General features: G+C 47.0%; 3 protein-coding genes across 4 annotated transcripts; all 3 read right to left on the bottom strand.

The window, feature by feature from the left end:
- Positions 1-7,539: 7,539 nt before the first annotated feature.
- LOC311178053 (UPF0728 protein C10orf53) lies at positions 7,540-22,098 on the bottom strand (the record flags this gene model as incomplete). Its single annotated transcript, XM_084244412.1, has 3 exons — positions 21,724-22,098; positions 8,231-8,350; positions 7,540-7,604 (listed from the first exon to the last, which is right to left on the bottom strand). Exons 1-3 carry the CDS (start codon positions 21,818-21,820, stop codon positions 7,540-7,542), a joined length of 282 nt encoding a protein of 93 aa, XP_084100538.1. The 5' UTR covers positions 21,821-22,098.
- Positions 22,099-25,404: 3,306 nt separating this feature from the next.
- On the bottom strand, positions 25,405-64,916 carry CHAT (choline O-acetyltransferase; the record flags this gene model as incomplete). 2 transcript variants are annotated; one of them, XM_084245877.1, is made up of 14 exons in its annotated part: positions 25,405-25,674; positions 27,372-27,509; positions 31,886-31,948; positions 32,100-32,241; positions 35,284-35,406; positions 37,975-38,103; positions 38,897-38,997; positions 41,350-41,519; positions 54,260-54,437; positions 56,270-56,450; positions 59,399-59,452; positions 60,812-60,930; positions 61,516-61,707; positions 64,851-64,916. In XM_084245877.1, the coding sequence occupies 14 exons, from the start codon at positions 64,914-64,916 to the stop codon at positions 25,405-25,407; spliced, it is 1,926 nt and encodes a 641-aa protein (XP_084102003.1). The 2 variants fall into 2 exon arrangements, with proteins under 2 accessions (XP_084102003.1, XP_084102004.1); XM_084245878.1 differs by having other exon boundaries at positions 61,516-61,704; positions 64,851-64,901.
- A 4,350-nt stretch (positions 64,917-69,266) lies between these two features.
- Positions 69,267-71,002, bottom strand: SLC18A3 (solute carrier family 18 member A3; the record flags this gene model as incomplete). The annotated part of the gene is made up of 1 exon (XM_084246270.1): positions 69,267-71,002. The coding sequence occupies exon 1, from the start codon at positions 70,872-70,874 to the stop codon at positions 69,267-69,269; it is 1,608 nt and encodes a 535-aa protein (XP_084102396.1). The 5' UTR covers positions 70,875-71,002.
- Between the last annotated feature and the right edge of the window lie 38,279 nt (positions 71,003-109,281).

Below are 109,281 nucleotides of genomic sequence, written 5' to 3' on the forward strand. Positions count from 1 at the left end.
TGTAATTTTATTCTAAAAAGACAGTTTCTTCACATGTTCCCAAAACAATGAGATTGATTTGACGGCTCATGAAGCTTAACATGTGATTTGAATCACATACAGTATTTAAACCAATGCTACTTCAATTAAAAGAAGAGGCCCTTGAATCCTAACTTGTTGAAGACAGGAGCATTTTGCCCTCAATCCTGAGCAAGGCACACTTCCGGTTTACCTGCAGAGGGAAGTACCTTCCAGAAGACTTAAGAAAGGAGACAAAAGAAGGATCAAGGCACATCTATTTCTTTAGACTGAGATTGTTAGGGGGAAAAGGATGTCCTGAAGCTAATTCCATACAGGCTTTGTGGACTCCACCCCCACCCCAGGCCAAAGCCAAAGACACTGGGAACTCCAAATCCCATCAACACCAAAGGGAAGGTGGCTGGGACCTGAGGGTGGGGTTAAGCAGCCAGGTTGGTATAAAGCCAGACACGTGGGCTTTAGGGGGGGGGTCCCCCATTTTGGCTCTCCACCAGCTAGCGGCATCTGGCCAGCTCTGAGAGTGACTTTGGGTTTCCAGGTCGTCGGATCAGGTAGGACGCATTAAAGACTTTATTTCTCCCTGAGTTGTACATTTTCCTTATTGCCTTTTCCCTTGTAAATAAACCTTTTATTAACCTATTGTGTGTGCCTGTAGTGGAGTATTCATAAGTCCCTTCTAAGCGCGCTGGTGAGGACCCACAGCCAGGCAACCCGTTCAATATCGGGGCTGTCCTGTAACAAGGTGTTACTGCGTTTCCAAAGAGAAGGCTCTCCTTAATCACTGACAGAGAAGGGCCAGTTAGTAGACAGATGACTTCTATGTCAAATTCTTGGTTTTATTTTTAGCATTATTTGAAAAGCTCTCCCATTCCCCAAATACCCACACTCAGGTCACTGAATGCCCGAGACGGGTGATCACCAGCTTGTTTTCATTAAGGGGAGAGGGAAGCTGCAACACATGGGGAAAGAAAAACTATTCATCTTGTTAATGCTAAATAAGGAGAAATTGCAAGAAATGGGGGAAAGACAAACTTGTTAACTGTATCACTCAGACACGAAGAAGAAATGATAGTCCTGCAGTCCTTCTGCCTCATCCATCCCATCCACTTACCCAGAGGTAACCCTGTGATTTTTTATCCTCGTCAGACTGATTCATTCCTCATTTAACTCTGATCTAAACTGGAACACAGCGCCGTGGGCACAGTTAGTTCCCAGAAACTTTATGCATTTCAGCTTTTCTTAGACTCGTGAAATCTCATCTTCCCTGCCCTTCTTCCACTCTGGTTATGGAAGGTAGGAGAGAGGTCCTACATAGTGGGAGGTTGCTCTGAGCACTCAAATATGGGCTGTAGTGTTTCAGAGGAGAGCAAGAGGGTTCAATTTTGTCGGGGGCGGGGAGGGGGGGCACATTGTGGAGCTGAGATTCCACAGCCCTTGGAGCTGAAGTTATTCCCCCTAATGCAGATGGGAAAGCCTGCGGTAGGTAAAAAGTATGAATAACTATAAGAAAGTGAAAATCAAAATCAACAAAAAACTATGAACCAGAGACACTTTTTGGGGGGTGGGGGGCAGGAGGGGAGGGGAGGGATTGGGGTCAGAATGGGGGGGTTGCAATTGTATGGGGAATATAAAAATAAAATTTATTATTTAAAAAAAAAAGTATCAAGCTTTTCTGCCCTCCCGCCATCAGGATAGATGACAGAACCCTGCAGTCCTGAATGCATGCCTGATGGCTGGCACCTGGAATAGGGTGTGGGCATATGTAGATGGGATTCACCTGGGCTAAGACTGGGGTTTTTTTAAGGGTGGCGTCATGGGGACGCCAGCAGAAGAGAAGCAGTAGAAGCAGAGAAACAGAAGCAGAACCACGAGAGAAGCAGAGAGAACATAAGAGAAGGCCGGAGAGCCCAGAGTGAAGATTTGCTGGGGGCTGGGAGGCCTGCCAGCCTCCTGGCCCCCCAGCATCCCTGCCTGCTGTGTGCCTGGTAAATTCCAATAAAAGTCTGAAAAGCCACTGAGGGCTCCAGGATTCTTTCCTCCTTTACCTGGTCTGCTGGATCAGAAAACCTGCTCAGTGGCCTGTCCTGCCCTTACACTTGTGATTTCATTTCTCAGCAGAAAATGTCTTGGCAATGAAGTAGGAATCACTATTCACGGAAGAAAAAAATTCTTGACTCAAGAGAAAAGTCCTTGGACAGTAAAATTTAAGTTGAAAGGGAAGGTACGCAGCATAAAATGTTAAGTTAAAGGGTGTAACTGGGCATGCAATGTGACTTCTAATTGGTGAAGTCAATTTTGATATGCCTATCTCTTTTTTTTTTTTATAAATTTTATTGTTATATTCCCCATACAATTGCAGCCCCCCCATTCTGAACCCAATCCCTCCCCTCCCGCCCCCGCCCCCCTAAAAGTATCTCTGGTTCATAGTTTTTTGTTGATTTTGATTTTCACTTTCTTATAGTTATTCATTTTCCTGGTCCCTTATTTAAGTTTTCTAGATTCCTGCTATGAGTGAGACCATCCGGTATTTTTCTTTTTCTTTTTGGCTTATTTCGCTGAGCATGATCCCTTCCAGCGCCATCCATGTTGCTGCAAATTGCATGTGTTTATCTTTTTTGAATGCTGAGTAATATTCCATGGTATATATGGACCACATCTTCTTGATCCAGTCATCTATTTTTGGGCATTTGGGTTGTTTCCAAAGCTTAGCTATTGTAAACAGTGCTGCTATAAACATAGGGGTGCAGGTGTTCTTTGGAATTGATGTTTCTGTGTCCTTTGGGTAAATACCTAGGAGTGGAATTGCTGGATCATATGGAAGCTCTATGTTTAGTAGGTCCAGAAATCTCCACACAGCTTTCCACAGTGGTTGGACCAGTTTGCACTCCCACCAACAGTGCAGAAGAGTTCCTTTTTCTCCACACCCTCGCCAACATTTGTTGTTGCTAGCTTTTTTAATATGTGCCATTCTCACTGGTGTAAGATGGTATCTCATGGTAGTTTTGATTTGCATTTCCCTGATGACAAGTGATGTTGAACATTTTTTCATATGCCTGTTGGCCATTTGCATTTCCTCTTCAGAGAAGTTTCTTTTTAGCTCTTCTGCCCATTTTTTGACTGGATTATTTTCTTTGTTGTTGTTGAGTCTCAACAGCTCTTTGCAGATTTTTGTGATCAGTCCTTTATCATTAGTGTTGGGTGCAAAAATGTTCTCCCAGTTGGTGGGGTTTCTCTTTGTTTTTGTTATTGTCTCTTTTGCTGTGCAAAAGCTCTTTAATTTGATGTAATCCCAGCTGTTTATCTTTGCCTTCACTATCACTGCTTTGGGTGATGTGTCTGTAAAGATGTCTTTGATGTGCAAATCACGTAGTGTTTTGCCTATATTTCCTTCTATATATTTTATGGTTTCAGGTCTTATGTCTAGTTCTTTAATCCATTTTGAGTTGATTTTTGTGTATGGTGTGAGGTAGTGGTCAAGCTTCATTCTTTTGCATGTAGCGACCCAGTTTTCCCAGCACCATTTATTGAACAAACTTTCTTTGCTCCAATGCATAGTCTTTGCTCCTTTGTCAAAGATTAGTTGACCATAAATCTGTGGGTTTATTTCTGGATTTTCTATTCGATTCCATTGGTCTGTATGTCTGTTCTTGTTCCAATACCATGCAGTTTTGATGGTTATGGCTTTGTAGTATAGTTTGAAGTCTGGGAGTGTGATGCCTCCATTCCCTTCTTTTTTTTTCAGGAGAGCTTTGGCTATTTGGGGTTTTTTGTGATTCCATATGAATTTCATCAATAATTGTTCTATTTCTTTGAAGAATGACATTGAAATTTTGATTGGAATAGCATTGAATCTGTATATTGCTTTTGGAAGGATGGCCATTTTAATAATGTTTATTCTTCCAATCCATGAGCAGGGGATGTCTCTCCATTTCTTTGTGTCTTCTTCTATTTCTTTTAACAGTGTTTTATAGTTTTCTTTGTATAGGTCCTTTACCTCTTTTGTTAGGTTTATTCCCAAATATTTGATTTTTTTTGTTTCAATAACAAAAGGGATGGTTTTTTTGATTTCTTCTTCTTCAGATTTATTGTTTGTGTATAGGAAGGCTACTGACTTTTGCGTGTTGATTTTGTATCCTGCCACTTTACTGAACTGATTGATGAGTTGAATTAGCTTTTCCGTGGAGTTTTTGGGGTTCTCTATGTATAATATCATATCGTCTGCAAATAGTGATAGTTTGACTTCTTCTTGTCCTATTTGGATTCCTTGGATGTCTTTCTCTTGTCTTATTGCCCTGGCTAGGACTTCCAGTATTATATTGAAAAGCAGTGGTGAGAGTGGACATCCTTGTCTTGTTCCAGATCTTAATGGAATTGCTTTCAGCTTTTCACCATTGAGAATGATACTGGCTGTTGGCTTGTCATAGATGGCCTTTATGATGTTGAGGTATGTTCCTTGTATCCCAAGAATTTCAAGGGCATTTATCATGAATGGGTGTTGCACTTTGTCGAAAGCTTTCTCAGCATCTATTGATATTATCATATGGTTTTTATATTTCTTTTTGTTGATGTGTTGGATAACGTTGATTGATTTTCGGATGTTAAACCATCCTGTGTCCCTGGAATGAATCCTACTTGGTCGTGGTGAATTATCTTATGGATACATTGTTGGATTCTGATAGCTAAAATTTTATTGAGGATTTTTGCATCAGTGTTCATTAGGGAGATTGGCCTGTAGTTTTCCTTTTTTGTGTTGTCCTTGTTCGGTTTTGGTATTAGTGTAATGTTGGCTTCATAAAACGTGTTTGGTATTGTCCCTTCCTTCTCAATTTTTGGGAAGAGTTTGTGAAGGATAGGCACTAATTTGTCTCTGAATGTTTGGTAGAATTCATTTGTAAATCCATCAGGACCTGGGCTTTTGTTTTTGGGGCGGTTTTTGATTACCATTTCAATTTCGCTAATTGTAATTGGTCTGTTTAGGTGTTCTATTTCTTCTTTATCTAGCTTTGGGTGATTGTAGAGTTGTAGGAATTTGTCCATCTCCTCTAGATTGTTAAACTTGTTTCCATATAACTGTTCATAGTAGTTACTGATTATTCTTTTGATTTCTGCTGTGTCCGTTGTGATTTCTCCTCTTTCATTGATGATCCTGTTTATTTGTGCTTTCTCCCTTTTTTCCTTTGTGAGCCTGGCTAGGGGTTTGTCTATTTTATTGATTTTTTCAAAGAACCAGCTCTTGGTTTCATTGATCTTTTGGATTGTTTTTTTAGTTTCAATTTCATTTATTTCTGCTTTGGTTTTTATTATTTCTTTTCTTCTACTGGTTTTGGGGTTTTTTTGTTGTTCTTTTTCTAGATCTTTGAGCTTCAAGATTAGGTTGTTTCTTTGAGTTCTTTCTTGTTTCTTGATGTGAGCTTCTATTGCTATATATTTTCCTCTTATTACTGCTTTTGCTGCATCCCATACATTTAGGATATTGGTGTCCTCCTTGTCGTTCAATTCAAAAAATTTTTTAATTTCTTCTTTGATCTCCTCATTAGTCCAATGGTCTTCCAGTAGTGTGGTTTTTCATCTCCATGAGGTAGGAAAGTTCCTTGCCTTCTTTTTATGGTTTATTTCTAGTTTGATGCCTTCATGGTCAGAAAAGATGGTTGATATGATTTCAATCTTGGTGTATCTGTTGATGTTTGTCTTGTGCCCCAGTATGTGATCGATCCTGGAGAATGATCCGTGTGCGCTTGAGAAAAATGTGTACTCCGTTTTTTTGGGGTTTAGTGTTCTATAGATGTCTGTTAAGCCCAATTGCTCTAGGTCCTCATTTAGAGCTTTGGTTTCTTTACTTATTTTTTGTCTTGTTGATCTATCCATTGTTGATAGTGGTGTGTTGAAGTCTCCCACTACGTATGTGTTTTCTCTGATGTCTGTTTTCAGAGAGGACAACAGTTGTCTGATATATTTTGGTGCTCCTTCGTTTGGTGAGTATATGTTAATGAGTGTTATTTCTTCTTGAAGTATTGTCCCCTTATGCCTATCTCTTGATGCATATCCAGACATCAATAGTAGTAGCCAGAATAGAAATAGACCAGAATGTCATCACTTTTATACTTTATTGTATTTTTCCATTTTACTTTAATAAAAATGTATTTATCTTGTAGTAAAATATTTGTATGGAAAAAAAAGCCACATCTATACCTGAGACCAGACTTTGAGAGAAAGGGACTAAATCTAAGGCTCCTAAATACTTATGAAAACAGAAACAGACACCAGGAGGGAGAAATTTTTTTTTGCTTCAGATTCTCACTAAGGGTGATTAAATATTTCCAGAGTTATAAGTGATTTGTAATCTCTGGCAAAATCTGATAAGTGAAGCTTGGGCTGAAAATGGAAATTATATTCCTTATTTCATACATGCAAGAAAGAACTTGTACAAGTGGTTTTGAGTCCCAGATGCCTTTGAAGTGCTGGGTTTGAGGCTGTTGGGAGCAATGGAAAGGATTGCTCCCCAGGTGCAGGGAAGCACCTGGCCCCGAAGGGGGTTATGCTCAGAGCCAGCTGGTAACCTGTAGAGGCTCTGAAAGCCCGTCTCTTTCAGCACGGAGCCCAGGGTTCCACAGTCTTCTGTGAAGGAATCCATCTTTCTTCTGAACAGGGTGATGTGTTCTAACCATGACCTCATGTTTTATGTCATTAGATCAGTATCTACTTCTCTCTGCTTTACTCTATGACTAAGAATATATATCACAGTTTGGTGAATAGAGCCTGAAAGTAAAAAGATGATTTTGACATAGCTGAGTTTTTACACTGGCCACAACTGAACGCTTTTCCTAAACTCCACGGGCTGTGTTTTCCTCCAGAGAGACAGGGAAGCCTCTTTACCCTTCTGCTGGGGTCTCTCACATGCTCTCTCACAACAGTCTGTTAGAATGACTAAAGCCAAAGAAGGCAGATACTTTTCTTGTTTTGAAGGAGAATAATTGAAGATATGACGAGGTAATTATATTTTAGCATGTATTTTTTCCATTGGGAACAAGAAATACATCTGTAGGGATAGCCTGGTTTCCGAATACTGACATTAACTTTTGGTTTAGGATTTCAAAGGCTACTTCTCTTCCTCCCCCCAACCCCCAACCCTTCCCTCCCAATCTTTAATTTGACCTGTTCTTAGCTCTTTACTCTCTATAGAATGGAATCTCAGATGCTTCTGGCAACTATGCATTATTAGTAAGGGATCGTGCTTTGTTATTGGATTGCATTTTATTATTCCCTTCAGCTCAATATATACATGATATTGGAGGGTTCTCCCTATGGATTGAGATGGAGAAATGCTGCAAATGATGTGGTTTTGTTAATTTTGCAGCCAGGTGAGAAACCCTGTGCCCTATAGGCTGAAGGACAGGCCAGCCTTGCCTTGTCCAGATTGGTGGAGCTGGTGTGCATGGCCGGAAATCGCCATTGTTGTTTGCATCACAGAATGGCCAGGGGCAGCTGCTGCTCCATGGACTTGAGATACATGTTCTGAGAAGCTCAGTAGGCTTTTAGCACAGCTTGCCTGGCCTTTTTGCACAGCGGGTCTAGTTTACCATCGCCTCCTAGGGAAATAGAAAACATTTTTGTTTGGCCAGCTTTATAAACACTTTGATATCATAGAAGACATACATCCATCTTCACTAGGAGAACATTTTCAAAGGTCATGACATGTAAGTTGTTAACTAGCTCCAGGCCAGGAGCTTGTCAGGGCAAAGAAATCCTTCAAGCATTGTTGATAACGCCATGCACTGCTGGTATATCCGCTGTCTTAGTCAAACCTAGACTAATCAAAACTGGCTTCTTTTTTTTTTTTTTTTTACAACTTTGGAATAATAGAAAATGTTTTGAAGGCAAATAAGAAAACATACATTTTTCAATGCAAGAACCCTGCCCGATCCCCCTAAACAAAGTAATCTATTATTCCTAAATTCCTTTCATATTGCTTTGCTGTCTAGAGCTAAAACTTCATTTTCCTTCTGTCTCTCCTCTGTTTCCAGTGTTCTAAGAAAAAAAACAGAGCACCAAGCCCTTTCCTGTGTGTCGTGTAAGAAGAGTTCATCCATGTGACATAGAACACAGGGCTTTGAGTAGGAATTTAAGAGTCAGAAAGGATCTCAACTCAAACTTGAACAAGAAGGACTCTTGGAGAGGGCAAATCACTGCTTGGAAGGGGTGCTGGAGGGCTTACCAAACTCTAAGTCTTTGATGTTGCACCGGAAGACAATTTCTTCATTCACCATGAGTTCTACCACATTCCAGTCTTCTACCTTCTCTAGGATAACTTGGTGTCCATCTTCTGTCAAGACAGCTAGAAAAGAGGGAGAATGAAATGGGAATGACATAGGGACAGAATCCAGATTAACCCGATATGCAGATGTCCTCATAAATGACAGCAGCTTGTCAGCTCTCCAGTTGCTCAAGGCTGTAACTCTACCCCCCAGGGGGCACCTAACTGGTGGTGCCCCAATGTGACCTCACCTTTGCTGGGAAGCACAGCTGGATATCAGAGCAATTCTGAATTGGATTGCAATTTGCCCCAGACCTATATAACCTGTCATATGAGCTTTCTCTACAAAGAGTTTTTGAACTTTTCTTATAAAGGTGATACTCGAAGTTGGAGATTTGGACATTTCAAAGAAGTTTATGAATCCTTTAATAGTAAGAAAAATATTTGTAATATTAGCAAAAAATCAGGGTACATAAAAATATGTTTTAAAGTGTATTCAATATTAATTGAAATATGTATATATAATAAGAAAAAAGAAGAAAACATCTACTGGTTACATCTTTGTGGTGAGATTATGAGAAACTTTCTCTTTATTCTTCCAGCATTTTCCAGATTTTTTATAATAATCAGAAAAAGGTGTTTTAAAAAACAACGTGCTTTTATTTTCACCTTTGGAATCTGCATTTTGGTTATCAATTTAATAGCTCCTTCTGTAGAAATCACTCTCAGAAATATTGCTAGATTTATTCTCTATTGTGGAAATGCAAGAGTTTATGGGTTTAGGAGAAGTGATGGACATTGACAGCCTGGAGCTCCTTATTCTCCAACATATTTCTCTCCAATTTTCTTGATCTGTTTATCTTGTAAGACTGGTGTTAGAATTGGTGTGCTAAATCACCGCCTTTGGCAGTCTTCAAATGTCAGTGAGAATTTTGGTTAGGATGGAACAAAAAGTCAGAGGGGGTAATGTTTTTCAAAGTCTTAGAATTTCAATCAGTCTTATATGGGGAAAAGCAGACAGTTATGTCAGTTAATTACACTTAATTACCGAGACAATTGCTGTTTCAAAATGGTGGTGTGTCCACTTCTTCATCTCTCAATCAGCTCAAGAACATCCAGCCCCAACTGTGAACATTTTAATTGCGTGATTTTAATTTCATTTCTTGATAGGAACTTCAGAAAGCAACTCAGTGAGCATCTCCATTAACTAGATAAGCGCTCCTTGGGCACCCAGTGGTGGCCCCTAATTGACCTGGCGTCAGCTAACACCTCTCTTTACATAACATCTGAGTCTTTGGCATATTTATATTATTGTATCCTTTTTGATTGTCTTGTTCTTAAATTTTTTTTGGAGAAAAAGTACTCAGTTTGGACTTGTTTAAATGAAGTAGTCCCGCTGGCTTAGAATGGCCAGGGAGTCACCTAAGTAGCATAAATGCAGTCTCTAGGCAAAGATTTCAGGGGATCACATACTCCCCCCCCCCCAGCAAGAGGGAGGTGCAACAAGGGAAGTCAAAGTTACAAGTGGATAGGTAGGAGGTGCTGGGGCACAAGAGCATCCCACGCCCCTCTGGGTTCTTTTTTTTTTTTTTTTTTAAGATTTATTTATTTATGCATACAAGAACTGGGGTACAGACCAGAGGTATTGGGGATGAGAGGATTCACCAGAGACAGAGTGGGGTACAGAACAGGCAGATTGACTGAAATACACTGCTGAGGGGAGCAGCGGGCGAGTCAGGAGAGGTTTGCTACGCCATGTAGGTTAGCTCCCTGGCAGGGGATCGAACTAGCGCTGCAGTGGCTGCGGATAGCTTCATAGGTTTGCCCCAAACCTTTGTGCCACCAGGGAGGCCCCCCCTCTGAGTTCTTCTTGAGCTGGATGAGTGTTCAAAAATCATCAGAGAGTGTAGCAAAGGAAAAATAATCAGTTTAATAACATATATGTGGAGAGTTTACATGGTTGTAAATTATGAAGAATAATGGAGCAGACCAGGAATATTCATCCTGTATTTGGGAGCTGGGATGTCAAGGACAGAGGGGGGAGTGGGAGGGGGGAGATTTCACATGACTTACAAGGAGAGGATGACCTCATCCTTAGTCTAAAAGTAAGGATGAGATTCTTCAATAGAACATGTTTATGGAGAAGCCTAGAATTGCATGAAAATTTATCATTCCTCTAGATTATGAAAAGGGGAACAGAGATTGCTTTTACAATTAGGAAATGGGCCAGAAACTTAAGTTGTGATGTTTTCTTCTTCAATTTAGGAAGTGTAAAGGACATAAGCAAGAAAAATACCTTCTCCCAACCTTCAGGGCCCCACTGCTCTCGACCCCAAACAACGTGCATCTTGTAAGTAATGGCAGACTTCCACCACCACCCTCCCGCCCCCAACAAAGGGTCATGGAGCTCCGACCTCTGGTTCCCACACAGTGATAAGAGACCTATTCTGGGCCTATTGAAAAAAGCCTATCTAGGGCCTCCCCGATGGCGCAGCGGTTGAGCGCTGGGTTGCAAAGCTGCCCGCAGCCTCTGCAGCGCCAGTTCAATCCCCGGCTGCTCCCCGGCCACAGGAGGAGGGTCCCACATGGTGTGCAGACCTCTCCTGCCGCCCGCTGCTCCCCTCAGCAGTGTACTTCGGTCCTTCTGCCTGCTCTGCTTCCTGCTCTGGCTCTGGTGAATTCTCTCACCCTCCCGTGCTTCTGACTGTACCCAGTGCTTGTACAAATAAATAAATCTTTAAAAAAAAAAAAAAAAGCAAGCCTATCTGAACTTGAACTTTTTGGGGATTCTCACAAAGGCAATATGGCCTCCTCAATCTTGGTTTTAAATTGTCTGAAGATACTCCTAGCATATGCCCTTCAATTTGAAAAGAAGAGATCAGGTACAAAACAACTTGTCCACCCTCACCTTACACCCCACCTCTGGGGGCTGGTGTTGAGTCCATGGTGGTTGTGGTGGTCTTTGCCTGTTCCTGCTTATCTTGAAAGAATAGCAAAGTAGACTTTCAAACAGTGGGACAAAAACACCCTTGCCCATTTTAAATGAGGGAAAAAAACCACATTCTTAGAAGTGGACAACTTGTGTCACAGAGCACAGACTCGGAGGAGCGTTGCTGTCCTTCAGGTGACCTGTCATTGCTGGGACCCAAAAATAGCCATGGAAGAGGGAACTAAGATGTCTTGCTCATGGTTACCCAGACAGTATTCAGAAACAAGGGGTGTTTAGTTTTGCTGCAGTTCTGGACCCAACTTTGAATTATACCATGATTCAGCAGGGAGCAGCCAATCTCACTCTATGACAGTTTGCATTTTTTAGTATTTTTTCCAATCTCAACCCCCACCTTTACTCCCCCAAAACAATATAAATCCCTTCCTCCAGTAGATGGAGAGGCAGACATGGGTATTTTTTTTCCTTCTGCCTCCTTGCTTGCCCACTTGCAATAAATTGATACCAGCAAAACTGCAGGGAACCAAAACTGATACCCTTAAAACCGGGGGTGCCAGGGACCCTAAACTATTGCAGGGGGAAAAACCCATTCTGCCCATTCTAAGGGTTTGTGCCCACCTGTGTGCATAAAAGTGAAGTAATTGATTTCTAGTGTACTTGAAGATTTTTAATCAGTGAGCATTTAAAAAGAATAGAGAGCAGGAGAAGGGGAGTAGGGGACAGCATTTCCTTCTCTTGTCCTGATTCTGAAATCAACCATCCCCTGGTTAGTTCATTCAAACAAGGCAGAGACCAAAGGGAGCTGCCAAGGTCCATGAGCGGAGCTGTCAAAAGAACAAATCCAGGAACCTCCTGGCAGGAAATGTAAGCAAGAGGTTGGGCAGGGTACAAAGGGCTGGGAGAGGAGATACCCAAAGTTCAAAATGTTAGTCCCAAGGTGAATCCACCACAAGGGCAAGGTGGTGGCTGCCATAATCTCTGAAGGAAGATCGATGGTGTTGCCTGCCAAAGAGCTAAAGCCAGAAAAGAGAAGGATCAGGAGAGGCATCTACTATGGGGCTTCCAACCCTTTTTCCCATTCAATATGGCTGCCTAGCTCCTTCCTTCTTCTCAGCAGCCCCCTATTCTGGAAGTCCAGTTCATAGCATGCTAGGAGTTGGAGCTTAAGTCACCTGAGATGTCAGGGGAACAAAGGTGGAGAGGGGAAGGTGGCACTCAGCACCGATCAGGCCTGCCAGTTCACCTAGCCCACACCCACCCTGCTGTCACAATGCATCCCCTGACAGAAATTTCCCTGCTCCAGACACTGCTGTTTTGGTGTCCTGGTCTTAGCTGTGTATTGAATACAACACGAGCTTGTCTTACTAACACCCCCCACCAAACTTGTGAGCACCGGGATTAGTAAGTGTTAAGAAAACTTCCCTGTTGGCCCAGGTCACAGGGCACAGGTCACCCTGTACACAAGCTTCTTGCCCACAAATAAAACCTAGATGAGAAAAGAATCAGGTGTATGACAAACTTTGATGTTTTCCCTAAGGTATGTTTTCAACTGACCTCCCTACCTGAAGATAAGAAATGATCCAGGAGACAGGTTACAAGGAGAGGACACCAGCACGGGACAGAGGCCTTCCTGAGGGCCCCTCCTGTATAATTTCCCCTCACTCTCTCCTCTAAGGGACAGTTTCTTTGAAACACTAGTTTCCCTGTGTCCTTGTCACAAGAAAATAAGCACCTGTCCTTCGTGCTCTATCTCAGCTGTGTCTTTTATTCAGCCCAGATACCCTCCAAGGGAACAGACCCACTGGTTAGAAACTCTCTAAGGTCTGGGGTTTGGAGAGAGCAGGGTTAGGCTCTGTCTGGGGCTGGTCACTGTGACTGCATGTGAGTGAGGAGGACCTCGGAGGAGAGGACCCCGGAGGAGGGGACCCCGGAAAGTGTATACCCAGCAGCCTGCCAGGCCCTTTCCCCACAGGGCCCAGTCTGACTGAGCCCCACTTATTGTCTGATTTGGGGTTCGTTTATGAGGTCAGTGGCACTCTTTCATGGCCCAGTATATCTAAGAAACAGAATTTGATCCATTAAATAATCCACCGATGGAGATGGGGATGGAGGGAAACCTTTTTAAGAGAGCACATCCCTCCTCACTTTACCTTCTGTCTGCTGTGAAGCAGGAACGTGTGCTCCCTCACTGACCACAACTTCATCCCCCAGCCCCAAGGCACCCAGTGTTGATACAGCTCATTGAATAAACAGGCTCATAATGGCACTGTGCCCTATAAAGCCTCTTTGGGCCCCCAAATGACCTAAATCAGATTTTTATTAAAGCCGTAAGCCACATCGTATATCTACCCTGAGCACACCTGTCCCTTCCTCACCAATCCAGGATGTGCTGAGCCCAGTTGTAGGGTGGCCAGTGCCGGCTTAAGGGATCAAACCCAGAGAAGCCTCAGAATTCCTACAGCTCCTCCAAATGCCACCTCTCTCCACGCAGGACCTGCTTTTTCCGATGAGCTGCTATGGGGTTGTCTATTCAAAGAAAGGTCAGATAAATATACTGCATGCAACAAAGTCTTTGTAAAGGCAGTGGCTAAACTCCAGCATAAATCAACCAGAAGCTGTAAGGCCACCCACAGAATGCCTGCCTCTTTGAAGTGGCACCTCATTCTTCAAGGGGGATCTGAAGGGACACGGAGAAGCCTCCTTCTTCTCTGTGCTGGCGGAAGCGTGCTCCATCTGTGACTGATTTAAACACTGCTGGCTAGGAAGTTGAGGCAAGTAGGCTGACAGACATCTCCCTGCCTTGGCTTGGACAGATTAAGTGCCTATTAATGTGTGCAGCTAATGCATATCTACAGACAGGAGGGCATAAAATGTCTTAGCGTAATAAGGGCAGCTTCCCTTTTGATGGGTCAGTTTCCATCCTCTTCAGTTCCTTTTAGTTTGTTATTTGGCAGATGTCAGTACAGCTGGTAAGGAGCGACCATGGGCGGGAAATTACTTAGAAGTTTTTTGTTAAGCATTAGTTCTGTTTCATCATTATTGAGGCCATAGTAGAGATGTTTTTGCGGAGCTATTATAATTCATGGGTAATAAAGAAAGAAAAATTTCAGATTTTTTCAAACATAGTAAATTCCAGAAAAGATTAAGCATATTTCCAACACCAGCAGGACTGTGGGAAATGATAAAAGGCTAGATTTTCGAAGAATACACAGAATTCAGATGCGGAATTTACAGACCAGGATGTGCAAATGCCCCACTCTATGCTTGTGTTGATTTTAGTGCTGGGTCTAAAGCTGTGGGTGGAGTGTGGGACAGAGTGGGGAGCAGATATTTGCTCTCGGCTTTGCTTCTGTTAACACCCTGACATTTGTCACTGGCCCCCGTGAATGTTGGCTGCAGGTATTATAGGAATTATCATTCAGGGATACACAAAGTTAACTTATAAAATCAACCACCTGCTGATATCTTGCAATACTTAAGTCTCCTTCAACCATAAAAATTCTCTCATAAAAATCATCACAAAACACTCCTTCCCCTCCCCTACTGTGGGAAGAGCTGCCTGCGCTCTGCTTCCTGGCCTGACCTCTCCTTCCCCTCCTGCCAGCAACCCCAGCCCGGCCTCTGAACCTGCCCTTCTTCAGGGGAGGGACCAGCAGCCCATTCAAACCTCAGTGTGTGCCAGTTTTTCACCCTCTCAGCAAATTCACACTGACTTCGGTCTTTTTGTGGAACAAGGCATACGTATTCTTAGCTATTGCTTTGTCATTTTGTGTGTAACTGCCATTTTAGAATTTTAGGTTTTGCTGTCCCGCGAATGACGACTGCATTCCAGAGATAGTTTCGACAGTTTCCACCCTCACTCCACCCTCGCCCTCTGGTCACCAATGAGGGCGAACTTGCTGTAATTGGAGCTGCAGCCTGGAGCTGCATCTCAGCCTAGCCTGTCAGCTTAGAATTTTAGCTGGGCAAGTTGAAGAACGCATCCTTGTACCCAATGAGTAACTGCCGGCATGATTTAACCCTATAAAAAACCCCTGCTTCTTTTGTTCGGGGCTCTCGATATCTGCCACTGCCTCGGTAGGTGCCCTGAGCCCGGGCTCAAGTCTGTAATAAACTCCCTTTTGTGTTTGCTTTGGCTGTCTTTGGGTTTTTGGAGGCTATGCTCGCTGAGTCTGCTGATCTTGGGCACAACACTTTTTAGCTTCTTTAACAAACTTTTGCTGATTAAAAAAAATATTTTAAACTCTAAAATGTTGTCAGATTAAAATGTAATTCAGTTCCATGATTTTCAAAACCCTAAAAATTATAGAAAAGGACACATTTTTTAAAATTACCCTAGTTGTACCCCCCAGTCGCTCATTTGTCTTTTTCAGTGGAAGTGGGATCACAGTGGAATTGAGGGACACACTTTATTCCCATAACACTATGCAGCAGTCGAGCAAGCCCTGCCAATACACACGGATCTGTCTCACTGTATTTTATATGATGGATGAACAACAATCCAGCCAACATTTCCTTTTCCTGGTTGTTTCCAACTTTTTACTCCCACCAAAAATGAATACAGAACACATTCATTGGCACGCCTCCTCGGACACAGAAGAGTTTTAAGTGCATATATGGTAGAGACTGAGAAATTAAACTGCTGGAGTCCAGAGTATTTGGTTAAACTTAAAGACACTGCCAAGTCTCCCTCCTAAGTTACTGTGCCCATTTACCCTCCCATCCATTGTCTTTGGGAACAATTTTTTAAAAAGTCTTTCATCAACTTGCTTTTTGGTTTGTTTTTAGAGATAACAGTTTGGTGCCCATTGGCTATTTTCTTTTTTGAAAAAAACAAAAGCTAATCTTGCTCGCCTTCCATGCCTCCAGGCCCTCTCCTATCTCTCACTCCCCAGTGGACACTGCAAGTGTTCTGTGTCTGCCCAAGTCTTCCTTGCCTCATTGAAGTCCTACCTCCTATGCTCCCAGCATTGGTTTCCATGCAGGTTCTTTTTAATAATTTATTGAGGGTCTCCCTAGTGGCACAGGGGTTAAGTATCTGCGCTATTAAGCTATCACCAGCCACTGCAGCATGAGTTCGATCCCCAGCCAGGGAGCTACACACATGGCACTGCAGACCGTTCCTGTCTCGCCCGCTGCTCCCTTCTGCAGTGTGTTTCAGTAAATCCACCTGTTCTGCTCCCCACTCTGTCTCTGATGAATCCTCTCATCCCTGACACCTCTGGCTTACACCCCAGTTCTTGTATGCATACACAAATAAAATAAATCTCTTTAAACAAAACCCTCAATAATATTTATTGATCCTTCAGATATGTCAGGCTCAGTTTCTGACACTGGGACATAGAATAGATCAGAACAGACAAGAATCCTGCTCCCCTGAAGCCTACAGCCCATAGGAGAGAAGGATTATTAGGTAAAAAGGTAAGTAGGTGAAATCTGTGTTCTGTTGGGCACTGATGAGCAACAAGAAGAAATGGAAGAGGGAAGGAGAATAAGGAAGAGGGAGGCAGAGGAAAGCGCTGACATTTTTGATGGGGATACTCAAGGAAGATCTGCCCATGAAGAAAAAAAATCACTGTTTGTTTGCTAATTTTTCCTTTATTGAGGTAACATTGGCATAGGAACACATCCTCAGATCATCATCCCTGTCATCAAAGCACTGCCCATAGTCACATCAGAGTGACTTCTGAGAAAGAATGGAAGGCTGAGAGAGAGGTGTGAAGACTGTGTGGACAATCTGGGGCAAGAACTAATGCTTGATGAGCATTTACTATTGCAGGTATTTTTTTTTAAAGATTTATTTATTCATGCATACAAGAACCGGGGTACAGGCCAGATGTGCAGGAGGGTGAGAGGATTCACCAGAGACAGAGTGGGGAACAGAGCAGGCAGAATGACTGAAATACACTGCTGAGGGGAGCAGTGGGTGAGACAGGAGAGGTCTGCTCTGCCATGTGGGTTTCTCATGCCATGTAGTTATCTCCCAGTTCCGCCAGAATCGAACCCGTGCTGCAGAGGCTGCAGAAAACTTCACAGCACTGTGCTCAACCCACTGCGCCTCCAGGGAGGCCCTATTGCTGGTATTGTGTTCACAGCTCTACATGCATTTTCACTGGAACTTCACTTCAGTAAGGTAGGACTTCTCTCCCATTTTACCAACAAGTAAAGTGAGGCTTAGAAAGGTGAAATAACTCAATGTTGACTTTGGCCACAGAGCTCCACAAATAGTGGCAACTAATTGGACTTCAGAAGTCTTAATGCTTAACCTCTTATCTGCTATCTTTCTGCCAACAGTGCCAAGAATGTATGCAAGAGACAAGTGACAGGGAGAGTTTAACCAAGATGACCAGTGAGATGTGACCAATAGGATGATATGATTTGTGGACAAACTCTACAGGGAAGTATTTTCCCCTCAGTATTTGTAAACTCCCATTACTCCATGGAAATATTGAAAAAACAACCAGAAACTGTTAGAATTTTGTTAAAACACTGGAAAATAGACAAAGGTGGCAAATGAGTGCATGTTGAAATGAGAAAAAGACAATTTTTTAAAAAAAATTTTTAATTTTTTAATTTAAATTATATTTTTATATTCCCTATACAATTACAACCCCCTTATTTTGACCCCAATCCCACCTTTCCCCGCCCCCCCCACCCCCCATAGAGTATCTCTGGTTCATAGTTGTTTGTTGATTTTGATATTTTCTTTCTTATAGTTATTCTTTTTCCTGGTCCCTTATTTAAGTTTTCTAGATTCCTACTATGAGTGAGACAACCCGGTATTTTTCTTTGAGAAAAAGACAATTTTGAGATGGTCAGAAAGATTTATGGTATCTTTATTGGCCCTTGCCCTACCTCCTCCCTGGATTAGGTGGTGCTTTTGAAGAGAGCAGCCTCTTTGTCAGTGTGTGAAGTTGTCCCTCCAGACCTGATTTGCAAATTCTTGCGTTTGTCTGTTCTAACCTGTCTGGGGCTACCTAAAGGATTGACACGGGCACTTATCTTTTTTCACCTAATTTGGAACTTACACAGGATGGAAAAGCCGTGGGTAGTGCTGGAAAACATTGTAAGACAAATGAAAAACCCATAGCTGTCTGGGCAAAGGACTGTTAGGACATAAAATAAACGTCACAAAGCCTGGGAGGAAAATCTGGGGAGAGAGTTTCTTTGGGAAATTAGAACATTTAGAAGTGCTCACATGGACTGAAGAATTTAGAAAGTCAAGTGCATGCCCAGAACAGGATGCAAGCTCAGAAATGACGAAGGAGGATCTTGAGCTTTCACACTGGTTGATTTATAGGCTCAGTGAAAGCAGGAAGTAAAGGCTGAGGCAGAATTGTAAATAACCTGGGTAAGTGTTAAAGTACTGCCTCAATGTAGAGTAAATACATAAAAAATGAGAAGGATTCTTTTATTTATAAACAAAATGAGCATCTACCCAAAGGCAGAGTATATATTCTTCTCAAGTGCACATAGAACATTCTCCAGATTCGGTCATATTTTAAACCACAAAACAAATCTAAATAAACTTTAAAAGAATTAAATCTTACAAAGAATCTTTTCTGCCCACAATGACATAAACTAGAAATCAATAACAGCAGGAAATCTGAGAAAAAATTACAAATATGTGGAAATTATAGAAGCCACTGTTAAGCAGCCAACAGAGCAAAGAAAAAACTGTAAGTGAAATTAGAAAATATCTTAAGGGAAATGAAAATAAAAACAACAAAGCAAAACCTGAAGGGTGCAGTGACAGCAGTGTTCAGGGGAAATATATTGCTGTAAACACCTACAGCAGAAAAGAAGATCTCAAATTAGTAATCTAACAATGGTATGTTTTTAGAGAAATGGAAAAACTCATCCTAAAATTCATAGGAAATTTCAAGGACCTGAATAACTCCAGCAATCTTGAGAAAGAACAGTTAGAGGACTCACACTTCCTGATTTCAAATTTTATTCAAAGCTACAGTAATCAAAACAATGTGGTACTATTATAGGAACAGATATATAGACTAATAGAATACAATCAAGAATGAAGAAATGTCAGACTGGTTGTCAACTGATTTTTGGCATGAGTGTCAGGGCCATTCAACAGTACAAATGATATTGGAAAAATTAAATATCCACATGAAGAGCATTTGAATGAAGTTAGACCTGTATCTTGTTCCATATATAAAAATGAACTCAAAATGGATCAGATATAAATAGAAAAACTTCCTTAAAATTAAGAAGTTTCATGTATCGAACGACACTAAAAAGAAGTGAGAATACAACCTACAGAATGAGAGAAAATAAGGGCAAATCATATATCTGATAAGGACTTAGTACTTAGAATGTATAAAGAACTCTTCTAACTCAACAACAAAATGAATAATCCAATTAAACAATGGGCAACGAGGGCCTCACTGGTGGCGCAAGGGGTTAAGACACAACCTATGAGGCTGTCCGCAGCCACTGCAGCACAAGTTCGATCCCTGACCAGGGAGCTACACACATGGCGCAGCAGACTTCTCCTGACTTGCCTGCTGCTTCCCTCAGCAGTGTGTTTCAGTCAATCTGCCTGTTCTGTTCCTCACTCTGTCTCTGTTGAATCCTCTCACTCCCCGCATCTCTGGCCTGTACCCCAGCTCTTGTATGCATAAATAAATAAATCTTTAAAAAAAATAAAAAATGGGCAAAGAACTTGAATAGACCTTTCTCTAAAGAAGACACACAATGGCCAATAAGCATGTGAAAAGAGGCTCCACATCAATAGTTTTAGGGAAGTACAAACAAAAACCACAATGAGATTCCATTTCACACATACTACCATGATGATCATTTAAAAGAAAAGAACAAATGTAGGCAAGAATGTGGAGAAACTGGAACCCTCATACATTATTGATGGGAATGTAAAATGTAACCACAGTTTGTGGTTAGCTCATGTGATTCCACAATTCTACTCCTAAGTATATACCCTTCAAAAATTGAAAGGAGGGTCTCAGATACTTGCACGCCCATAAGAAAAAGGTGGAACAACCCCAAGTGTTTGTCAACAGAAGAATGGATAAACAAAATGTAGCCTATAAATACAAAGGAATATTATTCAACTATTAAAAGGAATGAAGAACTAAAACATGCTACAATATGGATGGATCTTGAAAATATGCTAAGTGAAATAAGCCAGACACAAAAGGACAAATATTATTTGACCTTACATAAAATATTTAGAATGGGCAAATTCATAGAGTAAGTAGGCTACAGCTTACCAGGACCTGTGGGGGAGGGGAAAGGGAGAAATTGCTTAGAGGATACAGAATTTCTGTTTGGGCTTTTGAAACTTTTTGAAAAAGGTAAGAGTTGACGGTTGCACAACATTTTGAATATGATTTGTGTGACCAAATCATACACTTAAAATTGGCTAATACGAATAATTTTAAGTTACATACATTTTACCACAAATAGTACCAAAAAAAAAAAAAGAAAGAAAGAAAAAAGCAATAACTGAACTAAGAAATTGTGAAATGGGCTAGAGAGGAAGAGTCTGTATGTGCTAGGACTGGGGCAAAGAAGAAAAATGTTTGCAAAAGTGTAGAGACAGAGGAAATAGGAGGACTCAAAGAATTCTTGAATATAAATTCTTTTCCAACAGCTTGATTCACCTTATTTTTTTTTTAAAGATTTATTTATTTAGTTATACAGGCACTGGGTACAGTCAGAAGCGCGGGAGGGCGAGAGAATTCACCAGAGCCAGAGCGGGGAGCAGAGCAGGCAGAAGGACCGAAGTACACTGCTGAGGGGAGCAGCGGGCGGCAGGAGAGGTCTGCGCACCATGTGGGACCCTCACCCGGTGGCTGGGGATCGAACCAGCGCTGCGGAGACTGCGGGCAGCTTCACAACCCAGCGCTCAACCGCTGCGCCACTGGGGAGGCCCTCACCTTATTTTTAAAAGACATGCTATAGCTGTTCAGTCTAATCATTCAGTGAACATAAACTAATGGTGGGTTATTCAGTGAGGGATAGTTGGGACTCATCAGAGGGGAAAGGAAAATAAGTCAGTTATTTAGGCAGAGTCCTTAGCCAAGACTACATAAAATTTTAAGCATAACCAAATAACAGTGAACTACTTATGACAGAAATTTCTCAGTCAACTTTCTCTGCCCAATGAAGTTCTACCTTCTTTTCAAACTTGAACTCAAATGCCACTTCCTTCAGGAGACCTTCCCTGATTGCTGGGTCAGAATTGATTTCATGTCCTCTGTAGTCCCATAGCAATTTGCTGGGAAGCATCCAGTGGCCTCATAGTACATGTTTTTCCCATTGAGACAGTGAAAACTAGAAGATGTTAAATCATCTTGAGAGGATGGTGAGGCCCAGGGAAGACTTTCTGGAGAAGGTGGTACTTGATCTGGGTCCAAGGAAGGAAGGGGGTTGATGTAGAGTGCACAGTCTGCAAGGATGCTCAGAGGCTGGGTTGCACCTGGTCATAAGAAGTTGGGTGGTTGGCGCTCTAGAAATGACTACCTACTGTACAGGCCTTCCAGGCGGAAGGTGCGGTGCTCCACGGACAGTCCTACTGCACTATAAGGTCCATAACGTAAGATGACCACTGCATTCTTGGGCATGGTGGGCCACCTGCCAGGCCAGTGGCACAACACACACTGCTAAGCAACCACTGTTCAAGTCTTGGGAGTGGGTGTGGCCACACATTGGTGGGTGGGGCCAGAGATGGTGGGGGCAGAGCTCTGGGGTCCTCCATATCCCCCAGGAGAACATTTTAGGAGTAATTTAAAAAATTTGTTTATTCTTAGAACCTGGAAGGGACTCTTCCCTGCATTTTCACTTGAATGACTCAACAGCCCCCCAATGGGAGCTTCAGACAAAAGGAGAGAATGGCATTATTTTATATGTTGAGGGTTGCCTAGCCTGTTCATACTCTTCTGTCTGTTGTCTACAGCTAGTTATTTTGGAGTCACATGTGATATAGGTGATAATTACGAGCACACCTTACTTTGATACTATTCCTTTGTAATCCTTCCATTCCTTCTAGAATATTCTTAGCCATTTTCTTTTTGGATAAATCTGAATCACACAAATTTATACACTTTAAGATTCTTTTTAGGCTTTGATTGGAAAGCAACTGGAAGAATCTCAGTTCTGGTTCTGTGGATTATAGTGGCTACAGAGGGTATCTTGCAGTTTGGAATGTATTTGAGGACTGTGCATGATGAAGGAACCATGTACACATGAGCCTGTGAGCCTGCAATGAGAATGCTGGGTTTCCACGTTACTTCTTATGTTTTCAAACAATGACATCTCATGTCACCTCGCCACAACCCTGCAAGTGGGAAGTGCTGATATCAACAACTGCATTTTACCAGTGAGGAAACCAGACGGTAGAGAGTTGAATGACATCCCAAGAGCCAGCAAATTAGAGACAGACCAGCCCTTATAGTGCAGGCATCCCTTCTCCAAGACTGGTGCTTTCCCCTGCACTCTGTTCTCACCATACATATGTGTGCAGGCTTAATTGGAGACACTCTTCTTTACCCTAGATTTCCACCCCACGATGGCAGCCATGCCCTAGCAGAGAATAACTTCCCTCTCTTTTCTTCTCTCAGCCCCTGTGTCTTATAGACATCCCCACTGCTGCTGAAGGACCTCGGAGAGAGGCAAATGAATTGCTGACCCAGCTCAGAGTTTACAAGAAAATTCTTGTAAAATTTTCGGGTAGAAATAATAACCAACACCATCTTTCTTGGCATGACTTTTTATTGATTACAGACTTACACTCTTTAAATAATTTGAATATAATGCTTTCAATATACATTTCTTTAGTCACACATATATTTCTTTAAAGCACAAAACTATAACTTAAAACTGAAGGACTATAAATACACATGTATATATTGGCATAAATCTAGAACTATTTTTATAAAAATAGAACTCAAATATCAACTTTATAATTTTGGCAACTAGCAGTATTGTCAGGTGGCCACATACATTTTCCGTATGCATCACTGTCCCCAGTGGCTGTTTCAGGTTTTATTCCCACCTCTTTGGGGACCCTTGAAATAGTCTCTTTTACCAGGGTACCCAAAGAGATGTCCATGGCCATGGCTCAGCATCGCCTTTGCATAAAGACTGTGCACCGAGTGCTCTTGGAGGGGGAAGACCAGCTTCCAGTCCATTCCTCAAAGAGAGGAGGGTTTCCCTCCTGCCAAACATCTGCCATGCACACTTCTCAAAGCCCTCACAATGCAAGGCTGGTACCTCAGTATATAGTCAATTGTACTCTCCCTATGCTTAGAGAATAATAGATGTGAGCTTCATTCTGTTAGATTGGTGTGAATAGTTTAAAACAAAACCACCCAAACAATGCCCCCTGGGGTCACATCATCCTGATGGTGGGCACCAGTGCCCACCTGCTTGCATTAGGGCTCTTTCATACATGATCCCTAATCCTCACAGGCTTGCAAAGTCAGGACGTTCATGTCCTCATTTGACAATGGAGGAAATTAGTCTCTGGACATTTAAGTCTCTTGGCCAAAGTCAGTGGGGCTCCCTGACCCTAAAACCAGAGCTCTTTGACTGATTAGAAATCCCTGGGGGGGGGGGGGAACCAGGTGAGAACTTTGTGCTACGGTCACTTGGTGAGACAGACATGTGGCTTTAGAGCAACTTACGGCAGGTGAACAGCAGTTCCCCAGACATTCCTGGGACTCTTGAGCAGCGACTTCTTGATGGGACCAAAAAGGTGGGTGTCTGGGGGAGGGAGCATGAGCTGTATAGCCCAAGGGCTTTGAAGGGTAGTGCCAGCATCTCCCAGTTCATTCAATAGAAATCCTCAACCTAATACCAGGGGCTTAGGAACTCACTGCTCAAAACTGTTTTCAAAGAGCTGAGCAAAGGTCAAAATACATGCCACCACCTCAACCCAGCTGGCATCAATAGAGGTCAAAGTGTGAGGGGACTTGTACAGTGGCCTAGAGGACTGCCCCTGGGCCAGAGGGGAGTGGTCAAAATGCTGGGGAGCAAGTCAGGATGGGGGTGAGGTGGCTTTTTTAGAAGCCCCCTGCAGGGAGCAGAGAGGAACTCACAGCGACGGGACCCAGCTCTGTGCCTCCCCAGACAGAAGCAGGTGGCCTCAGCTACTTGAAATTTTGATTTTTATGACTGCTTTTCCACCCCTTTGTTCTTTTAGACATCCCATAAAGACATGGCCCAGTGGGAAGTGTATCTCCTGGCATCTCTACGATGACAGCATGTAGGACTCTTTCTTCTCCGTTAAGAAGCAGTCCCCCACTGGGGACATGTTTTATGTGAAGGGAGGTGGGACAACAACCAGTAAAAACACAAGCGGCAGGACCCTTGAGGAGGTGAACCTGTCCTCTCGCCCTCCCTAACTCCTCTCCCGGCCAGGTAGTGGAAAGCAGCAAATACTCCAGGGCAATTGCAAATAAATTTTTCCCTTTTCAGAATTACCTGATCAGATTTTCTGAAGCCAACAGAAGGTTGCCCTTGGGGGGTGAAAGGGTGAAAAGTAAAGATGTCCTTGGGAGGTTTAATTTGGGCTGTGTGTGTGTGTGTGCGTGTGTGTGTGTGTGAGAGAGAGAGAGAGAGAGAGAGAGAGAGAGAGAGAGAGAGAGAGAGAGAGAGTGGAAGCATGCAGGACTGTATGACTCAGTGCTAGTCATCCTGAACACCATGATCAGATTGCTTAGATTCTGGAGCCAAATCCCTGCTAACCTCCAAAAGAAAAGAGGTAATGATCTGGAGTTAGCTCTTCCTTCATGATTCATTTAGGTACATTGCATGCAACAGGGTCACTCACTTGTCTGACAAAAATCATCACCTGGACACGCTCAGTCCTGCTGGGGAAAGGAATCAGGAACGTTAGACTTCGGGGCCATGGTGGGAAGTCAGTGTGGACTCCCCCATCTCACCCAGGCCGCCCTGGCCAGGCTGGGCCTACTTCCTGTGCACACACCAGAGGGCACCTTGATAAAGAATGACAGTTCACATGCATAATGAGGGACACTTTTTTCCTAGCACTCCAACTTTGTGTGATGCCTCCGTGTGGACTGTGTATTGAGTCCTGAGGACAGGGAGCTACAGAAAACTGGGGTGAGATTTGGGAGCAGGGGGTTGGTAGGGTTTGGCAGCTGCGGAAGGCTGGGTTTGGGTAGGTGAAACCTAGTGGTGGGAGTCAAGGTTGGTGCCCCTGGCTAAGCCTTGTTGTTTTTTCTTTTGTGGCCTGTGGCTTGCCTATGGCTGACTGTGGTGGGCTGCAGAGGTCTCTCATTTCAGTGAGGCTTTCTTCCACAGCTTTTGCAAACTTGGTAGAAGAGGTCTCTTTGCAGCCGTGAAAGCTGGAGATGCAGAAAAGGATGCTCTCTGGCTGGGGGTTGTAGCAGGCACCATAGCCGTTGGGCACCACGGGACCATAGCAGCAGAACATCTCCATGGTTGTGGGCACCTGGAGGAGAGGACAGGGCAAAAGCTGAAAGGCAGCCCGCGGTTCTCTAGAATGCAGGGAGTTCCACAACCTGGGGCCTTGATGGGATATTTGCTTCTCAATTTTCCACCTGGGTGTGTGACTGAATTAACCAAATAAACCAATTGCTTCAGCATGGATGGCCACAGCCAGAGTCATAAAAACAAAGTCATCTAGCTGCATGCTATCAGAAGGAGAGGCGCTGCAAGGTATTCCCCAGTGTGAAATCTGCTCTACTGGTGGAGTCAGAAGTTCCCAGAGTGAACTGGGGCTGGGTCTTGGGTTGAGTCTTTCCTTCACCTGGGGGCTGTTTAAGGCACCAGGCAATAAGGGTAATTTACTAAATGGCACCCCAGTGGCACCCAACAGTTAGATGGCTTCCCAAAGGGAGTAATTTATGAACTGGAGGAAGTCTGGCCCATCTTCTCTGTCGATTTTCCCCACATCCTTAATTACTGTCAGTATTGCTTGACTGGTCTGATTTTCTCCCCACAGCCTGGCCACGCACAATTACCCAGCAGTGGGTGTTTCGAAGACTGCCATCAACTGGAGTTTTAGTTATGCACCTAATGTTTCGAATTCATAGCGCCAAGATTTTGTAATCTTGGATCACAAACCAAGGAAACGTACTTCTGAAGATATTTCAAGCCATAAGAGTTCATTTCTGGTTGGGGAAAAAAAAGCCAGGCACCACACCCCAAATTAATTTTGTTAGTTAATTCTAGGGAGAAAATAGAATGCATTACTGGGCATGTTCAGGACAGGGTTAGCTTTAAACCCACAGGTTCCTGGCCCTGTGTACCCAGGACTTCAGAGATGACACTGGCTATTTTAATGGGGCAGAACAAACCATTAGTCTTGCTAATAGAATCATCTCATTGTCAGATAAATTTGCCATGCAACAGCCGAAGGCCATAAAGCCGTTCCAAAGCATTTTTTTGCCCATGGATGGTTTCCTGAAGAATTTATGTTGTGTTCTGCCCTCGTTTATTCATGTCTGCAAGCTCACTGCCGTAATGAGAAAATCAAATTACTGAGTGGGCTTTTATCCTCAAACACAACTTTGTCAGCCCCTTTTATTGCCCATGTCCAGCCTTGCTCAGATGAGGAGGAGTTTTAGTAAATTAATGATGGGAAGGAGGGTTTTCTCGCCAAAATTGCTGCCTGCCTCTAATGGATTTCATTCTGTCTTTGTGTCACTGGTCCTACAACAGACTGCGGGAGCACTGGTGAGGAGGTGCTGGCTGGCAGCTCATCTCCTGCCACTGTTCCCATGACCCTTGACCCTTGACCATGACCCTGTGGCCTGTTTGGAGGACTCTATCCACTCCAGGCTCTGGGCTGGGCTTCCCACCAACATCATTGAATCTAGTTGAGCTGGGACTTCACCCTAAGCTTGTCGGGTTTCATCAGAAGTCACCAGGGTGGACTACCATGTCCCAGGTGGTGAAAGGCAGTAAACACCATGGTTACAGCACTGGAGTGGGACCTTCCCATCCTGGCTCCGCCTCTGCCAGGTGAAGTCTGTAACTTCTCATTTACAAGATGGGGAAACCAGGCCTCTGAGAGCTTCTAGGTCATGTTGCCAAAGATCATGCAGCTTCTAAGAAGCAGAGCCAGAACTTGGCTGACTCCACTCAGTGGAGGCCTCTGGGATGATGGCCATGCTCTGGCTGTACCTGGCTGGTGGAGAGGACAAACTGGTTGCTTATCAGGTATGTTTCATCTGTGAACATTTCGGGTAGCTCCTTGCACACATCCCGGGCCAGCTCCCGAAGTCCCAGCAAATGGTTGTCAATGGCCATCCCTGTTATGGCCTGGGAAAGCGGGGAAACAAGAGGAAATGAGATGTGGGCTCCCACGTACCTCCTTCCTTCCTCTCTAGTCCACATACTAATGGCAATTCCAGTGGCCTTGGCTTGGTGCTTGCTGCTGCTGACATGTATAAGTGGCCACCTAGGACTGACCGCTGTCCACACACTCCTTGGGCAGTTGTGAATTTCAGCATGCACAGGATGAGTGCAGAACAGGTTGGGTTCTAGTGTGAGGACACCATTGTCAAAGGTTTAGAGTCTAAATCCCACCCCTTCCTGCAGTGTTGTCACTACTGACCTGCACCTGCAGAGCCACTCAGTGCTCTAGGTGAAGGGGTGGGCTGGCAGGTGACCCCAGTACCTTCTCAGGCAAGTGAGAAGGATGGATGCTGGGTCCTGGGACCAGTGGCTCCATGCAGAGGGCTGTCACTGGGCAGATTCTCCCCTGCACCAACACTTTATCCTCCAGCAGAAGCCCAAGGAACAAAGGATAAAGGGTCTGTTCCTGAATTTTGGCTATGATTTCATGGGCCCAGCATCAATTCAACTAAGCTGTTTTCATAATCTAAGAAATTATTTTGAGACCGGAAGCAAATAACTTGGCAGATGCTCAGCTGAAATTTTCAAGGGGAAAGCTTACTGAATGAAAAAAGGTTTTTTTCTTTTTATCACAAAGTAACTCATCAAAAGATCATAGTAGTGGGGATTCCAGAATTTCTGTGTAGGAGGAGCTCAGGGGTGGTGGTGTGGCAGCAAGTGGGGGCCAGTTCTCTCACATGCAGCTGCACGCATAGCACGCACAGTGGTTTTGCTTGGATTTCATGTTTATTTGGAGCAACTTTGGAGGCTGATGGAGACAATGGGATCACCTCTAGCCTATAGTGATAATCTCCAGGTCAACATCAGGGTACCTGTGAGTAACTGCTGGGGATTTCACAGTTACATAAGTTGGCCACTTAGCTGTGAAAACCCCACATGGCAGGAAACCTTCCATCTCAATGACCTTGGTTCAGATTTACAAGGCACCTTTTGGAATCTGACAGCTATTCTCTTTCGGTTGAGAATGAACGCATAAAGATGACTCAGAGACCGACCCTGGTCTCTCCAAATACACCTAATTATAGGCTGGAAAGACATGTTATACAACCACAGTTCACCTTAGATGCGCTCCATTAGGGAAGAACTATGAGCCTATCGATAAAGTAGAGTGCATTTCCAATTTCTGTGATGACTTTTGGTGAATTGCTGGTGTGTGTAGACCTACAGAAGCAACTGCTCTGTGCATCAACCACCCACCCCCGTTTTCATTGTCTCTGAATTCACTATAGCAACAGCGCTTGTTTTAACAGATTGTTTGGATTAAAGCCAGAAATAGTAATGAGTAAAAGGATGCATCATTCAGTCTTTTGTTTGTTCAGGGACTCTTATTGAGTGCCTACTGTGTGCCACAGGCTGCTATGTGCTGGAGCAGCCACAGAGAACAAAGAGGTCACAGACTCAGCCCTTATGAAGCCTTACATACAAATAAATTAGTGATCATAAATTGAGGTGAGTGTAATGAAGAAAAAGCATAATGATCTGTGGCAAAAGCATAATGATCTGTGACAGGAGGTCTAGACCATTTTTACTTCTCTGGAATTTTCTTTTTCCACTCCCACAACCAAATATACCTGCCAGATATCTGGAGGATTCTTCTTTCTCTTGTCTCTTACCCTTTACAGTCAACAGGGCATCAGATTTACTTATTAAGCTCTTTGTATCTCTCTTCTCCCCCTTCCTTCTTTGTTTTATTTGTTTTCATCAACTTGAAAATAGTCATCACAACAGAACCCTATGGCAATACTATGGAGGATATTGTTCTAAAATTTTATTAAAATTCTCAAATTATTATCAAAATTGTATATTTATATAGTTAAAAAACCCAAATAAGCTAAAGCCTTGTGGCACCTTTTAGCACTGATTCCCACTCTATTAAAGTAGCTAGTTGGAACTCTTAGCTATTTTTTTAATATTTACTTTTTAGACTGCAATTTCTGTATTTTTTCAGTTTTACCAATAATCTACTTGTCATAGACGATGAAATTTTGCTTCTTTTATCTCCCAGTTCCTTAAACACACTTCAACTCTCCCATCCTCCTAATAGCTTTATTTTAACTTTCTATTGTTTGATCATCATTCACTGTTTACATGTTATAACTATGCAAATATTCATAGATGAGTCCTGTTGTGTATTATGATTAGATTTCCTTTTGTATTTCATTTATTCCCTAGAATGAACAGTTTTTAAATTATTAAACTGTGGTTTTTCCACTTGCTTAGCTTTCTGTGTCTGTTACTAATTGATTTGTAAACCCTTAGCCAGAATACATTAAAATATATCAGATAAATTATCAGTTTCATATCTCCTTTCACTTCTTGCTCCCCTCTAGGCTGATTGTTTCCCAGGACTGTTGAACAATTTTTAACTTGAGATCTCTCTTTACTATCATCCTCTTTTTCTACTTCTTTCTTGTGTTGAATCTTCTAATTTCGGGGCCTTGTGACTTCCTTTTTTAGGTTTTATTTTCATACTCTAGAAGTCTACATCCTCTAATAACTTTACGAAAATGAGTACTTAATAAGTAAAAAATGTGAGACTTTTAATACATACATGTATGTGTATGTATGTATGCATGCATGCATGCATGTATGTCTTGATAATAGTCTAGCCGGGTATGAAATATATAGTAAAAATCATTTTCCCTCATACTTTTCAGACATTATTACACTATGTTTCACTTTTCAGTGGTGCCGCTGAGAAGACCATTTGCATTTTTTACTCCCGATCTTTGTATTAGATTTTTTTCTCTGAGAAATTTTAGGATCTTCTCTTTGTCCTTAGTGTTGTGAAATATCCTTGGTATGAGTATTTTCCATCCATTATGCAAGGTACATAATGGGTCCTTTCAAAATGGAAACTCGTGTCCTTCCATTTTTGGAAAATTTCTTGAATTATTTTGTTGTCAATCTTCCTTAACCACCCCACCCCTTAAAGTTTGGTCTGTATACCAGCACTCCCTGAATATTATGTAGATTCCTAATTAGAGTCACTTCTTTTTGGTAGACACCGCCCCCCACCCCCCCTTCAACCAGTCCTCCCTAGTTACCAGAGTAAACTTGGTGACCAGGAATCTCACCAATGAACTTTTCTGCAATTCTGTCCTTTGCAAGCTGCACATACTAAACTACTTTGCTTTTCCTCCAATGTGTTTTATTCATTCAAGACTTGACTTTGGATATGCTGTTCCCTTCTGGGCCTTTTCTTCCCTTAATGTCCAATTCACAAGCACCTCTTCATCCTTCAAGTCTCATTAAGTACTAGGTCTGGAAGTCTTCCTGGCCTTCCCGCACAGAGAAATGAATTTGCTCCCCTATGCTCACTGACTACTTCCCTGGGGGATCTTTTTACGGGATTGGATTTGTCATATATGGGCTGCTTCTCCCAACTACTTAGTAAATTCCTTAAGGATAGAACTTCATTTTTCTTTTTCCTAGCACCTTGTACCTAGCATGGCATAAAGCAGGAATACCCATTGACTACATGAGACTGTGCTTGGATTTCCCACAAACCAAACAAACACTGAAATATCTAGGTGACTTTAGGGACTTTGTAGCAAATTTAGAGAAAACACTACACTGGTTAATTCTATAATTCAGATATATGTTATACTTGCTTTCAAATATGGAGTGAAGTTCAGTTAGCTCCTATTTATAGATTGTATGTTCCTTAAAAGATTGTATCAGAATGATTTGCAATTAGTGTATTGATCACCAGCCCAAGTAATAGATTATTTTCTGTTGTTTGTATGCAAATGATGGCTTTGCAGTGCTAGCCAATGAATTATTTCCTTAAACCAGGGAAACATTTGCATTACGATTTTAATTTCACTATTAATTTTCAGCAAAGATCTTATTTATTCACAATTTAAAAAACACACAGATAGTAAGAAAGCAAAAACCAGTCTCAGGTAGGAATAGATACCACCTCACCTTCGAGTGTGCAAGGTATGTAAGCCAAGACCAAACATCATCACATTTGACTTTCCTTGTGTATGAAGTGCTGTGCATATTGGTGCTATTACTGTCATAAGTATTTCAAAGACCATTTGTTGTCTTCTTGTAAAGTATGTGCAAAAAACAGGAGTGTATGCTACCTAGGTCCCAAAAATCAGATAAAGGAGGCTAACAGGGCAGAGTGGCCTTGCCAAGTCCCTGGGCAGATGCGGTTGGTGGCCCAACTCTCACCCAGGATCTGTGGCTGGAGAGTTCAATTGCAGGCCTGGCTCTGGGCACAGGCCATAGACATGAGCTAAAGCAAGATATGGTGGCATATCACTCACCATGACTGTGTACTGGGTTTGGGCTCCAAGGGCATCCTTCAGGAGCTGCAGCTTTTCCGAATCCTGTGGACAGACGAGAGATAAGGCACGTGGGGCCTGAGGAGTCTACTCAGTGACAGAGTCAAGGAGCTGGTTGTCATGTTGCTGAGCAGACAGGCAGTCCATAGCCTCCTTGCTGGCCAACTCGAGATGTCTCTGATGGAGCAGCACTTACCGGCATGGTGGCCTTGTGGTCAGTGACAGCTTTCACAAAACTCAGAGCCTCTGGAGTTGCTGATCGAATGTTGTCCACCCGCCCCTCCTGGAATCGGCGGATGGAGGCACTCTCATAGGTGGGCACGAGTTTCCTGTGGAGCCTGCGTGTGGTGAAGGATGAATGGCAGATTCAGGGACTCATAAACACTGGAAGAAAAATAGCCTCAGCAGGCTTTATTTTTACAGTCTCGATTTTACTTGGCATAGTATTTCATTTTAATGTTAATGGAATTCTAGAGGAGATTTCCTGAAGATGAATGTCCGGGAGTCTCTAACATGAGGAGCTGTGTACATGTTCATACGCTGGTGATACTGCGCAGATATAAAATAAAGAAGTGGCTGGTAGCTCTTTAAAAAAAATCCCAATCTGGTGGGGAACCTAGACTTTTCTGCACAGCCCAATGAATATTTGATTAATAGCACAGAATGGAGTAATTGTGTAATTAATCATTCATACCCTGGAGGGAATCCCGTTTTATTTAAAACAATTCAAGTGTAACCTACAGATCAAGGCGGGGCTGGGGGCCCTGGGTGGTGGTGGGTACAGACTGCTGCATGGGTCCACCTGTCCAGGGGCAGCTGGGCGTGCATCAGACCATTGGCACTGTGTCTGTACCCCTCCTCCCTGGCGTCTGTGACAGGACCAACAACACATCTCCCCACCAGCCAGGGAAAGTCTCTTCCTTAGGATTGTAGGCTGAATGAGCATCCCTAGGCATACTTGGCTGGCACACACCTTCTCACTAGTTGGTCTCATCCCTGGTATTGGAGGTGGGAGGTAAGATAGAACTCAGAGAAGGACAGTAAGCCATGACCCTGCATCTCAGCCTCTTCAGGGTATGTATCTCTTGCCAGGGTGGGGGTAGAGGGGACTCTGGGAGAGGGGAGTCAAGTTTGATTCAACACAGTGCTTGGCACTGCATTGTTAGGCAAGCAGGTGAATATACTTCCCATTCACTTATGTCTCATTCCCCCAAAACCCTGGCAGGGAGCTCATTTCCTGTTTCTCTAGCACCCCTCCCCACCCCCCAAGGCAAAATTGAAGCTGAGCACAAAAGTCAATGCTGTCACAGGTGGGTCAATGATCACCCCCAAATTAGGTGGCTTCCATTTGAAATCTAGCAGCAGATGGGCCTCCCCGGTGGCGCAGTGGTTGAGCGCTGGGTTGCGAAGCTGCCCACAGCCTCTGCAGCGCCGGTACGATCCCCGGCTGCTCCCCGGCCACCAGAGGAGGATCCCACATGGCGCGCAGACCTCTCCTGCCACCCGCTGCTCCCCTCAGCAGTGTACTTCGGTCCTTCTGCCTGCTCTGCTCCCCGCTGTGGCTCTGGTGAATTCTCTCACCCTCCTACACTTCTGACTATACCCAGTGCTTGTGGAACTTCTGGCCACACCCATTTCTGGTCATATTCAGTGACAACCAAGATGACTAGAGGGTAGAAGAGGGAAGCTTTGTGCAGCCCCTCTCCACTTGGGGAGGCTTTGAAGTGCTAGCCAGGCAGTGTCCCCAGCCTGACCTCATGGCCTATTTCACCTACATGCCCGTATTAGAAAGGCATGGTCTGAAGTTCCAGGTGCCAGGTGCTGCCACAGCTGGATGCTGGTGTGCACTCGTGTCCAGGTGATAGACGCAGTCCTCACGTGGGGTGACAACAGTCTTCCCCTGTGACAGGACAGACGCTCTTTCCCATGAGCTATGGGCCCTTTGGGGACCCTGAAAGCTGGGATGCTATGTCCACATGGACGCTGCCTGATCGTAGTGGTGCCTCCTTGCCCAAGGTCACTTCATGACCCTCCTGGATGTTGAAAACCAAAAGTTGGTCCTGGTAGGCATAGCGCCATTTACTGCTCATGCCAATTTATAAGCTATTTCTTCTGGAATGCTGGATTCATCAGTATCCAGTCTGTTTAAGGAAAATCTATTTTGCATTTTAATCTTAGACTCTTATGAAAGACCAGGTGGACTGCTATCCTGCTTTCAACCCTTACTTCCCTCTTTGCCCCTTTCCTAGCTCAGCTGCTGCTGGAGAGATTTTTCTAAACCTCAGACATGACTGTGCCATCCTTGGCTAAAAATCCCATATTGTCTCTTCTCACGGCTCTGACTCAGTCCCTGGTGCTGACTTTCTGCCCAGGTGGACAAGATACCAGAGTCAAGCTTGGGGGAGACAGTTCAGGAAAAAAAGTCAATGAATCTATGAACACGGTGGTTCACATGAATAACACACGAGGTGTTGTCGTGGGGAACAGGGTGGTGAGAGGGCCCGGGGCAGCTGTTTTAAATAGGGAGGTCAGGGGAGGCTTCTGAGGGCTGAGCCCTGGGCTGAGCCTGAGTGGAAGGAACAGTGGTGGGGGGTGTAGGGTGGGGGTCAGAGGCAAGTCAGAGCAATGGCACGAGAGAGACTGGGTGGACAGCCCAGGTGAGGCCAGTGCACTGAAAGCCTCTTTCTAAGAATGGACTTTGTTCTAAGTAAGGAGGGAAGCCATCAGGAGGGTTCAATGTGGTAAGTGACCTCATCTGATTTGTATATTTCAAAGTTCACACTTCATGAAACCTGGATTAGCAGGCAGGAGTGGAAGCACAGACCCTTGGGGAAGGCGCTTCAATGCCAAACATGAGATGACAGAGGCCTGGGAGAGGCTGATGGCAGTGGGGATGGAGGGCAGAGGACGTGTTTGAGGGACATCTGGAGAACTGACTCGGGGCTGTGGGGGATGAGAGACAGAGATGAATCAAGGATGAGTTTGAAAGACTTGACCCAACACACAGCAGGGATGCTGGTTCCATATCAGGACCGGGGAGGGACAGGTTACAGCTACAGCCAGGTGGGCTAGTAAGATAAAGAGGAAGGGCAACCTCCTTGACCTGGGTGCCATTCCTGCCCTGTGAGCTTTGTGTCCCTGGGCCACCTCTCAGGCAGCTTCCTGACTGACATCCCTCATTTTCTGAGGTTGGATCATACTTTGAAAGCCAGGTCAGTTGCCACCTCCATACGTGCAGCCTGCCCTAGTCATCCTCATGTCCTCTAAGCCCACAAGAGGTTGTCCCTCCCTCTAGGATGCTTCTAGACTCTGGAGTCAGCAGTACCTTGTCAGCCAACCCACCTGGGCACAGATTCATTCTGTCTGCAGGCTGCGCTCACCTGTAGAAGGCCAGCTGTAGGGCCACCTGAATGAAGGCGTCGGGGCTACATTTCTGCTTCTTAATGAACGTCTTCCCGTAGTAGTCAAATTTATAAACAGTGAAGTCGAGATTCTTTACTATTCTGTGGAAGGAAAAGAAAAGACGCTTTTTGCATGCAAAAAGTGACAGAGAGCACGGGGGACCCTGCTTACTCTGAGCTGGACATGAGGCTTGGCCAGACAGGGTGGTGGCCCTACTCTAGGACTGGGGGAGGAAGGCCTGGTTGCTGGGAGGGACATGGAGCATGAGAGACATGTACATGGGCAAGGAGAACACTGCCCATGAGCACAATTCCTAGAAGCCTGTTGCAGACAGAAGGAGGCCTGAAAGAGACCATTCATTTGACTTGTTTAGAAAGGTGTGTCTGGAATCCTACAGATTCTTTTAGCATCCTGGCCATCCTGTCAGACCCAGAAAACCTCCTTCATCCAGGTAAAGCCCATTTCTCATGCAGTTACAAGCAATGTTTCCTCATTGGGACTCATCCCTGTTGCACTGTGGGAAGAAAGGCCTGGTCGGTGGCTGGTCACGGGCACCGCAGCAAGGACTCTTATTCCAGAAACTGTTGCTGCTGAGCCTCCCAAGACACACCCAGGTGTTTCTCCCAGAAATCATTATCAGTGTAACAGGAAGTCCGTTGTGAGATCCTTGAGCACTGGTTCCCACCCCCCTGCACTGACCAGTCTCCCTCATAATGAGTTTGGGGTCTGGGATGACTGCTCATAAGAATAGCATCTAGCAAGGTCCACACACTCTGCTACCAGCCATGTGTCAGCACCAAGCCCCAGCAGCAACCCTGATCCTCCACTAACACATTCCCTCAGGCCTGGATGCTCCCTGCCTGTCCTCCTTGAATTATTCCTTCTGCTTCATGAGAGCTCAGCACTCAAGGGGCCTGTGGAGGTTCTGGGGCAGGCCAATTCATCCCTCAGTCTGGCCTATTGATCCATTGTCCCTGAGCTCGTGGTCACTATGGCCACCTGAAAACCTCTTGCACAAGTTCTCTCCTCTCAGACCCTACCTGCTTCCATGGTAGCTCTGGAATCCTGAGGTTCCTCCAGCTACCCCACCCACAGACCTCCCCTTGCTCTCCTTATACTCCAGAAAGAGGGTCTGGGAACTTGGGATCACATGGGTGCGGGGTTGAACATGTACATGTCCACATGATTATGATGTAGGTAGAAGGCAAGGACTGCAAACAATTGTTAAAACAAGTTAGGATAATTGTAAATAATAATTATACATTTAACCCCAGTATTAAATGAAGTATTAGTAACTGTCCACCAGGTTTGAGTAGGATACTTATCTCTGCAGGAAATCAGTTAGCAAAATCATTTAATTACTTTACAGAACCAGTTTTTAATCCTGAGGATTGATTAATTCAATGAAAATTGTGTTCAATTTTTGGAGGCAATCCTTTAGGTGGGTTTTAAAGTTGACTTTCTGTTGTATAAGCAGTAAGAGGCATCTTTATGGAAAACAGGACCATGAGGATTTACAGTTAAATGCCAAACAACTCCATTCCTCAAATTCTAATTTATTTCCTGTTCAACTTAAAATAGCCAGAATGGTTACCATCCCCAGATCCCTCAAGAGTAGGAAGTGTACAAAATCAAGGGGAGATTTTAAGTGAGGCCAAATTCTTCCAGATCCTAAGAGAACAAGAGAGGAAAAAACTTATCTAAACTTTTCTTGAGACTTGCTTTTACAGACACAGTGGAGGCCAGAGGTTTATAGACTAATCTTAAGCCGAGGTCCAGGGCATGTTCTAGTTGGAGACACAAATGCAGAAGGGGGATAGGTTACCCAAAGGACAGGGGTGCACCAACAGAAATTCAAAACTCCAGAAAATCCTTTTCTGACTTTGTGAATGAACTTCCCTCTAACATAGCCAAGTCCACAGTTCTTTGTCTCAACCTGCTTTTCAGTCAAAAAATGTAACATCTTTGTTCTCAGTCCTGGTCCCCCAAATCTATAGAACCTCATCCACTTTCTCATTCAGGGAAGTAGATTTCAGTCTAATTCTTGTCTCCTTGTCAGTCGATTAATAATAAAGCTTTTTTTTTTTCTTGCTCAGAATCCTGGTGTCATAATCTGGCCTCTGAATAGCGTGGCCATTGCTCTGTAGGAAACGTACCTGGCCATGATGCCAGCATTGGCCCACCCAGGTGGGTCCACTCTTGCCCCTGGGTCCTGTTAGGGCCTGAACTGCTCCCCTGCCTTCAAAAGAGCTCCCCTGTCAGGTTGCAGTGTAAATTCAAGCATATTGAAATAGCTTGGATTCAAATGACCTATTCAAACCAGTTGTTTATTGCTCCCCCAAAACTCCCCCAAGGTGGGGTGATTTCCCCACCTTGACTCTGCTCAGTCAAGTGAAACCTGTGAAAAAAAAATAGCTACATGTTTTGCATTTTATGGAAATGATAGATACTTCAGCAAGGTTATTTCCCCCAGAATTATAACTCCCCTCTAGTTTGACTGCATTTCCATGAGGTGGTGGGGCAGAGGTGGGCTGTTTGGGGTTGGGGGAGTGAAGGCAGAGGGCCTGGAGTCTTTGGGACCTTCCAGGGTACCTCATCAGCCATGGTGGGAGCAGGCTCGAGATGACCCCTGGGTCATCACCCCAAATGAGACTCAGGCTTCTCCTTACTGTTGAAGTTTTTCTGCAGAGGAGGCTAAGAGGCCTTGAATTTCTGGGGAGCATTTCCACCTCAGCCTCCTGGGGGCTGGCAGCTCACTGACGGAGTCTGCTCGGACCAGCTTCTTGCTGCTCTTCATCCTGCAGATACAAAGAGGTGACCGTCTGAGGCCCTGTAAGCTGGAGTCTTTTCCCTTTGTAGTCATCTTAGCTGGTGGAGTTTTAGTGGGAATATGCTGCCCCTGTCAACCTATTGCACAGATGAGTAGACAGAGGCTCAGAAAGGCCACGCAAATTAGTAAGTGGCAGAGCCAACTTTCTATCCAGTCTCACCTGACCCCAAAGCTCAATATTTTTGTCACATTTTCCTGTATGACTACATTATAACACTCATATACTAAGACATAAATTGTAGCAAAATTGTGTTCCATCCACAAGGATTGAATTGGATTTCAATGACCCTAAAAAATGCCTAAATCATGGAAAAAATGTAGAACTCAGATGCAAAGTGAAGATTCTAGAAGGTAAAGGTAAGAGGAAAATTGTGACTAGAGGAAGGAATCTGGGGTGGTTAAGGGACAGACGAGCCTCCATCTGACCAGCTTGGAAGTTAGGAAGAGAGATCTAGTCAGAATGGGGAAAGTGCAGCCCTGACCCTAGACAAAGCAGAAGTTCCTTTTTAGCTAAAAATTCTTTGCAAGTCTCTCCCTTACTGCCCTAAACCTGTTGCCTGGTCTGCCCCTTCTGTCCATAAAGTGTAGACTGTCACATTCAAGCTGGTTTTTAAATTCATCGTTTGCTAAAAATTTTTAGCTATCTTGACTTCACAGCCCCTCAGTGGCCACCCAAATTTTTCCTGACCTCACTGGAAGGCTACTCTGCAGTCTGGCTTTGCGTCCATGGCTGCCCTGGAGGCCCCGCCCTCCAGACTCACATGTGTTTGAGCAAGTGCTCTGTGCACTGCACCAGGACGATGCCGTCGAATGGGGAGTGTTCACACACCACGCCACAGGTGCCGTCCCGGCCCACCACAAACTGCAATGAGGAAGATAGAGGTGAGCAGATGCCCGGAAGAGCTGCATTTCAGACCAGCCTTTTGGCTCCAAGCCAGGTGCCCTGCAATCTCTCAGGGAAACCCTTCCTCCAATGGCACCAAGGCATGTTATTTCCTGAAAACAACACTGCACACAGCTGCCATGGCCTGAGAAAGTGGGAGTCACCAACAGCTGAAAACTGTGCAACCACCTTCCCAGCAATGTTCTGTGCAAGGACAGTGGGCCTCTCAGTTCCCCAGCTGACACAGCCCACTGATTCCTAAGAGCTCAGGCTGAGGCTGTGCACGCTCGCCCCAGGCCAGGTCCTCATGCTTCTGTTGGTCCTGGTTCCCGGTCAGTTGTACAGTGGGGCCACTATGCTGTTGTGTAATGTATAATTATGTGTCTGATGGACACTGTGTGTTTGCCCACTATTGACTTTATCACCAGGATCTAGACCACTGCCCACCTCCTAGTAGGTGCTCAATAATTTTGTTGAACAGGCAAATGAAAATAATGATCCCATTTGAAGGGTGTGCAGATTCCTAGAGAGAAATAGAATATCCCTTGGTGGGAGTGAATGGTTTACAAGGGGTCCCCCTTTAACTGCTGCCAGGGCTTTGTTTTAACGACCAGGATTCCCATTCTCCGTTGCCACCTGCCAGCTAGGAGAGCTTCCACCAGACGATTCTCTGGCTGCAGTCTGCTCACATTTAAAATGGATCCAGTAAGTCCCAGTTCACAGGATTGATATGACATAGAAATAAGACACATGGAATGCCCACAGGAACTTGGGGATTATCTATGATTTTTCAAAATGACTTTACAAAGGCTGAATTCCATTAACTTGGAAAAAGAAGATTCAATGTACAAAAGTACTAGGAGAAAGTAAAAGAAGGATGAGGTTTAATTCTTAGAATGTAAGCGAGGCTACCTTTAATCCACCTCAGCACAGTATTGTACTCAGGAGGGACCAGCTCACCATCCATAAACAAGCAAGCTATTGAAAGCTCTACTAACGCCTCATCCAGGGGCCATAACACATAGCACACATCTGAGCTGGCTCTCTCGTCTTCCCCAGTCTCTCAGTGTACCAGATTCCTGAATCTACTCTTCCCACAGAGTTTTTCTCAAAACACATCCCTTATAAGCTCTTTTCTCTCTGCCTTTCTGGCCCAAGTCTACCTCTCAACCCTTTCAATTCAGGCCCTAAGGGCCTCTTTGGCTTCTCCACTCATGAAGCGATCAGTCCTCCCTGGAAAGGAGCCTGGAGGTCAGCACAGTCGCCCATGCGAGGCAGGCAGGGAGGGCTGAGCCCACTCATGCATTAGTGCATTTCTGTCCCTGTCACTAAGAGAAAAGGAGGGAAGCGGTGCCTTTTAAAAACCGCTAGTAAAGCTTGCTGTGTTTCAGGTCCTGTACAGCCATTATATCATTTCATTCCTACAGCTGCTCCATGAAAGATTACAAGCCATTAGCACCACTGGTGGAGGCTAAAACAGCCAGCACAGCAGCAAGAGAAGTCATCAGAAATAGCAGAATCAATATGCGAACCAATAAAAAGGATAACCTGCAGAACGTAGGAGACTGAGAAAGAGGAAAATGAGATGCTGCCTGGAAAAGCTTATCCATGTGAGCAATGCTACTCCAAGCAGAAAGCATTCGGCTGCTACTTAATGTGGTCATTGTGAAATCGTGGTGACTTCAAAATGAACAAGATGAGATTCAGGGGTGGCACGCTGGGGTAATAAGGATAGAGGAGTGGGTCTGAATGACTCAACTGCGACTTCATCCCTACCTGCCTGAGTGTTTTTCTTGAGGTCAGAGTGAATGTCTGCTTTCTGGGCTGACGTCATCGGAATGAAATATATATATGAATTGTTGTTTTGTTTTATGACTTTACGCCTGTGGCGCTGCTGGGCTGCTCTACTTTTGGAATGGGGAAGATGTGTCGAAATGGCTATGTCAGGGTGATGGAAACTCAGAAGATCCTACATCTCTGGGCTTCAGACATCATGTTTGCTGAGTGTGTTGAGGGTTTATTCAGTGGAACCCTTGGCATGATTTTTTAAAATGACTTTACAAAGGCTGTATTCCGTTAACTTGTGTGATGGGTTACTGTGTGTACCGTTACTGTGTGTGATGGGTTTGGGGTGTGAACCCCAGATCTGGCACTGATGACACTCCACTCCAGCCTGGCATAGGTTGTAGTAAGGTTAAGGAGTTTAAGTTGAGTTTGGCCTATCCAGGAGCTGCCACCAGTTGGCCTCAGATGCAGCATGCTGGGCAGCAGAGTGGGCCTGCAGGGCACAAGCCCATGCTCTTGCAGGGCTGCTGACGGGGTGGGGCTTACCTGCAGGGACTTGTCGTACCAGCGGTTCGCCCCATTCTTGCCGCAGCCTCCGCCGTGAAGGAGCTGGAGCGCCCTGTTAGTGTCGCTGAGCTCCACGCCTCCTGGGGTGTCCAGACACAGCAGGCAGATGCAGCGCTCGATCATGTCCAGAGAGTCCCGGTTGGTGGAGTCTGCAGGGCAGCAAGCAAGGTCTTCGCATCTGTCCAGCCCAGGCCCGGGGTCCCCTTGCAGAGCCACACACACAAGCAGACAAAACACAAAGACGCCCAGATCTCAAGCCAGGACCGACCTCTCCCTCCACCCCACAGAGTGTGGGCTGTGAAGTCAGTCACTGTCCTGAGTTTCTGTGCTCCCCTCAGGGACCCTGAAGAGCCCTGCCCTCGAGCTGTAGCCAATTCTGTCCCAAATGTGTGGTCACTGGTCCTATCTGCCAGGATGAAGGCAGCCCGTGTGGGGCCTTCTCCATGGACATCAGACCCTCGGGCACTCCAATCCCCCATCCAGCAGCGCCCCCACTCTGGCATCCTGGCACACACCTGGCACATAGCATGTTTATGTGCCTGCACTACAGTTTTTAAAGAGGAGTTGATGAAATTTTCAGTTTCATGTGAAAATCTGAAGTAAGGATGTAAGAGTGTTGTTCTCCCTCACCACTACCATACCAACTGTTGTTTCAGTGCTGAAGGCAGCCTGTCCCCAAGCCCATATCCAGCAGATGCATCCTTTGGGGCCATTTCAGGCAAGTGGAACTCATCAGGACAAACAGACTAGAAGCCACTGAGTGTTCAGATGTGTCACCAAAAGGACGTGACTTCTCTGTGGGGGATACTGGGCATAGCATAGATCTTGGCTAGACAGGAAGGCTTTCCCTGCAGCTTCCCCCATGGTACATAGGGAGGTTCCCGAAGTCTGCCCAGCAGGACTTACTGCAGCCGTGCTGGTGCTGCTGTGCACCCATCCCCCAATCAGGAGTCTTTATTGTGAGGACTGTATTCTTCTCCATCCTTCGTGGGGTGTGCATCTTCAGGATCCAATGGTGAGGGCTAGACATCACCCAGAGATCCTGACCTTTGAGCTGGAATCTAATAGGATAAGGCCCCAGCCCTCCACCGAGCCCCAGGAAGCTGCAGACATGGAAATTGAGGTTCATGGTATTTGGAGGAAAAGGGACATTGCAGGGCATAGATTGTTAGCTGCATACCCCAATATCTTTTCCCCCTTTAGCCATTGAGTGCCTGCTTGGCACATGGACAACCAGCTACATATCCCAGGCTCCCCAATTCTGTCAACAAGATCCAGAAAGGCTATTTGAAAGCTTCCAAGAAATCTATCAAGTGTCATTTGCCCTTGTTCCCACCTTCCTCCATTCTACTGCCTGTAACAGTGGGATGTCCAGAGCTGCAGCCTCATTTTGGACCATGAAGATGGAGGCCACATCCTCACAGTGAGATGGAAGGACACTTGCCACCATGCGTCAGCTCTGCATGGCTCACTTTTAATGTACATGAGAGACAGAAACATTTGTTTTCTTTAAGTCACTATTATATTGGGTTTTCTGTCCTGTATGGCAAATTCAAAACCTAACTTATACCATCTACTTGTGTTGGGTTCACATTTTGACACTGCAGGTATAGGTAGAAGCTGCACCATTGATTTGCCATAGTCCTTAGCTTTTACTTGACCTTCCAGGTCTCTGAAAGTATTCCAGTCCAAGGTCCCTATCTAGAAGGCTAGTCTCTTTTTCAGAGAGAAATATTCTGGGGGCTGAGGACCCTTCCAAGATGGCAGTCAAGCTTCTCCTTGCTTCCTCCTGTCTCAGCATCAAGGCATGGGAGGCCTTGGCCAAGCCTGGGTCAGATTCAAATAGGCAGAGAGGAGGGAAGCAACATGTCAAACTGAGAAAACAATGTGGGGAAAGGTTCTGAGAACTGGGGAGTAGACCCCCAGGCTCATGGGTGGAGTTTGTGGGTGAGCAGATCTTTCCCACCCCTTGTGGTTTGATCACCTCTATCCCCAGCATATAGGAGTCAGGGCATATAGGATACAGGCAAGGCTGGAAGACTACAGTAAGGTGATGCTATTTGCAAACATTTGTTGAACACATACTATGTGCCTGGTATCAACTAAGTGCTCACGTTGATGAATATGAGCTAGACACTATTATCATCACCATTCACAGGTGAGGAGCAGAGAAGCTAAATGTCTAACCTAAGCATATGGAGTATGCTATCTTGATCCTAGATACCCCTCTCCTCCAATGCCCATGAATGGTAGACTTGGGAATGTGGATTTCATTTAGCAACAGTAGGGAACCCTAAAGGATCTTGGGCAGAGACTGTTTCAGTCAAGGTAGACACTCAGATTCCTAACTGCCTGGAAGGGCATGGTCCTAGAAGCCAGCCTAGGGTCATAAGCACTTAGCACGATAAACACCTTAGCCCTTGTTGGGTTCAGTGGGCTCTGAAAATCCAGTCATGGTAGCTGCCTACAAGGTTTCCTTAGAAATAGCCCCAAGGTCAATGTAGAGTGGGTAATCATAACTCCCCAGGAAACCCACAACAGGCCTGTCCAGCCAGGAGGTTGGAGAGTAGGCCTGATACAATCTGTGGGCTGGTGGGTGGAGGTTTGGCATATTCCTTCCCAGCTGGGCAAGAAGACTGGCCACAAAAAAAGGAGAGTTTCCCAGGCCTCCATGCTCTAGTCACCTCCAGGCAGGACGGTGGGACCCCTGAGGAGGGACCGAGCCATCACCACCATACGCAGTTTGCACAGGGAGCTGGAGCTCAGCGCTAAGTACCAGGAACCAGGTGCTGGCTCATTAGACAGGGTGAAATGGGAGCAGGACAGCAGAGCTGGATGCCAGGTGGCCTTGCAAATGAACTCCCTGCATCCAAGTAGCTGATCGGTCAAATGCTGACAAGTTTATCATGTAAGGCAGAAAATGAACTATACCCCAAATTATCCACTATGACTCTGGCCCCAAATGTAATGGAAACACAGGGTGGTGGGCTGGAGGCACATGGCAGGAGCCGTTTGTCTTGTGACATCCTTGTTGTGCACCATGGAGGTCCCTTTAATGTGGTAAATCAATCTTCCTCAAGGAGGCCCTGCTTAATAGGGAGAAGCCAGAATTGAGTAATAGGAGGAGCTTGCTCTACCACCCGCGCCTAGGTAGTTGACAGCTTCGGCAATGTAGAAATTCCAGGCCTTGAAGGGACCTGGAGCTTCTGTTAGAGGTGGAGAGCTCACTGACTGTGACTAAGGTGAGCAGAGATGGAATGAAACAGCTCCTCTGCCTTTAGAGGCAATGGCGCAGAACTCTCAGGTGCATCCCAACACACTCACCTGTGCATGTGTGTACATGCACGCGCGCGCGCACACACACACACACAGAGGCACTTGCTTTCTTTGATCTGTTCCCTGAGAAGCTGGCTCAAGCCAGATTTCTACTGCCTGCCCATCTTCCCTTACGTGGTCCAGGGAGGTGGAGGCACTGTGCTTCTTCTTCAATGTTAGTGCCAGGGTAGGCCGTTGTCAATCTCATCTGAGCATCCATCTACCCCAGATGAAAGGGTTGTATCTCCTTTCAGAAGGGAGATCTGCCATCACACATCCCATATTCTTTCCCATTCTATGGCCTATAGAGTGATCTTTATGCTCTCAGTTCCCAGAGGCTATGAGAACCCCAACAATGTCCAGCTCAACAATTAAACTTGCCTCTTACACCTTCTCATGGTGTCTGTCTGGCCTTTTCTCTGTATAATATAGAAGTTGCAGGGGGGTGGGGACACCACTCAGCCTATAGCAGCCAGGGAACCCACCGTCATGTTTCTCCATGAGGTTCACACCTGATTTGCCTTCTTGCTCCGTCTTTCAGAACTCTTGTTATGTTTGTTTAAATCTAACGTTGAGGGTTTTTGTGGGGGAAGTAAAAAGTGGTAAGTTTTCTATTCTTTTCAAGAACTGGTAAAATTTCAGTACTAATAGACTGATAAATTATGTATATATAAGGTAATACCTATAGAAACTACACATTAATTAAAGCCATATAAACAGATACACTAAAAACAAAGACTATAGACCAATCAAGATGGGATTTTTAAAATAAGTTCACATAACCCATAAGAAGGTAGGAAAAAGAAAACAAGAATTGAAAAACAGAGAAAAAACACAATGGCAGTGTTAAACCTCAATGTTTTAATAATTGCAGTGATAGAAATTGACAGTAGATTAAAAAACATGTCCAAGCTATATGCTATCTATAAGAAAATCACATCAATGTAACGATGCAGAAGTAAAAGCAAGGAAAAAGACATATCAAACAAACATTAGTCAAAAGAAAGCAGGTAAAGTAAACTTCAGAACAACAAAAAATTAACGGAAACATAGGGGGCATTACATAAAAATAAAAGTGTCAATCTACTAAGAAGACAGAACTATCCTGAATGTGTGTGTAACAAACAGACCACAAAATGTAGCAAAAACTGACAAAACTGGAGGGAGAAACAGACAAATCCATAATTGTATTTGGAGACTTCAACACCCTCTCTCAATAATTGATAGAACAGCTAAATAGAAATTCAGCAGGGATAGAGACGAACGCAATGACACCATCCATCAACTGACTATAATGAGTATTTATAGAACATTCTATGCAACAACAGCAGAATGCACCTTATTTGCAGGTGTCCATGAGACATATGCCAGGGTAGGCCATGTTCTTGGCCATAACATAACCTCAACAAAATGAAAATAATAGAAAAATCATACAACATGTGTTCTCTGACCACAGGAATCAGAGTAAATATCAGTAACTGAAAACTAACAGGAAAAGGTACAAACATTTGAAACCAGGGCCTCTCTGGTGGCCTAAGGGTTAAGTCTCACTGCTATCACCTCTACGGACTGAGTTCCATCCCTGGCCAGGGAGTTAACCTACATATGTATGGCACAGCAGACATCCCTTGTCTCATCTGCTGCTCCCCTCAGCAGTGTATTTCAGTAGATCTGCCTGTTCTGCTCCCCACTGTGTCTCTGGTGAATCCTCTCCCCCCCGTGCACCTCTGGCCTACACTTCAGGTCTACCTACACCAAAAAAAAAAAAAAAAAAACCAAAACAAAAACCAAAAAATCCAACCATAAACATTTGGAAACCAAACTACAGTCTTAAAAAACAAAAAAGAATCCCTGGGTCAGAAAGTAAGTCTTAAAGAAAATTTTAAAGGGCCTCCCTGGTGGCGCAAGGGATTAAGGCACAGCACTATGAAGCAATCCCCAGCCGCTGCAGCATGAGTTTGATCCCTGGCCATGTAGGTGACCCACATGGCGCATCAGACCTCTCCTGACTCCCGCTGCTCCCCTCAGCAGTGTATTTCAGTCAATCTACCTGTTCTGTTCCTCACTCTGTCTGGTGAATCCTCTAACCCCCACACCTCTGGCCTGTACCCCAATTCTTGTATATATAAATAAATAAATCTTTAAAAAAAAGAAAATTTTAAAGATATAGTGAAATGAATGAAAATAAAAATATACTCTAGCAACACTAATGAGACATATAGCTGAGACATTGTTGAGAGGGAAATGCATGGCAGTAAATGTTCACACTAGAAAGAGGAAAAGTCTTCAGTGAATAAGCTCTCACCTCAAGAATTTAGCAAAAAGAGACCAAAATAAACCCAAAGCAAGCAGATGGAAGGGAATGAAACCAGAAACCAATGAAATTGAAAACAATAAAAAAAGAAACTCAATGAAGGAAACCTGATTCTTTTAAAACATCAATCAAATCTTCAGCAACACTAATGTATGAAAAAAGCAAGAGAGAGGAAAAAAGCACATTACCTGGAATGAAACAAAGGTATCACTATAGATGCTGCAGAAACCCAAAGGATAATAAGGAAATACTATGAACTACTGTACAAACATAAATTTGACAACTTAAATGGACCAACTCCTTGAAAAGTATAAATTACCACTAAATGCACCAAATATGAAACAGATAATTTGAAGAGCCCTTTAATCATTAAAGAAGTTGAATGTGTAAGTTTAAAACTCACTAAAAAGAAATCTCCAGGCACAGATAGTTTCACTGGAAAATTCTGCTAAACATTTAAGAAAGAATTAACACCAAGTCACGCATTTTTTTTCCAGAAAATATAAGCAGAGGGAACACTTCTGGATTTATTTTATGAACCACAGCTGTGAAGGGTGCCACAAGGTCCCTGTGGCATTGGGACTGTTGTGTATCTTCACTCTACCAATGTCAGCAGCCTGGTGGCCACATGCTCTACAGTTTTGCAAATTGTTAGCATTAGGGAGGAAAAGGTATAAGCTAAATTATTTCTTACAACTGCATGTGCATCCACAATTATCCCTAAATACGCTTAATCTAATTTTTTTTTAAAGAAATCAAGAGCCAAGAATTTCTCTTCAGGGATTAACCATCTTTCCCTTCAAGGTAAACATAAAGAACTTACCAGAGTTTCAGAATTAGGGAAGACGTGGCAAGTAGAGAAGGTCAGGAGATACGAAAACACCTCCTGGCTGCCTTGGGCCCCAAATATTGTTGGGCTCCCCATGAGATGGGAAGTGAGGGCCAGAGCAATGGCAGCCAGGGAGCAATGAAGCAGCATGGCTAGAGTGTGTGCACAGATATGTGCCATGTGGGGATGAGAAGAAAGAAAAGAGCACCCCAGAGTTAATAAGGGTTAGGGTTCCATGGAAGGCGTAGAGGCCACGGCCACTGTCACTGGCCACATGGGTGGTGGTTTTCAGCAAGTGCCATTTTCAGCTCACCGGAATTTTCCAGGGAGGATGTGGACCATGGGCAAAGCATCATCCCCAGAGTGTTGCCTTCAAATCTAATAAGAGTTATCATTTAACAAACCCTCTGTGCACCAGGCACCAGACCACCTGCCCTTCCATGCCCCCTCAGTCCTATTCACGGGGGTGGGGGGGGCCTGCCACCTCTGAATCCAATACTAGGTAGCCAGGACCTGGGCCTCTGCCTCTGGGTGCTCTTGTCTATAAAAGCCTCATCTTCTGCTGTGGGAGCGAGGCCTTGGCCCCAACACCACACCCTACCCCCACCCAAAGAGAAAACAACATTTGGTCTTGAGATCCCAGAAGGTATTTCTGGGCCAATTAAATCAGAGATGCTGTTATTGCTAATGTGTAATTGGTTTTAAAATCAGCAGACTTTCCTGGCTCTGGATGACAATATTTAAATAGCAAAATGCCCCACCCCAAGTGGTTCTGGTAAACCATGACCGAGGCCTTCTGCAGACACGGCTGCCTTCTGTCAGTTCCCTCCTTGAAAGCAGTGTCTCAGCTCTAATTGGCTGCTGGGGATAAATATTTACGAGGCTGTGTAAACGGAGGCATCTGCCTCTGAAGTCTGTTCTCAGGATCTCCACAGCAGCACCCAGGAAAGCCGGTGGGCTCAAGGGGGCGGGGGGGTGCTCTCTGAGCTGGCCATCCTTTTCCTACAAATTGACAAGCACTGTAGTCTTCCAGACTCAGGGCCGAATGTCTAATTAAATTTTCAGACCAGGAAAATGGTGTTGGCTCCTCCTGGGTTCAGGAAGGCCACAGCTCCGTGGCTACCAGGGAGGGAGGTCCTGAAGGTTGCGCACAGCCCGCTTGAGGCCCACCCTGTCTGCTCGTCCCTGCAGAGCTCAGCCTTGGAAGGTGGATGCCCTTCGGTCTGCTCCAGTGCCACCGCTGACTACCTCTAAGGAGGGGGACCATCTCCACCTGCGCAGGACCTGGACTCTTCTGTTCTTTGGGGATGTAATCCCCACCTCAGAGGCTATATGAAGACTTGTAGTAATGAGGAGCAAGGGTCCAGGATGCGGTCAAGCACAAAGGGGACCTCTATGCACAGTGGCTGCTAAGAGCTGAATAAATGGGTCTCAGCCTGGGCTGCACACGAGGGTACTTAAAAAATACAGATTCCTTGGCCTTACTCCTGCCTCCTGGAAAATCACTGGCATCCAGGGAGCTGGTTTGGGGTTTTTTTTAGAGAAATTCTCTGGGTGATCCTGATGTCATTGGTCAGGCCCAGTCTCACTCTGCCCACCTGGGTTTAGCTTCAAGTCCATCTTGGCATAGAAATCCCTCCTGGGCTATGACAGGCAGAGATGAGGTCCCCAAATCCCTCAGGAGTCTTGTGGAAGACCTTCCTTTGATTTTATCCTGTCCATTCTTGTCCTGACAATTCTGCTTACTCTATTCTCCCCAACCAGACTGGTGTGGGGAGGGGGTAGGCAACGACAATCCCGGTGAGTCTTGTCATCCTTAGTACCCACATCTTAAAGCTGCCAACAGAGATGATAATTCACATGCTCTTCCTGCACCCCGTTCTCAGTGACCCTTGTGTGAGAAGCTCGTGGAGTGTGGGGACATGGGGCGCAGAGCAGGGGCATGGGCTTTGTGGCAGACAAAACTGACTACCGCTGATGTGCTGTGCCAGGTTGGTGGTTATTGGACCCTGTTGAGCTCCACCTCATTGCCCAGAGGGTTGGGCTGGGCACTTGGAGAGGTCACGGAAGGGAGCTGTCGTGGCTGAGTTGTGGTGGAGAATCAAAGACCTCTACTAGAAGGAGAGACAATTGATGAAATCAACTGCATCTCTGATCCTCAGTTGACTCTGAGAATTTAGGGGCAGATTTTGTCCGAGTTCATGCTCCTCAGCCCGCACCTCCAGCAGGACAATGGCAGCTCAGCTTGGCCGAAGTCTCCTACAGAGAGCACCTGCCTAGGCCTGGTTTCCACTGGCATTGATTTCTGCCCAGGTCTCAGAGAGCAAGGGGGGACCTTTGGGCTTCAGTTGAGATGCTCTGGACACAGACATGTACACAGGAAATACCACATGAAGACACAGGGAGAAGCCATCCAGCAGCCAAGGAGAGAGGCTTCAGACGAAAGCCTCATCTCCTCTTATCTCCTCTTAATCATGTTAGATTAGGGCCCACCCTCGTGATCTCATTGTATCTCAGTCTCCTTTATAAAGACCCCACCTCTAAACCTGGTCACATTCAGAGATACTGGGGGTTATTAGGACTTCAACTTAAGAATGTGGGGAGGGGCCTCCCGGTGGCGCAGCTGTTGAGCCCTGGTTGAGTGCTGGGTTGCGAAGTTGCCCGCAGCCTCTGCAGCAAAGGTATGATCCCCGCTGCTCCCCGGCCACCAGAGGAGGGTCCCACATGGTGCGCAGACCTCTCCTGCCGCCCGCTGCTCCCCTCAGCAGTGTACTTCAGTCCTTCTGCCTGCTCTGCTCCCCGCTCTGGCTCCGGTGAATTCTCTCACCCTCCCGCGCTTCTGACTGTACCCAGTGCTTGTATAAATAAATAAATAAATCTTAAAAAAAAAAAAAAAAGAAATTAAACAGCTGAAAGTATTAAAAAAAAAAATGTGGGGAGGAGGATAAAATTCAGCCCCTAACCCAAGGGAAGTCAAAGAGAGGTGGATGATGGTTGATGGGATAGGGAGTGGATGTCTGGCCTGCAGACTGTGTGGCTGAAGCCTCTTAGTGTGGTGCTCTGTTCTGGCAGCCCAGGCTGGCTAATACATTGCCTCACTCCGGTTAGAACAAGTCATGTGAGCCACAACCTTGTCCCTCTCTCTCCCTTGGTTAGATACCCCAATCTTGGCTGAACCACTGACCTGAGTAGCTAAATCTTGAGGGGTGTGGGGAGTTGTAAAACAATGCTAATTAGTTTCACCTAAAATGTATGACCCCAAGCCTTCAGTTATGAACTCAAAACAGTCCATAAATCTTACCAAGTTTCCTGAGTAAGTTCTCTTTCTTACTTTCACAGAGGCTGTGTCAAACATTCTCTTTTGCCTTCACAATTCTACCCTTGCCTCTCTCAGCTCCTAGCTGTGGCTCAGGTGATCTGAGGCTGGAAGCCACCCATCAGGAACCTTGTAGTGCTCCTGCCACCACAACCACTGTGGACCTTGGCCCAGGTTTCTGTTTTCCATACCAACAAAAGATATTTTATTCTCTGGGTTCCATCTCCCATTGCCTTTGAAAGAACCCCACCCCTCCATTTATCTCCTCTCTCTTCACAAGCAATTAATTTTATGGAATTATTACTATGCATTGGTTTACATATAACCATGCTCTTTTCTCACCTACTAAAAATACTTCCCTTGACTACCATCTTCTTCCAGCAACTCCTCCATGTTTCTGGGGGGATACATTTCTGAAAGCAATCAGCTATACTTACTGAATCTACCCACTGGCTGTCTCATCAATAATTTCTTCCATCTGCATACAACCATCGTTCTTCTTACCATTCCAGTCTGGTCTTTGTGAAGGTGACTGATGACTTAGGGTTGCCAAGCCCAGAGTCTCCTCTCTGCTGTCCTTCCCTGAGCTCTCAGCAGAATTTTAGGTGGCTGACAGCTCAAACTCAAAGGTCTCTCAGACCTTTGTACTTTATCTCCTGGTTTCCTCTTGGCTCCCCACACTGGTCTTCACAATCCCTTTTGCATCTTTCTCTACCTGACCTCTAAGGCCTCGTTCTTCTGTTTCTAGATGATCTCACCCACATCCATGACTGTAAATATCACTTATGTGCTGACGGCTCTCAAATTTATTTCTCTGTCCTGACCTCTCTCTTGAGCTCCAGACACATATATCTAACTTGACACTTCCACTCAGATGACTAAGGCATTGCAAACCTAACATACTTAGAAAGGGTTCCTCTATTCTGTAGGCACTTCCTCAACCTGGCTTCCATCTCAGTGAGTGCTACCGTCATCTTCTCAGTTGCTCAAATGAAAAACCTGGAAATGTTTCTCATTTCCTTTCCTTCCTGTTGCTTCTGCTTTGAAACATATCTACCCTTGTTTTTCCTTCCTCTCAACTGTAGCCCATACTGCCGTGATGTCTCACTCTCACACTGAACCCATGTCCTGACTGGTTTCCCAGCTCCCCTTCTGCGGGCAGGGGCTGCTCTGTGAAGGATGGGTTTCCTGCCACGCAGATGACACAGTGTTAACTGGATTAACTGGACTTCCAAAGGGAAGGCTTGTGGGCCCGCTCCTTTCTGTTGCTCTTTCCTTAGAAACAGCACTGCCATTCAGAAAGCCAGATCAAGTGCCATTAACAAATTAATTTCGATTAGCGCAGCCCGAGCACTTAGACCTCAAGGCAATCCTGGTCGCTCCTGCGGGGAGATGGCTTGGGTCTGGCCTGCTAATAAAGTAGAAACTGTACTGGAAGCAGAGGTGATTATTTTGATGCCTGCCTCTGTCCCTGGAGGGGAGAAGAGTGGGATTTGATTACACCATGGTCTCCTGAGGGAATTAACTCACTTTCAAATGATAAGTTATTAATTCCCCAACTTGGTGGTTAGGTCTGTGAGAGCAGAGCCAGCTCTCACATTTCCCTATGGCCCATGAGGCCTTTGATTTAGGACCAAATATTCTGCAGGTGCTCAATAGTTGAATGAAAGAATAATTAATTAGTAAGTGGGAGATAACTCTGGGGGCTCTGCATCAATAATAACCTTTTATTCTTTTATTAAATAAATATAACTGGCTCCTGCTGTGTTTGGCATGGGGGATTCAGAAGTTAAACCAATGACAAGCCCCCTGTTCTCCTGGACCGTATGGACTGGGGGAAGAGGGCACATAACCATATGAATCAAGCAAATGAAAAGCTGACTTCAAAGAGTGAGAAATGCAATCAAGATGAGGAAACAGGACAAACTGACAGTGTGTGGTAGGAGGGAAGGATGCTCAAAGAAGGACTGAGGTAAAGACACCTGAACTGAGGCCTGGGTGGCACAAGGAGGTAGCAGGTCCTGAAGGAGAACTTTCGAGGGAGGGACACCAGAAAGTGCACCACCTCTTCTCTCAGTGTGTCCAGGATGGCCATCATCATGTGCTGGAGTAGGGCAGGCATATCCCTGCAGGGCCACGGCCTGGCCCACAGTTGTTCTGCCTGCTTGGATGCCAATGTTCCTGGCTACCCCTCTCCTTCATACCTCAGGGCTTTGCTTAACTCCCACCTCTTCCAATGAAACCTTTCAAAGGTCCCCTAATTGGAAGGGCTCTCCCCTCTCTGAAATCCAGGAGCACTTATTTGACCCCTACTATCTCTACTGCCATTCAGGGGTAAACATAGCATGACTGTGACCTTGAATCTCCTCCACCATATCCTCTCCTCAGGAAATCTGAAAGGACACCTGACTGAATAAAAGCAGATGGAGGCTCCGGGAAGTTTGGCCTGTCCTCCCAGAACGTCTAATGTAGGCAAGAAAGGAAGACTCTCTATCCAGTTCCTGGGGCAAGGGCTGGCTTTAGATTTGAAATGTAGTCTCCAAAAGAATAATTCAAAAATATTTAGACTAGTACCAGCTTTCTTATGGGAAAGCTTGAAAACTTTCATAAGAGCAGAAACCATTCAGAGGGCTAAGATCATCCTGAAGATGAAAAATTTAGGACAGAGAAACCACATGAAAGAGGCACTAACCACCCTCCCAGAAGTAGACTCCATCCCAAATTCCCACCTCACAGCTCTCCCAGAGACTCAGAAGCCTCAGATGAGCACCATCCCTGCCCACCAGTAAAACACGGCAGCTTCATTGCAGCCAGCCTTCCTCCAGTTCCAAACCTTTTCTCCCCCAATTCCCCCAACATCCTGGAATTCCAGTGCTAGTCAGCTTCACTTGGAAAGCTGGAATATTGTCATACAAAATACAAGGGTACAAAAGGTGCCTTAGGCTTCAAGGTGCCTGGCTGACAGGAGGACTCGCAGTCCTGAGGTGGAGGGAGGTCTGAGCTCCCCTCACTATGGCAAATGGGGATGAGACCATGGTGCCATACCCTGGAGGAAGGAAAGCCAATGGCATGAGGATGAGATGGATGTGGAGATGCACTGGGCACTGCTGCTAACCTTTCACGAGGACCGTCCTGGCCTCAGCCCACTCGCTCCTCCCGTCTGACGTCAGCAGGCCGATTGGAGGCAAGCGTTCATCCTCGTTGGAAGCCATTTTGACTATCTTTCTCAACTGAGTGAACAGATCCCCCTCACTGAGACGGCGGAAATTAATGACAACATCCAAGACAAAGAACTGTGGGGGAAACAGGTCAAATACATCACTCTTGGCAGCTGGCCTAAGGTGCGAGGCCTTCACTGAACCTTCACACATGAACTCAGGACAGGAGAAGCTCATGTCCAAGGTTCCCAAGGTATGTGAAAGTTCTGAATAGCCACAGTTTGGGGACCAACCCAGTGCTGTTGACTGTGCTTGACTCCAACCTGACTCAATGCACAAGGCCAGATAAATTCAGCTAAAAGCAAACTTGTTTTGTGGTCCCTAGTTAACGTGCAACCATTATGTTGTGGGGAATTGCATATAAATTGGTACAAAGCTGTTGGAGAGCATTGTCTATCAGAACTAAAAATGTGCATACCCAATGGCTCAGCAACCCACTTACATACATGCCTGAGCCTAAGGCTTAGAGAAACATATATCCTTGTGCCCTGGGAGACATATAAAGGAATGTGCACATCAGCCTTGTTTGCAATAGCAAATGGTAGAGAGCCTAAATGTTCTTCAGTAAGGAACCAGCTAAGTCAAATATAGTGTACTCATTCAGAGCACGTCACCCAGCAGTGAAAAGGAATGAACTCGCTCTGATGCAGGGCCAGATCTCAAACACAGTGGGGAGTGGAGGAAAAAAAGCAAGTCAGTAAGTAATATGCAGAAGAAAATTAAAATGGAAAACAATCCATACAATGTTCTATGCATACGTGTGCACATACACGTGCTTTGTATGTAAGGCCTGAGCTGTCATTGAAAAGCATTGAAATCCAGAACCGTGGGCTTTGTAAAGGGTCTTATTCTTAAGTCAAGATCCTTTTTCATGTGGCTGACATGAGTATCTGGTCCCATGCCCTGAGAAACACATGTGCAGCCTTGTTGAGAGCAGGAGTCCTGAGTGTTTCTGGGTGGGATGGGTACAGTGGCGTGTGGAGGCTGGGAGATGCTGGGTTTGACTTTTGAATGAAGATGGGGAAATTTCTCATGTTGAGGCTTGTTGGTCAGGGTGTCAGTGGGCTTCAAATCTGGGGCTCACCATGCTCAGATGGCAGACTTTCCTTGAGCTCCCACCTTAGACTGAAAAAGTGAGATGAACCCAGGAAGAAAATATTGTAGAAAGAATACCAAGGGAGTTCCTGGGGTGGTTGTTAAACTTGGGTTTCAGCAGAAAACAAAATGGTTTTTGTCAGATGAAATATATGGTGTCTCATTAAATAGAATATATAGCCTGGTAGGTACCAGTAAGGGGTTGGGAGCCCTGACATTCAGCCTGTCTCCTGTCCACATGGGCCTTTGTTGGTTCCCTGGAACCCAGTTTGAAAACTTGAGCTGCAGGGGCTGGAGCATGGACTTGTGTCATTGGCCAGATCTATAAGTTCATCCCTTCCCTAAATAAGCCACTTAACTTGTCTAAGTCTCATTTCCTCCTCTGTTGAGCAGATTCCAAGGCCTCCTCTGCAGGGTCATTGTTGGACTAAATGAATATGTGCGAGTGCTGAGGCCACGGCCTGAAGAAGGAGGTCCCAGCAGGCAGCCCATAAAGCTGTCTGTCTGTGTGTGGTCTCCAGGAGGAGAGCTGGGTGACTGCAGGTGGGGCACAGAGGCCATGCTGGGTCTCATTCATGGCCCTCAGTCCACCCAGGCAATTCTTTCACTGTGACCTGGTTGGTCAGGGCTGAAATGCGAGCCCAGTGAAGGGTTCTCAAAAACCAACCCATGGAGAGACATGGGACCAACTGGGAGTCAGGAGACCTCAGCTCACCACACAGCTCTGAAGGGGCCTGAGTGCCCTTGGAGAAGCAGGGATGGAAGAGCACAGGTGCGCCCCTCTGAGAGCCAGGCAGCAAGGGGCAGCTTACCTGGTTGGCGCAGGCCACGATGACGTGCTCCGGCTCAGGCATGACGCTGCTCTTCTGGGCCACCAGTGTGTCCTGGGTGTGGCCTGGTAGCCGGTAGGAGGAGAAGAGCCCATAGTATTGCTTCATACAGAGGGGCTGCCCTGACAGCTGGCCCTTGGCACAGTCAGTGGGGATGGAGTGGCTGGAGTGGGGTGCAGATGGGAAGGCAGGGAATCAGAATTGGTTCTACTGTATCTTGATAAGCAAAGCAGGGCACAAAACAATGGCAACTGAAGTGCTCAATTTGCTTAAGTATCAGAGGGCCCATTTTCATGACTCATGGAAAATGAGTCTCCTTACCCCTACCTCATGCACTGCTGGGCAAGTCTTGCCATTTTAACCCTCTGTGCTTCTGTTCATGCTGACCTTTCTTTAGCATATCTTCACCCCAACTCCTGCACTCACTCACCTAATTTGTTTAGAAAATTCCTCCTCCTACTTCAAGAATCTATTCCTTCTTTACCTCTTCTAGAAGCCTCCTCAGGTTCAAGGCAGAGTGTTCTCTTTCTCCTGAGCTGTCAACAGGCCTTGTGTCCGCCCTCCCCGCCTCCTGCTCTTCTTTGCTCCCCTCCTTTTATTCAGTGCCCAAGACCATGCTGGGTCTCATTATTGCCCCACAGTCCACCCATAACCCCCCTTTCCTTTCATCTTTGCCCTCTACTTCCTCCTTCTCCCCAACTTTGCCCGCCTCCCTTCCTTTCTTTCCATCAACAAGTGTTTATTAGCACTGCTCGATACCAAGCACCATTCTGGGGTCTGAGAATACAGCATCAAGGAAGACGTGTTTCCTGCTCTAATGGACTGACATCCTAAGATGTGTAGGTGGGGAGTAGCCCACAAGCAAGAAATGGGGAATAGGAGGGTTTCAGGTAGCGAGGCAGGATAACAGTGACTGGCAGGAGCCAGAGGAGGTGGGCAGAGGATAAGAAGCAACATTAAGGGTGGCCTGGGAAGAGGTAGGCCCAGAGGCAGCCAGGGGGCATCCCACAGCCTTGTTACTCAAAGTGCAGCTGTCAGACTGAACTGCAATGACCATGAGGGGGTGAGTGTGGGAATCCAGAGGGAGCTTTCAGAAACTTTTGTAGCAGTTTGGCAGAGGAATGTCCCATCTGTTGACGCTAATAATAAAATGTGGTCTTTTACCTTTGTACCTTTTTACATTTCTGTAGGGTTTTACAGACATTTTACAAATAAAAAATATATTGCTCTTTCACCACAATTCATTTGAAAAACACTGGTCCAAGATGAAAAGGAAGCCAGCGCGGTGGAGGGCAAAGAACCAGAAGGCAGAAGGTGGAGGAGACTGTGGCAGCCTGAGGGGTCCTGCTATTCTCAGGAGGTGCTCGCCTTGAAGGGGGTGATTTGATTTGTTTTACTGTTGTAGTGACCCTGGATGTGTGTGCAGAGGGTTGAAGAGGGTGGTGGGGAGAACGGGAAGGAGGTTTTGTGGCCAACAGAAGGGAGGTGAATTCTGCCCCTGAGCACAGATTAGACCAGGCAACATGGCCAGGGAGGAAGAGCCGTGGGCAACGGGACTTGCCAACCTGGAACATGTTGGTGTGACTAGAGATAGCAAGACAAGGTGAAAGGCAAGCTTGGGAGTGGGGCTGGGCCCAAACATCCACTGGGGATGCATCAGCACTCAACAACTGGGAGACACCCCAGGTGGCATGTCTGGGTGTAGGATAATTGAGTGTGGGGCTCAGGAGAGGAAACAGTGCTATGTTTTGTGCAGTTAATCTGTCTTTTTTTGCACAATAGCCTGAGAACCTTTTGAAAGCAGGGATGAGGGCTTGTTTTCTTTGTTTTCCCAGCATCAGTGACATTGAAAAGTGAATGAATGAGTGAGTTAAGCGTCCAAACCAGGCAGCTTGGGTGAATGTTCTGGCATTATGAAACCCTTCCATTTGGGAACTTTGGGCTCTAGCCTGTCAGTCATGAAATGGCCCAGTGGACTTTCCCCTTTCACTGTCCAGCTGGGGTGTGGGAAGAAATGAAGCTCTTTGAAATCACTGTTGAAGGCCCCACAGGAGTGAGTTCTGGACAGGGTGGAGCACAGCCAGTGAGCAAGTGACACCAAAGTAACACCATGAGGAGAGAGCAACCTGAAGAGCTGGGGGCCCCTTGGGGATATTACGGTGTCCTCAGCATTCAGAGAGGAGCTAAGAGAAAGCAGTCTGAGAGTGTCTGGTTCAGAAATGCATTGCCCGGCCTGCGCTTCACGTATCATCTCACAAGATATTTCAGGAGCCCCATGAGGTGGCTGCTATTATTATTCCCATTTGATGGAAAGGCGAGCAAAGCTAGGAGTGATCACTGTCCCCTGAGGTCAACATATCCTGCACTGTGGGTGTCTGAATTCACACTCAGTTCTGCAGACCCCAGGACCTAAGCCCTGGGTCATTCTGCTCTTTGTGTCTGGGGATGCTGGCCCCTCCTCTCCAAAGGGAGCAGGCCTTAACCCACTAACCTCCTGAGCCTCAGCTACTTCTGCTCTGCAAAGGACACTGCCTTGGATACAGCATCTAATCTGCATCTGATGCTCTTACAGTGTCTGCCTCTGGGAACCTCAGGTCCTCTCACTCTCTCCAAGTTCCTGGGGAAGCTGGGGCTTGGAAAGAGGGGGTTTTTCCCCTAAAATCAGTGCTTACCCACTGTGCTCATGCAGGTCTCTTCCACCTGAACCATGTCATTCCTTGAGCTTAGTGAGATTGAGGAACAGGCTTGGAGTGGAGAGATCATTCCACTCACATAACAAGTAGCACCTCGCTCCACAGCCCTTCCTTCACCTTATGGTATGTTCTCTGGATTCCTGACACACTAATTTACCGCACATGATGCAGGAGGCAGCATTTTAGAGCTATCAAGGAAGGACAGTATTTACCCAAAGAAGAAAAACTGCTAATGTTCAGACTGGCCAGGGCCAAAGTCATCTTGAGACTGTGGAAGCAGAGGGTGGGGTGGGATGAACTGTTCTATGACTGGAGTTAAGATCCCTGCCCTCTAGAAGCTCTGTCCAGTGTGGCAGGGAGGCAAGCTGTGCCAGAACCAGGCACTCCCACCACATGCCCCAGGCTGGGCCAGGCCTACCTGTCTAGCAGCATCTTGTAGTTCAGCACACCGGAGATGAGGTTGGCTGCAAACCTGCAGAGAGATGCAGCCTTAGTCTTTCCTCTCAGGGCCCAGATCCACACCCCACCCCACCCCTGCCCCACGCTCTCTTCAACTTATTCTCCCACCTTCCCAAACACAGTGATTATCCACCAGATGCCAGGCCCAGGAGTGCTAATCACATGGGGTTCCCGTTGTCCCCTCACATACTGTCAGTCCTTCACAAGCTGGATTTCAAGTGTCCAGTGGAGAGAAGGGGTAGGGGAGGCAGAGAAACTGGAAGGTGAGTGAGGAGAGGTGGGAGGAAGTGAGAGGAGTCCAGGGAGAGGGCTGGATGGTCAGGGGTATGGTTCTTCCCAGAAAAGGCAGTGATGCTGGACTGGGCCAGCACCCCTGGGCTTTGGGGAAATCCAGTCTTCTGGGAAAAGTGAGTAATTTGGTTCCCTTACTACTAGTGGAAAGGAAAGCAGGTGTGTGTGGGGGGCAGGGTGTGGCGCCAGAGAACTGTGCCAGAGGACTGTGCCATCCAAACTGTCCATGAATGATAAGTCCTGGCTAATTGCATTGGGAATAAATTGTCTCCTCTGATTCCTCTGGAGAACTGCTGCTCATCCCTCCACTCACTTCCTTCATCCAGGTAGGCCCTGGCTGCAGGGCAGGTTTGATGCCCCAACAAGCAGGTCAGTTGGGTGGGCTTGGTCAGGAAGGAGGGGACTTCCAGGCATAGCTGGGTCCTGCCCATACAGCAAGGTTGGCCCTGATTCTTGTTTTATTTTCCTCCCTGACAAATGTCCCCGCAGTGAACCCCATGTGGGTCTGGGGTCTGGGTTTGATGTTGCAGGGAGACCCTTCCTCCCCACCCGACGCCTGAGTAAATGGCCCTCCAACGTCATAGTGGGCCCGGAGATCATTCCAGCGGCTCAGTGAGCTCTGAAATTGCAGCAGATGGCACAGGCTCTGGCGGCTGTGGCTGATGGGAAGGAGACATTTCCACCCCCTGGAGCCTCCCTTTAGAGCTGGAGCCTCAGAGGCCCCCTCAGCCTGGGGCTGTGTGTCCCAGGGACAAGGACACTGGCCAAAGCAGAGGGAACACCCTCTTCCCAGAGCCTCAGCCAGGTCAAGACTGACATGGGGACACATGGGGGCCTCTTCCCCTGCCCCCTCTGTCCCATTAGTGCCACCCCTTCATTCTGAGGCAGACCTCATGTTTGTCATTCACAGCCTCACCTCCCCTCCCTCTGACCTCATGACCTGAATGGCTGCTGTCTCGGGGCTACTTGGCCTCAGAAAGCTCAGTTAAGGACAGCTGGGCCTGTCCCTCCTGGAGCAGGGGCTGGATCCCCTCCCCAGGATGGACTCCTCAGCTGCGATCCCAGGAGCACTGTGCCTCACCTGAGCTGGTCATTGGTGTCTTGGAAGTGCTGCCGGGTGAAGATCACAGCTGGGCTGGAGTTGACAGGCAGGGCCAGGCGGTTATTGAGATACATGTCATTCAGCCAGTATTCAGATACCTGCGGGCAAGGTAGGGAGGGGGGCCATGACTCCACACTCCAAGCTCCCCATGTCCTTCCCAACAGAGGCACCGTGCCTGCGGAGAGCCCCAGTCCCGAGGGACAACTGGGACACTGCATCAGGTTCCTCTTTTATTCATTCACCCCATAAACACTGAGCCTCGGGGTGGGGGGTTGTGCTGGGATCCAAGTGCTCCCCAGTCCACCATGTCTGCCCTTCATCTTTGCACTATACTTTCACCTTTCGTCCACCCCAATTTCCCACTCCAGCTGTTTGGTGCCACATCCCTGTCTCTGCCCCGCCTTCCTATGAGTGTCCTGTTCCTGCTTTTCATCCTGCTGTTTCCCTGACCCCCCCCCCACTCCATCTGTGCCCATTTTGCCTCCTACCCCTACCTCCCATCCCACATCTGGTCTGCAACCCAGCCTTAGCCCTTTCTGTCCTCCTGTGTCTCTCTCGTCCTATGTGCCCATTTGCCCCATCTTTTTTATTTGCCTGCCGCTTTTCTAAATCTGTCTGCCTCCATGTCTACTTCCTACTCCCGCCCAGGGGTTGCTTGCCTGCCTCCTGCCAGCAACTCTTACCCAGTTGGCTGTCTTCTCCTGCCGCTCCAGGAGCTTTCGCTGCAGGGTCTCGCCAAGGCCACCGGGGGCCCCAAACTGCTGCACGACGGCCTGGCTCCTCCTGAACTGCTCCTCAGACACCAGGTGCTGCATGCATCGCAGGTAAGTGGCCAGGGTCTGCTGCAGTGGAGGCACTGGAAGTTTGGGCAGCTCCTGGAAAAGAGGGTGCACAAATCTTTATTGTGTCCCTTCTTATATGTGAGCCGTGCCTGTCCCCAAGTGTGTCTCCAGGGTTGCCCCATCCTTGTTTCCTGTTCTGGGACTTATCTGTTTCAGGGCCCAGTTCAGCAGAATTATGAACTTAGGAAGATCCTGCTTGCTTAGACTCCTATCCAAGCCCTGCCCCGGGCTGGGACAAAGTGCAGAGGGAAAGACCCCAGAGCTGGTAGCATGTACTCCTGGGTTTGAGCCCTGACCCTGATGCTGACAAGAGTGTGACCTTGAGCAAATCACCTTTACTTCTGCCTCACTTTACTCTCGTGTAAAATGAGGATAGTAACTACTAACTCTCATAGGAGCAAAGAGATCATGATGTGGATCTCTTTTTATGGTACTTATAAGCGTAAAAAGGTAAGTCTAAGATAAAATAGCTCCGTTATTGATATTGTTGGCTGCGGGTCACTCTTAATTTAGGAATTGTTCCGAGCTGGGGCTCCAGAATCCAACTGATCTCTGGACCCAAAGAGTGTGACTTTAATGGAGAGATCTGACAGGTGAAGGATGGTTTTGGGTGGGAGGCAGAGTTCATTGCTGCCCTAAAGACTAGAATTCTGCAAGATGTTTTCTGCGATGGTGACTCATGCCCTAGGTTTCTTATTAAATCCCTCCCAGTTATGAAACTCAGGGAGAGTCTTCTGTTCCCAGTGGGCATGGGGTAGGTGGGGGAGAGGGAGAGAGTATGGTGGAAATTCTTCTCTTAACCTCTACAAGCCTCAGCTTCCTCATCATTGGGACATAAATAACAAGTCCTGCCTAAGTGGGGTACAGAGAGGATTAAATGAGAGAAACAACTGGTCCCAAATAGACATATCATAAAATGCCACGCAGTTACTGTTCTTATCCTTCCAGAGGGATTCCTAAGAGGAAACCCATCATCTCTGGGGACCCCCAAATTGTGGACCGTGCCTGAGTAGAATTCCCCATCCAAGTCCTCCTATCTGGGCCCCAGTTTACCAGCTGTGTTCACACAGGGATCTCACCTGTGTAATATGTTAGCCACAGGTTATAGTTAACGTGGGTAGGGATGTTTTAATCCCATTTACAGATGAGGAAATTGAGGCCCAGAGAATGGAAGACAACTCTGGGATCACCCAGTAAATTGGTGGCAGAGCTGAGAGCTGAAAGCAGTCTTCATACAACATCTGTTCTGCTCCTTCCTCCATCATTGTTTTCTCCTTCCCCTTTCTCCATTTCCCAGCCCCTTTCTCTTTTCTTCTTCCTCAAGTAGCTGATGACAGTGGGAAGTCAGGACTTTTCAATTTATTGTTTAAATTTTGCAAAGTTGCATAGGGACCGCCTTCTTTCATGGGTGTCTTCTCCCTAGGGTGGTGGGGCGCTGAATGTTCACCCCAGTGGGGTGCGGAGTGAAAGCTTTGCTCCTGCTTCTTCCAGGGCTGGAGCTCCCAAGGCAGCCTTGGGCAGACAAACCAGCAAATGTGCTGATGAGCACAGGGAATCCTCTACCTGTCTGAGCCTGTCTCTAGAGCACACTCCCCTAAGGGGAGGGAGGAGGTGTCAGTGCCAACTCTGGGCTCCCCCGCCCTGAGGAACACTTGAGGATGGCTCTGGCAGCACTCCAGGTTGCCTGGACCATTGACAGGGAACCAGCCCCCTACCCCCCACCCAGCGGCTCTGGTTCCCTCTTCCTTCTCTTGGGCCTAAGAGTCTGTGCGGTGGGTGACAGGACCTGCACCCACAGAAAGCCCAGCCTAACTGGCGGCCCGGGTTAAGAGCGTCAGCTGAGGGCCTCCCCAGTGGCTCAGCGGGTTGAGAGCAGCGCTGTGAAGCTGTCCGCAGCCTTTGCAGCGCCGGTTCAATTCCCCGGCCAACCAGGGAGAATCCCACAGGGTGAGGCAGACTTCTCCTGCCTTGCCCGCTGCTCCCTACAGCAGTGCTTTCGATTCATCTGCTTGTTCTATTCCCCACTCTCTCTCTGGTGAATCCTCTTACCCTCTGCCACTCCGGCCTATACCCCAGCTCTTGTATAAATAAACTATAAAATTACCTTTAAAAAAATAAAAGGGTGTCAGCAGGTCTGGCTGGGCCCCTGCTACAAATAGACCACCCCTTCCTAGAGCTCTGCCAGTGTGCTGGGACTCAGTCTGGGTCATAACCAGGTGACAGGTAAGAAGGAGCTAGGCAGGAAGGACATTCCCACCCAGATATCTCAGACCTAGGGCTCCTCCCCAGACTCTGGGCCTCTGACCCACGCCTGGGGCCAGAGGAAGGGATTTATGCTAAGGAGGAGAGAGCTTGAACCCCGGGGGTCCCAGATCAGTGCACACTTTCTGGGCAGTTGGTGTGAGTCAGACTCAGGGCTGAGTTGGGATACAATGGCAACAGGGTGTGCTCTCAAGGAAGCCACAGTCCAAAGGGAGGGACATGCCTTGAGCCAGATGGAACCACAGAAGAGCTTGTCAACCACAGAGGTCTGGAGGAAGTGGTGAGCAACTCCATGAGGAAAAGCCATAAAGTTCTGATCAGGGATTCAAATGAAACCCTGAGGTGGGAGGGGCAGGAGTCAGGCCGATGGGAGAAGCAGGTAGCAAAAAGACCAGTGAGGCGGAGAAACCAAAGCACACAAGCTGGGTCAGGTGTGCTGCTCTTCCCACTGGAAGGGGTGGGGGAGAGAGGATGGCCAGCCAGGAGGAGGAGTATTGTCTCAAGTCAAGGGGAAGATGGCACCGAAGGCCTCGGGGCTGCATGAATGAGGGAGCTGGAGCTGGAATGCCACACGGCCAGAGGAGGGAATTCAGCCACGTGCTAGGGCAGAGCTATTGGAAATGGAACTTGGAGCAAGAGGGGCCCCAGAGAAAAGGGAGTACCTGACCCAGGTAAAGGGCTCTCCCTGGCCTTGGGGATAGGAAATGTGTTTGTCAATGTTCCCTCAACATTCCCCCCAAGCCCCCCTTCCAGCTTCCCCAGGCCCTCCTGAGCTCCTCAGCAAGCTTGGGGCAGGGCATCCTATCCAGGAGAGTGAAAAGCTGGGATCCAGTCCCCCTCAGGAGTAGTCTGGAAGCAAGGGCATGTGAATGGGGCGAGCAGGAATACTAGAAAGGGATGCAAAAGTCACTCACGGGCTCCTCCTCACTCCTAGAAGTTTTTGCTGCCATTTTATGGGGCTTTTTGTCCAGGATGGGCATCTTGGTGACTTGTGGCTGGGGACCACGCAGAGGTGCAGACCTGGGGACCAAGAAATGGGGAGGCATCAACACAACAACCACAGAAACCTGCCACAGACACTTCACCTCCCACAATCTGACATCTCAGCCCAACCCACCCCTGTTGCTCGAGGCCTAGGGGGAGGCCTAAACTGGACAGTAGTATACCAGGGCCGCATTGCTGACCTGCTCCCAATCTCCTGCCCTCAGATCAGCCCCCCTCACCACAATGTCCTCTCTGAGCTCCCAAATGGGAGAGGGTATGGCCTGAAATGGGCTGCTAGCTGGCACCTGCTCTACAGGACTACTATCCCCAGACTCAAAAGACCACTGCAAGCAGCATTTGAAGGAGCAGGGCTGGGCTTGCCCACTCAGAATCCACCTAGGATCATTGGCAGAGCACTTGCTCCTTCCGGCCTTGGGCCCGTAGATATGTGCTGGCTGATTAAAATCTCTTTTCCACTAGACAGTGAGTTTCTCCAGGGCAAGACCAGACTTCCATATTTGTGTTCACGTCTTCATCTCTGGGACCTAGCCCAGTGGCTAATATGGAGCAGGATCAGGGTTGGGTAGCTCAGGAAAAGGAATGTGTGAGTGTGTGCTGAATACCCACAAGGCCCTCGGAAGCTCTGGGTTGCAGGAAGCTCTGCACTGAGTGGGAACCTGTTCTATGGACAAGGCAGGGAGAGCAGGCAGTGACCTGGGCAGTGTCTAGTCTGCAGGCTCCCAGACTAGCTGGCATAGGAATGCTGAGGGAGGTAGAACAGGGAGCTGGGCAGCCCAGGCTCCTAGGGGCCACCTGACAGCCTGGAGATTGTTGGATCAATTTTGAAAGTGCATTAGGAGTGGAGCAAGAGAGCCACAGGGGCAAAGACCAGATTTGAAGGCCAGTAGGACCCTCAGAGGCCCCTCAGCCCAAGCCTGCGGGGGCATACACCCATGATTTCCCTCACCCATCACCTGTTTTCTCCTAAGAACCTAGAGCTGTTGCTTAGTCCATTCCACTACCCCACCTGATGCTTTCCCCACCTCAAGCAGGCACAGGCCAGCTGGAGGTTAGGCAGGAGGCACAATTGACCCCAGGACAGAACACCCAGAAAGGTGGATGAACCAAGTCCTGAGGTGGAGAGCCTGGGGCTGCCTGGCATTGCTGGACAGAGACTGCAAAGCCATCTCAAGCTCCCAGCCAGGTTGCTCCAAACCAAGCGGTCTCCAGACCCACCTGCGCACTGGAGCATAGGGGCTGCCCCTACCTACCACAAAGGGGAAGGGGCGGCCCCCAGGTGAGGGTCCATCCCTGTGTGGGGAGGCTTGAGGAGGCATTGAGGACAAAGGCAGGTGGATGAAGGTCCCGGAGACAGTGCTGCAGAGGCATCCTCTTGCCCTGGTCCCTGGCCAGGGTCGTAGCAAGAAGACACTAGTTAAGCCTCTGGGACCCCATGTCTTGAAGAGTCACAGAGGACAGCAGTGGGATGGTTTCAGGGAGGTCAAAAGAGAGGGTGTGGCCCCCCACCCCCTGGCCAGCTCCTCTTCCTCCTTGGCTCTTGGGTCAAGTGCCTAAAAGGTGTTATGCATGTCTGCATCTTTCTGCCAGTCTGTGGTAGGTCTGCGACCCTCGGATCCGTGCTCACACTCAGCTCCCACCAGTCTGGCTTCTGAAGGCCGCCTGGAGGGGAATCTGCTCTGCAGGGGAGACCCAACCCAGCTCAACCTCGGCATCAAAGGTTTTTCCACTCTGCTCCAGGGATTCCCTGGGACCTGGTTCATACTTGCCACTGAAAGCCCCTCCCCACCTCCCACCTCCGCAGTCAGAGAGGCAGGTGCTGCGCCTGCACTTGAGGGAAGTCGGGTGGAGTCTGCTGACCCTCTGAGGCACAGAAAGTGCAGACGTTCGCTCATGGAGGGTCTCGGAGAAGCGAGAAAAAGAACGTGTAGCTCTGGGGCCTGAAGACCAAGCTCTCCCCCGAGCTCTACCCCAACTTCTCACCGTGCAACTCCCCCGTGTCCCTGGCCCCTCTCTAGAAAGGGAAGCACCAGAGCCGCGGAATCCTGCGGTCTCCACACTCTGCCCCCCGACGACCGCTCCCTTCGGGGCTCAGAGGACTCAGCGGATCCTGGAGCCTTTTGGTCCCCGCACGGTCGCTGGACAGATCCTCCCCCATCGCTCTCGGCTCCGCGCGCTCCCCTCCCCGCACTGCGCTCCCCGCGCTCCGCTCCCCGCGCTGCGCTGCGCCCGCCCAGCCCTTACCTGCTCTCCTGGGCTGTGCTGCCGGGGCCGCCTGTGCACCGCACCCAGCAGGACCGGGGCGGCTGGCCGGAAGGATGGGGGGGCGGGCGGGTCAGCAGCGCGGGGGTGGGGGCTGCAGCCTCTGTCCGCGGTGGAGCCTCCGACGTCGCGCGGCCCCGGCAGCCTCCCGACTGGCTGCGAGCAGCCCGGCCGCGCCTGTCCTCGCCTTCCTCCTTTTCCTCCCTCCCCCGCCTCTGCTTTTTCCTCCCTCCCCCAGCCCCACCCCGTCTCTCTCCCCGCAGGTCCGCGGTCGCCCCCCTCACCCTCACCTCCGCCCCCAACCCCTGCCTTTTTCTCAGGTCCCACCTCCCGGTCTCTGTCTCCGACTCAGACGGCTTCCCAGACCGGCTCTTACCAGGGCAAGGGGATCCGAGCGGGAGAAAGGGGTGCAGAGCGCTGCGCTGCCCATTCCCGTCGCCCCCCCAGCCCATCCTTCCCAGCGCCAACCTTCCTCCAGCCCTAGGATGCCCACCAGGCTGTGGCTGAGAATACTGGGGAAGGTTAGTTCTGGGGAAATCCGTGCCCTTCCCACCGTCTAAGGCAGCTCAAATCCCGCTACAATCTGCAATTCCTTTCAAAACATAATAATAATGGTGATAATAATTTTAAAAAACATGTTTGTTGAGCCCTACAGATCCTCCTTTTCTTTTCCCACCTTTTTCTTGCTGGAACTATGGGGGAGGGGGCTGCAGACCTGGGGATGCTTAGGGACACTCTGCTGAGGCAGACATTCCCCCAGACAAAGGCGCTCTTCTCTGCCCCCATGTAGATCTTACGCAGGCACACACGGACAGCCCCTGCCCAGGCAAACACCCACACGGCCAGACACTCAGACAGAGGACACCCCAGACACACCAGCAGAGCAGACCCCCAAGAGGCTTGTCTCATACTCGGCTGTACACCAACATGGTGGCCTCCTGGAATCCAGCGCACTCAGCGGCTGTCAGCGGGCCCGGGCTCCAGACTGGGAGCAGCACCCAAACACAGGTCTAGGGGACTGGGAACCCACACTCAAGGTGGGGAGACTTCACACCTGGGTGGTGACGGACAGAGTAGGGCTGGGGTTGGAGGGATGGAGGATTTGGCACTAGCTCCCACACATGCACACTCGTCAGTCCCTACTTACACCAGCACTCAGACCTGCACAGCAGGGACACACCAAACACACCAACAACTGTTCCCCCACTCCTGGTGGGAGAGAACGGTGTTCTCTAAAGAACACACTTTCCAGAGACCCAGAACAGCTCAGCCTCTACTCCTCTTCATAGGCTGCTCAGGGCAGACTGGGCTTGAAGGGAAGCCGGGGCCTGGGAGGCTCGGCGTTTGGTGGCTGGTGCTGGCTTATCCTCCAAGGGTGGTGCCTAGAGCATCGGGAAGAGCGGGCTCCCCCGGGCGGCGCCTTGGGGTGCTGCTCTGGCCTGGGAGAAAAGGACTGTGGAGCTTAAGGGCGTGCGTGCACCAGGGTGTCCCGTGGGTGAGCGTCCTTGTTGCGTTTGCTTCTTTTATAAGTCCTTTTCCAGGTAACAAAAGAGCCACAGGCTCCCTGCCTGCCCACCTGCCTCAGACCTAGATTGGAGCTAGACCCAGCTCAATCTCCCTGTCCTGTGCCCCCCACCCACCCTCACCAGTAAAGAGACTCCTCCGTCTCGGACAGATATGGTTTATTAATTCGGGAAGAAGGCACCGCGGCGCAGCGGGCCAAGTTGGCACTGGCAGGAAAGAAAAGGAAGGACAGAAAGGCGCACGACTCTACACAGGGGAGCCCAAGGTATCGCTATCGGCCCGCGCGTCTCTTAGTCTCTGTCAGGAGCGAGCGCATCGCTGTGCGCGCTTCACCGCGCCATGGATCCATGGGGCAGAAGGGAGCGGAGCACAGAAGGGGTCTTGAAGAGGGATGGGGCAGGGGACGTCAAGACCAGGGCGGCGCTGGGGAACTCGCTGGAGGGGACGGGCCTTAAACCTGAGCTGGTCAGTGCGCTCACAGAGCAGTCACCTTGACCCCAGGGCTGGGAGACGGTGAGCGGCCTGGAGGAGGAGAGGGACGGCTAGCTTCGGGTGTAGTAGTCGTTGTAGTCGTCCTCACACTCATCAAAGGGACCCGGCGGGCTTCGCGGCCCGCTGTCCAAGCCTGGTGCGTTGCGCTCACGTAGGCGCACAGCGTCGTACAGACCCTGCGGTGGCTCATCTAGCAGCACGTCGCGCTCGGAGTGGGAGCGCGTCAGGAGGCTCACTTTGCGCAGCAGCAGCAAGACTGGCGCATAGAGCAGGTTGGCCAGGCCCATGCCAAGGCTAAGCTGCGCAAAGCCAAGCGAGTGCACGATGTGGCCAGCCACGATGGGCCCTAGCGCGTAGGCTACGGAATAGGAGATGTCGGCTATGGCATAGACGCTGCCGTAGACCGAGACGTGGCGCACGTCCACGAGGAAGGCGAGCGTGGGCAATAGCGCGGTATCCACCAGCGCAATGCCAAAGCAGAGGCCGCAGAGCGAGACCACGAGAGGAGCGAAGGAGCTGCAGGCTGGCACCACGCACGAGCTGGCGCCTATCACTGCCAACCCGAAAGCGCCGTACAACCACTGCAGGTGCGGGTAACGCGCCGCCAGGCGCACGGTGAGGTAGACGCCTAGCACGTGCGGCACAAAGGCCGGCAGCCAGACCATGCCCATCTCCCACTCGGACGCCGCCATAGTGTGCTTCATCCACGTGGCGATGGTGGGCTCAAGGAAGGCAAGGGGGATGTTGCAGGTGGTGAGCGCCCCGGCCACCACTGCAATGTAGGGATCCAGCATGAGACGGTGAATGGGTGTGCCCACGGGCAGGTTGGCCCGCGCCCGCGCCGAGGCGGAGAAGGGCTTGGCCACCGCCAGCAGCAACAGCGCGTCGAACAGCGACACTGCGGCGAGCACCAGAAAGGGCACGCGCTTGCCCGCGAATTCGTAGAGGATGCCCCCGAAGGGCGGCGCCACTAGGCTTCCGAAGCTGATAAAGGCCAGCGCCACACCCAGCGCGCGACTGCGCTCCGGCTCCTCGGGATACTTGTCGGCGATCATGGCAATGCCGGACGTATCCGCGAAGGCCGAGCCCAGGCCCTGCAGGCTGCGCGCGGCGAAGAGCGTGGCGTAGTCCTCGGCAAAGGCGAACAGCACGGTGGAGGCAAACATGACAGCCAGGCCGATCAGCAGCGGCACATCGTAGCTCACTCGGTCGATGAAGGGGCCACTCAGGGGGTTCACCAGCAGTTGCAGGATGGCTTTGGAGGCAAACAGAACCCCGATCTTCATATCCTCACTCTCCGTTGGGTAGCGGGGCCTCAGGGCAGGCCCGGCTGGCCACGCTGCCGTCGGAGACTCCGAGGTGTTGGCCCTGTCGGCACTGGCATTGGCCAGAGTGGGCGACGGCAGGGTGGGCGCCCACACTTCGGGGATCGGGGTGGGGCTCTCGCTGCCCCCGCGCATATGAGCGATGTAGTCGGGCACGATGGGCACGATGACCATGTACAGCATGTTGTCCAAGAAAAGCGCCACGCACACGATGACCAGCACCAGGCGCCGCTGCCGCTGGGGCTCCTGCAGCGCCGCGCCCGCCGCGCCCGCCGCCTCTGACAGCTTGGTGGCCGCTGCCCGGGCCTGGCCGGTGGGCGCCGACGGCTCCATTGCCCCCACCCGGCCGCTCTACCGAGAACGCCTCCACTCGGGGCGGACGCGCTTGCCCTGCGGTGCAGACACTGGGGTGCAGAACTTCGGGGGCGCGGTCCGCCCCGCGCAGCGCCCCCTGTGCCTCAGGTGGCTGCAGGGCTCATGGCCCTGCACCCCGGGAAAAGCGAGGACCCTGTCCGGCGAGACGTCGCGGATGTTTGGAGCCGAGCTGGGGCCCGCCGCCGGGCTCTGGGGCGGTCAGGGGAAGCGCGGGGCCGGAGGGGCCGGAGCCGGAGACCGAGCGCGCTGCGCCGCGGGCGCTCCGGGAGCCGTGCGCGCCGCGCCGAGAGACCGCGGGTGTGGGCGGAGGGGCATGCTGCCGCCGCGCGCCCGGCGCTCCTCACCCCGCCGCTGCGCTCCCCTCCCCTCGCGTCGGCTCTGGCCTCCTCCTCCGTCGCCTCCTCTTTTTTCCCTTGCCACTCGGGGCTGTGACGCGGCGAGTCTCGGCCCCCGAGTGGTGCCCCGGCTACTTGCGTCGCTCATGCTAATACGACGTCGGCGGGGCGGGGGCGGAGGCGGGGCGCGGCCGGGCTGGGGTCCCCCCCCCAGTTGCTCTGGGCTGGAAGGCTCAGGAAGGGGTCTTGGGGCGGAGAGTCCCGACCAAGCCCCTGGAGGTGGGTGCGCCGCGCCAGGCAGGGGCTCTTGTCTGCCCAGTTCTGGGACCCGCGGGGTTCGCCTCTTCTCTTCGCCCCCTGGGGAAGGGGGAGCTCTGAGACCGCTTTCTCCTGGCCGGGAGCGCGAGGGCGACGCCGGGAGTTCCAGGTACCTGCCTCTCCCTGGACCTCGGCGTACAGCAGGCAAGAAGCGCCCCCTCCCCTCCCCGAAGTGAGTCCAGCCGACGTCCACCTGTTCTCACAGCTGGAAGGCGAGACGGTAACTGGAGGGGTTCTGGGTACGGAGCCCCCCAATCTTTTCCCTGGCCCCGCCCCTGGCCCCTTCCACCCCGGGAAGGGAGGGGACGTGTAATACTGCTGGGCCGGGTTCCGACCTTTGGGATATTGTCACGGCAGAGAATTCTTGACCATAGAGGGGCACCCCCACCCAGGGCCCCGAATTTCAACCCTGTCCTTCCAACCCTCTCCTACAGCCTCACCACTCTCTCTGAAGCAGTACCCCCCCTTTCGACTTTGACTGTCCGGCCTCGGCCCTCAGGGCTCCGCCTTCACTCCCTTCCCTCCGCCTCACCCCCTCCCCACTTTAACTCCTCCCAGGTCGTCTTTGAGCCAAGCCCAGCCCTACCTCCTCTGCTCCTAGCAGGCCCCCCACCCCGCGCCCTTCCCTACCGCCTGCCCCCCCCCCCCACTCTCCACTCTCGCCCATCTCCTGAGCTGCCTCGGAGTCCCGGCTGAGCTCTGGAGATGATGTGGCCTGGACCCTCTCTTGGGGTTGTAGGAAACCCCGCGTGGGCGCTGCTCCCACTCTCTGAGCAAGACCCAGCAGCTTTGCTCTCATCAGAGGCTCTGGAGGGAGCCTCACCTTGCAAAAGGCGGCCCCAATGGCACTCAGGATTCTAAACAAACAAGCTAGGCCCACACTGGCTGTGAACTGGGCCTAATGTGTCCCCCCAAAAGAACGCTGACCCTGAATGGCAGGTGGAGCCCCTGTTTCTGTCAGTGTGTGGTGGGAGATACTTTGTGAGGTGGCCGGTGTTGGGAGACTTGTGCTGTTGAGACTACAGTTTGTCTCTCCCAGAGTGAAAAATGTTTCTTTTAGGTCTCAAAAGCAAACTAGTGTAAGGTCCATTTTCTTTCCCTCCCTGTGCTCCTCACCCCAAAGGAGGCAAGATGATGCAGTGCAAAGAACTTGCACTTTAGAGACTCAACTGAGATGGCTCCCAGCTCTGCCATGACTGCTTAGGGTGGGTGAACATGGTGGGTGGAAGGGGACTATTTCATCTCTCTGCCCTTCAGTGTCTTGTCTATGAAACAAGGTAATAATAATACCTGCTGCTTAGGGTGCCTGGCACATAGTAAGAGAGATGTAAGTACTTGCTATTGTTATTATCATCTGTAAAATGTGCTGTTTTTTCCTCATTTCACAATTGTGGGTCTTGTGAAAATCATATAAAAGGTACAGAGGCATCCTAGCTTCCTGGCTTGTCCGTCTGGCTGGGTGAGCATTGGAATTCTGGGCTCTGTCTTCGCTAGCGGGAGGCCAAGACATTGAAAAGTTGGCTTTGGTCCCTGAGATGGTTGTGGGGTGAGAGGCTGGAAACAGGGTGTTAGGTGAGAGGCAGTGGCCTTGACACCTGTGTAATCTCTCCAACCACCCAGATATCCCAGGGAAGGAGGAAAAGCTTTCATTTAAGAAGCTGCCAGTGTGCTCTGCAGTAGCCAAACTGCACTCTGAGAGAAGGAAAAAGCAATATGGGGACAGGCCTGGCTCTGAATGACTGGGTGAGTCACAACCTCTCTCTAGAGTTCAGTCTTGGTCTCTCAATTAAGAGTTTAGAGGAGAGCCCACTCACTGCAGCTTTTGGGCAGAAATGGGTGCTATCAAAAGACAGTGGGGTCAGAGAATTATTTTAAATTTTATAGGAAGTTCTTTAGTCAGTATGCACACACACTCTACCTCATTACAGCTCCCTCCAGCTGGCTTCGTGCATTTATGTTACCTGTCTGGCTCTTCAGTCATTTAGTTTGAGACCTGACCTCTTCTGAGGTTCCCATTTTAAAGAGGACAGTCTCACAGACTCCAGAGCAATTGTTATTTACCCATATTTTGTTTTCCTTGCCTGATTCAAAGAGGGAGGTATTTGGTTTAAGGTAGAACCTCTCTATCACTCACTGAAAAACGGTGAAATCCTTGAGCTGAGAAGCTTTTCCAGCTCTCAGACCCATATAATTCATGGCTGTTCTTGAGCTTGAAACCATTATCTCTGGGATCATGCCTAACCCTTCAGTCCTCTGTTCCTCTATGGCAGGAAACAGATTCACTTATTAAGCACTTCTCTGTGCCAAGGGTGTTGTGTGTGCTGTTTTATTTAATCCTCACTCAGTCTGAGTGAACTGTAGGTGTTATTCTTCCTGCCTTACTGAATGAGGAAGGTGAACAATGGAGATGCTAGGTCACTTACCCAAGACACCAGCAGTAAAGCCTGTATTTATTTATTTTTTAAAAGATTTATTTATTTATGCATACAAGAGCTGGGGTACAGACCAGAGGTGTGTGTGTGGGGGGAGAGGATCCACCAGAGACAGAGTGGGGAACAGAAGAGGCAGATTGACCCAAGTACACTGCTGAGGGAAGTAGCAGGAGAGTCAGGAGAGGTCTGCTACACCATGTGGGTTGCTCCCTGGTCGACCAGAGATCGAACTCGTGCTGCAGAGGCTGCGGATTGCTTCATAATGTGGTGCTTAACCCCTTGCGCCTCCAGGGAGACCCCAGTAAAGCCTGTATTTAAACCCAAGCTGTGGGACCTGTTTTGTGGTCCTCCCACTGCCTCCCCATTTCCTGTGTCTCATCGTACCTCTTCTATTCCATCTGCAAGGTAACCACATCCTGGCAACTTAGGGAGTGGGATAGATGAAGATGGATAGGAGGAGGAAGGTCCTGAGCTGGCTTACTAAGCCTGAGATTTTAAATGCCTTTGCTGTCTATCTTTGAGGTCAGAAGGAAACTTTCCGTCCATTGCCAGCCCCAGGGATTAAGGTGAGGAATTGCAAAGAGCCAAGGAGCCCCTGCCACAGCAAAAGGTTAGGTCCTGAGCCCTGGCATGACTTAGGAAGAGCCTCCGTTCCTGCCGCCGTCCGCGAGGCGCTGTCCAGGGTGCTGGCTCACGGGGAACTGTCCGGGGTACTGGTCTTTCCATTTCCAATCAGTTTCTCAAAACCGTCCCACCTCTTCATCTTCCTGTATCAAAGGCTTCGTCTTCATTAGAACCCTTGGTGAGTTCTTTTCTGGATACTCCTCTACCTGAGCACAACGTACAGGCAAAAGGGAACTTCCCATCCAATCCTGTCAAAGAATACAGAAACAGTTCCCCCCTTCTCCTTTCACAACCAATATAAGAACTGTGCTATAGAATACGTCTGGTACTCGATGTAAGTTGAATAAGTAAATGCAGGAATTTATTAGACACATAGTAGTGCTTGTAATGTGCCAGGTACCATTGTAAGCATTCACAAACATTGATTAATTTAATGCTCCTACTAACAACCATATTTCCTTTTTATAGTCAGGAATGCAGAAGTACAGAATAGATTCATGGCCAGCTCACAAGTGCAGATTATCTAGCTGCAGCATCCAGTTCTCAAATAGCTATGCTGTCCTGCTCCAGGATGGCTGAAGTTTATGAGACAACTTACTTGAAAGTATGTAGCTCAATGCCTGACATTTTGTAGGAACTTAATAATTATTATTTTGTATGGATAGAGATACCTTTATTTCTAGATGACAACTTTTATTCTCATTTTATTCACTGGATACAGTGTGGCCTCATTCTGCTAGAATAAAGTCCCTTCTGAACTGGACCAATGCCGTACATGGATCTTTTTTTGGAATCTGGGAGTTCTTGTGTGTGTGAAATTGGGAGAGATTGGAAGGATAGCCATCTTGCCTCTGCATCTGGATGAAGTTTAGTGTGTGTGTGGTGGGATGTTTTGGGAGAGTTGTGTGGAGTCCTGGCCTACTTTCTTGGTCCAAATCAGTTCCAGGGCCTTGCCATTTGTTGCTTCACTTAGATATTTAGTCCCAGAGATGTGAAATGACTTTCTGTTCAGAAGCAGGTTCATGGTGATGGTGGCAGCATGTGGGCGGGGCACCTGCTTATGATTTATTATTTCTTTGTCTCCCTGGAAGCACTTAAGTGCGGGCTTAATTCCAACAAAGCTCATGAGCCTCTGGATTCCAACACAGGGGGATGGGGTACAGTTTACCCTGGACTTCTTATCCTGCCTCCCTGCCTCTTCTCAAGCCTCAGGATCACTTAATTAATTTAGGCTTCCCTGGCCACATATTCAAAGAAACAGAGCGGCCCCTGTCAGCCATTCCGGGAAGGCTGTGAGTCTGATGGCTGGAAGCCAGAAGGACTACGTGCTTGCCTGCCTGCCTGCCCGCCCTTGGCCAGCCCATCCTTAGGACCCAGACCTGCCTTGTGCATATCATAATTGTATTTCAATGGAAAAAGAAGGGTGCTGCAGGTCCTTCACTGTGGGCAACCACAGAGCTCCTCTCTGTATCTCCCAAAGAAGGAAACATCCGTATCTGCTTTCTTTCTGTCACTCAATTCCTATAAATCATTGGGTCTGAAAAAATCTCTTTGGTTTCTGCTCCCACCACTAACATCTCATTCCAATCCAACATGTCTTTCAGGTTTATCTCCCTCCTCCATTATTACCACTCTTCTCCAAGCTCAGACCCTGAGTCTTCCCCACACCCAAAACTGGGGTTGTCAATCACTTCCCAACATCTCTTTGTCTCATGACAAAGATCCCTGATGCTTCCAAACCTCACAGGGCCCACTGTTCCCTGGAGCTGGAGTTCAGCCCCTCCTAACATCATGATTTTCCACAGCATGCTACCCCTCATTTTTCCTGTCCTTCCCACCTTCCCACTCCAGGAACTCCCACCTCTGCACTTTTGAACCCCTCTCAGCCAGACCCACCTTTGTCTCTCCTTTAGAAATGTGGTTCTTGAAATACTGTGAAGAACTTCACCGACTCCCTTCATGAACCCCATTACATGTTCTACTCCTCTTCAGGAATTTATCCCACATGGTGTTGGACCTCTTTCCCCATATCAGCCTGAGAGATTCTTGAAGAGGAAATCCACATCCATATGTCTAATAAGATTTTGCTTGTTAGGCATTCTGTACAGCACTGGCCATATAACTTTGCATAGGAACTGATGTGTCAGTGTTTTTTTTAAATCCATCTCTACATTTATTAAAATGAAAATTAATCATGTAAGTAGTACATAAATAGAAGTTGCTCATAGAAATCAGAGTTTTGTGAATATTCATTCCTGGCCCCTAGCATTTGGATATCACCATTGTTACTGTTTTAACAAAATGAAAATGGAAATACTATATGATTCAGCAATACCATTGCTAGGTGTTCAAAGAATATGAAAGCTAGTATGAAAAGGCTGATGCACTCCTATTTTCATAGCAGCATTAGTCACAATAGTCAATTCATGGAACCAACAAAATAGATGACTGAATAAAGAAATCATAGAATATATACTCAATGGATTATCACTCAGCTACTTAAAAAGATGAAATAGTGCCTTTTGGTTGGATCTTGAGGTGAATATGCTCAGCAAAATAAGAAAGTAAAGGACAGATAGTGGATGATTTTCACACATATGTGGAACATAAATTATCAAAGAAACCAAACTGCAAAAGCACAGCAAAAATAATTCTTAGACTCTAAAAAATATATCCCAATCCCTTTTTAAAACCTTTCCAACATATATATGAGTCATAGAAATGTAACATAAACAGTTTCTGTTTAAATATATTTTAACAAAAATGTTATATATGTATCACTCTGCGGCTCTCTCCCACTCAACAATATATCCACTTTATTCTATACAATTTTCTTAGCTGCTGCATAATACTTTTTGTTGAGAACATATCCCAGAATTTTCAATAGGGGATCAGGACTATTTCAAAGTTTGGGTGTGCCCAAGCTGCACTGAATTTCCTTGTGTTTGTGTGGAGATACTTCCCCAGCAGATATACCAGCAACTTGATCAATTGCAGAAATCAATGTGCATTTTGCATTTTTTTTTTTTAGAGGCATGTTTTATTTATTTATTTATTTGTTTGTTTTGCTTGTTCGTTTATACATGCACTGGGTACAGTCAGAAGCGTGGGAGGGTGAGAGAATTCACCAGAGCCAGAGCGGGGAGCAGAGCAGGCAGAAGGACCGAAGTACACTGCTGAGGGGAGCAGCGGGCGGCAGGAGAGGTCTGCGCGCCATGTGGGACCCTCCTCTGGTGGCCGAGGAGCAGCCGGGGATCGAACTGGCGCCGCAGAGGCCGCGGGCAGCTTCGCAACCCAGCGCTCAACCGCTGCGCCACCGGGGAGGCCCTGCATTTTGCATTTTAAAAGAAATTTCCAGATTGCCCTTTAAAGTGCTGCATAAATGTCTACCCTGAAAGCCCCGTATGAGAAATACATGATCCCCAACACCGCAGCAGCACCTGCTCTTTTCTGTCTCTTTTCCTTTAGTCAATTTGATGGAAGAAAAATCGTGTCCATTGTTGTTTAATTGTTTAATTGTTTAAACTGGGTAAAAGCCTTTTCACATATTTATTGGCCATTTGCATTTTCTTTTTTTTTTTTTGTAAACTGCCTGTTATTTTCTTTCTTCTTTTTTTATTAGACTATCTTATTCTTCCTGAGTTGTAGTTCTTATTAAATATGCTTTCATCATTAAATAGAATATCTTTGCTCTAGATATTAATTTTGGCTTAAAACTGTTGCTCTTTCTTCACTATTAGAATTTTTTTTTATTTAAATAATAAATTTTATTTTTATATTCCCCCATACAATTGCAAACGTCCCATTCTGACCCCAATCCCTCCCCTCCCGCCCCCTACCCCCCAAAAAGTGTCTCTGGTTCATAGTTTTTTGTTGATTTTGATTTTCACTTTCTTATATTCATTTTCCTGGTCCCTTATTTAAGTTTTTTAGATTCCTGCTATGAGTGAGACCATCCGGTATTTTTCTTTTTCTTTTTGGCTTATTTCGCTGAGCATGATCCCTTCCAGCTCCATCCATGTTGCTGCAAATTGCATGTGTTTATCTTTTTTGAATGCTGAGTAATATTCCATGGTATATATGGACCACATCTTCTTGATCCAGTCATCTATTTTTGGGCATTTGGGCTGTTTCCAAAGCTTAGCTATTGTAAACAGTGCTGCTATAAACATAGGGGTGCAGGTGTTCTTTGGAATTGATGTTTCTGTGTCCTTTGGGTAAATACCTAGGAGTGGAATTGCTGGATCATATGGAAGCTCTATGTTTAGTAGGTCCAGAAATCTCCACACAGCTCTCCACAGTGGTTGGACCAGTTTGCACTCCCACCAACAGTGCAGAAGAGTTCCTTTTTCTCCACACCCTCGCCAACATTTGTTGTTGCTAGTTTTTTTAATATGTGCCATTCTCACTGGTGTAAGATGGTATCTCATGGTAGTTTTGATTTGCATTTCCCTGATTACAAGTGATGTTGAACATTTTTTCATATGTCTGTTGGCCATTTGCATTTCCTCTTTGGAGAAGTTTCTTTTTAGCTCTTCTGCCCATTTTTTGACTGGATTATTTTCTTTGTTGTTGCTGAGTCTCATCAGCTCTGCAGATTTTTGTGATCAGTCCTTTATCATTAGTGTTGGGTGCAAAAATGTTCTCCCAGTTGGTGGGGTTTCTCTTTGTTTTTGTTATTGTCTCTTTTGCTGTGCAGAAGCTCTTTAATTTGATATAGTCCCAGCTGTTTATCTTTGCCTTCACTATCACTGCTTTGGGTGATGTGTCTGTAAAGATGTCTTTGATGTGCAAATCCCGTAGTGTTTCGCCTATATTTCCTTCTATGTATTTTATGGTTTCAGGTCTTATGTCTAGTTCTTTAATCCATTTTGAGTTGATTTTTGTGTATGGTGTGAGGTAGCTTCACTATTAGAATTTATGATTTGGGCCTCCCCTGGTGGCACAGCAGTTGAGCGCTGGGCTGCGAGGCTGCCCGCAGCCTCTGCAGCGCCAGTTCGATCCCCGGTCACTGGCGAGGGTCCCACACACACAAAAAAATTAGGATTTATGCTTATTGAGCAGGATAAATTAGAGTGGATGCGAAGTTGCCACACCAGTAGAAACCCCTCAGAGCCTCTTCATCATCAATAGGAAACCCGTAATTCTCTAGCTCAGGATAAACAGATACATACGCCATCTACCTCGACTGTCTCCGTATGTGCTCAGATTTGTTTCCTGATTCCATCACCTTCTACTATCTAACCTTCAGCAAATTTTCTTAAATGTCTTGGGGTAGGTTCAGTCATTGGAAGACACACACTCAAGTTTCTAACTCTCTGACCTTGTGCAAGCCTTCTCAAGCTTTCCAAACCTTATTTCCACATCCATAAAATGGACATATTGACAGTGAAATTGGCATTGATGAAATGAGATACCTTGTGAAGTAAATGGATGATGTTATTAATTATATCCCTTCTTGTCTGTCTAGATGATCCTACTCATCTTTTATGATCAAATCAAGCCTCTTTGTCCCATCCCCCCAACAAAATGGACCTCTCTCCTTTCTTTGTGCCTGGATGCATTTGTCACAATGTGTTACAATGATGTGTTTGTTAAGTGTTTGTTTCCTCTTCCAGAGAGTGTTCCCTGGCAGGTAGGTCAGGGGCAGCTGGGTTGCCTTCAGCTCCCAGTACACAACACCCTCACTAGGTGACCATGCAATGGAAGAATTTGCCTGTTTATTAATTTTGAAAAGAACAGGGTTTCTTCATTATGCCAAAACTCTCTTGAGCCTGGAATGGACAAAGGGACATTTGGAGGAAAATTGAAGTGTTCCTGAAAGATGCCCCGATGAACCCAGGGGAGAGCCAGGAGATAGATCTGCTCTAAGGCACATTGACACTGCCACCTCACTGAAAAGCTGCCCTGATTGACTGATCAGGGAGGTAAAAAGGTATTTTAGAGAAACCACCTTTTGTAGTCAGGGGTGCATAGCTACAGGATCAAGATCATTTATTCTGAACACTTTAAAGACAGATTCCCTTTGTTATAGGGCAGGGAGAGGGGCAGCCCAAACCCTGCAAAACTGCCTATTCTAAATGGGTTCTGCCATTTTCCTGGGGACCACCCTGTTACACCTTCAGAGGGGCCCCAGAGCCTGCACATGTGGCCATCCAAGGCTCTGAGTCATTGTGGACGGGACTGAGTGGCCCACAAGGACCTGGAGGGGACAGCAAAGCTACAAAGTCAGCATCCCCCCCCCCCCCCCCCGACACCACTTCCCCCACCCCTTCCTTGACTTGTGTCTGAGTGGCTAAAAGTGGTCGTCTTCCAGGCTGCCTGCCAGTGACTTCTCCAGGCTGTCTGTGATGTAAGAGCAGCAGCAAGCAGTCCTAGTGTGGGCCCTGGCCCTGTGCCAGACGCAGTGGAAGGCTTTTACTGTTATTAGCTTTCAATCTCATAACACTCCTGTGAATTAAGTCCTCTTCTGGGCCCCATTTTATAAATTGGAAATCAGCTGTGCCAGGGGGTTGTTGAATAATGTTGTAAGGTCACATAACCTTCCGGGTTTACTCACTTGGTCATGTGGATTTTGTGTTTTGGGGGCCTCTGAATTCCTCTGTAGTCTTCAAAGTCCTGCTCTCCCCAGCAGTCTGTATGCAGGGTCACAGTTGCCACTCTCCCATGAATGTTGGGCACCATCTAGCCCCAGGTACAGAAGCTATACATGTCTCTTCTCCAGACATCTGAACTCTGTCCTTATTATCTCATGCTAGGACTATTACAGCAGTCTCTTGGCAGTCTCTTGGTGTTGCCACCAGCTCCTGATCCCCCCAAACTGATGGCACAAGTCAAATTTTTAAAAACATACATCTTCCATATAATAGGCACTCAATAGATATTTTCTAAATCAATAATCCTTCATGGTTTAAGTTCCATTGCCTTGGGTCAAGTTCATAAGCTAACCATGACTTTCAGTACCCTTGGTGTTGGCTCCAGCTTCCCCCGGTGCTGCTTCAGTATTCCCTGCCACGTGTGCGTGGCTGCCTGCCCAGGATGTCTGGGTCCTTTCATGCCAGTCCCACTGTTGTCCACGTTCTCTTCCCAAGAGAATGAGTTACTCACTAAGGGCACTTCCTGACCTACATGCACGTACTCTAGCACTGCCAAGAATGGTTCCGGGGCTTAAGTACATGTCCTCTCCTGACCTTGGCCTGTATTTGACCCACCTAACATCTCCCAAGTCCAAAATAGGGTCACATAGGCAGAACATCTGGGAATGGTTTATGTGACACACATACAGATGTGTGTACTGATCCCTCTGGAGAGAGTTGTGCTCTTGTTTCCACTATATTTATGTTAAATACTGGTCACAACCTAGTAACTTGGTTTCATAATTGATGAACGGTGACCTGAAGCTTAAAAAGTTTGGCACTGGCTTACTTGCTCCTCACAATGATCTTGTTGTGTTTGTACTATTATTCCCTCCCATTTTAGATCTGATGAAATAGAGATACAGAGAGAGGAAATAAACTCACTCCAGTTCACACAGCTAAGAAACACCAGAGCCCGGTTTGAACCACAGCAGGAAGCCCCAGAACTCACACTCCCAACCCCCACAGATGTGGCTGGGTGACTGAATAGGACAGGAAACCTGATGCAGGGGGTGGTTCCCAGCTCCCAGTAACTCTTGGGAGGGGGCCAGCAGGAAGGAAGGAGCATTCACCCTCCCCTCCAGGGCCGAGCTACAGCTACAGATGTATGCCCAGAATGCTGCTCGTGCCCTGCAGGGCCTTGGGGGTTGTGCTGAGGTGAAGATTATCAGGATCCTGTCCACCCCTTGGGTCTGCACTCAGGGGATGAGGCTGGGACCAGGCAGCTGCAGTGTCAGGGGGGCTGGTGGGTCCATAGGCAGGACTGGGGAGTGGACAGAGGATTGCAGGTCAATGGTACCCCTAATCACTGCCCATGATTGTGCACTGACAAAAGCTGATGCTTCTCATACATGGACTGTGACACTTTCAGATCTGGCCCAGGTAGATAAACCAGTGAAAAGCAGTTCTTTGGGGAGTTGTTTGAAGGAGGAAAAATGACTAGAGTTCTGACCCTTTCTTGTGAAGGGTCAGATGTGAAAACATATCTGAAGAAACCTGTGGGCCTGCACTGTGGCTACATGCCCAAATGTGATCCTGAGAGGAGGTCATAATGAGAGAGTTGGGGATCCCAACCTCTAAACTTCTGGTAATGTTTTTGGGGTCTCTTGGAGAAAATGCCTGTATCTCAATAGAAGTAAGTGGCGCCTTGGGACATAGGCAGGTGGCTGGGAACCCCTAACTGTCCCTAACTCCAGCTGTGCTCCCCACATGAGTCAAGTTCTACAGCAAGTCCTGACTCAGAATTGCCTGACAGGAGAGAGGAATCCCCCAGAGAGTCCTGGAGCTCTAGGTGGTGACTTGGGGCAGGGACACAGACTTCATAGCCAGAGCACAAGCTGGAGACATGAACGCAGAGAGGGACTGGCCAGCTGAGACAGTGGCGTGGGGAAGATCAGTGGGCACTCAACTCAGTTGAAAATGTGATCTTTTATGAGTGTCAAGAATTACCAGAGTATTGTCTTCCCATGTAATTAAGATGTTATTAATTAAACTTCATTTAAAGCTAGTTTCAAACTAATTCTTGATGACACATGTGCACATCCCTTACAAAGCTATGAGGCCTGAGTTGGGTGTATGGCCGCCGGCAGGCTCCATGTCTGGTCAGGCTGGCACTAAGTGGACTGGCCATGGGTTTGCAAATGAACAAGTGCCATTTCCTCGCTTGAACTTCTTGGACACCATCTGGTAGCAGACAGCATGACGTGGAAAATTCTTTTGGTCTGACCCCAGATATTAAGCAAATTCCAGCCTCCCTTGTGGAGTGTTTAGTCTGCTTGGTTGATGAGCTCAGAAAGCCTCTGTCCTTCCCCTCGGAACTGGAGGGAGGGAGAAGAGCAGGACCAGACCTCACTCTGAGTGGCCCTTCTCAGTCGCCCCTAGTGAGGGCAGGAGCACTGGGTGCTCTCCGTATTCTCAAGAAGGGTTCAGGCCATGCCCTACATAGAGGAGCCCCACAGAAGACCCTCCATTCATGGTGGGAAGGACTGTCCTTGTAGCCCTGCCCCCACCTGATAGGTTCAGCTTCAGAACCCAGAGGAGGGCAACTGGCCAGGGTGTTACTAAGTACAAAAGGGAGAGGATTCTTTCATGGACAAGAGGTGCTCCACCCCTGTTCTGGCTGGGCTGTCCCAGAACAGAAGGCAGGTGGGAAGTGGGGGTGGTGGGGAGAGGTGGGAGGTACACGCTAACCAATGCCCACACTGGAGTAGACAGTCACATCCTGAGACAGATGCTCCAGGTGGGAGACCAGGCCCATGGGTGGTGTGGAATGGAGAGCTGGGGTGCATTACCCGGGGATTAGAGAGGCAGGGTGTCAGGGTCCCTCTGGCTTTTCATGGCTAATTGGAGGAAACAATATAAGGATCCCCATGTTCGGGATTTTTCTCAAGGATTCAGTCCCAGATGTGGAAGGACTGATTCAAGTGGTAGCCATTTTTACATCTCTTAATACAGATAGCCAAATAGTTTCTAAAAGGGTGCCAGTTTGCATTCCCACAAGCGAGAAGGGTGCTTCTTTCCACTCTGACAGTACCCAGAGCTATTACCTTAAAATTTCAAAAGCTAATAGGGGAACCTTGCCATCTTGTTTAATTACTGCCCTTTGATGATGCAATGTCAGGGTCACACTCCAAGGGACCTCCAGGCATTCTGGTCTAAATTACCTTAAAAACCCAACAAGCCGGGCCTCCCCGGTGGTGCAGCGGTTGAGCGCTGGGTTGCGAAGCTGCCCGTGGCCTCTGTGGCGCCGGTTCGATCCCCGGCTGTTCCCCGGCCACCGGAGGAGGATCCCACATGGTGCGCAGACCTCTCCTGCCACCCGCTGCTCCCCTCAGCAGTGTACTTCAGTCCTGCCTGCTCTGCTCCCCACTCTGGCTCTGGTGAATTCTCTCACCCTCCTGCGCTTCTGACTGTACCCAGTGCAAGTATAAACAAAAACAAAACAAACAAATAAAATAAATAAATAAAAACATGCCTATATAAAAAAAAAAAAATTAAAAAAAAAAAAAACCCAACAAGCCAATAGGGGAACCATGCCATCTTGTTTAATTGCTGCCTTTTGATGTTTAGACATTACTGTCATGTTCTCCAGTGGCCTCCAGCTACACTAGTCTAGACCCCAGTCGCACACCAAATCAGCAAGTCCTTGACATGCCTGCTTACCCATCCATACCTGCTCGCCCATCACCACCCCCCCCCGCCCCCGCTTTTGCAAGTGCTCTCCCCTCTGGCAGGAAAGTAACCCACCTGCACTTCCCACTCCATCTTCCTCTCACTTACACTTTTTAAAAAATGGTGTATTTTATTTATTTATGCATACAAGAGCTGGGGTGTAGGCCACAGCTGTGGGGGGAGGGGAGAGAGGATTCACCAAAGACAGAGTGGGGAGCAGAATAGGCAGACTGACTGAAATACAGTGGGCCAGACAGGAGCGTTCTGCTTCACCATGTGGGGTGCCCCCTGACCGGGATAGAACTCATGCTGCAGTGGATAGCTTCATAGTGCCTAGTGCTGAGACTTAACCCCTTTCACCATAAGGGAGGCCCCTCATCTGCATTTTTTAATGAAGTCCTCTCAGGTTACCTTGCTTGCAATTGCTCCCTGTTGCTTCTTATCCCCTTAGGCACTTCATTTTTTTCAGTGTGTGTACCCATATGTATCTTTACAGGTAATGTTTACTGTCTGTCTCTCCTCCTTGGAATGGATGGATCCCCAATGAGTACAATTGGAAACAGGATAAGATGGAAATGAGAATTGAATGTCAGCTAGAAAGGGGAGAAACTAGCTACCCAGGACCCTACCCTGGCTGCTCAGCTGGACCAGATGGAGGGGCTAAGTATGCTGCTAAGAGGGTGACGAGGAACTGGGGTTACCTCCTGGTGTCTGACCCCTCAGTTGCTCTTGGGATGAGAGGTGGGAAGGGAAGGGGGATCTCTGTTGGGGAGAATGCCCCCAGCAGATGTTATGCAGGGGACTTCCGAGCCACCATCTACCTCAGCAGCGGTTTGGATGACAGTCTGTGACATGCAACAAAGGCTGAGTACACGATCTCTTGAATGGGTGTTCCCCAGGGGTCCTGTGGAGAGGTCCTGGAGCTGGTGGGGACTGGTATTCCAAGGCCCTTGAAGGACTGTTGAATTAGCCCAGAGAGAGAGTGGGTAAGAGATCGTGGACCTGGAGAAGCCAGAGTTCAAGAAAGCAGAGGTGCAGAGGGTGTTAGAGGAAGGGGTAAGGTGGCAGAGTTGCTGTGTACAGCAGGAGGAGAGGAAGGAAAAGTAAGCTGAGCTGTGTGGTGCGTCTTTGGAAGGGAAACAGGAGGAGAGAAGGTTAATGGGATTGTGAATGTGTCGAGCTACAACCCAAGAGATCTTAGTCATGACCTCTGCCCAGACAGACTCATCTCTGCCTAAGCCCACAGCCACTGGCCTTCCAGAGCTCTTGAGTTTGCTCAGGGTCTCAATAAAGCCATCATGGAGATTGCTCAGTCCAGCCCAACCCCTCAGCCTGAGGGGCCTGTGCCCTTCTCTCTAGGACCTGTGGTTCTCCCTTGATTCCTGAGCTCTTCTCACCCTGCTCAAGAACTCTCGGTAGAGAGCGCGCCTCGATCCTTTAGAAGGGAGTTGGTCAGGGCTTGGGCCCAGCAGAACTGAAATCTGCCAGGGTATAAAGCCAGGATGGGCTCTGTCTCAGTGAAAATCAGAGACAACCCATAGTGGGAGGAACCCAGCAACCAGCCCCAAGCTTTCTGGAAAGACTGGCTCCACTCTCTTGGTAATGCTCAGTCCTCCAGCAGCTGCCAGGAAGTGAAGGAGGCACAGAGGGTTTCTGAATGGCTTCTTCAGGTGTCTGAAATCCCAGGAAACAGCAGGAGCTACCTTCCAATGTTCAGAGTAACCTAGGTAGCAGGTTCCTTGGGTTACTCTGCTACTGCGTGACAGGAGAGGTGGGACCCAGCATCTCCAGTCCTGCCTGAATCCTGTGCGAGGTCTTCCTTCTAATCATCCCTTCAATATCAAGACTGGGGTGTGCAGGTGGGAGGTGGGAGGGAGAAAGCTGCCAGGCAGAGCTGATTTGGCCTTGTTCCTGAATCTGGAAGGTCAGTCTGAGCGCTCAAGATGAGATGAAAGACAGGATCTGGGGGCATCCTGGTGCAAGGGAGGGCCAGACCTGGTGACGCATCTGTCCTGAGAAGGAAGACTCACCACCACCGCGGCCCCCCACCCCCGACCCCGCCCCGCCAGGAGAGCTGCAGAACTGGCAACACCCAGGGAAGGCCTTCAGGGGTGGGGGAGAGCAGAGTATGAATATTTGCACATTTCTCTGCGGAATATATTGATGCATTTGATTATGGGATGTCCCCTTAGACCGTGCCCAGGAGACATGGAAGATGGACGCCTGGGGAGGGGGAGAAGGGCCCCCACAGCATGCAGCCGGAATTCCAATGCTGGCAATGGACAATGCTGAGCACTTGGTGTACGCCTCTACTTGAGTGATGTTCCTTATAGCACGTTTCATCCTCTAATCAATGTGTCAGCAACCTCCCAAAGACCAGCAAATCCATACCCAAAACCTTGGGCCTTATAATTTTTGGGGTTGACAATCTTTCATGTTTTAGAAAAAATAAGATAGTACATATACTGTGTGGTTTATACTTTCCCACCATGGCCTAAGGGGGCACCCCATAATCAAATGCATTGATATTTTCTACAGAGAAATGTACAAATATTCCTACTTTGTAGGATCATAGGAACCATAAATAGACTCGTCACTTCAGGCAGGTTTGGCCACCAAAGAAGTTAGGTCAAAACAGGTTTTTCTAAGAAAAATACCGGATGGTCTCACTCATAACAGGAATTCAGAAAACCTAATAAGGGACCAGGAAAAAGACTAATTAATACAAAGTAAAAATCAAAATCAACAAGCAACTATAAGCCAGTGACACACTATGGAGGGGGAAGGGTGGAGAGAGGAAGGACTAGGGTCAAAATAAGGGGGGGGTGCAATTGTATGGGAAATATAACCAAAATGGAAATGTATACATTGTGCAAAAATGAAAAATGATGTAAGAATTATATAAAATAAAATATTAAAAATGAAACAGGTTTTTCTGCCATATAAATTACCAAAAAAAAAAAAAAAAGAAAAAGAAAGAAAAAGAAAAAGAACATAAAAAAAAGAAAAAAATCTTTTGCTTTCAGTGCTTGGAAGATTCTGAAGTTGCAGATTAGGGATTGTGGGTCCTCAAACTCATTCTAAGAGGCTAAGTGATGAACAAAGCTGACAACGCTCAGGCTCAGTGGTAGGTTTTCTGGTTCTAACAACAGACTCCTACATGTGCAACCAGAAGGGCAACTGTTATTGTCCTTACTTCTTATCTGTAAGAATATCAAAGACATCGTGCTGATAAGTGTGCTCCCTAAAATCATAGATAACCAGCACCTTGGCTGTGTGGAATCATGAATGAGAACAGGACAGCCCAGTCATCGCGGGACGACCTGAGTTAGGGGCTCACTGTGACTTGGGGAACAAGCCCCCATCTCCACTTGCCAGGTGCGGAGTACAAGGTAAGTAAGAGGTTTCGGACACAGCATTCTCCACTGACCTTACCTGTGTGCTTCCTAAGGATACAGGCCCAGGGTGGAGCTCTCAGCAGACTCCTTTGTATACAGCTTTGCTGTCTTTTTTTTTTTTTTTTTTTAATAGAGGCATGCTTTATTTATTTGTTTGCTGGTTTTGTTTGTTTGGTTGGTTTATACATGCACTGGGTACAGTCAGAAGTGCGGGAGGGTGAGAGAATTCACCAGAGCCAGAGCAGGGAGCAGAGCAGGCAGAAGGACCGAAGTACACTGCTGAGGGGAGCAGCGGGCGGCAGGAGAGGTCTGCACGCCATGTGGGACCCTCCTCTGGTGGCCGGGGAGCAGCCGGGGATCGAACCGGCGCCGCAGAGGCCGCGCGCAGTTTCGCAACCCAGCGCTCAACCGCTGCGCCACCGGGGAGGCCCAGCTTTGCTGTCTTACTGTCAAACACTGATTTGTCTAAACTTGGTGCTTTGCTCTGCCCTTCCCCAAATGCCCCATCCTTTCTGTGGCAGGACTCCATGCATGCCCCATGCGCAGTCTCCCTTGTGGCAGAAAGATAACAAACCTAATTTGTCAGACTGTAATGTGCATCCCTGTGCTCTTTACCAGATGAACTTTGTTCTCACAGATGAATGGGAACTTCACCTCACATTCGAGTCTCTAGGTCCTTTTACATATGCCATTTCACTCAACCCCAGTGAAAGGCAGGCAGAGCGGGTGTGTGATAGCTCCACCTTATGGTTGGAGAAGAGGCTCGAGTCCGTCATCATGGTGTACAAGTGCTCATAGTTCTGAGGGTCAAGGTGCAAAGCCAGGCCTGCTGATCTGGGACCAGGCGCTTCTCTCGTCTTGGAGCCTTCTGGCAAGACCTCCAAGGCTTTTGCTTGTCACACCTATGAGTGACCAGGGCGTAGATCCCCTCTGCAACAGCCCCCAAGTGGCTGTCATTGCCTCACGTTACATAAACAGATATTTATATCTCCAGTGTCTCTTTAAGAAAGAAAGTCTGTTGATCCATATCCTCCTTTTCACCTGGCAACAGCTTTCAGGCCAAGGAGCAACTTCCGCCTTTAGTCGGGCCATGCAGTACAAGCTTCTCACAGGCCCTTTCAGTGCTGCACTCACTTCTGCTGTCTCCTGTATCCTTTGAGTATTGGGTTTGTCATCTCTGCTTTACACCATCTTCTACAAAATGGGTAATAATCTCTGCTCACATAGGCCACGTGCCAGAAACCCATGGCTTCCTGGGGGAAGGGCAGAAACTGCCAAGCGCTGAGGGCCTGCTAGGCACTGCACACCATGCTGCACATTGACATGCCTGACTGTTAAATGAACCTGTGAAAAATGTTGTTTTAACCCCATTTTATAGAAGTAGAAATTGAGGATTGGCAAGGCACGGTGATTTGTGTAAACCCTGCTGAAAGTATCAGAGCTGAGACAGAAGCAGTCTGTCTTCTTCAAGCCCGAGCTCTTTCAGCTGCTATGTCCAGATCCTAACCCAAGACTCGTGGGCAGTGTCCTCAGCTAACCGCATCCCTTCAGTCATGGCTAGAGTCTACCCTCTCCAGTTGTGACTGTGGGTGTGGCCTAAGTTTTTGAAAGAGAAACCCAGGAAGATCTGGCGGAATATTGAGGAGCAGATTTGGGTTTTCCCTCTACTTTACTGGTTGGAAAAATTTTGGAGTTTCCTGGTGGGAACTGAAATCTAGCACCAGGGGAAAGGAAGGGCCGGGTCTCAGAAAGGCAGATCAGTTGATCATGGGTTCCTTTCTAAAAGGAGACTCAAGATGAGTGGGAAAATGCCCTTCCAAGTAATCAGTGTGCACAGCATGGAGGCAGGAGAGCAGTTTGGGGTGGGGCGGGGGAGCTAGGCTGAAGACAGGCCAGCCACAGTGCCCAGGAGGACGACAGGCACAAGCCAGCCAGCCTGGGAGCCTGTCTTGCATACCCAGAGCTCTGAGCCACCCATCCCTGTTTCAGAACTAGAGATCAGGTTTAATAGGGCAGCCCACAAGTCTGACATAGGGTCAGTTGCATTTTACTCCTTTCAAAAATAAGCAATTTAGTGGCAAGGAAGAAACTATTTGGAAAAAACAAAGAAAGAAATAATACCTCCTACAGTAGTGCCTGCTGATTTTGGAGAGAATGGACCTATGGTTGGCCACAGGGTACCTGCGTGGGCATCAGAGTCACCTGGAGGGCTTATTAAAAATCAGAGCCCACCAGCAGCAGTTTCTGATTCAGTGGGTTTGGGATTTGTATTTCTAGTAAGTTCCCAGCAGGGCTTTGTTTACCCTTGCCTGAAATTATCTTATATCTTCCCTGAATAGGCTGCCCCTCTGGAGCTCACTTTGAGACTTCCAGCGGGATGATTCCACTGCAGATCTTGGCTGCCACTGTCTGGTCATTCTTGAGAATGACAGACTCTCCCTCTGACTTCAATCACCCAACAGCCATTTGGCTAGCATTTACATTTTTATTGCACTGAAATTATCTTTACTGGAATAAATTCTTTTCCTGCTTCAAAAATCCATATACAATTTCATCAGTATAATTCTACCTCTTAATTTTAGGGGTCATTTTTTATTATTAATGTATGCATTTCTTTAGTCAATTAAAAAATTTACCTATGCTTTTTAAATTTTATTTATAATAAATAAAATATTTTATTTAGTTAGTTTTGCATACAAGAACTGGGGTGTAGGCCATAGGTGTGGGGGTTGAGAGGATTCGCCAGAGACAGAGTGGGGAGCAGAACAGGCAAATCTACTGAAATACACTGCTCAGGGGAGCAGTGAGAGAAACAGGAGAAATCTGCTGTGCCATGTGGGTCAGCATCCTGGCCTGGAATCGAACTCAGGTCCTGTGGAGAGTCCTAGTGGTAGTAGCACTGAGACTTAATCCCAAAGCCACCACAGAGGCCCTACCTATGCCATTTCAAATTATGTGTATTGTGCAGACTGTTTTTAGCAAGTTCTCCCTCCCCCATTCCCCAACCAACTTGGTCAAAATGTTGCTGAAGTTAAAATGGCAGGGTCAAAATGCTTTGTCTGGGTCACTTCAGGCTGGTGAAATAAATTTCTAAGAACCCAGAAAACTGCAATCATCAGAGTTGAAAGACCTAGATTTGAATTCAAATTGAAATCATTGTTCTTCGAGGGTGTGATGTTAGGGAAATTACTGGTTTTTCATGCCCTGAGGCATGCCTGGTTTTTCAAGTCCTGAGGATTCACTGAGATAGTGGCTGTAAAGTCCCTGACACTAGTAGGTGGTTTAGATCCTGCAAAGGCCTGGACTGCATCCCTTTGCAGGACTGTAGGGGGACTGTACTCTCTGTTGCTTTAGCCTCCCTGAAAAGGAAATAGCAGGTCACCCAGAGACCGGTGGAGTCTGAGGGTTTCACCCCTTTATTCCTAGTCATGTACGTGTCAAGCAACCTCCAAGCCTCATCGGAGACAGCTGGGGATGCCCTCAAGGCTCTGGTCTTGTGGGACTTGCTGGTCAAATGGGTGGGGTGAGGGGACACAGTGGGTGTTCCTGTAGCTTCAGTCAAATTCCTCTAAAGTCAACTGGGCCACTGTTTAAACAAAAAGACTTTCCCCAAATGTTCTGACTTTTATCACCTTCTCTGGGGTAAAATTGTGGGTCCAAAGTGACAGGTAGAAAATATTTCCTTAATTTGGTGCATAAAGAGACAAGAGCTTTAAATTAGTTTATATTTATAAACTTATATTTATGATATAATTATAAATTAAATTATAAATATATATAAATGAAACACATTGATTTTATTTACTTTATTTAAGACATATCAAAAGAGTAAATGGGCAGGATTTTTAAAGAACGGAGCTTTCAAACATCTGTTTATGGCAGAGGATATATGCCCTCCTCCTTAAAGAAGATCTGTACATCAGTTTTTGGGGGAAGACACATAGGTGTGTCTCCTTCACTGCTCCGAAGGGGGAGAATCACTCCCCAGCTGTGCCCTATTCAAGGGGTTTCCCAGCATCTCTCATAGCAAATAGAATCATATTATTTTATTTGGACTTGGGGAAATGCTAACTGATGCTGAATGCCAAACTGTTTAGTGATGGAAATTTCACTTTGGTTTGCCTGATTTTTTATGCCCCTAATTCTTCAGTTTCTGGCAGTCATCTTCTGAAATGATTTCTATGGGGTGACCAGTATCTTAGAAACTAAGACTGGGATGCAGGTAGGGCCCTGAACTACACTGAACAAAGTTAAACAGGTTTGGGGAGTTTTGTTACTGTTGTGTTGTATTTTACTGCAGAAATTTAAATAAGCTCACCTAGTGTCTTCTAAACTTATTTGATCATTTGACACTTGTTTGTCTCTTGAGAGTCATTTTGAGGGATTGTTTGCAAAGCACTAGGGTGCATTTTAAGAAATGGCTTGGGGAGCAAGCTGGCATGTCCCAGTGAGGATTTGCTTTGGGACCTTTCTGTGTTCCAAGGTTTCTTGATTTTTTTCCCCTTTGACCCATGACCATTTATAGATCATCCAAACCCTGACTGGGGGAGCCTGGGGAAGGTCTGACCCTCTGAAAGGTCAGAGGTTGGGCCTCTGAGGATAAATGTGTTTGATGGATGTAGCAGTATTCTCTACAAATATACTGCAAATAAGAAGTGTACATATGCAAAGAGAGAAAGAGATTAATTTTAAGAAATGGGCTCATGTGATGGTGATGGTGTGTTTAGAAACTTGTGCATCTCTTCTGTCTTGAGAAGTTCAGTTGGATATGTTATAGAGCAGCCCCGATATTAAACGGGTTCCTGGCTGTGGGTCCTCACCCGCGCGCTTTAAAGGACTTATGAATACTCTACTACAGACACACACAAAAGGTTAATAAAAGGTTTATTGGCGGGCCTCTCCGGTGGTGCAGCGGTTGAGCGCTGGGTTGCGAAGCTGCCCGCGGCCTCTGCAGCGCTGGTTCAATCCCCGGCTGCTCCCGGACACTGGAGGAGGGTCCCACATGGCGCGCAGACCTCTCCTGCCGCCCGGTGGTGCAGCGGTTGAGCGCTGGGTTGCGAAGCTGCCCGCGGCCTCTGCAGCGCTGGTTCAATCCCCGGCTGCTCCCGGACACTGGAGGAGGGTCCCACATGGCGCGCAGACCTCTCCTGCCGCCCGCTGCTCCCCTCAGCAGTGTGTTTCGGTCCTTCTGCCTGCTCTGCTCCCTGCTCTGGCTCTGGTGAATTCTCTCACCCTCCCGTGCTTCTGACTGTACCCAGTGCTTGTATAAATAAATAAATCTTTAAAAAAAAATAAAAAAATAAAAGATTTATTTACAAAAGAAAAGGAAATAAGGAAAATGTACAACTCAGGGAGAAAATAGGAAAATAAAGTCTTTAATGCATCCTACCCGATCCGACGACCTGGAAACCCAAAGTCACTCTCAGAGCTGGCCTGACGCTGCGAGCTGGCGGAGAGCCAAAAATGGGGGACCCCCAAAGCCCACGTGTCTGCCTTTTATATCCACCTGGCTGCTTAACCCCACCCTCAGGTCCCAGCCACCTTCCCTTTGGTGGTGATGGGATTTGGAGTTCCCAGTGTCTTTGACTTTGACCTAGGGTGGGGGTGGAGTCCACAAAGCCTATATGGAATTTGCTTTGGGACATCCTTTTCCCCCTAACAATTACCACCCTGTTACAGATAGTCTGAAATCTACAGGACAAGCTGGCAGGCTGGAGGCCAAGGGAAGGGTTGATATTATAGCACGAGTCCAATGGAGGTGGAATTCCTTCTTCCATGGGAACCTCAGTTTTTTTCTCTGAAGACCTTCACCTGCCTAGATTAAACCCACTCACATGGAGAATAATTTGATTTACTCAAAAGTCTACTGATTAAAATGCTAATCTCATCTTTAAAAATACCTTCACAATAACATATATACAGATGTTTAACGAAACCTCTGGGCAACATAGCTTCATCAATTTGACACATGCAGTTAACCATTGTACTGACCAGGAAGTAAATCTTCAAAATGTCATGCTTGGGTTGGAACCAGAAAGCAGTGTTTTATTTGTCTTTGCCTAAAAGTATCAATAACACTTTCTGAGCAATGCACCGAGCTAGGTGCTGAGGCTGAAGAGCAACAAAAGTATGTGACATGTGGTCTCTTTTTACAGTCCTGCCATTTAGTGCAGTGGCCAAAACTAGCCCTTAGTTGAATATGGAAATAGATGCTGCTATTTATGCATCACCCGCCCCCTGTCCAGTCTTACCACCGTTCATTATGGGAGAAGTGTACTTCTCTGCCTCTTTTTTGAATTGCCCAGATGTGATATTAGGTTGTTTATTTGGTATTTTTCTTGCTTTTTAATATGGACCTGTATTATAATTATCTTCTTCTTTAGGATCACTTTTGCTGCATCCCATAGATTCTGGTAATTTGTATCATCATTTTGTTCATCCCAAGGTATTTTTTAATTTCTGCTTTGATTCTCCTCTTTTATCCAATGGCTGCTTGGCAAAATGCTGTTTAATCTCCATCTCTCTTGCCAGGGTGCCCCTCAGTGACTGAGCCAGGAAACCAGCCCAAATGTGTCTCCACATTGCTCTGCAGCTCTTGCCTTTTGAATACTCAATGGCTATCATGAAGAAGAGCCCTAGAAACTCTCCTCCAAGTGCATGCATAGACAGGGAGAATGCCTGACTTTCTCCCCAGCATCCATCCCCAGTTTCCACAGAAGAGACCCCCTGTAGGCCCATAACCTCCAGATGTAGCTTCCTCCAGTCACTGCCTCTCTGCTAGGCCTGATATGCTCAAGAGTGGCCTCAGCTGTGCGCTGGGGCACCCCCAAGGTGCTGCTTCTGAGAGCGCACAGATCTGGCAGGTCCCAGCCTTGTATTTTTCAAGTTTTGTCATGTCAAATATGACTCATTAGGTCGACGCTAGCTTTACTGATTAATCTTACTTATGCACATGTCTTATTTCTCCCTGAAGATTTGCTGGGAGCATTCATTTCTGCTATACTAGGAACAAAATCGCAGTTAGGTCTCTGGAGCATTGCATATTGCAAACTCCATCTCTTTGGCCCTCTACATTAATTTCCTTCAAATGACACCAAGGGGCCAATATGTTGCACACACACCTTTTCTTTGACGAAATTTTTGCTTTCATTTCTAATCATCTGTGTAAAAAGCTCTAGTTTGGGTTTGTTTTGGGCAGGGAATTGGTGTCCTCCAAACCATTTCCAAATTGCTTCCACTTTGGAATCTTGCTGAGCCTGGCATTTTCTCCCCTGGACCAAAGTCTCAATTCCTTTATCAGTCAGGAAATAATGGGCAGCACACAGACTACAATTCCAACCTTTGTCCACAAAAAGGATCTTAAATGTTTTTAATTAAAGCTGTAATCCCAAGGCATTAATTGAGAGGGTTTTGCATTCTATTCTTGAATGTTATTTTATTAAATTGAGATTTTCCCTGGGACCTTTGCTGATTTCTGTACCTTTGCTCCTCACCCCCAACAATCTCTCTTCTGTACTGACTCATAGGTGAGAGCAGCCAGCTACACATACCACATTTCTTGAGGGAGATATATGTCCCAGTGCAACTTCATGAAAAACATTACCACTCACTCCACAATAGTTATTCTGGTGTTCAAGACTGGCTAAGCTCATAGGCGGGAGATGACCAGGAGGTGGCAGGAACTGAAAAGGAAGAAAACATTGGCTAAACCTAGAGTGTTGTACTGAGGGTGAGCCGCTTCCCTGAGTGGGGAGGAGTCAGAAATGTCTCCCTATTGTATAGACCTGAATGTAAACAAAGGTGACGGTGGCTGCCTCTCAGTTTTGGCATATCTGGACTTCTCTTATTTTCGGTGGTGTGTGAATTTTCTCTAACAAGGCTGTTTGCTCTCGCTCACCTATGGATTTGTGTGTGTGTGTATGATTATGTAGGTATCTACATCTGTCTATATCTATCTATCCATCTGTCTATCCATCTATCCATCTCTCTCTTTCTCATATGTCTATGCCATTTTAAAGAGAACCTTGTTAATGCCAGGGACACCAGGCTGACTCCCATCTCCACTTGGACCCTTCTATGATGATAGCAATGTTCCTGCATCTGGTCTCTGTGCTGTACTTTCCTGTTGCTGTCAGTTCTGGGCTTCAGCTCCTCCATAGATGCTGCTTCTCAGGTCCCCTTCCAAATAAGTCACACTGCTATCCTCACGAAAATAGCACCTGTCTGGGGCCTCCCTGGTGTTGCAAGGGGTTAAGCACCGCACTGTGTAGCAATCTGCAGCCTCTGCAGCACAAGTTCAATCCCTGGCCAGTCAGGGAGCAACCCACATGGCCCAGCAGACCTCTCCTTAACTCATCTGCTGCTCCCCTCAGCAGTGTATTTCGGTCAGTCTGCCTGTTCCGTTCCCCACTCTGTCTCTGGTGAATCCTCTCACCCCTCTGCATCTCTGGCCTGTACCCCAGCTCTTGTATGCATAAATAAATAAATATTTAAAAAAAAAAAAAAAACAGCACCTGTCTGTATTTTCTACTGTCACCCAACAAATTACATAACATTGTAAACCAACACCCATTTCTTAGCTCCCAGCTAATTTCATCTAGTTTCTATTATTATTAGTCACCTCTTAATGTTACTTGTTCTATAGGTCAGCAGTCTGGAATATAAAGACTGGAAAGAGCATGATGACTGCTCCGAGCATCACAAGCTGAAGTCAAGGTGTCAGCAAGACTGCGTCCTGAAGGCCTGGGGGAAACATCAACTTCCAAGTGCATTACTGTTATTGGCAAAATTCAGTTCACTGCAGTTGTAGAATTATAGTTCCTGTTTCCTTGCCGGATGTTAGTTGGAGGCTGCTTTCTGCTCCAAGAAGCCACCTGCCTTCCTTGTCATGTGCCCCCTCCATCCTCAGTCCAGCAGTCACACTTTGGAACTCTCTGACTTCCTCTTCTGCCACCAGCCAGAGAAAGCTCTCTTCTTTTAAAGGGCTTGGGAGATTAGCACAAGTTCATGTAGAAAATCTCCCTATTTTTTTTCAAAGATTTATTTATTTATGTATACAAGAACTGGCCAGCAGAGGTTCATCTTGGAATTCTGCCTACCACGCTGCCCCTGTGTCCAGCCAAGGCCCAGAGCTCCCTTCCCTTGTGTCCTCAACCCCTGGACATAATTATAAAAATGTGGAAAATCAAGTAAGGAAAATTCCTGGGGTTCCTCAAGAGTTACAGGAGCTGGAGTGGGTGTGGGGGCAGAGAGCTAGAAGATGAACTGAGTACAGCAGCTTAGACCTGGGAAAACTTGCCCAGGCTGACAGACTGCTTTAGGAGCCCAGAAATGGTTTCTGGAAGTGCCTTGGAATTTGAATCAGAGCTGATGAGATGGTGAGGATGGGAACAGGAGCAGTGGGAGAGAACATTTTTCAAACGCTCTCAGTAATTTTCATAGTTGGCATGAACGGTGGTCCTCAAATTCATTTGATCCAATGCATCCATTTTTGTAGCAAATATTTTTCAATATCCCTACACTTATGCATGCAGTTTTTTTGAAGTCAGTATAATGGCTTAACTGAACAAGATGAAGGGTAGTAATTCATCACGAAATAACATTAATTTCAGCATGCAAATGCTTGGACAGGCCTTCACTCAGAGACAAAATGTAAGCTGTTGTTTCTGTATGTGAAGTACCTTGCAAGTGATAAGCTACAGTACAGATTGTTCTACCAGAGCTGTGGATCCTGAGAGAAGAGTTACCTTTAGGGGTGTGACTCTTAAAATGGTACCAAAGTCCCAACTTACCTCATTCACGTAGTAGTTACATGTCTGAGAAATTCCTTCGTAAAACTTTACAGAAAAGATTATGTTAATATGGAATTCAGGCCTAAGCCCAAGTAACATGAAAAGGTTTTTACATACACAGTGGCTGGGAAAGCATTGAAAGTCAAGTGGGAGATAGGACAATCCTCCCTTTTGTATCCTTCACATTGAGAATGCCAGGATTCCAGATACCCATGCCCTAAATGCTTGTAGAGGGGCCCCTTCTATAGAGGACTGTGTCCACTGTTCCTTTCCATGAGGACCAGGATGTTAAGGAGCACCCTCTGAAAGTAAGCCAAGGGTACACAGACAGCAGAAGAACAGATCCTGCTTGCTGCCCTTTTTTCCCTCTTTGTTTGAAAGGACCAGAAAACTGGAACAGTTCCTGTGGAATTAGTTAATGAGACATACCAAAATAGGAATTCTACCAACTTGCAAATTGCACCCGGGTACAGAAGCTCTCTGTGGCCTCCTTTCTGCTGGTCCTACATTTCTTCTAAAACATATCACTTGCTGTGTGACACTTTCATTATTTACTACGCCAAGGTTCAGAGAGCAAAGCAGCCAGGCTGGTCTCCACTCACTCATTCATTAGTTTTAATTAAACCCTCTAATTTTATTTATGCTGCCACAAACCGATTAACAATTTGTCAGCAAAGAGCAGGGAGTCTTAAAAAGCAGCTTGAGGAATCTGTGGGTCTCTAAACACAGACCTCATGGAAATGAGGTGGGCAGTGGTAGGGCCTTCTGCCAAGCTGGAGGAGGCAAGTTTTCAAAGCCTCACTACTCAGACAACTTTGGAGCAGCTGATGGCTCCGAGATCTTTGGAGAAGCCAATGGCTCTGGGTGCCCCAGGGGCTGATACCTTGAAAGGCAGAGGCCACATCTCTAGCTGCAGTGGCTGACAAGTCGTGGTGTCTGTGGGGGAGGGGACAGAGCTGGGAGAGGCATCGTGTGTACCTACAGGGAAAGGGCCAAGGTTGTGGGTCCGCAGAGATCTCATTCCCTGATCCGGAGGGGAAATGGACACTGACCCAGCCTGTTACAGAACAGTCTGGTGAGAGGAGCGGGGAGGGGTAAGGTGGAGAGGGGCAGTACTGTGGACTATGGTGGTGCACTGTGGATGGTTTGGTGGTGGGAGAGCTAAGGTGACCACACCTGAGGGGAGAAATTCTATACTGTCAAAATATTAACAAGGATGTAAAACAGTGGTTTTTCATTTAAAAATTAAGTCATTCATTCATTAAAAAAGCAGTCTGGTGAGTGGTGTGCTGCAGCTAAGAACAGAGAGCAAGGAGGACTCCCTGCAGTCTGAAGGCTGGTGTTAAAAAAACATTATGAAAGGGCTGAAATTTGAGCTAAATCATGGAGTACTTATCACCACAATGACAGCCCAGAAGAAGTGACTCCTCCACTTTCCAAAGGTCAGGCACACTGCTAGCACCAAATGTCAGGGCAAGAAAAAAGAACGAAAGCATCTAAACAGTCTGACTTGGGGAATTTTAATTCAGGAATGTATAAATATGATTACTCCCTCTAAAAACCACTATCAACTTTGCTTTTTTCAGGTTCTTTTTCTGTTCCTGGTAGTGAAGAGGAAAGAAAACTTAGTCTTTTGCCAGAGAATATCATCCAGGTCACATCTGATGAGTCTGGCCAGTATTCTACAATGGGATTAAAGTCTTTGCATCCTGTCAGGTAACTATTCAGTTTATTTTATGGAAATACCACACGGACCAGCATTACCTGAGATTTATCAGATGAATATGAAAACATGAATTCAGGAGATCTACACACTCCTGTGTTCATAGCAGCATTACTCACACTAGGTAAGGCAACCTAAATGCCCAACACTCTGGATAAAGAAGTGGTGGAATATATACTCAATGGAATATTGCTCAGCTATTAAAAAAAGATGAAATCTTGCCTTTTGCAACAATATGGACGGAACATGAGGTGATTATGCTAAGTGAAATAGGTCAGAAAGTGAAAGACAGTTATCGGATGGTTTCTCTCGTATATGGACTATAAATAACCAAAGCAAGCCAACGAAACACAACAAAGATAACTTCAAACCTATGAAAAACACATTGGTTAATAGAGCATGAAAGGAAGTGGATGGGGAGAAGTAGAAGGTGTCAGTCTTATAATGGGTAGGGCACTAGAACGTTGATGGTGGGGAAAGTGAAGCTTATACACAGAGAGGTGAAGTTCTCTCCTGAAATTAAAAAAATTATTAAATAAAAAATATATATTCATCTTATTTGAGTAGATGTTTTGCCCAGTCTGCAGAAGTAGCACACAGCCCTACATCTGTGGGAGACAGGAGGCTGGAGCAACATGAGGAAGGTTCCCACTCAGGAACACCTGCTCTTGGTGGAAGCACTAATGGCTCCTCTTGCTTGCACTTCCTTGCATTTTCTTTGGATGTTGGCACCTGTGCAACCATTGACACCTCTATGTATCTCTTTGTTTCGTGGGTACAGTGATCTGCTGGCTGCCTGTCTAAGATACCCTGAGCCCTCAGGGAAAAAAGCCATCTCGTCACCTTCCACATCTCTGGCACTGAGCATTGTGCCAAGCTGATAGCTTGCTTTTGCTGTACAACAAAGTACTCAGAAACAGTGCTGAATTTATTGTTTTTCATAATCCTATGGGTTAACTAGGAATTTCTCCAGCTTAGGTCAGCTTTGCTGATTCCTGAGTTCAGCTAAAGTCTTGGTCCTCAGTTGGGGCTTTATGGGCTAGGATGGTTTTGCTCACACATTTTGAGTGACTTGATTCCACTGGGCTCTTTTACATGGCGGCTGTCACAAGATTTCCAAGAGTTCAAGTCCCAAAGTATTAGAACAATTAAAAATTGTTTTACTGAGACAGAATTCACACACCATACAATCCATTTTTAATGTGCAATTTTCAGTTGTTTTAAGAATATTTGCAAAATAGTGCATTCTGTGCCACTATCTAGTTCCAGAACATTTTTTTCACTCCCAAAAGAAGCCCCTTAGTCTTCAGCAGTTACTTTTCCAGTTCCTCTTTTCCCCAGACTAATCTGCTTTTTGTCTGTATGTGTTTGCCTGTTCTGGACATTTCATATAGATGGAGTCATACAACATGTGGTCCAATGTCTGGCTTCTTTCACAGAGAAGGATGTTTTCAAGGTTCATCCAAGCTGTAGCATGTGTCAGTACTGCATTGTTTTCATGACTGAGTACTATTCCATTATATCTGATCTTTTCATCACTTGATGGACTTTTGGATTTTTCCATCTTGTGACCATTACAAATCCTTTTCTTGTGTGGATCTGTATTATCAATTCTCTTGGTTAAATACCTAAAAGTGGTTTCTGGATCATACAACTACTCACCAGACTATTTTCAAGCAGTTGCAGACTGTTACATTACCACCAGCAGAGTCAGGGGGTTTCAGTTTCTCCACGTCCTGGCCAACATTTGTTATCTTTTGCTTTTTGATTCAAAATAGATTCAAAGTGGTATCTCACTATGGTGTTCATTTGCATTTCCCTAAAGAAATGATGTTGAATAGCTTTGTATATTTGGAAAATGCTTATTCAAGTCCTTTATTCATTTTTTAATTGGTTTATTTTGCTGTTGTTGAGTTGGAAGAGTTCTTTATATATTCTGCGTACTAGACCCAAATCAATATAACTTGCAAATGTTTCCTCCCACTCTGTGGGTTGTCTTTTCTTCACTCCAAAACTTTAGATTTTGTAGATTGTGTCCTTTGATCCACACACATTTTTAATTTTAATGAAGTGCAATGGATTTTTTCTTTTGTTGCTATGCTCAGATTTGCCAAATCTGAGGTTATGAGGATTCACTAAGTTTTCTTCTAAGGGTTTTATAGTTTTAGTACTTACATCTAGGTCTTTGATCCATTTTTTCCTTTTATTTTATTTAAAGATTTATTTTTATTTATTTATGTGTAGTAGAACTGGGGTATAGGGCAGAGGTGTGGGAGGTGAGGGATTCACCGGAGACAGAGTGGGGAGCAGAACAGGCAGACTGACTGAAATACACTGCCGAGGGGACCAGCGGGTGAGACAGGAGAGGTTTGCTGTGCCATGGGGGTTAGCTCCGTGGATGGAGATTGAACTCATGCTGCAGTGGCTGGTGATAGCTTAATAGCGCTAAGACTTTTACCCCTGAGCCACCAGGAAGGTGATCCATTTTTGAGTTAATTTTTGTATATGATGTGAGGTAGATTCCAACTTCATTCTTTTGAATGTGAATATTCAAAGCAATGACCAAGAGTGAATGTAGAGAGGAAGGGAGAGAGTCTTGGTTGACAACTGGACTTCTAAGTTTGTAAATAAGTATTACAAATAAGTTAGTAGAAATCCCACCATTCTTTATATACTATCTGTCTTATTCTGTTTAGGCTACTAACAAAATACCATAGACTGGGTGATTTATAAACAGTTCTGGAGGCTGGGAAGTTCAAGATCAAGATGCCAGGGGATTTAGTTTTGGTAAGTGCCCAATTTTCTGATTCTTAGATAGCCATCTCTTGTCTGTGTCTCTTATAACAGAAGGGGCAAGGGATCTCTCTGGAGGGCACCAATCCAACTCATAAGGGCATGAGCAAAAGAGGCATCCTGAGAATTCATCAAAATCTGAGTTATCACTGTTAATGTGACCTTATTACTACTCTTAGGCCTAGAGAGGGTACATAAAACCTGTAATTAACTAACTACACTTCACCCAAATAGCTTTATTGAATTAATGACTTGACATCATTATGCCTTTTCTAAATTAAAGGGCTATTTAGAGGATAATTACAAATGGGTGGGATATGATGTGTTGTGTTCTTGTTTTTATGCTCCAGACTTACTCTTCATCTCTTTACCCTCTCCTGTTCCTTAAGAGGCTGACCTATATGGACAGGCCTCAACAGGCTCCCTTGCTGTCTGGCTTTTGGTAGGTTTTGACTAATGGGAGATTAGATACCAGCAGATACAATAATATAAGATGGTGAGATCAGGGTATTTAGCTCCCTCTTGCTGAGTGACCAAGGGCAAGTGTGCATTTCTCTTGTCCATTCAGCTATTTTCTTTTGAACCTCTATCTTCCCATCATCTTTTCAGGCCCAGGGGTGGTGTATTGATTTGCTATGGCTGCCATAAAGTGGTACCATAGACAACAGAAATTAAATATCTGAACATTTGCAGAGGCTAGAAGTCTGAGATCCAGGTGTTGGCAGGGCAGGTTTTTCCCCAGACTTTCTTCTTTACTTGTAGATGGCCATCCTTCTCCCTTTGTCCTTAATAGTCTACTCTGTGCTTGTCTGAGTCCTAATCTCTCTTACAAAGGCACCGGTTATATTGGGATTGGACCCACGCTAATGACATTTAAACTTAAAGGTCTTTCGATCTTTAATTTTTTATTATTTTTTTAAAGATTTATTTATTTATTGATTGATTTATACATACATACATACAAACACTGGGTACAGTCAGAAGCGCGGGAGGGTGAGAGAATTCACCAGAGCCAGAGCGGGGAGCAGAGCAGGCAGAAGGACCGAAGTACACTGCTGAGGGGGGCAGCGGGCGGCAGGAGAGGTCTGCGTGCCATGTGGGACCCTCCTCTGGTCGCCAGGGAGCAGCCAGGGATCAAACCTGTGCTGCAAAGGCTGCGCTCAACCGCTGCGCCACTGGGGAGGCCCCTCTTTCGATCTTTAAAGACCCTGTCTCCAAATACAGCTCTGCTCTGAGGTACTGGGGGTTAGGATTTCAACAGAATCTGCAAGGACACAATTCAGTCCATAACAGAAGGGAAAAGCTCTTGCTAGCCCCTGGGACACTTTACCTTCATGAGTTGTTTCCCCATATCCTGCCCAAACCTTTGTGAAAGATATTATAAATTGTCAACAATTCTGACTGAAACTCGGGGCCTCTCCAAAACAGTACACATTAAAAAAAGGGACTGCATTCCCAAAACAGTTGTGAACCACTGTATAACTGAAGGAAACTCTGCTTTCACATTCGATCATTAAAACGAGTGTCTTCTCAATTGTCTCTCTGTTCTCAACATTTTTTTGGGAGAGAACAGAACTTTATCCCTTTACAAAAAACAAATTTCATTTTTATGAGGATTAATGCTTCAACAGGAGAAAGATGGTGATATTAATAAGCATTATGAAGTCCATTTCCCAACCCCCATTTCGTGTTTACCGACATCAGCCTTCAAAATAAGGTGAAGCTGGTGTACTGTTAATTTAGTCCTTGAACCACCACAGGTTCTTGTCCCATGAAGCTGTAAAGGAGGGATTCACAAACTTTTTAGATAAGCTAGCAGAGAGAAACAAACTTTATTCAAGAAGCAAACTATTCAAGAAAGTAAAGAACAGTTTATTCAAAGGAAGAAAGCAATGTCTGCCAGGTGCATTGTACCTGGGAGGGGCAAAGAATCCTTTATGGGCCCTAACGTAGGGGTATGCAAATCTTTTCCCTAGGGGCTATACACCTCTGGGCAGATGTACCCATTTCCCCAGCTCTTACCTGAGTTTCTCCTTCCCTCCCGTGTTCAAGGTCTTAAAAGTTACTGTCCCCATTAGCCTTAAAATACACTGCCACCATTAACCTTCTAGATTTCTGCCCTCATCTCTGGAGTATGTTTTGGTTAGCACCTCTTGGAATGTACTGTCGGTACCTCAGAAGCCTCTTTAACTCTCCGGAGTCCCTGTCTGTACTGTCACCAAAGCTGCCTAATTAACCCTGACTTGCCCTAGGACTCAAAGGCCCTTCGCTACCCAAACCCCAAAAATCTTTTCCTTGTTCACCACAACTCCCTGAGAACTTTCTGTTCCTGATCCCTGGAAAACCTACCCTCTGCCAGCACCAGAATCCCTGAGCTGAGAACTTGCTCACAGCTACCACTCATCACTGCTACTCCTTAAGGCATAGCTCAATTTCCTCCCTTTGTTCTGAACCTAAGTGTGGATATTTTGTTTCTTCAACTGCTCTAGCAAGAATTCTCACCGGGCTCAAAATCCTCCCTACCTCCTTGATCTGCAGACAGATATTAAGTGATTGACTTACTAACCAGGACATCTAAGTACCCCCCACCTCTCCTCCGGCCCCCTCCCCAGTCCTGCCCCACAGAGTGGCGCTAAGTGGGGGCTTTTTAACCCTTTTTCTTCGCGTGCTCAAAGCCTTGCGAGATCCAGAGGTCACAACGCCGAGCTCGCACGGTTACCTAAGTGCGGGGCGCGCAAGCCTTGTTTCCCCAGCTCACTTTCTCGCTGTAACGCACGGTTACTTGCAAGCACTCCACGCCCACGGCCCGCCTGCACACTTCCCCACCCGCCATCCCTCTCCGGGGATATTCTTTTCATTCTTCTAACCGCCTTACTAGGGGGGCACTTTTCACCAAGAGTGAAGCTCCGGCCCCAAACCGCAGCCCTCACCAAGAGGACACTCACACCCAGCTCCCCGGGGTTACAGCCGTTCCCCACACCACGTGGCCTCGCCCAGGGTCAAGCGCACTCGGCGGCGCCTGCGCCCTGGGCTTCCCTCGCGCTAGGCCCGGCCGGTGTCACCGCTGTGGGCGGGGCTTCGGCAGGCCGAGGACGCATGCGCCGCGGCCGATCACAGTCGGGTCCCTCGGCTGCAGGCGGCGGCGACGACGTCTGCGTTTCCCTCCGGGCGTCTGTGCGCCCCCGGGGTGAGTGTTCCGGCGGCCGGGCTGAACGTCGGGGGGGGAGGTGTCTGGGTCCCGTTTGAGCCTCCCAGATGCCCGCGACCCGGTCTTGGGACCCTGGTCGGAGTGAAGGAATCCATCCGCGCGAGCGGACGGGAGTCGGCTCGAGCGGGGCGCGCGCTTTGCGTGTCGGCGCGCCTGCGACCGGAAGTGACGGCGCGGCGCGCTCACCTGGGGTGGCAGGGGCATCTCCGCCCCCTCCCCCCCGCCCCCGCCCCCGCCCCCGGGCGTCAGTCCGGTCCCGGCATCAACTCCCCAGCTTTGTGTCAAGCCGCCGCGCAGAGGCAGCCCGACCCTGGTTGGTCTCTGTTAAACTCAGTATCGGAGGTGTTACTAGAAAGAGAAAATCGGGATAAATACAAGTTTGCCGCTGTGGGTGTTGATACTTGGACGGGAGGAGTGAGTGGAGGCGGGTTGTGCAGTCTTCACAGACATGCTGTCCTAACATCGTGGTTTCCATCCATCTTCACTGTTGTCACCGTGCCCCAAGCGGCCGTCACGTTTCACCCGTGTCTCCTGCCATCTCCTCTTTGCACTGTTTTCTCCAACCCATTATCCGTACAGTAGCCCTCGTGATCTTTTGTAAACAAATTGGGGCATGCTACCATCACCCTGCTTAAAACTCATAAGTCATGCCATTACACTTGGTGTTAAACCCAAGCTCATGTTTCCCCAAGCCCTGTGTGATCTGAGCCTTGCCCACCCCTCCACCTTTATTTAATCTTCCCCCCCCCCCCCAAGCAATGTGTGTTGACAACCAGACCTTCAAACCAGAATCCAGCTTGCTCCTGGCCACAGATGATGAAGCTTTGAGGAGTGTTAGAAGATAAGTGTAAGAGTCATTCAGTGAATGCAGCCCTTACCAGTTCTTTTAACTAGGTTATTCATGTAAAATAACGTCAGTCAGTTCTCACTGTGCTCCAACCCTTATTGTTTTCCCAAACACACCAGCTCCTAAAGTCTTTGAAATCATGTACATTGTTTCGTTGCAAAAAGTTCACACCACCTTTGGCCTATTTAACTCCTAGTCATCTTTCAGATACTTGCTCAACTAGTTTGAAGACTTGGAGCTAGAATCTTGTTCTTTGTTGAATATGGAGACTAATTAAATGAGCAACAAGCTCACCCTTTCTCCTGAAAATAATGAGCAGGCCCCAAAATGGAGGAACTTTCTTATTCTGTTCTACACTTAGCCTTGTCAGTGTTAGCTTCTTCTAACTGATTGGGATCCTTGTTCTGACTGCCGATGTGTGCACATCTTGTCCCATTGTTTCTGGAGCTCAGGGTAGTATTCCTGACTTCCTGCTGGACACATTACTGATCTCTTACAAGCTCTCCACCATCCCCTCTCCCTAGTTCTCACCTACTTCTTTCTGAGAGTCTCATTTTTGTAATTGAATTCATCACTGACTCAGTTATCAAAACAAGACTTTTTGTTATTTTAGACTTCTTTTTGACCGTTACTTTCTTTCATTATTGAGCACCTCCTGTATATCAGGCCCAGGGCTGGGTATCCAAATCTCAGCTTGTACATGGTTCTTGCTCCAGACAGAATGTATTATCCCATCTTGTATCCAAATGACCTCTTGCTGTTGCCGCTCCTGCAGACTTGCCCCACAGTGTTGTTACTGATATACTTCTCCTCTACAAGAGAATGAGCCACTGGACTAAGATCTTGGCAAATTTGTATGCTAGTGCTGGGCAGCTGGTATCTTATTTAATGATCATTTCATAGAAATAAAGTGTCAGTGCTGAAAGAAAACTTACTTTATTCACAGTAAATAAAAAATAAGACTCCCTCATGATTAAAAAAGAGAAAATTAATGCCATTTGTGGCAACATGGATGGAGTTGGAAGAGATTATTCTAAGTGAAATAAGCAGAAGGCAGAAGATAAATATTGGATGGTTTCACTTATATGTGGAATATAGAGAAATTGAACAAAGGATTGGGAAAAAGACAAACTTGCAAGCTGACCATGGATCTAAGGCATACAGCAGTGGGATGAGAGGGGTCAAAACAGAAGGGAGGAGCACAAGGGAGGAAGGATGAATTACAGAAACGGAGAATGGGGACTAGGAGAATGGGGACTACGGAGAATAATCTAGGAGAATGGGGACTACACCTGAGGGCAGAAATCAAATACTGTAGAAACATTAACAATGATGTAAGAAAATAAGTTTAATTAAAAAAACCCCGAGGTTGCCTCTTTTTTTTTTTTTTTTTTTTAAATTTTTTTTTATTTATTTATACAAGTACTGGGTACAGTCAGAAGCGTGGGAGGGTGAGAGAATTCACAGAGCCAGAGCGGGGAGCAGAGCAGGCAGAAAGACGGAAGTACACTGCTGAGGGGAGCAGCGGGCGGCAGGAGAGGTCTGCGCACCACGTGGGACCCTCCTCAGGTGGCCAGGGAGCAGCCGGGGATTGAACCAGCGCTGCAGAGGCTGGGGGCAGCTTTGCAATCCAGCGCTCAACCGCTGCGCCACCGGGGAAGCCTTTTCATGTGTTCACTGAATAGTTACACAGATAGTATGGTGAATGCATTTTCATTCAGGGAGGTTCTGAGCAGGCAGAGTCATGTAAAGTGCGAAAGTTCCCCTTTAATCCTCCTTGTTCTTTTTGCTTCCTTTTCTTAACTGTTGCGGCTTAATATGTGTTTCCAATTCACTTTTTCACACGCACAGTAGTGGATACACATTTTTTCAACATAAAGGTGTTCATCCTATGCGATTTTTTTCACTTTACTTGGCTTTTATACTAGTACCACTGAAAATACTTAATACCTCCATTAAACTAGTAAAAACATGCTACAGTAAATATCCTTATATATATCTGAATGTTTTGCTGGAATAAGTAACACTGGAATAGCTGGCCAAAAGTTGTGTGCATTTTAGTCTTTATAGATACTGCTAAATTAGCCTCCAGGAGAGCTTCACTAATTTATATTCCTGCCAGCAGTAAGTAATAATACTTCATATTATGAGGCTTTATGTTTTTGCCAATTTAATGCCTGAGATATATTATGTATTGAGTTGAAGTAGTTTTTGAGAATATTTTAATTAATTTTTCTCAGATTCTCATTTGAGTGGTCTGAGAGTTTATTGCCACCAATATTCAACTTGAAAGCTTCCAGTGTTAGATTGGTATAGAAGTTCTCTATGTCGTTGAATCTGCATATTACAGTTGATCATGCCACTGTAATCATTTGTGCCATGATGCAATGAAGATGCCAATTGGGAAGCAGCAGTTTGATGACTTCAGATGACTTGGAGAAGATTTGGCAATCCCTGAGGATTTTGGTTGCCAGGCTGCCCTGATGGCCCCATTTCTCCTTCCTTCTTGTCTATTATCAGAACTCAAGAAGAAAAAAGTCTGTGCCCTTTTAACAAAAAGAATAAGTAGAGGGCCTCCCCAGTGGCATA

The sequence above is a fragment of the Talpa europaea genome, assembly GCF_964194135.1.
Source record: "Talpa europaea genome assembly, chromosome: 10".
In the NCBI taxonomy this organism is placed as follows: domain Eukaryota; kingdom Metazoa; phylum Chordata; class Mammalia; order Eulipotyphla; family Talpidae; genus Talpa; species Talpa europaea.